The following is a 134,631-nucleotide window of genomic DNA, read 5'->3' as shown; positions in this document are numbered from 1 at the left end:
TAATCCCAGCACTTTGGGAGGCCGAGGCGGGGTGGATCACCTGAGGTTGGGAGTTCAAGACCAGCCTGACCAACATGGAGAAACCCCGTCTCTACTAAAAATACAAAATTAGCCAGGTGTAGTGGCACATCCCTGCAATCCCAGCTACTCGGGAAGCTGAGGTAGGAGAATCGCTTGAACCTGGGAGGCGGAGGTTGTGGTGAGTAGAGATTGTACCATTGCACTCCAGCCTGGGTGACAAGAGCGAAACTCCATCTCAAAAAAAAAAAAAAAGATGGTGGACTGAACACACACTGCAGTCTTTCTCCCCTATACCAAATGCATAGAAATAATGGACATGAAAGAAATAGAACAAACGAACACTATACACAGTTCCATTTGAAAGCAAGAAAGGGGACTCTCAGTCCACTAGAAACCACAGGATTCTGGAAAAGACAGAGAACAGATGGCAGATCATACCGAGAAACCTCAGAGCGGGGTGGATGTGGGAGAGCTCTGCACATTGCCTCAGGACTAGAGGCGCTGCAAACGGCAAAAGAGACCCTTGGGGCTACCCGCGGTGTGGTTAGTTGGGGTTCTCGGTGGGGAGCAGCCAGGTTGATTGATTGTTGCACATTCTCCTCCCGTGGGCCAAGGGCAAAGGTGAAGATGTATGCCTTTAGATGAGAACAGTAAGGTTGCAGCTTGGAACAGAGACCAGGTGGTACTTTAGGTGGCCGGCCACACCTGGCAGAAACAAGATGTATCACCACTCAGGTGAGAAACCAACAAACCGCAGCATACTGCGACCCCCTCAACCGAAACCCTCAAAATTATGGCAGCAGTTCCCACTCAGCGGTCCAGCAGAGACCAATCAGCGATGGCAAGGACACAGTAAAGGCAAAAAATATTTGAGGAAAGCCAACTCCACTAAGAGAGATAACAAACGGAAATGGAAAAATACACAGGAGTCATTACAGCATTAGGAGAAGACTTTAAAAAGCGTATAGTTGGCCAGACACAATGGCCCACACCTGTAATCTCGGCACTTTGGGAGGCTGAGGTGGACAGATCACGAGGTCAGGAGTTTGAGACCAGTGTGACCAACGTGGTGAAACTCCGTCTCTACTGAAAATACAAAAATTAGCCGGGCATGGTGGTGAGCACCTATAATCTCAGCTACTCAGGAGGCTGAGGCAGGAGAATCGCTTGAACCCTGGAGGCAGAGCACCACAGCACTCAATCCCGGGTGACAGAGCGAGATTTGTCTCAAAAAAAAAATGTCTGTAGTTATTGTTGGAGAGATAAAGGAAGGAATTACATATGGGAAATGAAAACAAATAGTTATGAAAAAGATCCTAATAGAGATCTTGAAAAATATATATACATTCTTGTTTAAAAAAAAGAACTCAATATACGGGTGAAGAGCATGTAATTAATAGTTGGATAAAATTAGTAAGCTTGAAATTTGAGGTAAGTAATTCCCTCAGAGTGCTGTACAAAGGGATAAAGAAATGAGCAAAATGAAAGAAAAGTTATACTTGGAGGATGGGGTCAAATGTTTCAATATCTATTCATAAGAATACCTGGGGGTTGGGAAGATGTGGGGAGGAATGGAGACATGAGTGATAGAACAAATAATGGGTATAAATTCTCTAGAACTGAAGAAAGACACAGATCCTTAGATTCAGAGGACTTACTGCATGTGAAGCTTATAAATAAATTACCAGTATAGGAAAAAAATAGAGAAGCAACTCAGTTCCATTTTTGAGACTTGTATAATCTCGTCACCTGAACTGGAAAAGAACAGGACGAGAAAACATCGACAGATTTATCTTGTTTATGAACAAGATAGATAGATCCGTTGTAAGGAATATTCTAAATATAGATTTAACAAATTTAATATGCATCATGGCTGTAGCATTTAAAAAAAATGTTTTTTGAGACAGGGTCTCGCTCTGTCACCTAGGCTGAAGTACAGTGGCATGATCACAGCTCACTGCAGACTTGACTTCCTGGGCACAAATGATCCTCTCACCTCAGCCTCCTGAGTAGCTGGGAGTATAGGCAACATGTCACCATGCCCAGCTAATTTAAAAACAATTTTTAAGAAATGGGGTCTTACTATGTTGCCCAGGCTGGTCTTGAACTCCTGGCCTCAAGTGAGTCTCCTGTCTTGGCCTCCTAAAGTGTTGGCATTACAGACATGAGCCACTGTGCCTGACCTGTAGCATTTGTCTTAATAGGGCAAAAGTGTTTCACCATTTTATTAATAAATTGATTAATTCTATTATTCTATATTAATAGAATTCACTACTTTGACAGATCAAAGGAGAAAAACCACATGCTCACTTTAAGATGTTGAAAAACCATTTAATAAGTGAAAGCATCCCTTTATAGTTTCTAAATATATAGCAGATAAGAAAATAAGAAAGTAGGGTGGAATCTTTTCTGCACGTGCCCCACTTGTGCTGCAGCTGTAGGACCCTGGAGGGCAGCCTACTCTGGGTTTTATATCTCAGGAGCACCAGGACTGTCTGGGATAAAGCTTTGAAGGATGTCCCTCTTCTGTGGGGGGACTGGAAGAGAGCCCAGGCTGTTCTGGTCAGTTCCTCCCTATATCAGGGTGTCGTATTCCCAGCAAATTTTGCAGTCATTCTTGAGAACTACAAACAACAAACTGGGAGAACTGGGTTGGTCTAAGGCCCTGTGGAGAACTGTTCTGCCAAGAATAATTCTAGGATGAAGAAAGGTAATTGAGTTTTGTATACTGATCTTGTATCCTGCAACCTTGCTAAACTCACTTATTAGTTCTGGTGGCTTTTTCTTGGTCGTTTTTTGGAATTTTTTATACAATTTGCCATCTGGGAATGGAGAAAGTTTTATTTCTTCCTTCACAATTTGTATGACATTTATTTTTTTCCTTGCCGATTGCACTGGCCAGGACCTCCAGTACAGTGTTGACTAGGAGTGGTGAAAGCAGATATCCTTGCTTTGTTTCCAATCTTAGGGAGAAAGCATTCAGTTGGTCACCATTAGGAATGATTTTCACTGAGTTTTTCTGTTTTGTTTTTATAGATGCCCTGTATCGGGCAGAGAAAGTTCCTTTTGTTTTTTCCTAGATTGCTGAGAGATTTTATCAAGAATGGAGGTTAAATTTTGTCAAATGTTTGTTCTTCATCTATTAAGACGATCAAATGTCTTTATTTCCTTTAGGCTGCTGATAAGCTGAATCAAATTGATTGATATTCAAAAGTTAAAATAGATTTGCATTCCCAAGAGAAACACCATTTGTTACGATTTTTTATATTGCTAAATTCAACTTGCTACTATTTTGTTGAGGAATTTTGCATCCGTTTTCATGAGTTATCTTGTTCTGTAGTATTCTTTTAATGTCATGTCCATGTCAGATTTTAATAAGAGTAGGGTTAGCCTCATAAAATGAGATGGAAAGTTTCTATCACATTCTGTATCATGGAAGAGATTGGGTAGAACTAGCATTATATCTTTTTTTTTTTTTTTTTTTTGAGAAGGAGTTTCACTCTGTCACCTAGGCTGGAGTGCAATAGCATGGTCTCAGCTCACTGCAACCTCCGCCTCTTGGGTTCAAGCGATTCTCCAGACTCAGCCTCCCAAGCAGGTGGGATTACAGGTGCCCACCACCACACTAGGCTAATTTTTGTATTTTTAGTAGAGATGGGGTTTCTCCATGTTGGCCAGGCTGATCTGAAACTCCTGACCTCAGATGATCCACCTGCCTTGGCTTCCCAAAGTGCTGGGGTTACAGGTGTGAGCCATTGTGCCAGGCCCACATTGCATCTTTCTTAAATATTTGATAAAATTTGTCAGTGAAAGCATCTAGGGCTGGAGTTTTCTTTGTGCGAGGCTTTTGTTTTGCTTTGTTTTGAGACAGAATCTCACTCTGTCGCCCAAGCTGGAGTGCAGTGCTGTGATCTTGGCTCACTGCAACCTCTGCCACCCAGGTTCAAGCGATTCTCCTGCCTCAGCTTCCCAAGTAGCTGGGATTATGGGCACCTGCCACTGCGCCCAGCTAATTTTTGTAGTTTTGTTAGAGATGGGGTTTCACTATCTTGGCCAGGCTGGTCTTAAACTCCTGATCTTGTGATCCACCTGCCTCAGCCTCCCAAAGTGCTGGGATTATAGGCATGAGCTGCTGCGACCAGCCTACTTGAGGCATTTAAACTGTGAATTTAATGTTGCAAATAGATACAGGACTTAAATATAACTGTTTCTTCTTGAGTGAACTTTTGTGATTTGTTTCAAGGAATTTTTTATCCTAGTTGTCACGTCTGTATTTGTAATGTATGTAGGGTCTGTGGTAATGTTCCCTCTTTTATTACTGATGTTTGTAAGTTGTTTTCTTGATCGGTTTAACTAGAGGTTTATCAATAAAATTGATCTTTCAAAGAATCAGCTTCTCGGTTTCATTAGTTTTTTTCTCTATTATTTTTCTGTGTTAAATTTCATTAACTTCTGCTCTTTATTTTATTAATTAATTTTTTAAAATTATTTTTTTCCTTCTGCTTGCTTTGTTCACTGTGGTCTTCTTTTTCTTGTTTCTTAACAAAGCACAAGCTTAGAACATTGATTTGAGACATTTTTTTCTTTTCTAATATTAGCATTTAATGCTATAAATTTCCCTCGATCCATTGTTTTAGCTGCATTCCACAAATTTTGATATATTGCGTTTCAATTTTCATTCAGCTCTGTTTATTTATTTTTGCCTTGTAAACAGTATAATTTTATAAACATAAATTTTTGGAAGTTCAAAGCTGTCACTTCAATAAGATACTTAATTAAATAGTCTTAAAAAATTTTAACAATGTACAAATATATTCACAACATAATCTGCTGATAAGGACTTGAACAAAGTTTATAGTACCTACAACAGAATTTACAAAGGCCTACAATACTTTGTAGATTGGTTTAGTTTACAGTTACATCTATTGCTTTAAGAAATACCATTAATACAAATGCATAATTTACAATATCCCCATTATAGCAAGAAAAAAATTGAAATATATTCAGAAAATAAAATGTCTTTTAGGCATTTATTATGCCAAGTATGTAAATGATTATTCTCATTATGACATGAGAATAATGCTCTTTTAGTGGTAAAAGATAGATTTATTAGTTCAAGGTCCACTGAAGAACTTTCAATCTAGCTATCTTTTCTGTAAAATAAACAGAACAGCAGCAATCTCTGGGTAGTCCTTAAACAATGACGATTATATTTATATTAACTGGGCCTTAACTAAATGACTTCTTATGAATAAAAATAAAATTTTAGAAAGTAGTTAATACCACTGGCTCTAATTGTTTTCACTTGCTTGCATATGTCTAAGACATTTTCCTATGAAGTACATCTTACTAACAATTATTTTTAACTTAAGCATAAGCCAAAGTGCTCACTCTTACTGTGGAAGCAAAACTTATTTCTGAAAATAATCTGCAGATATAAAATGCAAACACATAGAGCTTTGAGACAGACTAAGAACATTCTCCTATGTTCTATGGATCAAAATGCAAAGGTCTCCATTACCTATGTAAATGAACACTTTCATTAATTTGAGACATATTGATATTACATGGCCACATGCATACCTGTGGAACATGTGCATACTTACTTTTTTTCTGGCAGCACAACTTGTATTTATTAATCACAATGTCAGAAATGTCATATGAGGTAAAATCATCCACAATAATGATTACAGTTTCTAAATCAGTATAAGTGTAATGGGGAAAGGATTCCTTATTTAATAAATGGTGTTGGGAAAACTGGCTACCCATGTGCAGAAAGCAGAAACTGGACCCCTGCCTGACACCTTACACTAAAATTAACTCCAGATGGATTAAAGACTTAAACATAAGACCTAACACCATCAAAACCCTGGAAGAAAACCTAGGCAAAATCATTCAGGACATAGGCATAGGTAAGGACTTCATGACCAAAACACCAAAAGCATTGGGAACAAAAGCCAAAATAGACAAATGGGACCTAATCAAACTCCACAGCTTCTGCACAGCAAAAGAAACAATCACTAGAGCAAACCAGCAACCAACAGAATGGGAAAAATTTTTTTGCAATCTACCCATCTGACAAAGGGCTAATATCCAGAATCTACAAGGAACTAAAACAGATTTACAAGAAACAAACAAACAAACCCATTCAAAAGTGGACAAAAGGTATGAACAGACACTTTTCAAAAGAAGACATATATGAGGCCAACAAACGTAAGAAAAAATGCTCATCATCACTGGTCATTAGAGAAATGCAAATCAAAACCACATTGAGATACCACCTCATGCCAGTTAGAATGGTGATCATTAAAAAATCTGGAGACAACAGATGCTGGAGAGGATGTGGAGAATCAGAACACTTTTACACTGTTGGTGGGAGTGTAAATTAGTTCAACCATTGTGGAAGACAATGTGGCAATTCCTCAAGGACCTAGAAACAGAAATTCCATTTGATCCAGCAATCCCATTACTGGGTATATATCCAAAGGATTATAAATCATTCTACTCTAAGGACACATGCACACGTATGTTCATTGCTGCACTGTTTACAATAGCAAAGACCTGGAACCAACCCAAATGCCCATCAATGATAGACTGGACAAAGAAAATGTGGCACATATACACCATGGAATACTATGCAGCCATAAAAAATGATGAGTTAGTGTCCTTTGTAGGGACATGGATGAACCTGGAAACCATCATTCTCAGCAAACTGACACAAGAACCGAAAATCAAACACCACATGTTCTCTCATAGGTGGATGTTGAACAATCAGAACACATGGACACAGGGAGGGGAGCATCACACACTGGGGTCTGTTGGGGGTGGCTAGGGGAGGGACAGCGGGGAGTGGGGAGGTTGGGGAGGGATAACATGGGGAAAAATAACAGATATAGATGATGTGGGGGGGATGGAGGCAGCAAACCACCTTGCCATGTATGTACCTATGCAACAACCCTGCATGATCTGCACATGTACCCCATAACCTAAAGTACAATTTAAAAAACAAAACAAAACAAAAATGATATAAATGTTAGTTCTTGGTTGAACAGCGATGCCAGGTTTCTTATTGCAGTTTCTATCTTTATTCTTTAAATAGATAAAGTCAATTTCATTATTTCTTGCCTTTGCTGTAGCAACTAAGAAAATTGTTTATTTCAGTTATTCTACTGCCCAGGTGTTCACAAGAGGTTTCTATATACCTTCAATGCACAATGGCTTAGATTACTTTATATCCCCCATCATTACTTACTTACAAGCCAGCGAGGCTGGTGTGATAGCGTTTTACCTTCATAACACTGTGAAAAGACAGCATTTAATAAACAGAGGGACACAAAACTAGTGGTTAGGCAGCCAGAGTTTTCCAGCCATTGTTTGCCGATGGTATTCTGTGTTACCTTGACGAGTTTCTTACAGTGCTTGAACTTCATCCTTCCGGTCTGTGAAGTGAGATTGTTTAGCTAAACCATCTCTAAGGTCACTGACACTCCTAAAATCTTTGATTCTAATTTTAATTTGTTTGATCCTATTGCTTATCAATAGAGCAGACAAGGGAATATTAGGTTTTTGATTTTAGTTTGTATTATAGGAATATTTTTATTGCCATAACTAAGCTTTTCTTTCTGAGCAAAATGAAAGTTCCATGTCCTAGTTAGTTATTATTTATGAGGGATAATAAGCAGTAAAGAAAGGTGAATAATTTTAGATATTTAGATTTAGTTTTAGCGTACACCTGCCTTTTGATCTGTTGACACAACAAATAAGAAGGAAGAGAAGAAATTAGGCCTCTCTTTCACCACGCTGACTTTGAGACGCAATATTATAATGTAACAGATCGTTCCTTACTTGACATTAACATTTTTTTGAAGATTGGATGAAACTTTTTTATTTCTCCTCTTTACTTAGAGATCTGTTTCCGTAGAAGATGCGGTATGGAGAATTGGAACAGCGCGGATGCTAATGCTCATTGCAGAGGTGTCATCAGAACGCATTAGACACAATCAGGTCTGAGATTCAGCCTGCGCTCCGTGCTTGTTACCCCACTTCTGAATCTGGGTGATAGGTATTGACTATCAGTTTCTTTGCTTCTTTAAGATATGCTTGACTTCAAATCCTCTCTATGCTTTTCAAAAAGGCTAATGAATTGCACTATACCACAGTATTTAAAATAAGAAGCATATTCAGGGCTTGATGTTAATATACTTCAAAATGTTGTAGCTGACAGGAATCATTGGGGAAACTGGGTCTGTCTTTGCATGACTGAGATTCTAATTCTTCTTGTAATTCATCTGAATGGTGTTGCTTCCTTTTTCATTGCCTGTAAAATAAATTGGGCCAGGTATGGTGGCTCATGCCTGCAATCCCAGCACTTTGGGAGGCCAAGGTGGGAGGATTGCTTGACACCAGGAGTTTGAGACCAGCCTGGGCAGCATGGTGAGACCCTCATCTCTACAAACATAAATAAATGAATAAATTAGCTGGCCTAGTGGTGTGCACCTATATTTCCAGCTACTTGGGAGGCTGAGGTGGGAGGTTTGCTTGAGTCCGTGTTTGGAGTACCAGAGGAAAGCAAATGGAATCTCCATTGGTTCCATCAATTACTGAGAGAGGAGTGTAAAACTCTCCAACTATAATTGTAAATTTATTTATTTTTCCTTTTAATTTTGTCAGTTTTGCTTCATGTTCTTCAAATCCCCGTTGTTAAATACATATACATCTAGAATTGTTATGTCTTCTTGATGAATTAACTCCTTCCTGCTTTACCACTGGTTATTTTCTTTACTTTAAAGTCTTTCTGTTTGATATGAATATAGCCACTCTAGCTCTCTTTTGATTTATGTTAACATGGCATATCTTTTTCTATCCTTTTGCTTTTAATCTACTTATATCATTATATTTGAAGGGAGCTTCTTTTGGACAGTATATGGTTGGGTCACTTAAAATACCATTCTGGGCTGGGTGTGGTGGCTCATGCCTGTAATCTTGGCACTTTGGGAGGCTGAGGCCGATGGATCATTTGAGGTCAGTAGTTCAAGACTAGCCTGGTCAACATGGTGAAACCCTGTCTCTACTAAGAATACAAAAATTAGCCAGGAGGTAGTGGCATGTGCCTGTAATCCCAACTACTAGGAGGCCAAGGCAGGAGAATTGCTTGAGCCTGGGAGGCAGAGGTTGTGGTGAGCTGAGATTACACCACTGCACTCCAGCCTGGGCGACAGAGTGAGACCCTGTCTCAAAAAAAAAAAAAAAAAAAAAAATCATTCTGACAATCTGTGTTTTAACTTATGTGTTTAAACCATTCACTTACATTCAGTGTGATTATTTATATTTTGGTTTACAATTATATTTGTTTTGTGTTTGTTCACTCTGTTTTCTCTTTCTTGCCTTCTTCTGGGTTGTTTGAACACTTTTTGGTATCCTTTTAAATGTAATTGAATTTATATATACATTTATACATTATATGTATACATACACACACACACACACACACACATATATATAACTTTTATATATATAGCTTTAGGTATGATAGCATATAATTTGACTTTTCATTACTTAAATCAATATTTTAGCACCTCAAGTGGGATTTAGAGATTTTACCATCGTCTATTTTCCTTAGTCCTGCTCCACAGTTGTCTTGTGTCTCTACATACATGAAAAATTTAATCAGGCAGCATTCTAACTTTTGTTTTCAACTAGAAGATAGGTTTTAAGAAACTCAAAGGAGAGAAATAGTCTATTACATTTAACCCAGATATTTAATATTTTGTTGCTCTTTGTTTATTTCTGATGTCCCAAGTTTCCTTCTGGTGTCATTTCAGAGAAATAGTGACAGTAATTCTCTTAGTTCTTCTTCAACTGAGAATGTCTTTATTTCCCCTTCATTCTTGATGGATATTTTCACTGGGTAGAGAATTATGTTGGAGGTTCTTTTTTTTTTTTTTTTAAATATATATATAGAGATGGGGTTTTACCATCTTGGCCAGGCTGGTCTTGAACTCCTGACCACCCATCTCGGCCTCCTAAAGTGCTGGGATTAGAGGCGTGAGCCACCGCACCCAGCCTCGGAGGTTCTTTATTTCAACACTTCTAAAATATTGTTTTCCTTCCTTCTATCTCATAATCTCTGATAAGAAAGCCACAGTCATGCAAACTGCTGATTCTCTATAGTAATATACCATTTTTCTTTGGCTTATTGCAAGATGTTTGTCTTTGTCCTTTGTTTTCAGCAGTTTGACTATGTGTTGAGTATGGGTTCCTTTATGTTTATTCTATTTGGGGTTTGCTGAGTTTCTTGATTCTGTGTCTATGTCTTTGCCAAATTTGAAGTTTTCTTCAAATATTTTTCTACACCACATTTTTTCCCTCTCCTACTGGGACTTGGATGATGCAAATGTTAGACCTTTTGGTATTGTTCCACAGGTTCTCTAAAGGGTTGCTTTCCTGAGCTCCTCCCTTACTCTCATCTCCCTGATACATGCTGATTCCTTGAGATACTTGATGCCTTGGCCAAAAAGCTGGATTTATTTACTTTGTCTTGTGATGTACTTCATGTGGCCATGCCTGCATCGGGGGCTGGGCAATGGGAAGACAGACAGAGAGAGAGAGAGAGAGAGAGAGAGAGAGAGAGAGAGAGAGAAAAGAGGATCTAGGATTCATTTCACCTTCCTGGGAGCACAGCTCCTCTCACTGGAGAGGAAGGTTTTCCTCCCTCAGAGTTCTAGGGTCTCTCTGCCCTCCTTTCCTGCTGCTGCCACTATTACCAAGGTTTGCTTGGAGCTGGGGTGCAAAGTAATGAAGAAAAGAAAAAGTGGGAGATCTGTAAACTCTCTGAACATTAGGAGATCTCTTTCCTGCCCCTTAAGCCAGATCTAGAGAGTTTTCTCCTGGAGCCCCTTCTGCCCCCATAGATATCCATATTGGGTTTTGGGCTGCATGAGTTCAGGTTGGGGGATACCAGAGGAAAATACATAGTCAAGTCACTGCTACTTGGGTGGTATGTTCAAACATATTATTCTTCTCCAATATGCCTGCGTTGATTTACTTTCGGAGTCTTCATATAGTTGCTCCATGCATTCTGTACAAAATGTATATTTGCATTCATTGTGAGACAGACAGACAGTGTGGAATGTGTTTATTCCATCTTATCTTACCTAAACCTGGAACTTCTTTTTTTTTGAGACAGAGTTTTGCTCTTGTTGCCCAGGCAGGAGTGCAATGGCATGATCTTGGCTCACCGCAACCTCTGCCTCCTGGGTTCAAGAGATTCTACTGTCTCAGCCTCTCAAGTAGCTGGGATTACAGGTGCCTGCCACACCTGGCTAAATTTTGTAGTTTTAGCAGAGTCAGGGTTTCACCATGTTAGCCAGGCTGGTCTCAAACTCCTGACCTCAGGTGATTCACCTGCCTTGGCCTCCCAAAGTTCTAGGATTACAGGCACGAGTCACTGCTCTTGGCCTGAACTTCTTACTGGTATCTTGATTGTGACCATATTGAATTATAGATCTATTTGGGAAGAATTGACATTTTCACAATATAGAGTCTGTTGGCCTATCAAAAAGTATATTCTTCCATTTATTTAGGTCTCCTTTAATTTCTCTTAGTAATGTCTTGTAGTTTTCAGTATCAATCTTGTATATCTTTTGTCAGGTTTATCCCTAAGTGTTTCATATTTTTGATGCTATTAGAAGTGATATTGTTATTTTTATTTCAATTTCTGATAGTTGCTAGTATATTGAAACACAGCTAATTTTTGTAGGTTGGCCTTGCATATTGCAACCTTGCTAAACTCACTTATTGGTTCCACTAGATTTTACGTAGATTCCTTAGAATCGTGTGTGTGTGTGTGTGTGTGTATGTACATATGTGATCATATTGTATATAACAAAAACAGAATTCAAATTCTGATGCCTTTAATTGCTTTTTCTTGTCTCTTTGTACAGCTCAGACTGTAATACAATGCTGAATAGAAATGGCAGAAGCAGACATCCTTGCCTCATTCCCAGTCTTAGAGAGAATGCATTCAGTCTTTCACCAGTAAGCATCATGTCAGTGATATCGTTGTCTGTAGATATCCTTTATCAGATTTGAGGAAGTTCCTTTTCCCCAATGAGTGCTTTAGTTAGTTTGTTTGTTTTTGTTTTTTTGAGACAGAGTCTCACTCTGTCACCAGGCTGGAGTGCGGTGGTGCAATTTTGGCTCACTGCAACCTCCACCTCCCAGGTTCAAGCAATTCTCATGCCTCAGCCTCTGAGTAGCTAGGATTACAAGAGTGCGCCACCATGCCTGGCTAATTTTTGCATTTTTGGTAAACATGGAGGTTTGCCATATTGGCTAGGCTGGTCTCGAACTCCTGACCTCAAGTGTTCCACTTGCCTCAGCCTCCCAAAGTGCTGGGATTACAGGCATGAGCCACTGCACCTGGCTCAAAGAATGTATTTTATTTTTATTATTATTTTTGAAATAGGGTTTTGCACCGTTACCCAGGCTGGGGTGCAGTGGTGCAATCATAGTTCACTTCAACATCAAACTTTTGGGTTCAAGCAATCCTTCTGCCTCAGCCTCCCCAGTAACTAGGACTACAGGCATGTGCTACAATGCTTGACTAATTAAAAAAATATATTTTTTGGTAGGAGGTCTCACTGTGTTGCCCAGGCTGGTGTCAAACTCCTGGACTCAAGCGATCCTTCTGCCTTGGCCTCCCAAAGCACTAGGATTACAGGTGTGAGCCACCACACCCAGCCTTTAGTGTTTTTTTTTGTTGTTGCTTTGTTTTGTTTTTGAGATGGAGTCTCTCTCTGTTGCCCAGGCTGGAGTGCATCAGCATGATCTTGGCTCACTGCAAACTCCGCCTACTGAATTCAAGTGATTCTCCTGTTTCAGCCTCCCAAGTAGCCAGGATTACAGGTGCCCATCAACACGCAAGGCTAATATTTGTATTTTTAGTAGAGACGGGGTTTTACCATGTTGGCCAGGAATGGTCTTGAACTCCTGATCTCAAGTGATCCACCTGCTTCAGCCTCCCAAAGTACTGGGATTACAGGCATGAGAACTTTGCCCAGCCCAGTGCTATCATTTCAATCTTTGTTAGTGTCTGGCTTTATAGTAGTAAACCAATGTAAAAGTAATCCAAACCTCCTGATCAGGTAAAACCAATCAAAGTTTGCTACTTTGTGGGATTGTGGTAGAGGGAGAGATTTTTAGTTCTTTCATGATAAAAGTATTATATTTTCCTTGTAAAACTTTCAGAGGAGCACTGAGTATGAAGCAAAAACCTCCTCTTCCTTAGCCCCTTCCGTTCATTCCGCAGATGTAAACACTGCTAATAGGCTTTTGCGCCTGCTCCCAGAATCTTTATGTATATGCAAACACTGTGTGCATGTGTGTGGTGCCTGTACATGTGTGTGTGTCTGTATGTTTTGTATGAATTACAACATGCTGTATATAATGTTTTGTAACTAGTTCTTTTCTTTTCTTTTTGAGATAGAGTTTCTCTCTTGTTGCCCAGGCTGGAGTGCAATGGCGTGATCTCGGCTCACTGCAACCTCTGCCTCCTGGGTTCAAGCGATTCTCCTGCCTCACCCTCCTGAATAGCTGGGATCACAGGCATGCACCACCACGCCCAGCTAATTTTTTTATTTTTAGTAGAGACGGGGTTTTTCAATGTTGGTCAGGCTGGTCTCGAACTCCTGACCTCAGGTGATCCACCTGCCTCGGCCTCCCAAAGTGCTGGGATTACAGGCATGAGCTACCATGCCCAGCCACTAGTTATTTTCCTTTGGCAACATTTCTTGCTATTTTGTTCTTTTTCTTTCTGTTTTTTTTTTTTTTCCCGATCAGTCTTCTCAGGTTGAATCTTGCCATTTTACTACAAATAGATCTACCTCTGTTTTAAAGGCTGCATAAAATACATTTACCAGGATATACCACAACCTGGCAAAACTTTTCTGGTGGACATTTGCCTCGCTTCCAGTCTTCTGGTTATTGCAAATGAGGTGGAAATGAACACACTTGAGTAGGTATCTTTATGCTTTCCTAAGAATGTGTCTGAAAGATAAATTCCTACCTGGAAGTAGAATTGCTGAGTCAGAGCATTTTGGAGTTTGACTGACATTGTAAATTGCCATCCCATGGCATGAGGCCAAGCTACACTTACTTTTTCACATCCTGACTGGCACTAGGTTTATCAGTCTTTTCTGTTTTAACTAATCCTATTGGTGAAAATGTTGTTTAATTCTTGTTCTTTGAGTTTAATGTTTCTTATTTTTAGTGTCTTTTGTAGAACTTTGACTCTTGGAAGCTTACCCCCTCCCCAGATAACCACAAGTATAAAGAGGGGAGTAACTGAAAAACCATTAATTAAGCATTTGTAAAATCATATAATTTAACTTGCCTTAACTTTTACAGTACTGACCTAAACAAATGTGAAAACCAAATTTGAAAGTAACAAATTTTGAAAGTTCACTTTTTTTTTGAGACAGTCTTACTCTGTCACCCAGGCTAAAGTGCAGTGGTGCGATCTTGGCTCACTGCAACCTCTGCCTCCTGGGTTCAAGCAATACTCCTGCCTCAGCCTCTTGAGTGACTGGGATTACAGGTGTGTACCACCACACCTGGTTAAATTTTGTATTTTTAGTAAAGATGGGGTTTCATCATGTTGGCCAGGTTGGTCTCAAAGTCCTGACCTTGTGATCCACCTGCCTTGGCCTCCCAAAGTGCTAGGGTCACAGGCGTGGGCCACTATGCCCGACTGAAAATTTACTCTTTAAAAAAGTTATATCTTTATCAAATAGAAAATCTAACCTTTCTAGAAAGGTGGGTTAGAAATGTACAGTGCTTTTCAGATAAATGAATCTACCTTCTATAGAGAACTAAAAGAATAGAATCCTATTACATTTCATTTTCTTTAAGAATACTTACCTTAGCTGGAAACAGTGGCACACAATGTAATCTCAGCTACTCAGGAGGCGGAAGCAGGCAGATTGCTTGAGCTGAGGAGTTCAAGGTTGTAGTGTGCAATGACTACACTTGTGAATAGCCACTATACCTCCAGCCTGGGCATCATAGTGAGACCCCGTCTCTATTAAAAAAATAAGTAAGTAAAGAAAAAAAAAGCTTACTTTTAATGTTTTTAAGGAAAAAAAATAATTATAAGATGTGAGTTCTGTAGAGAAGCTTAATGACGAAATTTACTTCAAAAAGGAAGTGCTAGGAACAAATCTAACAAGAAACAAGCAAGCCCTATATGGGTAAAATGGTAACATTTTAAGGAAAGATACAAAAGAAGACAAGTGGAATGATACATTGTATTACTCAAGAATATAAACTCCATGGGAGCAAGTAATTGGTTAATTGCTGTATCCCTGGGACCCAGAACGGTGCTGGCACATGGTGGACGCTCAGTACATATATGTTGAGTGAATGAATGAATGTACAGCGATAGGAAGGTATCAATATCATACAGATACCAATTGTTACCAAATTTATGTATAAATTGAATGCAATGTCATTAAAAATCTCAACAAGATTTTTTATGGAACTAGACAAACATTCAAAAATTCTTAAGCAAGAGTAAGTATGTTAAAATACTAAAGATTACCTTTAAAAAGAGTGAGGAAGGATAATTTATCTCACCCGTAATCAAAACATATTAGAAAGTTATAGCAATTGTAATGATTAGGTATTGACATAGGAATAGATAGACTACTAGGAAAGCAGAGCAGAACAATCAGAAATATACACATATTAATGGTAAGTGACAAAACTAGTATCTCAATTCAGTGGAGACATGACAGATTATTCAGTTAAAGGCATTGGGACAACTGATTATCTGTTTAGGGAAAAAAATAAAGATAGCTCCCTACCTCATACCATTTGCACACACAAAATTCCAGATGGATTAGAGACCTAAGTGTAAAAAGCAAAGTGTTAAAGTCTTACAAGAATATACAGGAAAATATGTGTATAATCTTGAAGAAAGAAAGAGCCCCTTTAAAAAAGAAAACCCAAAGAGCAAAATCCAAAATAAATAAATAAATAAAACAAAAGGCAAAATCCATAACGAAAAAGATTGATAAATTTGACCACCTCGAAATTAAGACACTATAAAAAACAGAAATGAAAAGCGACGCACTAGAAAAATATTTGGAACATACATAACAATGGAAGGATTAGTGCTTACCCAGAATATAGAATACTTGTTACAAATCAATAAAAAGACTGACAACCCCAAAGAAAAATTAACAAAACAAAACACAGGAAAGTTTGCAGAAGACATAATTCAAATAAAAACATGCTGGACCTCACTATTAATCAAATAAACGAAAATTGAACCAATAATGTGATTCCATTCTTTGCCCCTGAGATTTTTACAAAGTTTGGAGGACAGTTTAGCAATATGTATCTATTAAGATTTTATTTATTAGATATGGGGTCTTGCTCTGTCGCTCAGGCTGGTGTACGCTGGTGTGATCATAGCTCACTTTAACCCTGAACTCCTGGGCTGAAGTGATCCTCCTGCCTCAACCTCCCAAGGCACTGGAGCTACAGGAGCATCATCACACCCAGATAATTTTTGTATTTGTATTTTGTATTATTTGTTTACTGTTTTTTGTAGAGACAGCGTCTCATTATGTTGCTCAGGTTGGTCCCAAACTCCTGGGCTAAGGTGATCCTCCCACCTCAGCCTCCCAAAATGTTAGAATTATAGGTGTGAGCTACTGTACCTGGACTTAATTTTTTTTTTTTTTTTTTTTTGAGATGAAGTCTCACACTATCGCCCAAGCTGGAGTGCATTGGTGCTATCTCAGCTAACTGCAACCTCTGTCTCTCGGGTTCAAGTGATTCTTGTGCCTCAGCCTCTCAAGTAAGCTGGGATTACAGGTGTGAAACACCACACCTGGCTAATTTTGTATTTTTGGTAGACATGGGGTTTCATCATGTTGGTCAGGCTGGTCTTGAACTCCTGACCCAGGTGATCTGCCTGCCTCGGCCTCCCAAAGTGCTGTGATTATAGGCATGAGTCAAAGTGTCCAGTATTTTTATTTTATGATATATATTTTTTGAGACAGAATCTCACTCTGTTGCCCAGGCTGGAGTGCAATGGTACAATCTCAGCTCACTGCAGTCTTGACTTTCCACACTTGAATGATCCTCCCACCTCAGCCCCATGAGTAGCTGGAACTACAGGAGTGCACCACCATGGCTGGCTAATTTTTTTTTTTTTTTTGTAGAGATGAGGTTTCACCATGTTGTCCAGGCTGGTCTCCAACTCCTGGGCTTAAGCAATCCACCTGCCTTCGCCTTCCAAAATGCTGGGATTACAGGCATGAGCCACTGCATCTGGCCTTAAAAACTGTAAATGAACAAAACCTGTGGTCCATTTCTTTATTTTTTTTACCACGGAGAACACCTGTGTGTATGTTCAACAAAGCCTCTCAAGCATTGCTTTTGTTGTTGTTTTTTGTTTTGAGATGGAGTTTTGCTCTTTGTTGCCCAGGTTGGAGGGCAATGGTGCAATCTCAGCTCACTGCAACCTCTGCCTCCCGGGTTCAAGTGATTCTCCTGTCTCAGCCTCCTGAGTAGCTGGGATTACAGGAACTGCCACCACACTTGGCTAATTTTTGTATTTTTAGGAGAGATGAGATTTCACCATATTGGCCAAGCTGGTCTCGAACTCCTGACCTCAGGGGATCTGGCTGCCTCAGCCTCTCAAAGTGCTGGGATTACAGGCATGAGCCACCACACCTGGCTGAGGCATTGTTTTTAATGGTGAAAAAATGTAAAAGTGTCAGCTTCCATTAGTAGAGGAATGGTCACAAAATGGAGAGACAGGCCAACTAAAGAATATCATGTAAGTTAAAAAAGTGAGATCCTACTCAGGAGGCTGAGGCAGGAGAATGGCTTGAGTCCAAGAGTTCCAGGCTGCAGTGTGCCACTGCACTCCAGCCTGGGCAACAGAGTGAGGCCTTGTCTCTAAAAAATACCAACCCCCGCCCCCGCAAAAAAAAAAAGTGAGATCATACTCTAAGTGGTACATGATAGATCTATAGAATGTACTTAGTAAAGGAAACACATTGCAGAACAATACGTATAATGTGGTATCATTTATGGAGAAAAACAAGAAAAAAGAATATTTTGCACAAATTCATAAATATGAATGAATGTAAAGTATTATTAAAAGATTTGGAAGGACAAATACAAAAATGTGAAGTGTTTCTATCTGTTAAGAGTGGAGGAAGGGGACTGGAATTGGGGCTGAGGCAATAACCTAATCTCAGGGGAGCTTTGGCCTGGTCTGTAATTTTAAATTCTATTCAAAATATATCCAGGTATTACCTATCGAATTCAAAATTAATGAAAACAGTTAGAGATCAGACACGATCTGTGGGCTGGGTACAACTGGTGTGTCTAAGCAGCCGCTGCTTCTTCCGTCTCCCCAGCTTCCATGGCCTTCTTGGGGATCCTCTTTCTCTCCAACCACACACACAGGAAATCTGGCTGAAATCCCAACTGAATTGTTTCCTAAATAGCATTAAGAAAGAACAAGCTGTTTTGCAAGCAGTAGCAGAGAGGGCCCGTTATCCCACAGGCAGTTGGGCTTCACCTTGGGGGTGGGGATATTTGGGAAATCTAAGTGGGCAGGAGAGAGGGCAGAGGGTGTGTGTGTGTGTGTGTGTGTGTGTGTGTGTGTGTGTGTGTGTGTGTGTGTGTTGGAGGCAGGGAGCTCCCTCAAATGACTATAGTCTTGGGATGTAGCAGTTCCAGCAGTGCCCTCTAGAGGCTACCCCCAGGAGGGGGAGCTGGCAGGTAACTTACATGGGACAAGGCTTATTTGAAATCTCTCCTACCCCCTGGAGCTGCGTTCTTCTGATTACTCTGCATGCTGAGAAGGCTTTAAGCCTTAAACACACCCCCGCCTGACAGTTAGGGCCCAGATGAGGGAATGACAGAGGTGCAGACAGGAGAGGCTGACTGCCTTGGGGTGACCTCAGGTGGGTCATTTTTAATTGGTTGGAAACATCATCAAGTCACAGAACATCTCTAGCCCTGGCACACACGTGGGCACCCTCAGACCCAGCCCTGGGCCGAAGGCAGGGGCTTTGGGGAATCCACATCTTGAGAGTGCTCCCACCTCTGTGTGGGTGGAGCACTTTGGGTCTTTGAACACCATTCTCGGAAAAGGATTTTCTAACATTCCTAGCCTGATTGCTGCCTGTGAGGAAGCAGAGCAAGCCTCTTCACAGGTGAATTGCTAAGACGCTGCCTGCCAGGTCTCCACGTCTGGGCCTCCCATCCAGTGCACTGTCCACACTGTAGCCCCAGTGCATGAGCTTTCTAAAGTAACTTGGACCACGTACTCCTGATTCACAGACTTCATGACTCCCTGGGGCTTCGGGACTATAATTTCTCAGTAGGTCCTAGAGAATGTTGCATCCTGGCCTCTGCCTGCCCCACTAGCCTCACCCTGTCCACCCTCTCCCTGTGTTGGAACTGAGTGAAGCCGACAATGCTCTTCCCTCTCTGTGTCTACTTGGTCAGTTTTGAGACAGACATTCTCCAGGACAGTCTCCAGATTGATTCTGAAGACTCCTCTAGAAAGCCTTCCTTGACCTCCCCCAGTGGATCCAAGTGCTGCTCTTTGCTGTTCCTTAAGATTCCTGCATGGGCTCTTGGGGTGCCATTTGTTTGCCTTTCTGCTCCCCTCTGTGAGCTCCTTGAGGATGAGGCCCATGCTTTGCTCAGTGGAGAATGCCCAGTGCCCAGCACAGCACCCGACAAGCACTCAGTAAATACTTGCTGAAGTAATCATTGAATGAAAGGTCAGGAAGAGGTGTCCAGAGGCTACTGGGTCAAGAGCACTGGTTTGGAAGTCAAGAGACCTGACATGGAGATTATTCTGAACTGGGCCACACTGTCGACCTTGATCAAGTCATTTCCTTCCCTGGGTTCCCTCTTTCTCAGCTCTGCAGTAAGGGGCTTGCATTAAATGTCTCTCCCCTCTTGAGCCTTGACAATTCCTTTAAAAGAGCAAAAGGACGCTGATACTCAAGGTTAACAAGGGTGACAAGGGACAGGCACTCTCACGCATGGCTGATGAGAGGATGAGGCACAATCTTCAGCAGGCCATTTGACTATCAATATTAAAAAGCCCTACAATGTGCATGCCCAGATACCCAGCAATTTTACTTCTTTTTTTTTTTTTTTTTGAGATGGAGTTTTGCTCTTGTTGCAATGGCGTGATCTTGGCTCACTGCAACCTCTGCTTCCTGGGTTCAAGCAATGCTCCTGCTTCAGCCTCCCGAGTAGCTGGGATTACAGGCATACACCAACACGCCTGGCTAATTTTGTATTTTTAGTAGAGACGGGGTTTCTCCACGTTGGTCAGGCTGGTCTTGAACTCCTAACCTCAGGTGATCCGCCTGCCAACCTCTGTCTCCCAAAATGCTGGGATTATAGCTGTGAGCCACTGCACCTGGCTGAGCAATTTTACTTCTAAGACTTCTTGCCTTAGGAAATAATTGATGATGTGGCTAGAGATTTAACTCCATGGATGCTTGTCCTAGTACTACTACTAATAATGAAAATCAGAAACAACCTAAGTATCTAATGAGATAGGATTAGTTAATAAATCATATAAAATATTTATATAAAATATTATACAGACATAAAAACGAAGTAAACCTATATTTATTGACACAGGGAGATACCCAGACTAAAACTGTTAGGTACCGAAAGGTGATGGTAAAACAATATTTAAAGTTCCTCTTACCAATATTTAAAAATATATATTATGTCTACATATAGGATATCAAATTATTAAATGAGGTATTAGTGAGTGGTGGGATTATGGGCAATTATTTTCCTTCCTACTGTTTATTTATGTGAAGACAATGATAAACCTTGAAAGGAAAAAAGTACCCACAATCTCACTTGATCATAAGTAATTTTGATTTATTTTTACTTTTGCTTACTTGTGTTCTCAAACTTTGCATCAATGAAAATTATATTTACTTAAAGGATTGAAAAATCATTTCCAAAAGCCTATAAAATTCTAGAACCTGATTCACAAAGAGCCACTTCACCAAGTTCACATACAGCAAGTCACTGGCAGGGCAAAAGCTGAACTCAGAGGCCCCTGGGTTCCCCTTCCCAGCAGGGGACAGGATCCCTGGACGAGGGATCCTGCAGACGTGCCCGGCGCCCAGCAAAGTACCCGACAAGTGCTCAGTAAATACTTGCTGAAGAAATCATTGAATGAAAGAAATTGAGTGGACACACTGGGAAGATGTTCTGGGCGTGGCAGTCCCTTGTCCCTTGGGCAAGAAGTGGTCTGGGCATAAGAAGACAAGAGTGGGTGGCAGGAAGGTGGCTGAAGGTAGGAGATGGAATTTAAATGGGACATGGATGGCATCGTTGGCATGAGCTCAGCCTGACCAGGGCCCAGAGAGGTAGATAAATTTAGCCGAAAGTCATAGTACTTTTCCTGCGTGAGACTGGTGGCGGTTTTGGTGGCTTTCTCAAGTAAGAAACACCCTCTTCTATTTCAGAAAGGTTCAGAATCATTAACCCAAATCCTCCCAACTGCACTGTTTTGTCCCAGGGAGGCCCTGGACTGTGTCACCCAACCGATCACCAACCACAACCAGCTCTGCTCTCTCCTGGTTCCTGAAATCCAGGAGCAGATGGTGGTGGGGAGGGGAAGTTTGGAGACAGTCCCACTACCAGAAGCCAAGAAGAAAGGGGAGTGAGGAGGGATAGAGGAAGTTACCTTGGTCCTGTGCCCACAGCCCTCAGGGTCCTCCTTCCTGTAAAGCCTAACGGTCTCCAGCCAGATTTCCTGTCCCCTTAGTCCCACCAAGAACAGAGGCTGCTCAGCAGGGTTGGCTGCAGGACCTAGGTTACTGTTGGAGTGGGGGATGGCCACCTGAGACCAACTGGGTCATCTTTATGCCAGGTCTCCCTTTCACCTTCCTGTCTTCCCTGGGCCTACTCTATGCCCCATACTTCCTTGGGCTACCAGTTCCTGACTTTTGTTCCTTTCAAAAGAACCCTGGATGATCAGTGTGACCAGAATTTCAGAGGGGTTAGTTGTGTGTACCCCCTGGGGACAGCACTGGTATAGGCACACGATGCCTGAGAAACCTTGGGCTGGATATGCTAAATTCAGAGCCTGGGGACAGGCTGGGCGCGGTGGCTTGTGTCTATAATCCCAGCACTTTGGGAGGCCTAGATGGGCCGATCGCTTGAGGTCAGGAGTTCAAGACCAGCCTGGCCAACATGGTGAAACCCCGTATCTACTAAAAATACAAAAATTAGCCAGGTGTGGTGGTGGGCGCCTGTAATCTCAGCTACTCAGGAGCCTGAAGCAGGAGAATTGCTTGAACCATTGCACAGCAGCCTGGGTGACAGAGCAAGATGACCTCTCAAAAACAAAACAAAACCAAAGGCTGGGGACAATGCTGGTCCCTCCTTTCCTGCCCCTTCCCCCCATTTCAGGGGCCCCTCTGTGTGTACCTTCTAACCCCAGTGGGGGAGGAGAGAATTCAGTCTCCAGGATCAGACCTTCCTATGCCTCACCCCGCCCCCAGCTTAGAGAACATAAAAGCCCAGATTCAGCTAAGAGGAGTTGCCAATATCAGGTGAGCTGTGGAGGTAGGGTCCTCGGAGCCTGGATGACAGCAGCTGGCAAGGGGATAAGGGTGCATTGGCCCCTCCTCAAGGAGGTCTTACTTCATCTGTAGACAGGGGCCTCTGGGGTGGGGCTGGGGTGCAAAGGGGGATTGAGGAGCCCAGGAGAAGAGAGATGAGGGTTCCCTTCTTCCCTTCTCTCAGATGCACTGTGGACTCAGGGCCTTGCTGGGCTGGGGGTCTCGTTGCAGAGATGAAGCTGCTTCTGGCCCTAGCAGGGCTCCTGGCTGTTCTGGGCATGCCCCAGCCCTCTGAAGGTGCTGTTCCAGGTAACAGTTCCCAAGGTGGGGGAAGATGGGGTGGTCGTGTTCCAGGGACCCCTTTTCTCAGTGCAGGTCTTCCTAGCTCTGGGGCCTGATAGGGACTCAGAGCCCATTCCTGACTTTGCGATCCCTGCTCTGGGCAGCTGTCCTGGGGGAGGTGGACACCTCGTTCGTGCTGAGCTGCATGGAGGAGGCCAAGCAGCTGGTGGACAGGGCCTACAAGGAGCGGCGGGAAAGGTGGGGCGCAAGGCACTGCTCAGCTCTGGGCAAGGCTGGCCCAGGCCTTCTGTAGAAGGAGCAGGCAGCAGGGAGTTTGAAGGTGGGAGAGGGGGCCTATGGGGACCCATGTGGACTCCCTTTCTTTCTATCTGTCTGTCCCTGTCTCTGGATGGGAGAACAGTTTCAAAGCCATCCTTCCCAAAGCCTTGCCTCTGTCTGGACACCCAGGTCCATATCCTTTTTATAAAGGGAAGCCTTCTTCCCACCCGTGGGCCTGTCTGCATGGTCCTGCATGTCTACCCCTGGGCTGGGGCTCTGCTGAATGAGTCTGCACTCCTTCTCTGGCCCTCACTCCTTCTTTCTGCAAACAGCATCAAGCAGAGGCTTCGCAGTGGCTCAGCCAGCCCCATGGAACTCCTATCCTACTTCAAGCAGCCAGTGGCAGCCACCAGGACTGCCGTGAGATCTGCTGACTACCTGCACGTGGCCCTAGGCCTGCTGGAGAGGAAGCTGCGGTCTCTGTGGCGGGGGCCATTCAATGTCACTGGTACTGTAGCCCATCCCACCCCAGGCTCCTGCTCCACTAGTCACTCCTTCTAGAGGCCCCAGCTGTCTTCCAGTGATCCCCTCAACCTCTTCCTCCAGGCAGTCAGTCTCAGGGGCATCCTAACATCCCCTCCACTTCAGACTGGGCCCCCTCGAGGGTCTCTAGGACTCCTCAGCCTCAGGTTGCCTGGGATAGGAAGTGAGGGGGCTCGGCTCCCCCAATCCTCTTTCCACCCGTGGCAGATGTGCTAACGCCCGCCCAGCTGAATTTGTTGTCCAAGTCGAGCGGCTGCGCTTACCAGGACGTGGGGGTGGCTTGCCCGGAGCGGGACAAATACCGCACCATCACCGGCATGTGCAACAACAGGTGCGGCGGCTGCGGTGGCGGCAGGACCCGGGCTCTGGGAGGCGGCCTGGGTGCCGCGGGCCTCTCCGTGTCAGCGCTCTGTCCTCCCGTCTCAGACGCAGCCCCACGCTGGGGGCCTCCAACCGTGCGTTTGTGCGCTGGCTGCCCGCGGAGTATGAGGACGGCTTCTCGCTTCCCTACGGCTGGACGCCCGGGGTCAAGCGCAACGGCTTTCCAGTACCCCTGGTGAGCGCCGGCGGGCAGAGGGGGCTTGGCCCGGCCATGGGGTGCGCGGCCCCAGGCACCCGCTGACCTCCGTGTCCCGCAGGCTCGCGCGGTCTCCAACGAGATCGTGCGCTTCCCCAACGACCAGCTGACCTCGGACCAGGAGCGCTCACTCATGTTCATGCAGTGGGGCCAGCTGTTGGACCACGACCTCGACTTTACTCCCGAGCCGGCCGCCCGGGCCTCCTTCCTCACTGGCATCAACTGTGAGACCAGCTGCGTGCAGCAGCCGCCCTGCTTCCCGCTCAAGGTGGCCCTGCTTCCCACCCCTTGCCTGGGTGGGGAGAGGGGAGAGTGTTTCTGGAAGAGGCCATCTCCCTTCTGTGCCCAGGTTTCCTTTCCCAGCCGCTGAGGAAGGCTGGCCCTGCCTCCCCGTGCCCACAGGCACTGGCTGCTCAGCTGGGACCTGTCTCCTTCCTGCGCCTGGGCTCAGCCAGTTGGCAGTCAGGGCCGTCCATTTGCTCACTGCCTCTCCCAGTCCAAGGGAGAGAAGGGTGTTCATCCCTGGCTCACAGGAGTCTTGTTGGTGGAATTACTGGCTCTTTGTTAGGCTGGGAGAGAGCTCTGGGAGGAGGACCTTCCCGATGCTCCCGAGCCTCCATGCTCAGTCCTGTTTCCTCCCCGCTGAGGGGGCAGCCCTCCAACCCCTACCGCACAGAAGGAGAGAGCCTGGGGGCCTGGGGGTGCTGTGGGACAGGGCTGGGAGTGGGCAGGGTGGTTGAGGCACTTCCTGAGCATGGAGGGAGGAGGAGAGAAAGGAGAGAGAGCCTGAGAGAGAGGGAGACGGACAGGAGAATGCCAGGGCCAGAGGGAGAGCAGGTGCAGCAGAGAGAAGTGGAGAGAGACAGGCGACGCTTTAGTGAGGAGGGGCTGAGGTCTGGCGGTGCCCAGACCCAGGGGCTACCCACGCTCCCAGTTCAGTGTTCTGTGTTCTGCTGGTTAACCTTGTCCCTCAGAGGCTGCTGTCTCTGCAGGTTGAGGGGACCACAGATCCTGAGGGCAGGGGACAGCCACTTCTGCCTGGGCACCTTCCCTGCCCTCAGTGAGCCAGTCTAGCCTCTCTGTGTGCCTCAGATCCCGCCCAACGACCCCCGCATCAAGAACCAAGCTGACTGCATCCCGTTCTTCCGTTCCTGCCCGGCCTGCACCAGCAGCAACATCACCATCCGCAACCAGATCAACGCGCTCACCTCCTTCGTGGACGCCAGCATGGTGTACGGCAGCGAGGAGCCCCTGGCCAGGAACCTGCGGAACGGGTCCAACCAGCTGGGGCTGCTGGCCGTCAACCAGCGCTTCCAAGACAATGGCCGGGCCCTGCTGCCCTTTGACAACCTGCACGATGACCCCTGTCTCCTCACCAACCGCTCGGCACGCATCCCCTGCTTCCTGGCAGGTCAGCTTTGGAGTGGGGACCAGGGGTGGCAGGGGAGGTGTTCCCGGCTGGAGCCACAGTGAGCCTGTTTGTGAGCAGCTTGTGAGTCTGTACTTAGAGAGACTGTCCTCACCAGTCATTAAATATCAACTTCATGATATTAATCCAGTTGCCTTGGTAACAAGTCAGATGGAGCCAGAAAGGCAGAAAAGCAAACAACCTCTCCAACCCTAAGATGGAGACCCGAGGATGTCCGAGGAGCCGCTGTCCATCAGTCCATGGCTTTCTCTGTCTCTCTTTTCCCTTCTGGACTCTGGAAGAGGGGAGAGTTGAATCCCTCAGGGGCAGGGAACTAAAGAACAGACCGCGCTGTGGTGCCCTTGCCCTGTAGCACGACACTGTTCAGTGTGGTAGCCACTAGTTATGTGTGGTGATTTTAATTTTAGTTATTTTAAATTAAATAAACCCAGTTTCTCAGCGGTGCTGGCCACATTTCAAATGCTCAATTGTCTCACAGTCTAGTGGCTCCCCTGTTGGGTAGCACAGATGTAAAATATTTTCTTCATCTTGGAAGTTGTGTTGGACCACACTGCTCCGAAATGTCCCCTCCTGTGCACCTTAGTTGTCCATAATAAAAGACGATTGGATTTTAGATTTAAACAACTGGCAGTTTTGGAGACACGATTAGGGCAGTGATGGCAGCTGTGACTGGACATTTTCCAGTGTTTTGAAATGTAAGCCCAATAGTGGACCTCAGACCTCGTCCCCTGGCCTCCCTCTGCCTCCTCCGAGTGGTTCCTGCTGGTCTCTCCCTGGCTGGAACCCTGGGAGGAGGATCAAGGTTGGACTTCCTGCAAGAGGGGCCCCACCTGTTCTGGGCTTGTTAGGCAAGGGCAGCCCTCCTTAGCTAGACTCAGCTGTCCCCAGCCTCGCTTGATGAGCTCCATGCCCCAAGGCTGGGTCATTGTGACCTCTAGCTGCTCATAGACAGAGATGCTGCTCTCAGAGAATTTCCTTTTCACCAGCTTCTAGACTTGGCAAGGACTGATTCTAGTGTCCTGACCCTAGCCCTCTGGCCCTGCGAAGGACTGTGGGAGGACTAGGGGAACCAGGGAGCTTCTGGTTAGTGGTGCAGACTTCACACATCTCATGTCCTGGCCCCCTCCCCTGGAGCAGCCTGCACCATTGGCATGTAGTAAAGGGCAGGCTGACAACTGTGTTCAAATGATAGTGGCTTTCTGGATTCCTGTGTTGAGAAGGAGCCTGAGGTTGTATCCAATTTTAGCAGGAAAGAGTGCTGTGATCGTTGGCTGCATCTGACATGGCATTATCATAGGCTGTGCCGATGTGCATGCTTTTTCTCAGGCACTCCTTGGAATCAAGAGAATCGATTAACCAAGCAGTGTTCATAAGTCTCATACTTTGTACCAGGCACTGTGTTAAGCCTCAAGTATCCATGTGTGTGCTAGGAGGGAGGGTAAAATATAAAAAGGCACAAGCCTTAGTCCTTGTGCCCAAGGAGCTCCCAGTTTCAGGTACAGGAAAGTGGCAAGTCACGTGTTGGAAGTGATGCCCATCGAATAAGCATCCCCAACCAGCAGCACCCTTGAACTGAGGTAGAAGCTATTATTGTGGACTGGGGCATCAGAGCAGGCCTCCTAGAAGAGTATAAATTGAGGATGATATGAAAAGATGGATGGGGAGGAGGGGCAAGTAGGAGGCATTTCAGGCCTTGGCTGGGGAGGGAGTTTTAGTGGAGCAAATCTTTTCTAGGATGGAGGTCTTAGGAATGACAGTGCCTTTTGCTTCCCTAAGGGGACACCCGTTCCAGTGAGATGCCTGAGCTCACCTCCATGCACACCCTCTTTCTTCGGGAGCACAACCGGCTGGCCACAGAGCTCAAGCGCCTGAACCCCAGGTGGGATGGAGAGACGCTCTACCAGGAAGCCCGGAAGATCGTGGGGGCCATGGTCCAGGTAGGCCGTCTTGAGCATCGGGCATGTGGAGTCCAGATGTGCCCCTGCAACATACTAGTGACCCTGGACAAGTTCCTAACCCTCCTGAGCCTTGCCTTCTTCATCCACGGGGCCATAAGAATTATAGGACATATATGAAAACATCTTTCAGATACTAAGTGCTTGACAAAGCCTCCTTCCCTTCCCTTTCCTTTTTCCCAGGTTTGCTCTCACAGTCTTTTTCCTGTGGGAAAGAAGACTGTGAGATATTTTCACACAGTCTTGTGGTGTTGGGAGGGTTGAATGTTTGGTTCAGTGCCTGGTGTGTACTAGCTGCTCAGTAAATGCTTCTTTCCTCCATCTCACTGTTGCTCTTAGCTCCTTTACCCACTCCCCTCTTCTTTTTAAAATTAAAAGAAGCCTGTTGCCCAGGCTGGAGTGCAGTGGCATGATCTTGGCTCACTGCAACCTCCACCTTTCAGCCTCAAGCCATCCTCCCACCTCAGCCTCCTGAGTAGCTGGGTAGCTGGGATTACAGGTGTGTGCCACCACGCCCGGCTAATTTTTGTATTTTTTGTAGAGACGGGGTTTCGCCATGTTGCCCAGGGTGGTCTCAAACTCCTGAGCTCAAATGATCCACTTGCCTTGGCCTCCCAAAGTGCTGGGATTACAGGCTTGAGTCACTGTGTCTGGCTCACTCACCTCTTCTTTTTGGTTCTGTCATAACCCACCCAACCTCCTTAGCTTCACTTTCCCCTGGGGCAACGTTCTTGGTTCTGTCTCTCAACATCTGGTGCTTCATTGCCCAGACGCAGATACACACACACACACACACACACACACACACACTCCTAGATTCTGGAGGAGACAGTTTCAGGTGCTAAGGGTGAGTTTTTGATTTGCACTAAGAACTCAAGTGAGATTAATTTACACTCTGAAAGAGCTTCTAGAATCTAGAATCTAGAGTGAGACTGTTCCACATCTTCCCTTTTCACTGGGGAGAATCATGCCAGAATGGTCCGTTGTTCCTTCCTGCCTCCCTGCTTTCCACAAACCTATACTGAGCCCTACTGTGGGCCAGGCACGTGGTGGGCACTGTGAAGAATTTCAACAACTTCAATTCCCCTTGCCCTCAAGGATTTTATAAGATAGTTGCAGAAATGAGATGTTAATAACTTGAGGACAAGGAAGTTATCACAATGACTAATAAAGCGATTTGCTATTTAGTCCTCTAAGGCAGAGGGCAATATAATTATCCTCAATGTATATTTGAGGAACTCAGGCTCAGAGAGGTTAATGACTGGTCCGAGGTCACCCAGCCAGCAAGCAGTAGAGCTCTGTTTATGCCTCTTAGTGCCACTCTGTTAGGTCCAGGACTGGTATTGTGGGAGACAATTCCCTGACCATAGAGAGATGGGAGGGGTCCCCCAAGCCATTAGCAGGCAGAGACTCTGTGGGGAGGAGTAGGTGGAGAGGCATTCCAAATAACTTGTCTTTAGATCATCACTTACCGGGACTACCTGCCCCTGGTGCTGGGGCCAGCGGCCATGAGGAAGTACCTGCCCAGGTATCGCTCCTACAATGACTCAGTGGACCCACGCATCGCCAACGTTTTCACCAATGCCTTCCGCTATGGCCACACCCTCATCCAACCCTTCATGTTCCGCCTGGACGATCGGTACCAGCCCATGGAACCCAACCCCAGAGTCCCACTTAGCAGGGTCTTTTTTGCTTCCTGGAGGGTGGTGCTGGAAGGTAAGCATGACCTAGGCCAGGAGTGAGTGGGCTTGGCAGTGAATGGTGGGGTGGGGGTCCCCTAGGGAGGTCACCTCTAGGGAGCTAGGGTGGGAAGTGATCTGCTGTCCTCTCATCCTGGAGATGTGTTCTGACTGTCCAGCCTCAGTTCCCCTGACTCTGCTTCCATATGTAATAATAAAGAGTTGGGGTGTGGATGGCTCTCAGAGGGAACTAAGAACTTCCTATGTGCTGTGGCTTGTTGTGACCCAGGAGGCCAGGGCCTGGGAGCATCTCAATCTTGCAAGTCTAAATGGCATAATCTCCCAAGACCTATATGCCCCTGGGGTCATGTAGTGACCAGTGAGGACCTGCTCACTGGCACCACCTTGTCACCAGACTCTGCATGTGCCCAGCCCTCTTCTTGAATCCTCCTGACCCTACCTGGACTTGTCCCTGACTCCAATCTGAGCTCTGATACTGAGCCAGATACTTCCCCTGACCTGGCTCCTCTGGTTCCCAGGTGGCATTGACCCCATCCTCCGGGGCCTCATGGCCACCCCTGCCAAGCTGAATCGTCAGAACCAAATTGTAGTGGATGAGATCCGGGATCGATTGTTTGAGCAGGTCATGAGGATTGGGCTGGATCTGCCCGCTCTGAACATGCAGCGCAGCAGGGACCACGGCCTCCCAGGTGAGAGGCTGCAGGGGTCTCCCCAATGCTCCCCTCCCCCGAGCTGTCTCCCAGGTGGCCCATAGCTCGCCTTCCCACTCTAGGGCCCCTGCCCTCTCCAAAGCATATTAGAGGCACTTTGCTCTCAGGAAGTAGTCTGAGGCCAGGCCCTGCCTTTTCCTGGACCCATCTGATCAGTTTCCCGCTCCTCTCAGCCTCCTTTGCATGCTGTAATTTTCATCCTAAGGGCATCATCATCGTAATGATAACTCACTGTCTGAAAATCTGTCTCTGTCGTCATTCCATTTTGCTTCATTGTGCATGAACTCTGGGAGAAGAGATTATTGTTGCCTCCTTTTTACTGATGAGGAAGCTGAGGCTTGATGAGATTCAGAACCTGGTCAGGCTCTCTAGCCAAGTCAGTGGAAAAGCTGAAATTTGAAGCCAGATCAGCCTAACCCCAAAGCCTAAACCCCATGTGGCTGAGGCTCCTAGACACATTTCACCTCTCAGGGGTCAGAGACAGACACTTTGGGCTGCTCTGGAGGGGGACAAGTAGATGCCCGTATTCTTGGACCCGGCAGGAACTGTGGCAATTTAGGGTTTTCCTTGTGGCAGGAGGGCAAGGAAAAGACAGAGAGGATCCCAGAGAGGCCCAGTTGTGCCCCTTGGTCTGATCCAAAGGTTCGGGGTTCCCTGAGGTGAGGTTCTTCCCTCCCCCTTCTATGACCTTGGTTGTGTTGCGAAGGTGGGTTTTCTGGGCTGTTGGCAGATATGTGAATCTTCCCTACTGTCTCCGGTGACCTCCCCACCTTGAAGCAGAGGGACCTGCCCACAGCCACCTGTCCCCTCCCCCATGCAGGGTACAATGCCTGGAGGCGCTTCTGTGGGCTCCCGGAGCCCAACACGGTGGGCGAGCTGGGCACAGTGCTGAAGAACCTGAGTTTGGCGAGGAAGCTGATGGCACTGTATGGCACGCCCAACAACATCGACATCTGGATGGGCGGAGTGGCCGAACCCCTGGAGCCCAAGGGCCGAGTGGGCCGGCTCCTTGCCTGCATCATCGGCACCCAGTTCAGGAAGCTCCGGGATGGTGATCGGTAAGGAGGGGCGGCGGTGTGGGCTGTTGGGTGGCTGTGGGCCTATCCGTCACTCTCTTGGATCCCACATTTCCTCCCCTCAGGTGAAGGACTAGAAGGAGTCAGTGATTTCCCAGTATGTTCCCGGAAGCCTCCAGATGCCCTGGAGTGCCCCTAATGTGCCCTGAACCTGTTGGGGGTGCAGCAAGGACAGACCTGGACCCCTGGTTGTAGGCAGATAGAAAAAGGGAGGCAGACAGAAAAATGCCACCCTTAGATACTTCTTCCCATGGGTTTCACTGTGTAACTGTGGGCATGTCAGTCACCCATGGGCAGTCCCTTCCCGGCTTCCCCACAGCTTCCCTTAGTGTCATCTTATCATGGTCCTGACGTCTTCATGTCTATCTGGTTCTTGCTTAGCCTGTATTGCACCTTTGGGAAAATTAGAAAAAGGTTCCCCCCTCTGGGTGGACAAATTATAAACCACCCCCAAGATTCTTTCCTACTCCTGTGGATGCAGCCCCTGGCCAGGGCACAGAGCCTCAGGAGTGCGTGTGGGCCCGGGTCCCGCTCCAGCGTGGTGCCCTGGAGGCCGCCAGGCTAGGGAAAGGGAAAGGCCCCTGGGCAGCTGTGCTTTACTCTGCACTACTAGTAGATCGCCACTAGTGTGAAAGCCCCTGGGCTGCCCAAGGGATGGGGCCCTCCTGTGCTGCCAGGCGGCATTTGCTGTGGCCTTCTTATATCCAGTGAGCAGCACAAGCCCGTCGATGCCCTGCCAGCCCTGAATATTCTCGGGTGCAGAGTCCATGGGTGTCCCCCATGCAGGTTTTGGTGGGAGAACGAGGGCGTGTTCAGCATGCAGCAGCGACAGGCCCTGGCCCAGATCTCCTTGCCCCGGATCATCTGTGACAACACGGGCATCACCACCGTGTCTAAGAACAACATCTTCATGTCCAACAAACATCCCCGGGACTTTGTCAACTGCAGTACACTCCCGGCATTGAACCTGTCTTCCTGGAGGCAGTCCTCCTAGAGGCTAGGTAAGGGGGTGCAGCAGTGAGGGGTATATCTGGGCTGGCCAGTCGGAACCACAGAGATCTCCATGCCCTAGGTGAGCCCAGCCCTGTCCTGGGTGCAGCTGAGCGACTAGATGTTCATTTGTGTGCTCATGTGCATGTGAAGTATATAAATTGGCATTTCATACGTGTGTGTTGTCTGAACACGGGAAGTGTTTCAGGGACTATGTGTATGTGCCATTTATGTGAGTGTGTGTTTGTGCTGATGAAAATACCGAGCGTGTGGAAGGCAGCAGAGCAGACTGGTGAGGAGTACAGCTCAGGAACTAGACTGCCTGAGTTCTAATCCTGGCTCTGTGGCTTGCTAGCTATATGCAAATTATTTGCTAGCTATGTACAAATCGCTACCTTGAGCAAATTACTAACCCTCATTAAACAAGAGTTTTCTTCCTTGTAAATTACATCTGTCATGGTTTCTTGGAGGGCCCACTTGCATCCTCTGGTTCTTCATTTGTTGAGCACCTGCTATATGCAAGGCACTGTGCTAGGCATGAGAAGCATATAGAAGCAAGAAAGAGATACCAAGATCCTATCTGTGTCCTGGTTAGCAGGGCTGGACAGTGATTCCCTGGTGGGATGAGCCAGCTGCAGCTGGGCTGTATGGTTGACTTACGGGCCCAGCCAGTCAGGCTCAGGCCATGGCTCCCCTTCTTCTTTCTCACCTTGATTTCTTGCTTATTCACGGGAGTCCTCTTGAGGAGGAACTGAGCCCATTGGTCTTTCTGTAGCATTTATTTGCCAATGTGTATGATAATAAAGGCACTTCCAACGGGGACCTCCACTCCGTCTGTGTCTGCCCTGTGTTTCTGAACTGAGGGTGAAGATGTTGGGGAGTTTTCCTTTGAGATTCATATGTGGAGGACAGTCAGCTCTTGGAAGCCTGGGGGCCAGGGCACGTGGTGCAGACCCTCCTCCTCTGCCCCTGACACCCTGCAGGGAACTGTGGTTACCAAGCCCTCATGTTTGTTCATTGCTCTAGCAAATGTTTGCTATGTGTTCACTCTGTGTCAGGCCTGTGCCAGGGGCTGGGAAGTGGAGGGGACAAAATGCTGTGTGGCAGGAGAGGAAGTGTGGAGAGCTGGTAAGGAGGCAGGCCCTCCCCCGATGAGAGGACCTCTGCCTCCTGCATCCCCGCAGCCTGGCCCAGGGGCTCAGAAGCCCTCAAGACAGTAGACTCCTTCTCACTCAGCTGCACGTGGTCCCTAGAGCAGCAAGAGCAGATGGCTGGGCCCAGAGGACAGGGCCAGCACTGAGGGAGGGGAAGGAGTGTATTTCTCTAGCAGTCTTGCCTTGATCTTGAACCCTGCATCTGATTGGCAGACTCCCTCTCTTCCTTTCCTTCTTCTCATATATGGGGAGGCGGCTGGAAGCTGTGTAGGACAGTGGGGTCTAATGTATTCTTGGAGCCCCCGGGTAATGCTAGGGCCTCACCATGGTAAGCAGCAGCATAAATACTGCTTATCCTCATTTCCATGATGAGGAGAGGGCTGCTTAGAGGGGTGAAGGGACTCATCCGAGGCCTGGAAGGAGTGGGTGGCAGTGCCAGGCTGCAGCTGGGGTCATCTGGCTCCTGGGCTCTTCCCACAGGATGACTGAGTGTCCCCCACTCCCACCCCACCAGTCGGGGGATCTGCAGGCCCTGGCTGGGCTAATCTTTCCCAAGGGGTCAGTTTAAAAGAAGAACATACAAGTATGGGTTGGGTAGAAGCTCAAGGAATGTTCTGGAAGTGCCCCTTCAGAGGCATCACAGGATCCAAGAACCACCCTAGAATAAGAGGGCTTTTCTACAAAGGGCCACTGGAAGGGATATTAGCTTCAGCCGTGGGGGACCCATGCTTGGTTTTCCTTCCTGTTTTATCCCTTGGACCGCCACCTACTATCCCACCGCACGCCCTCTCTCTTGCTACTCCACAGCCAGTGCTTTTTTTCCCCAGGACCCCCCGCCCGTCCCCTTTCTTTGAGAGCTCTTAGAAATCCCACCAAACCATCCCTCTCACCCCAAGACCCATGCACGTGGCATCTCAGTGGTAAGCCATATATGGCCTGTTAATGTCTAGTTACTTATTTGGCAGTGATTCCAAGGTCTGCTTTTGGAGGGAACAGTGTCACTACTAGCATCTTTATTCAGTCATCAGATGTGTTTGAGCACTTCTAATGTGCTGTGCATCGTGCTAGGTGCCACGGGGGACCCTCGGAGGCAGGCTGAAGTCCTGGCTCAGGGAGCTCACAATCTAGTTGAGAGTACAGGAGGAAAGATAAAGGTCAAGGGCCAAGACTTGTGGAGGGAAGAGGACAAGTAACATTCAGCAAGCTGGACCAGAAGGGCATCTCAGAGGGGCATCGACAGAAACGAGAAGCCACAGGAACTGAGTGTAAGAGCTGGGAGGGCCAAGGCAGCCACCCTGGGGCCTGAGCAAGCTGTTCACCTGGGGGTATAGAGAGGCCCAGCTGCAAAGAAGGGCTGGGACTGGGGTGTGGGGCTCTAAGGGACCAGGTCATTGAACTTGCTTGAAATGGCATTGTGGACCAAAGGGAACTTTCTTGTGCAACACAGGAGGTCTTGGAACCTAGGCCCCTAATTCTTCACAGAGGCCCAGGGTGACAGGTCCAGCTTGTCAATGGCTGAGCAATCCACGAAGTCATTGGGGTAGCTGTTGGCCCGGAATGGGTCCCGTGGGACCTTGGTGATGTGGGTGTTGTCACAGACAAGACGTGAGAAGGATATTTTCTGTAGAGAGTCCTTCTGTTTCTTTGTGAAGACCCCAGGGTTTTCCCACCAGAACCTGAAGAGACAGAAGTAGAGTCACTCCACACTGCCTGGCCACTGGCCCCTCCCCACTCTGTCACAGGGGAAGGAAAGAGGTCACAGGGACCATGAAAAGCCCCACTCACACTGAGGTCTGGAGTCAGAGTTCATGCAGGATGGCACACCCCTCTCGGAGAAGGGCCCTACCCTTCCCTCCCTGGCTGAGGGTGCACTTGCCTGTCTCCATCGCGGATCTGCTGGAATTGCTTGCCCAGGAGGCAGGCCAGGAGGGGCCCCACCCGACCCCTTTCCACCAGTGGCTCAGCAATGGCCCCTATCCAGATGTCAATGTTGTCAGGGGTCCCGTAGAGACCCAGTAACTTCTCGGTCAGCATCTTGTTCTTCAGCACAGTGTTCAACTCCTCTAGTGTCTGTGGCTGTGAGAGGTCACAGAAGGCTCTCCAGGAATTGTACCCTAGGGTGGAGAGGCTGAGGCTGTCTCATCCCAGGGACTTCCTGTTCACAGCCTTCTTCGGGGACCTGTCCACTCCAGCTCTATCAGCCCTAAAAAGTCTGGGCTTACAGCCTTTGGGATGGGGAAGGAGGCAATCCATTGTTTCTTACGTGCACTTTAATCTTGAGGGGCTAGTTAGTTAAGTACCATGTAATCACTAAGTAATCATGTAAGTTACGTAGTACTTGCTATGAATCCAGGCACTCTTCTAAGCACTATACAAATATGTAACTGAAGAACAAAAATGTTAAGTAATTTGCCCAAAATCCTGTAACTAGTAAATGGCATAGGTGGGATTTGAACTCAGGCAGTCTGGTTCTTTATTAAATTGCCTTTCACAGGGACCAAAGGAAGGTCAAACAGTCATTGGTTTCTCTCTATTCTTTTCTTAATGTTTTCAGGGTTTTGAACTGTTTTTAAAGTTAGTTGTTGATCTGTTTTTCATTTAAGAAACGCCAAGATAGTACCAGATACGTGCTCTTTTCTCTGCATTAGGGGAAATGAAAGATTCTGTTTCATAGATCAACAATATGGGTTTTAAAAATGGCCTGGGGCTGGACATGGTGGCTTGCACCTGTAATCTCAGTGCTTTGGGAGGTCAAGGTGGGAGATTGCTTGAGGCCAGGAGTTCAAGACCAGCCTGGGCAAGACTATGCCTATAAGAAAAAAAAAAAAAAAAAGCTGGGCATGGTGGCACACCTGTAGTCCCACATACTTGGTAGGCTTAAGCAGGAGGATTACTTGAGGCCAGGAGATTGAGGCTGTTGTGAGCTGTGATCACACCACTGTATTCTAGCCTGGGCAACAGAGTAATATCCTGTTAAAAAAACAAACAAACACAAAAAACAAAAAAAACAAAAAAAAACTGGCCTGACTTCTGTTTCAGATCCTGAGGGTTACAGAAGAGAGTCTTCAGGAGCTCTAGAAAGTTAGCTAGAATTTTCCCAGTTCAGGCCAGACTTCAGGCCCACTCACCGGGCTGCCCATGGTCCCGGCAACGCTGTGTGTTGATGGCAGCCAGGTCAAAGCCATGGATCCTGTGAGTTGGCTGGAAAAGCTTGTTGCGCAGCTCTCCAGTCATCATTTTATTCTGTTTCATCAACTTGGATTTCTTGGCCAGCAGGCCCCGCACCAGAGGATCAATTCCACCTGCCAAGGGAGACCCAGAAGCCATGCTTAGGATGGGGGTACGGTGGGGACATCATCCATGGCTTGCCTCTGCCTCCACTGGACATTTTCTGTTGGCTGCATGTGGATCAGCTGGACATCCCAGGCTGGAAGGAGGGAGAGAAGAGCACAGTGTAGCCTGAAGAGTGTGCTCAGGGAGACAGGGGTGTCCGGATTGTCTGCTCTGGGGGTGGGCAGAAAGGGGCATTCATGGGATGATGGCATGAATATAAACATCAAGATATATTTTTTGGCCAGGCATGGTGGCTCAGGCCTGTAATCCTAACATGTTGGGAGGCCAAGGCAGGAAGATTGCTTGAGCCCAGGACTTTGGGACCAGCCTGGGCGACATGGCAAAACCCCATCTCTAAAAAAAAGGCAAAAAAATTAGCTGGATGTGGGGGCGTGTGCCTTGTAGTCCCAGCTACTCAGGAGGCTGAGGTAGGAGGATCACATGAGCCCATGAGGTTGAGGCTGTAGTGAGCTGAGATCATGCTATTGCACTCCAGCCTGTGTGATAGAGTGAGACCCTGTCTCAAAAAAAAAAAAAAAAAGCATTTTTAAAGCTCTACTTTATGGAGTCAGCTTCTTCTTCCATATGTTCTGCTGAGGAACATTGTGTAATGGGAAGAGGTTGCATAAATCTCAGGGAAATGGCCTTGACTATTTAGGCTTTAAGTAAAGTTAATTTCAACACACTGTAGCCTAGAGATAAAGGAAAGTTGGGTCCAACCTCTGGCACCTCTCTGAGGTGGAAAACTCTAGAGGAATCAAAAAAGAGCAATTTATTTACCAAACCCATGAACTCTTTCTATAGGAGTCAGAGAAGCCTAGGGCAGGGAAAGGAGGCAGGGAAATCCCAGTCACCTTGGAAGCCAAGAGGAAAGAAATAATAACTAATATTTACTGATCACCTCCAGTGTGTCAGGATCCATTGTAGGGTGCTCCGTACGTATATCTCATTTAATTTTTTGGATAGCCTTGTGAGATGGGTACTATTATTGTCTCCATTTTATAAATAAGGAAACTGAGGCTCAGTGAGGTAAATTCGCTTGCCCACGGTCACATAAAAGTGCTTGGAATCTGACTTCCAAGCCAGGTTTCCCTACAATAGGCTGCAGAGTGGGAGACCCAGGTGACAGCACTTCCCTGAAAGGACATACCATCTTTGACCATCCTCCAAGTGTTGAAGAAGAGGGTGTGGAGGGGGAGTTCTGGTTCTGGCCCCCATGGCTGATAGTTCTCATCCAGGCGGAACACAGTAGAGGGGATCTCCAAGTGGCCAAAGCGGAAGGCAAAGGTGAAGACATTGGAAATTGTGGGATCCACAGATTCATCGTAGCCTTGATATGGGGGTATCCACTTCTGCATGTGGTCACCTAGCACAATGGGTAGGTAGTCCCTAAAGGTGATAATCTGGAGGGAGAAACAAGTTCTGAGGTTAGGGTGTAAGAAGGTTTAAACCTCTGCAGAGGGAAGCTATGAAAGAGCTGCAGCCAAGAGTGACGAGCTGTTGAAAATCAAGGATAGCAAATGGATAGCATATGTGCGCAGTTCCCATTCCTATGACTGTAGCAGACATTGCTAATCAATCATGACATTCTTTCTGCTGATCTCTTAGAATTTGTCTCAACATAGACTCTACTAACCAGCCATTTGAATTTGGCATATGGAATGTACTCTCTTTGTCATCTTTGTGCTAAGTTTATGACCTTGATGCTAAAGTGACAGTCTTTGTGTGTCACTTTAATGTAACAATGTCAGGGCAAGGGGGATGATAAACCACAAGAATGATTCAGGGGCAACCAAGGAAAGTTCATCCAATCTCCAGTTCTGAAAGAAATAAGGCAGAATGGAAAGATGGGTTTCTGGTTTCCTTTTACATAAAAACAAAATGTACTAACACACAAAAAAAATTTTCAGAAAAGAAAAATGCCTCCACATAACATAGTAATTATATTAATTTTTATTATTTCTAGTCCTTTGTCTATATGATACCCACTTTTACATAGTTATAATCCTGCAGAATGCACACCTGTGTTCTGTTAAGCACACCTGTGCTTAACATTTTCCGCATTTCTATCTAGCTTTCACAGTGAAGCTCTGTGTCTCTTTGCCCTTAACCCAGTGGCATAAGGAGCTCAGGCGCACTGGTTCCTGTTCCCCTAGAAGGCTGCTCGGCAGCAGCAGGCAGCCAGGGAAGTACTTTCCTGCCTTGCAGACAGCACCAGCAGGGACTGAGTGGGAAGCCCCCAAACACCAGAAGAGTGAAGGAGATCAGAATAGCATTGCGAGGCTCAGGAAAGTAAGCCTTGGTGGAACTAAAGCCCACAAAAGTAGTCCAGAACCTACACGCTAAACCTAAACAAGGTAACTATGTGCAAAAATAGAAGTGCTTTTTTTTTTTTTGACAGGGTCTCACTTTGTCACCTAGCCTGGAGTGCAGTGGTACCATCTCGGCTCACTGTAGTCTTGACCTCCTGGGTTCAAGTGATCTTCTTGCCTCAGCACCCCCAAAGTAGCTGAGACTACAGGTGCATGCCACCAAGGCCAGCTAATTTTTGTATTTTTAGTAGAAATGGGGTTTCACCATGTTAGCCAGGCTGGTCTTGAACTCCCGACCTCAGGTGATTCACCTACCTCGGCCTCCCAAACTGCTGAAATTACAGGTGTGAGCCACCATGCCTGGCCTAAAATAGAAAATTTAAATGGGATCAAGGGTCTCCTAATATAGTATCCAAAATGTCTAAGATACAACTGAAAATCACTCATAATACCAAGAACCAGAAATGCCACGTTTTGAGTAAAAAAGGCAACCAACTGATGCCAAGGCTGACATAAATCAGATGCTATAATTATCTGATAAAAATTTGAAAAGCAGCCACTATAAAAATGCTTCAATAATCAATTACAGATTCTCCTGAAACAAATACAATATCACAGCAAATAAGTAGAAATTATAAAAAAGAAACAAATCAAAATTACAGAACTGAAAATATACTAACTGAAATTTTTAAAAAGCTTGAATAGACTCAATAATAGAGTGGGAATGACAGAGGATAGAATTGGAGCCAGATCAAGATAATTTACTCAATCTGAATGACAGAAAGAAAACAGACTTTAAAAATTGCTCAAACAAACCAGAGCCTCTGGGTTCTGTGAGACCATAACAAAAGATCTGGCATTCATATCAATGGAGTCCCAGAAATAGAGGAGAAAGGGGGTGAAACTGAAAAAGCATTTGAAGGAATAATGCTTGAAAATTTCTCAAAATTGGTGAGAGGCACACATTTACAGATTCAAGAAGATGAATGAATCCCAAACAGGATAAACATAGAGGCATTCACTCCAAGACATATCATAATTAAATTTCTGAAAACTAAACATAAAGTATTGAAAATAGTCAAAAAGAAATGACACATTACCTGTAAAGAGACACCAATTTAAATAATGGTAAAAGGCTGGGTGTGGTGGCTCATGCCTGCAATCCCAGCACTTTGGGAGGCCTGGGTGGACAGATCACCTGAGGTCAGGAGTTTGAGACCAGCCTGGCCAACATGGTGGAACACCGTCTCTACTAAAAATACAAAAAAATTAGCCAAGTGTGGTGGTGCACATCTGTAGTCCTAGCTACTTGAGAGGCTGAGGCAAGAGAATTGCTTGAGCCCAGGAGGTGGAGGTTGCAGTGAGCTGAGATCACAGCACTGCACTCCAGCCTGGGCAACAAAGCAAGACTCCATCTCAAAAACAAAACAAAACAAAACAAAAACCAAATAACAGTGAAGCTCTTATCTGAAACCATGGAAGCCAGAGGAGGTGACACCACATTTTTCATGTGCTGAAAGACAAGAACTGTCAACCCTGAATCCAGTAGCTGGTGAAACGATTCTTCAGGAGTAAAGCTGAAATAAAGACGTTCTCACACAAAGGAATACTCAGAGAATTTGCTGCACAGAGACCTACCCTTAAACAATGGCTAAAGCAAATTCTCTAAACACGAAGAACGATAACAGAAGAAGGACAGGATCTTCAGAAAGGAAAGAAGAACAATGTAATTGGTAAAAATAGAAGTAAGCATCCATTCTTTTCCACCTCATGAGTTTTTAAAATTCTATTTCATGGTTGAAGCACTATCTGATGTGGTGTAAAATGTATGTAGAAGAAATACTTCAGACAATTATATTGCAAAAGTGGGGAAGGTGAAGAAATCAAATGGAAACAAGTTTTCACTTGAAGTGTAAAGCACTGACATCAGTAGGTTGTGATATGTCATAAATCAGTATCTATGTTTCTCTGTATCTCTATCTCAATCTTAATTTCTGTATCTAGGTATCTCTCCTGAGAACAACCACTAAGAAAATTATACAAAGCAATATGTGATCAAACGGACCTCTAAAAATGTTCAATTAACCCACAGGAAGGCAAGATAAGCAATAACAATAGAGGAATAAGAAACAGAAGGAACAAACAGGAAACAAATAATAGAATGAGAGATATGGGAGATTTAATCTCTAATATGTTAATAATTATCTAAAGATCATTTAAAAGTAATAATTACTCAAGATCAGAGATTGGCAGAGTATATTTCTTTTCCTTTTTTTTTTAAGTGACCCAATCATATGCTGTCTAAAAGAAACTCACTTCAAACATAATGACATAGGTGGGTTGAAATTGATGGAATAAGAAAGATCATGGAGACATCAGTTTTTAAAGGCAGAGGTGACTATATTAATATCAGATAAAGTCGATTTCCGAGGATAAAAGTGGACATTACATAATAATAAAAGGATCTATCCATCAAGAAGATGAAGCAATCCTAAATGATGTGGATCAAACAACAGAACTTTAAAACTTTAAAATACATGAAGCAAAATCTAATAAGACTGGAAGAAGGAATGGGCAATTCTCACTTATAGCTGGGGATTTCAACACCTGACTCTCCGTAAGTGGGAGAACTACTAGACAGAAAATTAGCTGGAGTACGGAACTAAATAGCACCATCAACCAAAAGATTCAGTTGACATTTACAGAGCATTGCATTCAACAACAGCAGAATGCACATTCTTTTTAAACTCACAGAAAATGCAACAAGATAGTCCACAGCAGGGTTATAAAACAAATCTTAACAAATTTAAAATAATTGAAATCATACTACAGTATCTGATCATGATGGAATCAAACTAGAAATCAATAACAGGAAAGCAACAGGAAAATCTACAAACACTTGGAAATTCAATAACACACTTCTAAATTATACATAGGTTAAAGATGAAGTTGGAAAGGAAATTTAAAAAATACATACTGAATGAAAATGAAAACATAATATCAAAATTTGCGGGAGGTAGTCAACTCAGTGCTAAGATGGAAATTTACAGCACTAAATACATTAGAAATTAGGAAAGATTGCAAATTAGTCATCTAAGTTTCTACTTCAAGAAACTAAAAAAAGAAGAGCAAAATAAATCCAAAGCAAGCAGAATAAAGATAAAAAATCATATGATCCTATCAACTGATGCAGAAAAACCATTTGACAAAGTTCAACACCGATTATGATAAAAACTCTCAATACTAGGAATGGAGCTTCTTCAACCTCGTAAAGGGCAACTACGAAACATTTATAACTCATATTATACTTAATCGTGAAAGATTGAATACTTTCTCGGTTGGGAAGACAAGGATGCCTGCTTTCTCACCACTCGCATTTAATATAGTATTGGAAGTTTGAGCCACTAGGAAGTTCTAGGAATTACCACCTAATAAGGCAAGAAAAAGAAAGAAAAATAATATAGATTAGAAAAGAAGAAATACAACTGTCTTTATTGACAGGTTACATGATGTCCTGTGTAGAAAATCCAAGCAATCTATAGCAGAACTCCTAGAACTAATTGAATTCAGCAAGGTCACAGGATACAAAATCAACACACACAAAAATCAATTATATTTTCATACACTGATAAAATAAGTAAAAACTGCAATAAAGCTGTAATACCATTGATAATTCCTCCAAAGAAAATGAAATACTGAGGTATAAATCTAACAAGACATGTACAGAATCTGTGTGATAAAACTACAAAATGTCGATTAAAGAAATAAAAAATCTAAAGATTGGGGAGACATACTGAGTCTATGGATTGGAAAACTCAACATTGTAAAGATGTCAAGTCTCCCTAAATTTATCTATAGTTTTAATGCAATTTATATCAAAATTTCAATAAGATTTTTCAGTAGGCATACGCAAACTTATTTAATAATATGTATGGAAAGGGAAAGATCCTAGAATATCTAAAACAATTTTGAAAAAGAAGACTAAGGTGTGTTAAGGCTTACTGCCTAGCTACAGTAATTGAGCACTGTGGTCCTGGTAGAGGAATAGACATACATACAAACCAGTGGAGGAGAACAGACAACCCAGGAATAGATCCATGTAAATATGCCCAAATAATTTTTGCCAAAGGAACAAAAGCAATTCAGAGAAACAATAGCCTTTCAATAAGCGGGTGCTGGAGCAGTTAGACATTACTAGGCCAGAAAACATTAAAAAAGGGTCTTGACCTAAACCTCATATTTTATGCAAAAATTTACCCAAAATGGATCATAAACTTAAATGTAAAATATAAAACCAAAAAACTTCTAGAAGGAAAAAGCAGGAGAAAGTCTTTGGGACCTAGGACTAGGAAAAAAGTTCTGAGACTTGATATCACATGCACAACTCAGGAAAGGGAAATTTGATTAAAAAGACTTCATTAAAATTAAAAGCTTTTGCTCTACAAAAGACCTTGTTAAGAGGATGAAAAAAAAAAAAAACATCCACACCAAGTTATAGACTGGGAGAAAATCTCTGCAAATCACATCTCTGACAAAGGACTTGTGTCTAGAATACATAAAGAACTCTCAAAACCCAACATTACCAGACAAATAGTCCGATTTGAAAATAGGCAAAATATATGAACAAGTATTTTATTGAAGAGGATACACAGGTGGCAAATGAGCACAGGAAAAGATGTTCAACATTCCTAGCCATTAGAGAAATGCAAATTAAAACAAGGAGATATTACTACACATCTATCAGAAAGGATAAAACAAAAATGGTGATGACACCATCAGGATGCTAAGAAATTGGATCATGCATACATTGCTGATAGGAATATAAAATGGTGCAGCCACTCCAAAAAATAATTTGGCAGCTCCTTTTAAAATTAAAAATAGAAGACTCAGAGTAGCCAAAGATATCTTAATTAAAAAGAACAAAACTGGAGGAATCACATTACCTGACTTCAAATTATACTACAGAGCTATAGTAGCCAAAACAGCATAGTACTGTAATAGAAACAGACACAAAGACCAATGTAACAGAACAGAGAACCCAGAAACAAATCCACACACCTACAGTGAACTCATTTTCAACAAGGGTGCCAAGAACATATGCTGGGGAAAAGACAGTCTCTTCAATAAATGATGTTGGGAAAATTGGAAATCCATATGCAGGAGAATAAAACTAGACCCCTATCTTTTACCCATATATAAAAATCAAATTAAAATGGATTAAAGACAAATCTGAGACCTCAAACAGTGAAACTACTACAAGAAAACATTGCAAACTACCCTTCTGACAAGGGATTAATAACCAGGATATATAAGGAGCTCAAATAACCCTATAGGAGCCGAGTGCAGTGGCTCACACCTGTAATCCCAGCACTTTGGGAGGCTGAGGCAGGCAGGATCATGAGGTCAGGAGTTCGAGACCAGCCTGGCCAATAGGGTGAAAGCTTGTCTCTACTAATAATACAAAAAAAAAAAAAAAAAAAAAATCAGCCGGGCATTGTGGAGCAGGCCTGTACTCCCAGGTACTTGGGAGGCTGAGGCAGAAGAATAGCTTGAACCCAGGAAGCGGAGGTTGCAGTGAGCCGAGATTGCACCACTGCATTCCAGCCTGGATGATAGAGCAAGATTCCGTCTCAAAAAAAAAAAAAAAAAAAAAAAAAAAAATCCTATCAAAAGATAGGCAAAAGATTTGAATAGACATTTCTCAAAAGAAGACACACAAATGGGAAACAGGCATATGAAAAGTGCCCAACATCATTGATAATCAGAGAAATGCAAATCCAAACTACGATGAGATGTTATGTTACCCCAGTTACAATGGTTTATTTATATAAACCATTGTATATATAAACAATAACAAATGCTGGCAAGAATGTGGAGAAAAGGGAACCCTCGTAAACTGTTGGTGGGAATATAAATTAGTACAACCACTACGGAGAACAGTTTGGAGATTCCTCAGAAAACTAAACACTGAGCTGCCATATGATCCAGCAATCTCACTACTGGGTATATACCCAAAAGAAATAAAATCAGTATGTCAAAGAGATATCTACGCTCTTATGTTTGTTACAACACTGTTTACAATAGCTAAGATTTGAAAGCAGCCTAAGCATCCATCAACAGGTGAATGGATAAAGAAAATGTGTTACATAGTCACAATGGGGTACTATTGCCATAAAAAAGAATGAGATCCAGTCAACTGCAATGACATGGATGGAAGTGGAGATCTTTATGTTACCTGAAATATACCAGGCACAGAAAGACAAACATGGCATGTTCTCACTTATTTGTGGGATCTAAATATCAAAACAATTGAACTTATGAACATAGAAAGTAGAAGGATGGTTACCAGAGGCTGGGAAGGGTAGTGAGGGGCTGTGGATGGGGGAGATGGAGATGGTTAATGGGTACCAAAAAATAGAAGGAAGGCACGGTGGCTCATGCCTGTAATCCCAGCACTTTGGGAGCCGAGGTGGGTGGATCACTTGAGATCAGGAGTTCGAGATTAGCTCAGCCAACATGGTGAAGTCCCATCTTCACCAACAATACAAAAATCAGCAGGATGTGGTGGCGGGTGCCTGTAACCCCAGTTACTTAGGAGGCTGAGGCAGGAGAATCGCTTGAGCCCAGGAGGTGGAGGCTGCAGTGAGCCAAGATGGCACCCCACTGCACTCCAGCCTGGGCAACAGAGCAAGACTCTGTCTCAAAAAAAGAAAAAAGAAACCCTGCTATTTGATAGCATAGCAGGGCGACTAGACTTAATAATAACTTAATTGTACATTTTAAAATAACTTAAGAGTATAACTGGATTGTTTTGCAACTCAAGGTATAAATGCTTGAGAGGATGGATAGCCTATGATGTGCTTATTTCACATTGTATGCCCTCATCAAACAACCTCATGTGCCCCAAACATATAGACACTATGTACCGCAACATTAAAAAATAAAAAAACAAATTAAAAAAACTATAAATGGACTTACCATGTGACCTAGCAATTGCACTCTTAGGCATATATCTCAAAGAAATAAAAATTTATTTTCATGCAGAAACTTATGTTTGAATGTTTATAGTAGCTTGATTCATAATAATCTCAAACTAGAAACTCTCCAAATGCCCTTCAAAAGTTGAATGGTTAAACAAACTGTAGTTCATTCCTACCATGGAATACTACTCAGCAACGAAAAGGAATGAGCTATTGATATTTGCAACAACACGGAGGAACCTTAGAGATATTATGCTTAATGAAAAAAGCACATCTCAGATGGATACAGATTGCATAATTCCATGTATATAACATTTGTGAAATAACATAATTATAGAAACGAAGAACAGATCAGTGGTTGCCAGAGGTTAGGAATATAGGGGTGAGGGTGGATGTGGCCGTGAAGAGGTAGAGAGTTTTGGGGTGACAGTACAGTTAAGAGTCTTCATTGTGGTGGTTACTTGAAGCTACATATGTGATAAAAAACTGCACAGAGCTATGCAGACACACACACACAAATGATTGCATTTATAACTGGTGAGATCTGAGTAAGCTCTATGGTTTATATCAATGTTAACTTCCTGGTTTTGCCATTGCACCACGGTTATGTGACGTTAGCATTGGAGGAGACTGGGTGAGGGGTGCGTGGGACCTCTTCATACATTTTTCTTGCAATTTTCTATGTAATTCTTAGACTCGAATCATCTGCAGGCAGGGAGGCCCCAGAGCCCTGTCCGGGGCCCACCTGGCTCCCACGCTTGGCTCTGCCCTCTGTTTGCTGCTGCGCCCCCAGCGACCTCTTCTGTTCCCACACCTCCATTTCCCCAGGCCTCTCCGTTGCTTCTCTCCTGTTGTCTCATCCTTTGAACCCCCCTCCTACTGCAGTATATTAGAATCTATAATTATTTCAAAATAAAATGTTTAAAAAATATGTGCATGGTTAATATCAACACATCAAACTTTGTAAGTCTCTTCTAGTTAGTTGATCAGCCAATCAACAATATCAGTTGAGTATACCCATGAGATATGCTTAGATGTAGAGAATTAAAAAGGAAGAGAATCAAATCAAAATAACCCGAATCACTGCTATGTAGCAGACCCAGGAGTGAAGGTGCTATAGTCCCAGTAACGGCACCCGGGCAGGCACACTGAAGGGACCAACACACAGTGACTTTCCAACACTCCAAATCCACAGATTCCTTTTGAGACAGAGAAGCTGAAAAAATGAAAGGAGGGAGATTTCAAAGGACGAGACAACAGGAGAGAAGCAGCAGAGAGGCCGGGGGAAATGGAGGTGTGGGAACGGAAGCGGGGGCACAGTAGCGAGCAGAGGGCAGAGCCAGGAGCGGGAGCCAGGTGGGCCCAGGTGACAGTGCTCCTGGGCCTCCCTACCTGCACGAAGGCTCCCAGGATCTTCCGGGCTTCCTGGTAGAGCTTCTCTCCACCCCACTGAGGGTTGAGTCTCTTTAGTTCTGTGGCCAGCCGGTTATGCTCACGGAGAAAGAGGGTGTGGGATGCGGCCAGCAGAATATGCTCTGAGGCTCGAGAATCTCCTGAAAGGCCAGAAGGCGGGAAGGTAGATTCTCTCTAACAGCCCCAGGACCCAGTCACCTGCACAAAGAAATGATGGTGCTCCATAGCAGCCCCCACTTCACTGCTACCCTCAACAAGCCCTCCTTCCAGTCAGGTAAAGAGGGATGGGGAGAGGGTACTGAATCATAGGTTTGACTCTCAGTTCTATACACACACTTTTGAGCTGTGTGACCTTGGGCAAGTTACTTAACATTTCTGAGCCTCAGTCCCCTTATCTATGAAAATGAGAATAAAGCCTATGACAGGACTGTGATGAAGGCTAGTGGTGACGCACTAGACAGTAGCATTTTGCTAATTATGACCCAATTGCCTTCTAGGAAGGGGGGCTTCAAATGAATGAGGAGCTTTTTACTTCACAGAGAACTTTGAAGGTTTTAGGAATGCAGGTTTGAGGTGAGGAGCTTGGGTGGGGTTGAGTTCCTCTGGGTAATAAAGGGAGAATAATCTGGAGATGAGGGCCTATAGTGGGAGGGAGAGAGGAGTAAGGATGGGGAGCGGTTAAACGGCCAAAGACCAGGTGTCTCATAAGGGGATAAGGGGACTTCTCCCTGTGTCCTCTAATCTTTAGGAAAGTCTATCTATCTGTCTATCTATCTATCTGTCTATCTAGACAGTCTCGCTCTGTTGCCGAGGCTGGAGTGCAGTGGCGCCATCTCGGCTAACTGCAGCCTCAACCTCCTGGGATCAAGTGATCCTCCTGCTTCAGCCTCCAGAGTAGCTGGGACTACAGGCATGTGCCATCATGTTTTTAAATATTTTGTAGAGACAGGGGTCTTGCCATGTTGCCCAGGCTGGTCTTGAACTTGTGGCCTCAATCTTCACACCTAAGCCTTCCAAAGGGCTGGGATTACAGGTGCAAGCCACTGCACCAGGCCAGGAAAGTCTATTTAAAATTGCAAATTCTTGGTGTGAGTGCATATTTTTATGAAAAACAAAAAAAGAACTCAGTTTTGTGTCTGGATTGACGTGGAGCATATGTGAACACAAAATCCCAAAGATCTATAAAGATATCTTGGCCTATGAGCTGGCCTTCTGCAACATCAGGGTGGCTGGGGGTTTGTTCCGAGAGAGGGTGTTTAAGGGTGGGATGGCCTCCAGAAGCCACAGACAGAGAGGCCCAGGAGGGCAGCTGGAATAAACAGAACGGGCAGGGCTTTGGTTGTGCACAGGTTGTATGGAGTGGGGGTTTTGTGCTCAGGTTATAAAAAGCTTTAAAAATATACATTCCTCTTCATCAAGAACTTCCTCTTCTGGGAAATTACCTTAACAAATATATTAAAAATGAGAACAAAGATTTATCAGTGAAGATGTTCATTACCTAAACAACAGTAACAAAACACAGAAAAACTGGAAATAACTAAATGCTCCCAACTCGGGTTGAGAAAATAAATGATGGTAACATATATCATGAAATAGCAGGTAACCATTAAAAAGCATGTCACGGAAGAACAGTTAACGGCATGGAGTGGATTCAGTGGAGACTTCAGGTTTTGGAGCATTCTTTATAGTAGGACCCATTTATGTAAAACAATGTAGAACTGTATTTGTGATAGAAAAAATACTGGAAAATAAGCATGAAAATGTTAACAATGGGCCAGGCATGGTGGCTCACGCCTGGAATCCCAGCACTTCGGGAGCTGAGGTGGGCAGATCAATAGGTCAGGAGTTTCAGACCAGCCTGTCCAACATGGTGAAACCCTGTCTCTACTAAAAATACAAAAATTAGCCAGGCGTGGTGGCACGTGCCTGTAATCCCAGCAACTCGGGAGGCTGAGGCAGGAGAATTGCTTGAACCTGGGAGGCGGAGATTGTAGTGAGACGAGATCACGCCACTGCACTCCAGCCCAGGTGTCTGAGCCAGACTCCATCTCCAAAAAAAAAAAAAAAAAAAAAAAAAATTAGCAGTGATTATTGGTGGGTGGTGGGATTGTGTGAATTTTCTTTTTATTTTCTTTGTTACTTTTCTGGACTTCCTGATTTTGTTTTACAGTGAACACATGTTCTTGGATTCTTTATTCATCTGGGCCCTTCTGCTAGTCCTGGACCAGTGCCAGGGACAGCGGTGGCGCCGTGTGCATTTTTTCAGAAAGACGAAGAGAAAGGGGCAGTGGTAAAGCTTCCCTGGATAATCCCCTTGTTCCTGGGATCTTCCGTTCTCAGGCTAGACTCACCTGCCAGGAAGCAGGGTACACGGGCGGTGGTGTTGATGAACTCGCAGGGGCTTGGCTTCTTGCTGTCATAGGGCGGGTAGGACAGGCCATGGTCTGAGACCTCCTGGTTGATAGCCATGAGGCCCAGGGGGCTGCTGAGGTTGCGGAGACGGCTGGCCAGGCTTGGCTCCGGGCTGTACACAAAGCTGGCATCCAGGAAGGAGGTCAGAGCGTTGATCTGCTCTCGGGCCAGGGACTTGTAGGGTGGAGTGGGGCAGACGAAGCCGGCTCGGAAGAAAGGCATGCATTTCCCTTGAGTCTCCACTTTGGGGTCATTGGGTGGGAACTGCAGAGAGATTGGGCATAGGTGACTGGGGAGGGGTGGAACAGCTGGGCCCTGGCAACCTCTCCCTATGGCAAGTCTGGATGCAAAGATGCTGATGGTGCCTTCCTGGGACCCTGGTACTAGACACTGATCCCAGACACTTCTTGCTGACATTACATACCCTGGGCTCATAACATCCTGAAGTACATTATATCCTGCTGTGTAAAACTGCTGAGGGTAATCATTCAGTCCTCACAGCGAGGGATCCAAATTTTTGGTGGGGAGGGAATCCTGAGCTCCCTGGACTGGAAAGCAGGACACGAGATGGGAACAGGTTTGTTAATAATTACTACTAACAACAGCTGCCATGCATTTATTTTGGACTTACCATGTGCCAGGAATTATGCAAACTTTAACTCACCTCAGTCCTCAAAAAAAAAAAAAAAACCCGGAAGGTGGACAATTGGGTTCCATTTTATGGATGAGAAAACTGAGACTCAGAAAAGTTAAGCAAGTTGCCTAAGAACTTACAAACTGGAAGGGAAAGATGTAGGATTCAGATCATTGGCTCCATGCCACAGCTTACCGTCTCTACATCACAGCACATAGCCTTGATCTATTCTTTGAGTGAATAAATGACTAACTGTAATACCCATGAATAAGAAGAAAAGACGCATTGCTGCAAGCTTCTCTCCCTTCCTGATGGAAATTCCTACAAGTCCCTGCTGCTCACTCGAATTCATCCAGGTTTCAGGTCCTTCTGAGAGGAGCTGAAGTCATCCTCCACAATGATGTACAGCAGCGTAAACTTTATCATGTATAAAACGAATCTCTGGGGATCTTGGTAAAAATGTAGAATCTATTTCCTAACATCTTGGGTGAGACTTGAGATTTTGCATTTTTTTCTTTTTTTATTTTTTGAGACGGAGTCTTGCTTTGTTGCCCAGGCTGGAGTGCACTGGCGCGATCTCGGCTCACTGCAACCTCAGCCTCACAGGTTCAAGTGATTCCCCTGCCTCAGCCTCCTGAGTAGCTGGGATTACAGGTGTATGCCACCATGCCTGGCTAACTTTTGTGTTTTTAGTAGATGTGGGTTTCACCATTTTGGCCAGGCTGGTCTCAAACTCTTGACCTCAGGTGATCTGTCCACCTCGGCCTCACAAAGTGCTGGGATTATAGGTGTGAGCCACTGCACCCAGCCAAGATTTCCCGTTTCTAATAAGCTTTCAGGTGTTACCCATGCTGCTGGGTCTGGGATGTAGACAGCCTTCTCCAGTGTTCCCATTCTGCTATCAATAGTTTACTTGTCCAGTCCCCACACTGGCCCTTTGTTCTTGAGAGCAGGAGCAGTGTCCTATTCACTTTGGAATCCTCGGTGCTTAGCTCACTGCCTGGCATGGAGTGGTCAATGTCTATTTACTGAATAAACAGATGAGTGAATGAATGGACACATGTGGCATGGGAATCAGTATCCAAGATCTATGCAGAGATCCTAGCCAATGAGCTGGGAATGTCTGCTACAAGAGGATGGGCAAGGGGCTGGCTAGTCATAGACACCCAGCTGCAGAGTCCTACCATGATGGGGAAGCAGTTGTCTCCCTGGATACAGTACTCATCACACTGGGCTTTGGAGTACTCGCTACTCCCCAGCTCGGTGTCAGGGGCAAAGTCCAGGTCGTGATCCACAATCTGACCCCACTGCATGAAGAGCAGGGACCTGTTTTGGTCCAGAACACCCTCCTCATTCAGATAGCCAACAATCTTGTTAGATACCTCCCGGGCCTAAAGATGGAGAGAGAAGGGGAGAGCAGATTAGAGGAAAAAGTGCTTTGAGAATTCAGATGCAACTACAGCTTATTAACGACCTACCTAGCATGTTACAAGTACATTTAATCCCTACACGGAGCTCGTGAGGTGGGTGGCATTAGCCTATTCTGTAGAGAGGGAGATTGAATCCCGGAGTGGTGAAGTCAGTTCTCCAAGTCCTGCAGCTATAAAGGGATAGGGAGGGATTGAACCCAGATCTGTATGACTTCATGACTTGCCAGTGCCCTTTCCACTATGACAGGGAAAACAAAGACAGGCTGCCTCTGAAGTGTGAGCTACGGAGGCGCCAGGTGTCCGGGAATAGGAGAGGGGCTCTGGGTAGGGTTGCCAGCTCCGATGAGGCCAACAAATAGGACCTCCAGGCAAACAACAGCTGATGCACTCCAGGGGCGGGGGCTGGGGTAAGCGCGAGCAGGATAGGGCAGGGAGGCCATCTGCCCGGGAGTCCCCAGGGTATCTGGCCTGCGGTGGCGGGGACGTGACCACCACGTGCCGGTCTCCGGGCTCCGAGCTCTGCTGCCCTCTAGCGGCAGGTGGGGCCAGCGCAGCTCTCCATCGCGCACCCCAGCTGCCCCACTGATTTCTCCTCCTCGTTTCCCGGCGTGTGAGGGGAGGACAGCCCGTCCCCGCTGGCTCCCATCCTTCACCCGCGCCCGGCCCGGCCTCACCAGCGGGAGAGGGAAGCCGTTGCGCGTCTTCCCCGGCGTCCAGCCGAAGGGCAAGGAGAGCCCGTCCTCGTACTCCGCGGGCAGCCAGCGCGCCAGCGCCCTGTTGGCCGCGCCCAGCGCGGGCTTCCTCCTGAAACAGGCACGATCCGCGCTGAGCTTCGGCAGGCCGGCTCCGGGGCTCCAAAGCCCAGGACCCCAAGGGGGGAAGGAGCCTCTGGTCGAGGGGAAGGGGACGCGGAGAAGGGGGCCTCTCAAATGTGGGGTCTCTGAACGGCGCCCACCCCCTGAGGGTGCGGGGCTCCCCCGCCCCGGGGAAAGGCGCGGCTTCCAGTGGGCTCGCGGGAGAAGGCTGGAAACGCACGGTCTTGAGAAGGTGGGGAAGGTGGGAACGCCAGCCCAGGCGGGCAAGGCAGTGGCAGTGCCTGGAGTGCCCGAGCGCAAAGGCCCTGGCGGGGCGGGCGGCTGGAAGGGTCGGCCCCCACACCCCGAGCCCCGCACCTGTTGTTGCAGTCTCCCGTAATGGTGCGGTAAGGGCTGCACGGGTCGCATCTCACCATGGAAGCAGGGGCACCACAGCCCACCTCCCGAGACAGCGAAGTCAGGTCCAGACTGGGACCTGAAACAGAAGGGACCCCAAAGGGACTGAGTTCTTTCTCCATCCACAGGCACCGGTGGGAGGCAGGAAATGGAGACCAGGGGTGAACTTGCATGTTCTGGAATACCTTCCCTTCTAAGTAAGCGTTTCTCAAGTGGCTTCTCAATGAATCTGACAACTCATTAAGGTCATAAATTTTATCCTATTTTACAGGGAAGAAAATGAGCCCACAGTGTTCAAGAGACTTGCCCAAGGCCACAGAGAGTAACTGGGAATGACCCCAGAATTGCTAGCAGTTCCGGGTGTACCAGGTCAAGATTAATTTGAATTGACAAGTCTTTCTTTTAGAATGGAAATCCCCTGGAAGGTTAAGCATATGTGAGTATGAGTTAGTGTGATAAGACTGCTTTCTTCTAAAGCTTCGTTTACATCTAAAGGACCGAGCAAGCAGGAACATAACTAGGAAAGGTGTTGGGAAGGGCCAGGTGATTTTTCAGTGAGAGGCGGGGGTTGTGGGAGGAGTGACAGAGTAGGGGGCCTTTAGGCATCAGAGGGTTCAGTATGGGCACAGAGTGGAGAGAGATGCCCACTTCTGAACGCATACCCGAATCCACCCTGCTGTCTGCAAGGGCAGGGAGGTGAGGGGATCTGGCTCATGGGGGCTTCTTTGGGGGGCCATGTCTGAAAGGTGGTGGGTTTTCAACTTTCAGAGCCTTTTGGATTTCAGAGGTCAACGTGCTTCCTACTTCTTACCTCGTCCCAGTTTCCTTCTTTTGGAGCTTTGGAATTTGCCCAACTCCTAGGCCAGGTATCCCTCCTCACTTGATGTTTCCCCAGGGAGAACCTACAGCCTCTTCCTCCTGTCAGGACCAAACCCCTTCCTCATGACCCTCTGTGGGCTGTGGCATTTGTTTGGGGGTGAGGGTGGAGGGGATGGAGGAGGTCATGACCAAGCCATCAGTTAAGTTCATTGTTTTAGCTCCATCTTACCCAGAACAAGAGGAAAATCTTATCTCCTGTGACATCCCAGTAAATTCCCCTGACACAGGTGACTTAAATGTCCCCTCTACTAGAGGAAGTGGTGACACTGTAGTTTAGGACAAGGAACCCATGTTTATTGACTTTAGCACTTCCTGTGGGCAGAGGCCTCACAGATGGTGTGATACAAAGAGCACCAATGTCCCCTTACATGGAGTCACCAATGTGATCTTGCTGGATCTCAGTTCCTTCCTCTGCAAAAAGAGCATTGCCCTAGCTGTGCTCTAAGCCCGTCCTTGCTCTGCCAGTCTTGTCTACGGGTCTAAGAAGGGAGAGACAGGAGTGTTCCTCTGAGTAGATAGCTCTCAACAGGGAGTGCAGCTTGGGGTGGCCTCTGCTCTCTCTTATGGGGAGATGACCCCTTCCTGCCACAGAGGGCTGGTGGGTTTTCGGTACCTGTGACATTGGTCAAGGGCACCTTCTGCCTCAGTCTCTTTAAAGATTCCTCCCACACCTGTCCGTTGCGGATGGCTGTGCGGGTCCGGCCTTTGGCATGCTTCAGGTACTCTGAGAGCTGTCGGCTGGTGGGAGTCTCAGAGCTCATGGCGGTCTTCAGCCTACAGTGGAGAGAGATAGGGAATCATGGCCTGCACCCTGTAGGGAGGGAGCTGGGGGCCACTGGAGGGGTGGGAGGGGGTGTGTGTACAACATGGCCTTGTTACCCAGGCTGCTGCACCGCCCCATACGGTAGCCACTAACCACATGTGGCTATTTCAATGGAAATTTATTAAAATTAAAATTAAAAATTCAGTTCCTCAGCAGCACTAGGTACATCTCAAGTGCTGAAAGCCAGATGAGGTTAGTGATTGCCGTGTTGGACAGTGCAGATATAGAACATTTCATCATCCTAGAAAGTTATCTTGGACCATGCTGGCCTAAAGTGGGCTTGGAGCTGGACAGACCCCAGGGTGGATCTGGGTTCCACCAGGATTGGTTTAATTATATGGACCTCTGAGTGACCTTCCCCTCATTGATGAACTGGGAATCATAATTTTCTTCCATCAGAGACTTAGGTATGGACTTTGGGGCAGACTGACTGGGACTGACTCCTAACTGCCACTTTCTAGTTGTGTGCCTTTGAGGCAAATTATTTAAGCTCTTTGTACTCAGTTTCCTTATTGGTATAATGAAGTTAATGATAGTAACCTTAGGTTGAGCAATGCTGTTTCATCATTTCTGACCTCAAACACTGTTTTCTACAGTTCGATTCAGTACTTCCTAGGATTTTTGGGAGGAACGAATGTAGGGCCCCCAGAACTGCATCTGCACAGAGCACACACACAAATGTGTAAGTGTCACTGTCACCATCAGCTGGGTCCCAGAGGGGCTGCTACAAGGTATTTTAGAGTCCCCCTCACCCCATGAACAAAGGCAGGCAGACCGCTGGGCCTCCCTGGGCTTAGCAGGTAAGGTCCCACACAAGGTTCCAGATATTCCTTTCTTTCCTGGCCTGGCCTGGGCTCTGCCTGCTTCCCTTGCCTGAACACAGATTCACCAGGGACTCACCTCCTGCTCTGCCCTGGGGCTGGGCTCTTTTGAGGGCAGGCGGGTCTTGGAAGGACCTCTTTGCCATCTCCATAGTCTCCACCCCGGTCCTAGCTGTCATCCTCTCCCATCTAGATGGCTCTTACTTCCACTCCTGTCCCTACCCATTCATTCTCCACAGGGCTGCTGGAGTGATCTTTTTAGCATAAATATCAGACCATGCCACCACTAATTCAAGTGCTCCAATGGCTTACCCTGGGGCGACCCACCTCTCTGCTCTCACCTTATAGAGATCCTCCTTGCCTCCTGCCTCTGCTGGCATTGGCTATTTCCTGTGCACCCCGCGGTCTTTCCTGCCTCAGACCCCATGCCATTGCAGTGCCTGGAATGTGAGCCCCATGCCCTCTGCCTGGGTGGCTCCTTCCCATTCTCTAACAGGCTTCTGGGATCCCTGTGCCTAGAGTGGCGTCCCTTGCCCTGTTTATTTCCTTTGTTGTCCTTATCATAAATTGTGAGTCACTGGACTGTGTGTGTACTTGGGTAACAGAATGCTTAAATGTGACTCATGTCTCTGTGAGGCCCCCGGGGCCAAGAACTAACTAACCAGCAGGGGAGGGCACCTCCACATTTCAAAGCAGGGCGCTGGTTGGCCTGTGCAGGACTTGCAAAGGAGGCGTATGAACACCAGTTTTGTGGTTTTATGCTGTCCCCATCTTGAGGCTATAAAGGGATTGAATTTGAGGAGCGAGAGAGAATTTTCCTTTGGAGACATTTGCAGAAATACTGGGCATTTCCCTCCTACCACCATGCGGCTCTCCCCCTTAATTCTAGGGAGAAAGGTCTTAGAAGGAGGGCTTGACTGCGTGTCCTGGAGTCCTGGCTGGGGTTTGACACCTGCCTGAAGAGCCCGACTGAAAGCAGCTGTGGCCAGCCAGGGTCCTGACAGCACAGAGAGAGGGGCAGGGCAGCCCCAGTGTGGAATCTGGAACCTGCATGGTCTCAGCAGGAGGGTGAAGCTGCTAGTCTTCTGGAGGCTGCTTAAAAGGGACAGGGTGGGGAGGGGTGAAGGAGTGGGCCGATGCTCCCAGGCAGAAGGTTGGAGCTGGGAGCCACTGGCCAGAGAATTTTCCAGATCACAGAGCTGGCAGCCGGATCTTTCTGAGAAACCAGGAAAGTAGCCGAGTGGAGAGAGACAGAGGGAGCTTCCAGCCCCTTGGGGACTGAGTTGTCCAGGAGATGTAGACTTGCCACCCCTTTTTCCTCCCTCCCTCAGCTTAACCCCTGACAAGCAGAAACCCAGGCCAGGAAGGAGGAGTCCCAGAAAGAGGGAGAAGGACACTGCACTCTCTTCTCCCCCAGAGGCCTCGAGCAGCTCTGAGCTGAAGGAAGAGAGCAGGGCTGGGCTTTCTCTTCTTATGCTGACATTTTAATTCTTGAGATAATCCTGGTCTGGGGACTAGAAGCGTCCAGAGCATGTTTTATCATCTAAGTCACCAAAAAAGTTGTGCGACGGCTTGAGAGTTCATTCAAGGGCCAAGGAAGAGTGAGTGGAGGCCCAAGTCCAGCGTGAAAGGACAGCGAGAGGAAAGAGTAAGGTGACTTTTTTCTCAATATGACAGCTCCCCTTGCTCCTTGCCTGCCTTCTCCCTAGAGTGCGTGTTTCCTGAGGGCAGGCGCCAACGTTGCCCCTGCATAGGACTGGAGGGCGGTTGACTGTATGGTGCCCTGTGGGCCCCGGGCTCCTCCCCTCACTGCCACAGGTGCATCAGCTACAGGCTCACTCCAGTAACCGTGTTGGGCGTCTGCTTCTGAGCCACTGGAGCAGCCTGGCTGGGGGCGCCCGGGAATTCCACAGGTGTGTGCAACACCTCCCAACCACCTGCAAGCCTGCAGCCATGTCTGACTGATGTGGGCGGACGAGGGCTCTGCTCCCTTGCCCCAAGATGGGGCAGGCACTGAGGAGCAGCTTCTGCTCCAGACTAGACCTGAAGCCACATTATTTATGCAACTTCCCCTTTACTTCTCTGGCTTCTTCACTCCATCACAGCTTCCCTGTGAGCATTCCCCCAGTACATCACCTGCACCTGAATGCAGGGCTCAGATTCGACTTCTGGTGGACCTGGCCTGGATCAGTCAATATCAGTTGGATGAATGAAGAACTTTTACTGAGAGGCTTTCTGGGACTCTGGAATGCATGGCCCAAGGAAACACACTGGGCCACGTGGAAGAAAGACCTTCTAGGGTTAGATGAGATGCCCTCTTCCAGGAGATGTATAGGCTGAGGACTTTAGGAATTGTGGGCTATTGCTCATACTTGTCATGTACTTGGAGGGCTGGGAGGATGGAAGGGCAAGTTTTATCATTGCTCGGCTCATCAGCTCATTGGGGCTGGCCTACGTGTGTTTGTCTTGAACAGGAAGCCTGTCAAGGGATGTGTGTGTGTGTGTGTGTCACGTACCTGGTTCGGGAGTCCAGGAAGGCCTTGTTGACTTGGACCTTGGCCTGACTCACAGCATTGGAGATGGCAGAGGTTCTGGTGGTCTGCACTTGGGCTTGGAGTGGGGAGCAGGAAGCAGGCTGTCAGACACCACTCCTTTGAGATGTCTTCTGCTTCTGTCTCCCTCTTTCTCAGCCATTACCCCCACCCCTCAAATCTGGGCAGGCAGGAGATCAAGATTAGGAAGGTTTCATAAGAGTCCTTAAGGGGAAAAAGCACAGAATGGGAAGAACATTCTTGGATCTTCAATGAGATGTCAAAATTGCTCTCTGAGCTCTCACTGGAATGCCCAGAGGTGGGATGAAGGAGTGTGGCCACTCAGGGTGGCTAGGGCTACTGTGCTGTGGGGATATTTCTGGTTCCTGGTGAGATGGTCTCATGGACTATCTCAAGTTCATCAAAGAGGACCCACTGATCACCAGGACCCTGACGTAGAGAAGGGATGGCCTGAGAGTAATGTGGGATTCCCTGTTCCCTCTTGTATTGGGGTCTGGGGCATGGAGGACAGGATCTGTTTTCTCAACAAGGAGAGTGTAGTGGGTTAAATAATGACCCTCCCAAAATTCACATCTGCATTGGAACCTCAGAATGTGACCTTATTTGGAAGTAGGGTCTTTGTAGGTGTAATTAATTAAAATGAGGTCATACTGCCTTAGCATGGGCCCTCAATCCAATGAATGGTGGTTTGATGAGGAGAAGAGAGGACACACAAAGAAAAAGGCATGTGAAGACTGAGGCAGAGATCGGAGGGTTGCACTACAAGCCAGGGAACACCAGGAATACCAGGGCCACCAGAAGCTCGGAGAAGAAAGGAACATTCTTCCCTAGAGCCTTCAGAGGAAGCGCAGCCCTGCCAGCACCTGGATTTTGGACTTCTAGCCTCCTGGACTGTGAGAGAATACATTTCTGTTGTCTTAGGCCACCCAGTCAGTGGTGCTTTGTGATAGCAGCCCCAGAAAACCCATAAAGGGAGACACTCAACTCTTGTGGCAGATGTTGCAGCCTGAAGCAAGACCAGGGAAGCCAGGAGGGCTGGGAGATGAAGGACACTCATCACTGAAACACGATGCAGGATCACGCTGTGAGCCTCTCTAGAGCCCAAGTGGGAGGGTTTGAATCACAGAAAGCAGAGAAAGCCCAAGGAACGCCAGACACCCTAACACTGGAACAGGGAAGGAGAAACCACATTACCGAATGAAGCATCTACCATACGCGCAGGCCTGTGCTAGGTACTGGGAGAGATGGAAAGAGGAGAAGCAGTGGTGGGAGGGAAAGAACTCTGGCTTCAGGACCTAAGGCCCTGAGTTATCATTCTGCATTTGCTCCCAATAGCTCTGTGACCTTGGGCAGGTTACTTAACATCTCTGGGCTCCTGGCTTGCTATGGGAGGAGGTGGGACCAAGTGATCCAGAATATCCAATTTTGCCCTGACGGCCTGTGGTCCTGAGATGCTGTACTTGTCTTGTCACAGGTGTGAGAAACACTGTTACCAAGCCTGGAGCCTGCCTTTGAGTTCTCCTCCCTCCTTCCCTCCAGGATGCATTGCTCCCTGCAAGCCAGTTTCCTCTGGCCCAGCCCCAGGGGAGAGTGCCTGAGAGGCAGACACTCGGTGCCTCCCTTCGGAAACCTGGCAGGGCCTTCTCCTTCCCTCAGAGTGCCAACTTGATGGCAATGCTGAAAGAAAGTTATGACGACAAAGTTCAGAGCTTCTCTGAGCCCACAACTGTGCCCCAGGCTGCCTGGAAAGATTCCAGCTCTTGGATTAACCCCGTCGTCATGAGCTTTAACTCTGAACGCAAGTCTTTTGACTGAAATTTGTGCAGCTTTGTTTTCTGATGGGTTCTTCATTGGGCTTAGTGGAGCAGACCCCATATATCTTTGGAGGAGATTCTGGCTCCAACCCCGGGAGGCAGTGTGCAGATGGAATGATTGTGTGTTTAGACCAGGTTCCTGAGAGGCTCCTCGGCTTTCACAAGAACGCATGGGTTCTCCCTGCAGCGGGGCGTTCACTGGTGGAATCCAGAAGAATGCCAGGGAGAGCAGCCTCAGGTTCAGGCTGGCCGCCAGCCATGTCTCCCCAAGTCTCAGCTCCCAGAGAGAAATCGTTGTTCTGGAGCTTTGCCTGGCAGACCTCCCCTCCTGTCTTGCAGATCTTCTCCAAATCGTCTCCCCTTGGAATAGGCCAGACCAGGAGAACTCTGTATCTGGATCAGGTCATTTCAGCCTCCACCCCCGCCTGCCTCCAATTTTTCCCTCTGGCCTTTTGTGGTCCCCCTACTAATTTGTGTCTTGTTGAATGTACTTTTTGTAAGCTAACTCTAGAGAAAAGGCAAAGCATGAATAAATACCGCTCTGTTACCTGCCCCTTCCCCAAGGTGAGTTCTCAAACAGCTCGACCTCTCAGTGGGCTCTTGTCCTTATACATGTATGACCCCAAGGAGGAAAAGATTCTGGGGCCTCCTATCCCTCTGTCACCGTTTTTTGCAACTTCAGGGGACCTATTGCAGGGTTCATTGAGTTAGCAGAAATCTGCCCTTCAGACAAACAGAGACGATGGTTTTGGAGGAAAAAGTATCATTGACTTTAAAAAACAAATTATTATTATTAAAAAAAAACATGGCTGGGCGTGGTGGCTCATGCCTGTAATCCCAGCACTTTGGGAGGCTGAGGCAGGTGGATCACTCGAGGTCAGGGGTTCGAGACCAGCCTAGCCAACGTGATAAAACCCTGTCTCTACTAAAAATACAAAAATTAGCCAGGCGTGGTGGCATACACCTGCAATTCCAGCTACTTAGGAGGCTGAGGCAGGAGAATCGCTTGAACCTGGGAGGTGGAGTTTGTGGTGAGCCAAGATTGCGCCATTGCACTCCAGCCTGGGCAACAGAGTGGAACTCCATCTCAAAAAACAGAACAAAACAAAACAACCCACATAGCATAAAGTGTAGCATCCTAGTCATTTAAATGATACCGTACTATAATGTTAGGTATAGCCACATGTTGCTCAATGGATCTCTAGATCATTTTCATCCTGTAAAAACTGAAACCCTATAGCCATAGAACAATAACTCCCTATTTCCCCTTCCCCCCAGCTCCTGCAACCACCATATCATCGATTTATTTAAGAGGGCTGTGGGCACAAGCATTCATTATACTGTTCTTTGAATGACTAATGCATTTCATAATGAATGACAAACACAAAGTAAAAAATTAGTTCATTTTTTAAAATGGCATCATCTGAGACAGCCTGAGGAAGACAAGATCATAGAGGAAGACATGAAAGTTGAGAAATCTGAACAGGAAACAATATTTAAATACTCATGTCTCCTCTCTTCTTCTTTGGGACCCCCTTCATGCACTCCTCACTAGGAAGCGGAGGAGGGGGGACTTCAAGGCCAGAGATAAATTATTTTCTCATGTCTTGGGCAATGTTCCTGGTTTATGTGAAGGAAGGGTGTGGACAAAAAATCAGAGCCAGGTAAATAGAGGGTCATGTCATTGAAAAAGGGGCGTCAAAAAGATTCTAGAGGGACACTGTCTGCAGCCAGAACCAAGCAGGGCAAGAAGGCATGAGGCTTTAGAGTACAAGAGGCCAACAAGAGGCTTCTGTGCTGTTTAGCTATTTATCCACATTCTTATCTTACGGTCAGTGCAGAAACCATTTCCCAAGCCCTTTGGTTTGCAGCAAAGCTTGGAGCCTTCCCCGGGACATGAAGCACTATCTGGAGACAGAGTCACAGCCTTTGCCCCTCAAATGCCAGGCTGGTCGACAATCCCATGCCTCTACCCATGTTCTTCCCTATACAATACCTCCGTGCCTGATAAACTCCTATTCATCCTTCAAAACCCAGACCAAATGCCACCTTCTCTGTGAAGTTCACCAGTTTTCTCCAGGCAAAGTTAGATCTCTCCTTTTTCTGTCCTCCCACAGTATTTCATACATGTGTTATATTATGGTCTTCACTTCTGTTTCCCCTATCAGACCATGAATTCCTCAAGGACTCTGTCTTATTTGTTTTTCCAGGACCTAAGCATGTTGATACATAATAGGTGTTCAGTGTATACTGAATGAATGAAACTCTTAGAGCAGAAAAGTTCAGCATCTGCAGGTTGCAGACGGAGAGGGCAGAGATGGTCTCTTAGCAAGCCTCTCACACTGTCATATTCCCCTAATCACCTAGGGATTGTGGTAAATGCAGATTGTGACTCAGAAGATCATGGAAGGGGCCTGAAAGTCTGCACTTCCAATAAGCTCCAAGCGATGCTGATGCTGCTGGTCTGCAGACCACACTCTGAATACCAAGGCCTTCCAGACTTTGACTCTCAATCTTGCTGAGCAGTACCCAAGGAGATAGGAGGAAGGCCCGATAAGGGATGAAGTCAGTGGCATTCTCTTCCATGACTGGAAAGAGCCCTGTGGAGGGTGGTGGAATGAGCTAACAGGAAAGCCGTAATTGCCTTCTTGCCCCATCACCCGGAGGAACACCCTACTTGGTCTTTTGAGTGACTCCAAGATCAGAAAGAGAATGAAGAGATAGCTCTTATCAAGCCCTCTAGAGCAGAAATCAATCTACTTCAACCAAAAGGTTTGAGGCACACAATTACATCAAAAACATGATTCAACCACTCCATTCTCCCAAAATGAAGCCTGTCTAGTACTGCTGCAATACAGGTCAGACACCTGCTTGAGAGCCAGCTATCCACAGGGCACTCAATACAGCTAGGACTAGACATTCAGGGCAAACTAGATGGTCAGATCTGCTGCAGATGGCAGGCATGAGATGCTAGAAATGAGATGAAGACCTGACAGCCCGGCTTAAGGAACCCCTTAGAACACTGCAAAATCTCTACTGTAGTCGAGAGGCCAGATTTCATCACACCTGTCTCAAGAACAGCACGCGGAGCTCCATTCTGTTCCTGTTTCCCCCCAAATTCCTGTGTGACTCTGGACACATTAAATTGCTTAGGTCTCAGTTCCTAAACAGGGGGATAAGAGAGGTCTATGGTACCTTCCAGCCCTAACAGTCTATGATCTGTGACATAGTTTTCAGACACAGAAAAGCCTCTTTCCCCCACAATGGTGGGGGAAGGCTTAATTAAATTCTCTCTTATACAAAACAAGAGGAGTGTGCCATGGAGTGCCTAAAGCTGGCACGAGAAAATGCCTGATAGAGACAAGTCCAAATCCAGTGCTAAGCTTTCTGAGAAGACATTTAGTAAATGTCATCATCAACTTTGCAGAAACCAGAAAAGATGAAAGTTGATGAGTCTTACCTGCCCAGTGCCTCGTCTTTCCGCAAAAGCCAGGGAGTTGCTCTGCTTGGAGGAGCTGGTCTTTATACCTTCCAGCAAGAATTTATTTCTGGGAAAGGCCCAGAAGGAAAGATTTTGATGTGGCTTGGAGGAGAGGCTGAGGCTTAGCAGGAAACACCCTGTGACTCCGGGCAGATGCACCAGGAAACTGCAGAATGTCAGGCATTGGTTGATGCAATACCACTGACTATGAGTGAAGCAACTCCTCTTTCCATTCTCCAGCTTAAATGCATGATCCTGATCTAGTCCTGGAAGGCAAAACTGCAAGCCCTGAACACATTTGTCCCCTTAAGAGTCTGATGGTATCCAAATAGCTCTTAGAACTATGAACAATTATTAGGTTGGTGCAAAAGTAATTGTGGTTTTTGCAATTAAATGGTTCTCTTCCCCATTCATATATTGCCCTTTGATCCCTCCCTTACTTTCCACCAATTTATTGTGGAATCCAATGGATTCATATTTTGGATTTAAAGTGACTAATAACATTAATTTTTTTTTTGGTCAAAATTTCAAAATACTTTTGGCCACTAAAGGGTGAGAAGAGCCCTAAGCTTGGCATTAGAACAGTGGGTTGCAGTCCCTGCCTCTGGCTCTACGCAAGTCACTTCACGTCTGGTGTCTCAAATTTTCTAGTAGTGAAATCAATCCTTGGTTTTTGTGATTATTATGATTCCATGACTTCATGCCTTCTATAGGGTGGCCCATTAAAAAACTCCAGTATCTGGGAGGCCGAGATGGGCGGACCACTTGAGGTCAGGAGTTCGAGACCAGCCTGGCCAACATGGTGAAACCCATTTCTACTAAAAACACAAAAGTTAGCCAGGCATGGTGGTGCACTCCTGTAGTCCCAGCTACCTGGGAGGCTGAGGTGGGAGAATCACTTGAACCAGGGAGGCGGGGGTTGCAGTGAGCCAAGATCATGCCACTGCACTACGGCCTGGGTGATGATGAGACCCTGTCTCAACAAAACAAAACAAAGCAAAACAAACACCAGTATCCTGTAAATTATTGACCTAAAGCTCAAGTATAATGTTACATATCTTTCCTACCTCAATGACTTCGGAAATTCAATTTCACTAGATTTATACAAGAAGGAAACAGGAAGATTCAGAGAAAACAAAATTTCATGAAAGTGTATTTTATAGACAGACAATTTAAAACATAATAAGCCTCTTTATGAAATTATACTTTGAGTTGAAAATAGTCTGAGAGAGACTGTCAGAAATTTATCAACCCCAAACCAGACTTCTTGGTTCACCTTCAAAAAAGTGATACTTCCTTTTTCTAGATGATGGAATGTATCTAAAAACTGCTTCTCTTGTGATGAGTCCAGGCAAATGAGCTGGGCATCTCGGAAGAAGGAAGCCATCCAGGAGAGGTGAGTTAGACATCAGGCTCTGCTTGTTTTCCTTGAAACATACTTTGGCTCTTTAGACAAGCATTGTTTTTCTTTGTCTGACCATTCCCTGAACTTTGACACATGCTTCTCAAGGTCCTTGCCTGTGAATTTTATGCTTAATGGGTTTGGGAAGCTGTGCTGTTAGACAGATCTTGACCTAGTTGGTTCTGAATGATTTGAAGATGGAATTTCCTTTTAGAAGACCCTATGGGATAACATTGCTTCCTATGTGCAATATACAGTGAGTTACTGGAGTCAGGGTAACAGCAAAGTCCAGGTCTGATCATGTTACGATGTGACGTGACATGATATGTCCTAGATTTGGTCTTTCTGTAATGGGTCAAGTAGGATGGGGCAGCTCCAGCCCAGTAAAGCCCTTCCTTGATACTGGCATGAAGCACACCTGGAGACAGTCACTCTGACAGTGACATGCCTATTGTCCTATAGCTAATTTTTGTCTTAGAGCTTTGCTGACAGGTGATGACATATTTTCATGGGTGTATCTCAGTCTAGTCAAATCTGTAGCACGGGTAGATGTCTTCCCATGTGGGAATGGCAAACTGGCCTGAGAAATGGAGAGTGGAAGGCAGAAAGTTCAGGAGAAAGCTAAAAAGGCCGATAGCTTCTCATATGTCAGCGCAGAGCTCAAGACACTTTAGCAATAGCAGCAGCAGCAGCAGCAGGGAGTACCCAGTGAAGATAAGACCGATCACTGGCACGTGGCAGTGCACACTCCCACACATACACACACAAACATGCACGCGTACTTCCCAGGAATGCACAGTTTATAAATGAGACTGGTTTTGGACATAGCTGGCTCACCTCCACTGCCTTCTAGAATTAGAGTGCTGCATGTTGCACATACAACCTTGGGTAATCCAAAGGACACACAGTGACCATTTGTTTGTGTGATTGTAGCTCTCACACTGGGCCCATGTCAGGTGCCATCTCCCATGGACGTGCAGCTAGTCCCTTCCTTAGCTGTCTGGTTTCACCCTTGTCAGCTGGCTTGGCTGTCAATCATAGCTGGGCAGGTTTTTTTTTTTCTTTCCTGGCTAAAATGCATTTCCTTTTGTTGGTTTCCTAGAACACCAAACAAATAGACTTCTTGTCCCAAGGATGGCTCTATTTGCCCATGTTTACCCCCTTTGGGTTTCATCCACTAGTTCTACCCCAGAGAAGGGAGGAACCCAGGCACCCAGGCCTCAGGAGGGGTGTACAGATGGCAGGGCTTCTCTGAAGGGTGTCCCTGGGCAGCATGAGCTGTTGGGAGGGATGGGGACACTGCCAGGCAGCCCCCTTTGGAGACAGGAGGGATTTTTAGATGAGAAAAAGAAATATTTGGGATAGGTCGTATGTCTCCATAGCAGACAGAAAGAGGCTCTGTTATCTTCTCCTAGCATTGATCTTCTCCTAGCATTGGTTTGTTTTGTTTTTGTTTTTGTTTTGTTGTTGTTTTTTGAGATGGGGTCTTGCTCTGTCACCCAGGCTGGAGTGCAGTGGCATGATCACCAGTCATTGCAAGGGCTCAAGTCACCTCCCACTTCAGCCTCCCAAGTAGCTGGGACTACAGGTGTGAGCCACCATTCCCTATTAATTTTTAATTTCTTGTAAAGATACGGTTTCCCTGTGTTGCCCAGACTAGTCTTGAACTCCTGAGCTCAAGTGATCCTCCTGACTTAGCCTCCCAAAGTGCTAGGATTACAGGCATGAGCCACTGTGCCCGGCCTTCTAGTATTTTTTAGAGAATTGATCTGATACTTGGTGGCTTCTGAGTTTGGCATAACATAAAGGTTCTGACTGGCAAACCTATTATCAATGAGGTTTTCCAATTAGCCACAGTGTGCTGGGACTGAAGGGCTTCCCTGGAAACCAGCCTGGTGGGCGGACAGAATGCTTTCTTTCCCTTCTCTTCATTAATGGAAAATCTTTTTTTTCTTTTTCAGTAAAAACCATTCACCCATTTCCCTTTGATGTTCTGTCTTTCCCTTCCTCCCTCTTTCCCTATTCCTCTTAAACATCCACTGAGCACCTAATATTATGGTACTTCTGTTTTTTCTTACTCCCAATCCTCTCTCTTCCTAATTACTAAAAACTATGAATTTTAATAAGTTTGCTTAACCAAAAAAGCTGTCAGATCTGTTCCCCGCCTTGGCGGGGTAATGTAGGCATAGGGCTGGGGAAGGGGACAGACATCAAAGTGGAGCCAACACAATCTGACCCTGACTAAATCCTGAGATGCTCCGGTAGAGATGGGGCAGCAAACCAGTTCCCACATAAGCCACAGATAAAGAAACACAGGATTTTAAACAAAAAAGCCTTAAATTGTTATTCTGTGAGCAGTCTGATGATATGCTTTGTGATAAGCCCATAAAGAGAACATCATGCCAATAAAACGCCCTGTTTCTCAAGCAAACGTGTATGTGTGTGTGTGTATGTGTTTGCACACGCACATGCATACAGATGTAACAAAACAACTAGCGAAAATGCAGGAAGCACTGGATTATTAAAGCTCAGAAAGCCAGGCTCCAGTCCTAGCTTGCTAGTCAGCAGCATGTGACACTGGGGAAATTAGTCTTTATTCAGAGGTCTCAGTTTCCTTCTCTAGAAAGAGAAGCGAGTCCACTAAGTAATTGTGTTGGCTCCCTTGGGCTCTGATGTTTAGAATTTTATTGTGAACCGGTAGATCTTGTAGGTCCCAGCGCCAGTCAGCTTCTGCCTCATTGTGTAGTCTTGTACACATTATATACCCTCAGGTTCTCTTCATATAAAGGGGGATGAGAATCCTATGTTCTTACTCTTAGGACCACCTGGGATGGGGTAAGGGGACAACTATCCCAAAGGCTGTTTCTCCTTAGTTCTGAGGGACAACCAGAAACAAAAGAACAGGAAGAATCTTGTTGAGAAAGAAGAAAAATTCTGCTGGGAATGTGATCATTCTCTCAGTCACTCAAGTTGGAAACCAGGGAGACATCCTGAGCACTTCTCTTTTTCCTTTTCCTCTTTTCTCTTCCTCTCTTCCTCCCCTTCCTCCCATCTTCTTGGTCACTGAGTCCTATCCACTGGTCCTTCATAAATCTCTTGCCTCTGTGGCTTCCTTGACTTCCCCACATTCTGGTTCTGCTTTGCCCTAAATTACCCCCGTTTTTTTTGTTTTTTTTTGAGACAGAGTCTCACTCTATTGCCCAGGCTGGAGTGCAGTGGAATTATCTTGGCTCACTGCAGCTTCTGCCTCCTGAATTCAAGTGATTCTCCTGCCTCAGCCTCCCAAGCAGCTTGGTCTACAGGCTTGTGCCGCCACGTCTGGCTAACTTCTTGTATTTTTAGTAGAGATGGGGTTTCACCATGTTGGCCAGGTTGGTCTCCAACTCCTGACCTCAAGTGATCGCCCACCTCGGCCTCCCAAAGTGCTGGGATTACAGATGTGAGCCATTGCGCCTGGCCTCAATTTCTGTAATTGCAAAAAATTACAATAATTTTCCTCCAGTGCCATAGCCTTTCCACTGGTCTTCCTGACTCTGCCCCCCACCCCCACTGCATGCCCCTCTATGCTAAAGTTTTCTGTACACAGTGCCCCACTACCCATAGGACAAGGTCTTAAGTATTAGCAAGGCCCTATACTGCCAAAGCCGCTGTCTATCCCAGCCTATCACATATCGCTCCTCTACCCAAGCTCTTTGTTGTAGCCAAGTAAACTATTCATACCCTGACATGCCATGCACATTCCCGATCACCTGTCTATCCCTCTGCCATTCTCCATATCTGGCTCCTTGTCTCCCTTCTCGTCCAAGTCCAATATCTAGCTCAAGCCTTCTCTTCTCCACGAACCTATTCCTGTCTGCCAAGCTCCAGAAAGCATTGCACAATAATTCTTTTTCTCCCCTTTGCTTTTCCTATTTATTGTCTCTTTATGTTTCTTTCCGCTTGCCCAAATTAGATCAGAAACTTCTCAAGAGCTGTAAACTACCTTGTGCAATCAATAAGATTTGCTTTGATGATAAAGATGATGACATGGGTATAAAAATTACCTTGGCTTAATTCAGTCATTCAAGTCCAAGTTCTTCACTGTCAGTTCTAAAGCTGTCTCCGAAGACCATTTTCTAGCCTGAATGGAATACTGCACTAATGTGTAGCTAGGGCTGGGTGTGGTGGCTCATACCTGTAATCCCAGCACTTTGGGAGGCTGAGGCAGGAGGATCCCTTGAGGCCAGGAGTTCAAGGTTACACTGGGCCATGATAGTGCCATTGCACTCCAGCCTAGGTGACAGAGCAATACCCTGTCTCTAAAAATAAATAAATAAACAAAATAAACCCTTAAAAATAAAATTTTTAAAAATATAGCTAGAAGGAATAATTTCTGAATTTTTCTCTTTTCTCTTCCATTTTCCCTGATTTAGAGCCGCTATTGCCCATCATAAGCTGGAAAGAAACACAGGGAGTCAAGAGATGATAATGAACAGCTGAATCTTGGGTCATTTACAGTTGGGAGAAAAATAGCAGTTTAAGCCTCCTTTTCCAACCTTAAGGTGGAACATCATTGCCTATTCCCCAGATGCTGAAAGAATCTTTCAGAAGCAACAGAACCCATGCTTGCTTGGCACCCAGGCTTGTGAAGCTGCATTCTTAGGTGTCTGTGCTGGAGGGAGGCTGGAGTCCTGAGTAGGTGCCCTGAGAAGGCATCCTGCCCTGCTTGCTGACTAACGCATGGGGTGGTGCCTGCGGGGTATAGGGTGTGCGCTCCCCAGGACTTAGTATAAATGGCTGAATTCTCACTACTTCCCTTCTGGGGCGCTGTCCTGATGATTTTGGGGTACATAAGGATAATAGATGCTCTGGAAGATTGTGGTGGAGGCTGGAATGGGGTGAAATGTTCAAATAGACTTTGTCTGTGATGGAATCCTTTCCACTCTGGTGGGAACCTGGGGAGGGCGAAGTAGTTATTACCTTGCACTCTCTCACAGTGCTAGGAAGGAGACAGAGGCCAGGGGCAGGGAGGGAAAGACTTTTCTCCGTCCCACTCTCTTGTTCTTCTCTTAATGAATACAGGCTTTTCAAGAGGCTGTAAACATGCACTGTAGAATGTCCCTCGCTCAGCGAGCAGCATGGCTTCTGATAAGCCTCTAACAAAAGATAATCGTGACCAGGTACCCCTGAAGGAAACTGAGATTCTAAAATTTCTTTGATATCTTACTTTTTTTAAGAGAAAAAATTTTATTTTAGAATAGTTTTAGATTTACCATATTATTACAAAGATAATACAGAGTTCCTGTATACTCCACACCCAGTCTCCACTACGATCATTTTATTTTACAATGGTACATTTGTCACAATTAATAAAGCAATATTGTCACACTATTATTAAGTAAAAGGTCAATATCTTACATTTTAACTTTCAAATTCATGCTTTTATGTTCCACTCAATAACTTATGTTTGTTTTTTAATAAAAATTTAAAATTTACTTTACATCAACCTACAATGGACACTCCAGGAACACGAGCCAAATGTAAACTGTGCTCTGTGTTCCGGGCTACTATGGTGTTCCCTGGGGGAGGCGTCCAGCCTGGGCCACAGAGAGTGAGTTCAGAGCGGAGTCAGAAGGAAATCTCATAGAGCCCTGATGCCCCTGCTCGGTGGCTGTGTAGCCCCCAGGGTCACTTGGTCTCTGAGCCTCTGCTTCCTCTTCTGGTGAGTGGGAGTAGGAGCTGCAGTCTGCCTCACAGGGTGTCATGAGGATAAGCTGGGCTCAGGCTTGCAGACTCGTAGAGTGAGATTCCCACAAAGTGATTAGCATCAGAAGGATCCCTGAGGCAGGAAGGTGAGCAGCCACTTCTGCATGAGCTGGTTCTTAAGACGTCATGCTTTCACCCTCCCAGCCTCCTCTGAATCTCCACTTCCAATCCTGAGGAGGTCAGAAGCTGAAACTAAAAAAGGAAATGGCTTAAACCCCATGTCCTCACGGTTGGGTTGTATGTCACAGACAGGGGAGACAGAAAGGGAAAGTTTCTTTTTTTGGCTTCTGCTGCTGGACTTTCTGTCTGTCCTGGTGACTCTGTGGCTCTCCAATGAGCTGCTTGCTGTCTGATGGGAAGAAAAAACGAGATGATGGGGACCATGGCACCACCCTGTCCCCCCAGGAGCCAGCTCTAGGTTTTCCCTTTTTTGGTCACATGGATGTGAAACAGTCCATCTTCAGCCTGAGGACAGCAGCTGCCCCAGGCAGAATTTCTGCTTTTGAACTCAGCTTCCTAGGTAGTTGCTCCTACCTCTGTGAAGTCCCTGTGGACCTGGCTACTGCATAGCTGATGATGCCTGTCTACTGAAATAAAGCCTAGCAGAATGTCCTAGCCTGACAGCTGAAAACCAGCCTGCATTGCTTATAGTAACTTATGTTTTCTCTTTTCCGTTCTTGCTACAGATTTTAGGACGCCCATTTTGGTCTTAGTACCTGGCCCCATGAGGTGATGGCCCCACTGTTAGCTTTCTGTGTCTAAACTCTGAAATTTTGCCCTGAATTTCGGTCCAGTGCCTGAGGCACTGGCACTTCTGATAATTTAATCATGGTCCTTACTGGATTTCACATCCTACAAATTCAACTGGCCCTTCTAAGCCCTGCAGTGGGGTAAAAGTCCAGCCTCTCCCTCCAGCCCCAGTTCTAAAACCTGGCACCAGCCCAGCTTCATGAACCCTCCCATTTGTGGCTATGTCAAAAGAGAAAATGATGAATGGGTAAGAAAAACAGAAATTGATCAAATCTGCCTGATATTTTGCCCTCCTAGAACTAATCAAATCTGTAGCAATAAAACTTTACAGCCTCAGATTAGAGATCTGCAATTCTCTGCTCACAGCTGCAACGAGAGCAAGAGACCACGACCTACCAGACTCAGTTGGGACAATTCCTGTTTGTGGGATGTTTTCAATGTGTCACACAATCCTAGATTTCCTTGCTATTTTTATCTTTTGAAATATTTTCCAAGAAACCTAATATGGAAGTTCCCCTTTTTAACATAATTATGTCATTTCACTACAAGTTGATGGAGTTCAAGAAATCACTCATTGGGCTACTTTAAGAGCACAATGTGATTCCAATCTGCAAAAATATAGGAAACGTGAAATTCTCTAGAAATGGAGTTAAGCATAGATCTAGGACTCGTAAATAACAGGGCAGTTATTTATGATTGACCCTGGTGCTATTTGCCATGTAAATATAGCAAGGGGATTTTTGTCAGCCTGGCTTTGCATCATCCTGACTTATATTTGTCTGATTCTTTTAAAAAAAAGTAAGCTTAGAGTTTGAACTCCATTTAAGAAGCTTCTGGTTCAGGGATTCCCAAAGGCTGCATCTGAATCAGTGGAAAGCTTGGGAAAAATACAGGCATCCAGACTCTGGTCCTGGTCTACAGAATTCCAGTCTCTGGCACTGGAGTTGGAGAATCTTTATTTCTAATAAATCTCCTGGGTGAGTCTGACATACAGGCAGATTTGGAAACTGCTAATCTAGCTGAATTTTCTACCCTCTGTAGGATTCCCTGCTACATCCTTGCTCCTCGAGGTATGGGCCAAGGTCCTACAACATTGGAATCTTCTGGGAGATACTCATAAATACAGAATCTCAAGCCCTATCCAGACGTACCAAATCAGAATCTGCATTTTCACAAAATTCCTAGGTCATATCTATTTACATTTAAGTTGATAGATGGTTGCTAAGTCACTGCTGAACACTTTCAGGGTTGGGGAGCTCAGATTTACATGGCAACCTGCTTCATTGCTGGGGAGGTTCTAATTATCTAGCTCTCTCTTATAGCAAGTCCACTCACTCATTCTGCATTCATTCTACAAATATGGGCAGATTCGGTTGACCACGATGACACAGTCACATGACCACATTTCAGCCATTTCTAATTGCAGTACATAGGCAGACAGAACCTCTCTTAACAGAGATGTATTTTCTTCTTTGTTTTCACATACGCCAGTGTGACACTAAGAACCTGTCTCTTGTATAACCTTACTGAGGGCTGTAAGAAGTTGGTAACACAATCCAACATCTTGAATTTTCCCCACCATGTGACAGCCTGCATAGCGTGTGGTCCCCATGATAACATAATAATTATGTTATTAACATAACATCAGTGTTAACTCCTTGCTGTCCGAAGCGTGGTCCATGGCTCAGCAGCATTGGCATCACCTGGGAGTTTGTTAGGAATGCAGACTCTTAGTTCCCACCAAATCATCATCTTCATCTGAACAGGATTCCCAGGTGATTTTTTTGCACATTAAACTTCAACAGGCAGAGAAACCAGTTCTATTTCACAATCCCTTAGGTAGGATTGCTAACTTTCTAGCTCAGGATCGAGCCCTATATCTTCAGCCAATTCCATCAAGTATAGGCCTGTTAATTGCAGCATGCCTACTTCCTGGCACACATTCCGTATTACTTAGCATGCATTTGCTGGGTCCAAGTCACCAACGAATTAGCTCAAATTGGCTTAACAGGGCAAATTTCAAATTGAATGCTGGGCATATAAATGGTGATTATACGATTTGTTCCCTATTTTTGTTGCTGTTTTGGTGTAATTTTTTTTAGTTGTGGTAAAATACACATAATATAAATTTACCATCTTAACCATTTTTAAGTGTACTGTTCAGTATTGCTAAGTATTCACATTGCTGTGCAACCAATAATTGTTCCATATTTTTGATCATTTGGAAAAAAAATAAGAATCCAGGGATAGCGTTGAATCCAGTTCAGGGTTGACTTACTTCAATGGGCCTGGATTCCTTCACCCTGCAGTTCTCCTGGCTTTGCCTCCTCTCAGCTTCAACTCTGTCCTTCCCTTGCAGGCAAAATGGCACACAACCCCCTGTAGGGGAAGGCAGAGAATCTCACAGAAGAGAAAGAATAGCTTTCCCAGAAATCCTGGCAAGCTTTTTCTTACATCTCACTGGCCTGAATTGGATCATGTGCCTGTTCCTTAATTGGCAAAGACATTTTAAGAGTCATCAGATTATTGCTCTAGAAAGATCCCTTGGCTTTAGGGCGGGGAAGAGTTGGAGGGTAGGACTGGAGAGGGGAAGATCAGGAGGGACTCTGTTGCAATGATGTAGGTAGGAACTAATGGTATCCTGGGACGAGGTAGTGCCTGGTGGTCCTGGAGGTGGAGAGCTGGGAAAGGATTCCAGAGATGTTAATACGATTGAGATATTTGTTCAAAGACTAAAAATACCTTTCCCTTCACCCTTTCTCAAGAGAGCAATTGAAGCTTTGTGTCCTAGAAGGCAGAATTTTCTTTGTCTTTTGGAAGATTAACACACTTTTGTTTTGAAAAACCAAAATAAACAACAAGCAAATAAACAATAAACCAAACCAACCAACCAAATAACAACAGACAAAAACACAACTGACAAATAGCTTACAGACTCGGGAGCTCAATTGAGGTACTGTGGGAGGAGGGAGAGTGGAGCGGAGACTAGCAGGTTGCTGAAGTCTGTAGGGATGGAGGGATTGGTGGTACCTTGGAGATGTAGGACCAAGAAATGGGGAATTTCAGCTCTCACGCAGCATTCCTGCATGGGGCAGGACCTCTGACAGGGTGGCACATGGATATCTGGGACTGGACCCTATAGGTTGTGGTCTTTGGGGGCCGAGTTAGTCATAAGGAGGAAGATGGACATGGTAAGCAGAGAATAGCCTGCTCAGCTGGGAGTTTGGGGCATGACCATCCCAGCACTGACCAGTATGGATTGGAGGCCCCTTTCTGGGGCATAGGAACTCTACACTGAGTCCAGGAAGTGGAACGGGCCACAATAGAAACACTGAACATCTCATCAGCTCTGCTGAGAGGGAGCTTGGAGACAGGTTTAATTTAACAATATATACTATTCTAATTATTCACATGTAGTTAATGATAGCGACAGGAGGCAGCCAAATGCCTAGGCAGATAGGGGCGGGTACCTGATGAAACCCTACCTCCAAGTCAAAGACAGTTTAAAGCCTGAAAGCCAAGCAAGTTAAATCCTCAGATCGGACTGAGAACTTGTCTTCCTGTTTGATGTGCTTTCCTCTGATTAATCCTCATCCTTCACCTATTTCACATATATCTAGCTTTTCCTAATTGGTTTTCTATACTGTCATGCCCACCTGTGAGTGGTGTTTACACTTTAACGTTTTTTGCATACTCACAAACCAACCAGCATGCACTCCCCATCCTGTGCCTATAAAGGCCCCAGACTCAGTCAGTAGAGGGGGAGACCCCTGACTTCGTGAAGAGACAACCTGACTTTGGGGAAGATGATCTGCCTTTCTCATCCCCTTGCCTGCTCCCCTCTCCACTAAGCCATTTTCATCACTCAATAAAATTCTCCACCTTCACCATCCTTCAGCTGTCCATGTGACTTCATTCTTTTAGGACCCTGGACAAGAGCTTGGGACCCACCAAGTGTGGGTACCCAGAAAGGCTGTCACACTGGCCCTTTGCCCTCACTGGTGGAGGGCAGCTGCCCCACGTGATGAGGCAAGGGGCCAACTGAACTGTTAACACACCGCTGTCTGTGGACAGTGAAACTAAGGAGCACTGTAACAACCCCTTTGGCCTTTGGGGTTTTGGGCACCCTTAGCTGGGTGCCACTGCAGGCCCTGCATGGAGGTTGCTCCTGTGTTGGTGCTCAGAGTGGCTGGCTAGATCCCGCACTCACTTGCTCATGTGTTCCCTCCTGCAAGAGTTTGAGCGTGGTGGGCTGAGTAGAGGGTGTGCCACTGCTGAGAGTCCAGTAGGGGCTGAGAAAAATCCTGCATCAGTTATAACACAGTTGAGACTAAATACACACATGCCCCGGCACCCAGCTTTGCCTTTGCTGTTTCATCTGCCTGGAATGTTCATTCTCCAGATATCCACATGGCTCATTTCCCCACCATCTTTGAGTACTTGCTTAAATATCACAGTCTGAAGTAATGTTTCCAGATTTCCCTTTTAAAAAACTTCAAACTCTTCTTTTTCCACAATTCTTCTTTTTTCTTTTTTTGAGACAGAGTCTTGCTCTGTTGCCCATGCTGGAGTGCAGTGGCATAACCATGGCTCACTGCAGCCTTGAACTCCTGTGCTTAAACAATCCTCCCACTTCAGCCTCCTGAGTAGCTACAACTATAGGCATGCACCACCATGCCTGGCTAATTTTTTTTTTTAATTTGTGTAGAGACGAGGCCTTGCCATGCTGCCTAGGCTGATCTTGGCCTCAAGTAATCCTCTTGCCTGGGCCTCCCAAAGTGTTGGGATTACAGGTGTGAGCTACCGTGTCTGGCCTTCCTCTTGTAATTCTTATTATCTTTGTTTTCTGTTGCTTATAATAGAATGCATGAAACTGGGTACTACTATAAAGAAAAAGAGTTTATTTCTCACAGTTCTAGAGGCTGAGAAGCCCAAGGTTGAGGGGCCATTCTGGTGAGGGCTGTCTTCCTGGTGGGGACTCTCCTTAGAGTGGTGTAGGGTTTCACATGGCGAGGGGCTGAGTGTGCATGTGCCAGCTCAGGTCTCTGACCAGTTCCTCTCCCAAGATAACCCACTAATCCAATAGCTCATTAATTCATTAATCACATTGGAGATTAAACTTCAACGTGGGTTTTGGAAGAGACATTCAAACCATAGCATTATTCTTTTTTGCTTTGTTTTTCTTCATGGAACTGACCACCATATTGTACTATGTTTTATTTTTTGCTTGTTTACTGTCTATCTGCCCCAACTATAATGCAAATTTTATAAGGTCAGAGACTGTTTAGTATACTACCTATTCCAAGACCATAAAAAAGCAAATTTTTTTGAATAAATTAATTAAGTGAATTAATGAATTATGGCACAAACTCGTAACTGTCACATCTTGTGGTCTCTGACAGGATTGGTGAGAATTCTTACTCAAAGCAATTTCAATGAACCATCTAATTTCAACTCTAATAGCTGGAGCCAAATGATTCTTTTGCAGCAAGAGCCAAAATCTTGACTTAAAATTATTGGGTAGTTATGAATGTATACTTTCAAAAGCTCACTGATGATTTGGAGAAAGTCAGTGGGCTATAATGAGATCAAACTTGAAAGAATCTTATAGTTGGTAGAAAGTTCTGGAAACAAGAAAAGGAGAAGACTGGCTTATTAGAATTTGCTGAAGAGATTAATTTCTTTGTGATTTCCAGGAGAATACCAAGAATGGGAGGAGTATGGAAGGTGGATTGTAAAGTCCCTGTATTTCTAAAAAATTGAATCCTCTTCTTGGAGGGGGAGGAGTCATAGAAGCCAATATTATCAGTGTCCTACTATTTAGAACACTCCTATTGCCCCAAGCCTTGACACGTCACTGGAGACCTGAGCTAACCTGTTGGACACTGCAGGGAAAACAGGGCTGCACAAGATAAAGCAATTAGTTACAAGAAGTTTAGTATGTTTCTTTGGAAAAGACATTTGAGTTCTGGCTAGGATATTCAAGTGACCTGCTTCAGAGGATCAGCTCCTGGGTACTGCTGAACTATTTTATTCTCCTACTGACTCTGGTAATGTCGACATGGTAATACTCACGTAGCCTCACCTGTTCTACCTGTTGGCACACTGCCTGGAAGGGGACTGGGAAGAGGCGGGGATGCTCATGATTTTGTTGCTCTGAGTAAGTTGGCCTGAGTTTTGCCCCACTCCCATCCAATGTTCCCTGGGGTCACCTCCCCAAAATGTGCTTGTAGCAGTTGCTGTTGGCGTCCTGCCAAGATCTTCTTTACCAGCTGCTAAGCATGTTGACTGTTAACAGCACATACCTGTATCCATATCAGGATTGTTCTTGGCTGATGGGAGCCACCTAGTCAAGAAGTGTGTCAGAGTTTTCATTTTGCTGCTTCTCTGGGAATCAATCAATTCTCCAAGGAGCCCTGATTCCTTTGTAGTAAAGAATGGTCTTTAGAAACCAAGGTCTGGGTACGAGGCATGCTCATTTCTATTGGGGAGTGACTGCCTCTGGGCTCACACACATTTCTGACTCTGTCTTTTACATATAATTTTAAAATTTCTTTTTCTTTTGTTTTTGTGACGGAGGCTCACTCTGGTGCCCAGGTTAGAGTGCAGTGGCATGATCTCTGCTCACTGCAACCTCCACCTCCTGAGTTCAAGCGATTCTTGTGCCTCAGTCTCCCGAGTAGCTGGGATTACAGGTGTGCACTCCACACCTGGCTAATTTTTGAATTTTTAGTAGAGATGGCGTTTTGCCATGTTGGCCAGGCTGATCTTAAACTCCTGGCCTCAAGGCCCACCTCAGCCTCCCCAAAGTGCTAGGATTATAGGCGTGAGCCAGCACACCTGGCCTATTTTTTTTCCTGGCAAAAACAAAAACAAAAACACTTGACCAAGTGGTATTTATACATATATTTAAAAATATCCATGAAGTTTTACTGCTACCTCCAACTCTGATCCAGCATCACTGGGTCCATTCTTGTCTTCACCCCTTTCCTTATTTGTAACTTCCTTCTGACACAGAAGTGGTACTCATTATCTACCACATATTTACTTATTTGCTTAATGCTAGTATGTATGTAAAGTAGCCTTAGAAATTGCTAACCCAATCCCTCAGAGGAACAAACTTACCAGCTAGAGTACAGTGTTTGTGGACAGATCCTTCTGTCTTTATCCTTCAGTTTTCACCCAGAATAGTCATTTGTCATAGTCTGCATTCTATTTTAAGTACCCCTCACAACCTGGTAAATAGCTTCTAATTTACACACAGTAAAATTTGCTCACTAATATGTACTGCTGTAGGCATTTATTTATTTATTTAGAGACGGAGTCTTGCTGTCATCCAGGCTGGAGTGCAGGGGCGCGATCTCAGCTCACTGCAACTTCTGCCTCCCAGGTTCAAGCCATTCTCCTGCTTCAGCCTCCTGAGTAGCTGGGATTACAGGTGTGCACCACCATATCCGGCTAATTTTTGTATTTTTAGTAGAGATGGGGTTTCAACATGTTGATCAGGCTGCTCTCAAACTCCTGACCTCACGATCCACCCACCTCAGCCTACCAAAGTGCTGGGATTACAGGCATGAGCCACCACGCCCGGCCACTTGTGTAGGTTTTTAACAAATGCAACAAGTTGTTTAGCATCACCACAGATACAGAACAGTCTCATCGCCTCTAAAGTTTCCTCACACTGTCCTTTATACTCAATCCCTATCCCCACGCCCAATCCCTGGCAACCACTGATCTATTTTCCATCTCTATAGTTGGAATCTTTTTTAAGAATCTCACATCAAATATATTGTACAGCATATAGTCTTTTATGTCTGGTTTCTTTCACGGAGCATAATGATTTTGAGATTCATCCATGTAGTTTTGTGTATCAGTTGTTATTTTGTTTTTATTATGGAGTATTAATTCATTATTAGATATACAATTATACAATTTATTTAAACATTTACGCATTGATGGATATTGGGACTGTTTCCCATTTTTACTATTGTGAGCAAAGTTGTTATGCACATTTACAGACAGACCTTTTTGTGGACACATATTGTCATTTTTCTTGAGTAAATACTTAGGAGTGAGGCTGCTGGATCATATGGTACGTAAATGTTTCACTTTGTAAGAAACTTCCAGTTTCCCAAAGTGGCTGTACTATTTTTCATTCTGATAAGTAATTATGAGAGTTCCAGTTGCTCCACATCCTTACCAGCATTTAGTGTGGTCTAACTTTTTTTTTTTTTTTTTTTGAGACGGAGTTTCGCTCGTTACCCAGGCTGGAGTGTAATGGCGCGATCTCGGCTCACCGCAACCTCTGCCTCCTGGGTTCAGGCAATTCTTCTGCCTCAGCCTCCTGAGTAGCTGGGATTATAGGCACGCGCCACCATGCCCAGCTAATTTTTGTATTTTTAGTAGAGACGGGGTTTCACCATGTTGACCAGGATAGTCTCAATCTCTTGACCTCATGATCCACCCGCTTCGGCCTCCCAAAGTGCTGGGATTACAGGCGTGAGCCACTGCGCCCGGCCCTGTGGTCTAACTTTTAAATTTTAGCCATTGTAATAGGTGTGCTGTGGTATCTTACTGTGTTTTTAATATATAATATTCTGATGATTAATGATATCAACTATCTTTTCCTGGATTAATGTCATTCATATATATTCTCCAGTAAATTGTTCAAATCTTTTGACCATTTAAAAAATAAGATTGTTTGTATTATTATTACTGAGGTGTAAGACTATATATTCCTTTATCAGATATAATTCCTTTGCATTTTGATGACAATTGATTTTTCTTCTATAGTTTGTACATTTTGAAAATATTTACCCAACTCAGGATCTCAAAGATCTGTCCCTATGTTTTTGTCTAGAAGTTTTATTGTTGAAGATATTACTTTTAAGTCTATTATCCATTTTGCTTCAATTTATTAAATTGTGTAGGGTAAGAAGTTGAATTTTGTTCATCTTTGCGTTTGTTTTGTTTCTGGATTTCCAATTATTCCGGCATTATTTGTTGAAAATGCTGTCCCGTCTCCATTGAATTACCTTGGGATCTTTGTCAAAAATTGATAGACTATATATGTACACATCTATTTTGGACTCTTTATACTGTTCCATCAATTTATATGTCTGTCTTTATGACAATACCATGCTGTAGTGATTACTGTACTTTTATATTGCCTAGAAATCAGGTTTCTTTTTCAAAATTCTTTTAACCATGTAACTCCTTTGCATTTCCATGTAGATGTTAAGAGTCAGCTTGCCAATTCTACAAAGAAATCTGGTGGGATTTTTACTGAGATTTAGATCACCTTGAGGAGAATTATCTTAATGACATAGATTCTTCCAATCCATGGATATGTTACAGTACTCTAGGTCTTCATCTTACCAACGTTTTGATGTTTTAAGTGTACAAGTTTTGCACGTTTAATTTTCTGTTTTGTGCTTTTTGATGTTATTGTAAGTGGCTGTGATTTTTAAAAGTAAAGTTCAAATGATTTGTTCCTAGTGTACAGAAATACTATTCATTTTTGTATATTGCCCTTGTATTCTGTAACCCCATTAGTTCTGCTGGCATTTTTGTAGATTCAAGATTGTTTAGGTTCACATTGTATGTAGATAAACACAATTTTACTTCTTCCTTTTAAATTATCTTCACTGCAGCCTCAACCTCCTGGGTCCAAGTAATCCTCCCACCTAATCCTTCCAAGTAACTGTGACCACAGGCACCAACCACGAAACCTGGCTAATTGTTTTATTTTTAGAGACAGAATCTCCCTATGTTGCCCTGGCAGGTCTAAACTCCTGGGTCTAACCTCCACTGTGCCTGGCCCATGCCATTCTTCATATCAGGGTACAAACTCCTTCTAGAATCTGATAAAAGCTAAGAATTCTTTCTAGAAAAATCCCCCATTCAGAATTCTAGGGAAAGAGCTCACAGACTTCTTGAATCCCACTCATAGATCTCAGTTTTAAGAATCCTGATTCATGCAAATCAAGACCACAATGAGATACTATTTCATGCCAGTCAGAATGGCAATTACTAAAAAGTCAGGAAACAATAGATGCTGGTGAGGCTGTGGAGAAATGGGAACACTTTTACACTGTTGGTGGGAATATAAATTAGTTCAACTATTGTGGAAGACAGTGTGGCAATTCCTCAAGTATCTTGAACCAGAAATACCATTTGACCCAGAAATCCCATTACTGGGTATAGACTCAAAGAAATATGTCATTCTACACTAAAGACACATGCACTCATATGTTACTGCAGCACTATTTACTATAGCAAAGACATGGAACCAACCCAAATGCCCCTCAGTTATAAACTGGATAAAGAAAATGTGGCACACATACATTATGGAATACTATGCAGCCATAAAAAAGAATGAGATCATGTCCTTTGCAGGGACATAGATGAAGCTGGAAGCCATCATCCTCAGCAACCTAACACAGGAATAGAAAAGCAAACAATGCATGCTCGCATTCATAAGTGGGATTTGAACAGTGAGAACACATGGAAACAGGGAGTTGAACAACACACACCGGGGCCTTTTACAGGGTTAGGGGCAAGGGGAGGGAGAGCATTAGGACAAATAACTAATACATGCGGGGCTTAAAACCTAGATGATGGGTCGATAGGTGCAGTAAACCACCATGGCACATGTATACCTGTGTAACAAACCTGCACATTCTGCAAATGTATCCTAGAACTTAAAGTAAAATTGTAAAAAAAGGACATTCTGACACATGCTACAATATGGATTAGGTATCTAAAGTAGTCAAATTTCATAGAGAGAAAATGTAGAATGGTAGTTGCCAGGGGCTGAGGAGTTACTGCTTAATGGGAACTGAGTTTCAATTTTCAAAACAAAAAAGTAGTGGCAATGGATGGTGTTGATGGTTGTAAAACAATGTAAATGTACTTAATACCAATAAACTGAATAAAATGAAAAAAAAAAAAAGGATCCTGATTCATAGAAATCAGTAAACAAAACATGAACACTTAGTTTATCTATATAAAAATAATGCTAATTATGGTTGCTTACACAAATAGCTTACATTTCCAAACCATGTGGTATAGAAACTATTTTGCACATAAGTATGTCAGATTAACTTTGTTATAAATTGGATTTGGTTATTAAATTAAACTAGAATCAGGCTCCACTTTATCAGCTGTTGTGCACGTGGCACAATTTGCCTACGCACAATTTTAAAAGGAAACATTAGAGAGACCATTTCTTAGGAGCTAGAAAGGTGCCTTTTGTTTTATCTGTACTTTTACCACTTACAAGCTTAGCAAGTCCTTTAAACCCTGGCCTTCAGGAACTTCACTCTTAAAGGGAATACAATACTTTCTTTAGAGGCTTCTACAAGGGTTTGGGACAATGCAAACAAGGTGCTCAAGCTGTACTAGATCCTAAATAAATGGTGCTATTTATGATGAGTCGGTGTTACACAACTAGTGGCTATGGCACCCAGGGCTTCCAATGCCATATCATCAAACTGGCATGAGATTCCCGAGTTCAGCGGACAATTGCTTACTTTGTTGGAGGAGAAGCAGATGTGAAAGGCTGATAAATGTTGACATCCCCAAGGTGCCGGGGCACCAGACGTGAGGTTACAGCATGTCCTTCCTTTGCTAGTCCAACAAAGCATGACTTATGAATGTCACTTTTTTGGCTTTTCGGGAAGCCAGTGTAGTATCTAAAGTGGCTTAATGATCCAGAACCATCACACATACAAGAACCAGTTCAATAATAACATCTTTTCCTTCCTTACTGTTGACTTCCCTGTTTTTCTTTCTTTGCTCAGTGAATATCAACACAAAGACTAATTAATCTTCTTACAGTTTTTTTCCCTTCCAAGAACATATTTCCTTGTCTGGTTAAGGGCAATCACCTTCCCTGACTCCTTCGGGAATAACGGGTGCATTTCTTACAGTTACATCCACCGATTTTCAGGCCAAAGTTTTCACACATTCAGTGGAAGGCAGTGTGGCATAGTGGAAAAGACAGAGGGCGAAGACTCAGGTCACCTGGTCCCCGTCATCATTTCTGCATCTGTCTATTTGAAGTGGGCGGATGGCTGTGCCAGTTTCCTCAGTTGTACAGCGCAAGAGGTCCCGCTTTGGGTGAGCTTTTTTCGCACACATGGTAAGCGGTGATCGGCAGGACCCCGGAGCCCTCTAGGGCGTTCGGCTTGGATTGCACTTGCACTGGGTGGCCGACTGCGACGGTGGCGCCGCGTCGCGAACGGCGGGTTGCGCGCGCATCACCTCCGCTGCTTCCGGATCCAGTGTCTTCGTTACCAGGGGAAAAGAGCGGCGCGCTTTCCGGCGCAGTCGCGGCGCGTCGCAGCTGTCATGGCGGAGGCCGTCTGGAGCACTGACACCGGAGGGGCTGTGTATCGCTCCCGGGACCCCGTGCGCAACTTGCGCCTCCGGTAGTCACCGCCCCAGCCCCGAGGTCCCATGCTTTTATGCCTTTAGATCATTCCAGCCTGAACTCGGTGTTTTGAGGCCCCCACTTCTGCTTACAATCCCGGCCACTTCGTCTCCGGGCTCCCCACTTCTCTCACTATCCGTACCCCTATCCACTCACAGCCTCCAAGAACCCCTTACAGACCCACCCAAGTCCATTCACGTCCTTGTTGCTCCTAGTTTCTTAGAGCCCTGTGTCCCCACTACACCCTCTCACCCTCACCCTTCCCTGTAGGACCGCGCACCCCACCCACCTCCTCTCCATTGTGGCACCCAGCACACCTTGGCAACCCCACCTCCTCTCTTTTGTTTCCCTCATCCTTGCTTTCCCTCATCTCCCGGTTGCGTGTCTGCTAACGAATATTTTGGGTTTCTCTTTTCTTGACAGAGTCCGCCTGCAAAGAATCACATCAAGCAACTTTCTTCATTATCAGCCTGCTGCCCAGCTGGGGAAGGACCTCATAGACTTGGCCACTTTCAGGCCTCAGCCAACTGCCAGTGGGTGTTACGGTGGTGATGTACCATCTAATAATAATTCTGATACGAATCAGAATTGTGGCCAAACATTGTGAGATAAATATGATATGTTATAGATTTACCTGGCAACTTCCATACTATTTGTGGCATTTTTAAAAGAGAAAACGTGCCCCAAACTCTAAATACACATATAAACACTTTTAAAAACAACTTTCAAATTGGAGATTGCTTGAAAAATATGCATATGATGTGCATATGAACATCAACTGTGTTCTTGTGGTTTTCCTTATCTGAGAAACCAAAAGAATGAGGAGGAGAGTACAGAGTGCTCGTGTTAGGTCACTTGTCTGTCAGCTTTTATTGTTTCTCTTTCCGTTCAGACCTGTTCGTGGGCAAGAGTGTGGGCTTGGTTATGAAACATGTTTCTCTGAAAAAGGCATACTCAGCTAGCCAAGAGTGTATTAGATTAGATCTGGGTTTTCTTGTTTTGTTTTGTTTTGAAACAGAATCTCATTCTGTCGCTCAGGCTGGAGTGCAGTGGTTTGATCATAGCTCACTATAACCTTGGTCTCCGAGGCTCAAGCCATCCTCCTGCCTCAGCCTCCCAAGTAGCTGGGACTACAGGCTCATACCATCACACTCAGCTAATTTTTAAAAAGTTTTGGTAGAGAAGAGGTCTTACTATGTTGTCCATGCTGGTCTCAAACTCCTGGGCTCAAGTGATCTTCCCACCTTGGGCCCCCAAAATGTTGGGATTACAGGCGTGAGTAACTGTGCCCAGCCAGATTTGGTTCTGTTAAAAAATCATTTGTTTGCCTTCACTGTCCTCTCCTGATACTTGGCCTCCTAAATTTCAGTGTTTGTGATTCTACATATATGGCTTTAGAAATAGTAAAGGCAAAAATGCCAGGGTTATTTTCTAGCAAATGCAGACATTTGGGACTGAGGAAGGGCTGGCTATTCAGATTATATCTAAATTTCAGTTTCTTATATCCAGTTAGAGTAAACATTTCCAGGAGGAGGCTGGGTGCAGTCGCTCATGCCTGTAATCCTAGCACTTTGGGAGGCCAAGGCGGGTGGATCGCTGAGGTGGGTCAGGAGTTGGAGATCAGTCTGGCCAACATGGCAAAACCCCATCTCTACTGAAAATACAAAAATTAGCCAGGTTGGTGGAGTGTGCCTGTAATCCCAGCTACTTGGGAGGCTGAGGAAGGAGAATACCTTGAACCCAGGAGGCGGAGGTTGCAGTGAACTGAAACAGTGCCACTGCACTCCAGCCTGGGTGACAGAGTGAGATTCCATCCCACCCAAAAAAAAAAAAAAAAAAAAAAAAATTCCTAGAGGATATTTCCTTTATTCAAATTAAAGTAGTGATTAAGATTTCTTGGGTCCTCATCTTGGCTTCTGCTCATACCAACTCTCATATACAGCCTCTCTAGCATTTCTCTAGATTGAGTGTTTAATAAATTGCTGAACTCCAGCTGGTTTTCGTGGCAAATACAAGAATAGGGACTTTGGTTATAATCAACCACAGAGGAAGAAGTGGTGCTGGTCTGGCTCAAGCATTTGACTCACTCTGTTGTCTTTGGAGGTGGACACCGCCCAGAGGAAGACGAAGAGGAGGAGATTGTGATTGGGTGGCAGGAGAAGCTCTTTAGCCAGGTGAGCCAGTGTCTCGTGTTTGCTCTGTCTATTCCACCTGGTCTGCCTTCATGTGGCTGGTGATACATATTGCCAAACTGATTTCTAGACAGATTGTAACAGTTTATACTTTCCCCTGTTGTGTTTAAGGGACAGAATGACTTAGGGACTGCCACTACTCAGTTTTATGATTCTGGGTGAGGCACTTTTCACCTCTGGGCTATATGGTGTCTGTGATAGCAGACTTGGATTAGACCATTAGTCTGGTTCCTTTTAGCTCTAATATTCTTGGCTCTCCTGCCATCCATTAGTTTAGAGATGGTCATGAAAACATGTCAGATAGCATCAACTCTGTAGAACTGATTTGATTAAACAGTTATAAGAGAAAAAATTTGATGTATTACAGTGATGTACACATCTCTGTTTCCTTTTGGTGACCTCAGTTTGAAGTAGATCTGTACCAAAATGAAGCGGCCTGTCAGAGTCCTTTGGATTATCAGTACCGTCAGGAGATCCTGAAGCTGGAGAATTCGGGTGGCAAGAAGAACCGACGAATCTTTACCTACACTGACTCCGATAGATACACCAATTTGGAGGAGGTATTGTTCTTTCCAGGGTCTCATAGCTTTCATCTTTGCTTCCTCTAGTTTCTTTTTTTTTTTTTTTGCCACACTGAGTTTCTGTGTGTTACATCAGAAGCCTGGTAAGGGGAGACAGTAGCATACCTAGAAACTGCTGTGAGTTGCTGCTGCTGGCAGCCAGGCTGGAATAGCATGGGCACAGTCTATAGGTGGTGGGGCTGCTGCTCCCTTCTCTGCCTGCTGAAAGGCCTAGGGGAGCTGCCATTATCTCTGATTATATGCTTATAGAGGGCATGCTAGGAGAAGTGACCACTGGGCTTGACTTCCTCCATCCATCATGAAATGAGACAGGTGCTAGAGTCTAGAACAATCCAGATAAAATTTATCAGGGGATTCAGCCCAAACTCTGAGCATATGGGCTTGAAGACGAATTCAGTATAGCTATGGAAAATGGCTTATGTCCTCAATTTGCCTATGACAAAAATACCCTTGTGACCTTGTTTTACATTTTCTTTAGTCACTGCATTTCAGTTGTTTCTGTGTTCTCAGTAGGATTTTAAACTTCTCGAGGGTAGAGCCTATATTTTCTGATTTTTGTCTATAACTCTATAGGAACAGGTATTCAACAAATGTTCTGGAAAGACTGACATGCTTTCATTAGTAGAGCTGTGGATTGATAACATATAAAGTTTGGGTTGAAAATTAGCCAGGCACGGTGGCATGCACCTGTAGTCCCAGCTACTTGGGAGGCTGAGGCAAGAGGATCACTTGAGCCCAGGAGTTCAAGGTTGCAGTAAGCTATGGATAGTACCACTGTACTGCAGCCTGGGTGAGACCCTGTCTTTAAAAAAATAATATAAATTAAATAAAATTTGGGTTGTCTGTTTTGGAAAAGCAAATAAAAATGCAGTTGGTGCTCAGTTACCATGTGAGGATTTCCCACAAAATACTTGTATCCCATTTGGCATTTTCTAACCACCTTGTTAACTTCAACATCTACCAGGCAAACCAACCCAACTTTTTGTTGGTTTGTGCTCAGAGACTGCAGGCTAATTTTAATATTCACATAAATCACTCATTTTTAAGATCCAAAGGCAAACCAAGACATGGTAGAAGTCATCTTTGGGTTGTTTGGCCGCTGCCCCCTCCATTAGCCTGTATAATTGTGAGGCAGTGGAACCGGCGGGGTTCAGGTCCTGATGAGGTTTCAGAAGGAAGACTTCCCTTCAGGTACTTGGCCCCCTGTGGCCCTGACCAGATGGCTTACACAGGGCTGCTTGCTTTTCTCAGCACTGTCAGAGAATGACCACCGCAGCCAGCGAGGTGCCTTCATTCTTGGTGGAGCGAATGGCAAACGTCAGGCGGCGCCGGCAGGACAGGCGAGAGATGTGAGTGCGGGCATGGGGTGGGGGCGAGCTTTTACTTTTTATTTCCCAAGGTTAGGTAGTTTTGAATTTTTATCAGTGGTTATATGTAGTATTCAAGTATTACTTTGTAATTAATATAAAAAATAAATATAAAATGTCTTCCTCACTCTTCATGTGGACATTTTCCCGAAGTGCTTCAGAGAGAGAGAAGGGATGTCATTTCTGTTTGTCAAGTATTTTGCTCTCCGCTGGGGTATGCTCCATCGGGGTGTGCCAGGAAAGTGACCTCTCTGTGGTGTCTCCCAGGGTGGGCAGCATCCTCAAGTCACGCATTGTCACCTGGGAGCCCTCAGAGGAGTTCGTCAGGAACAACCATGTCATTAACACCCCTCTTCAGACGATGCACATCATGGCAGACCTGGGGCCCTGTAAAAAGTGAGTGAAGCTTCTCACTGCCAGCCCGGATCCTCATCCTCTTCTCTCACCAGCTATCCTCTTCCTGTTATTATCATCCTGGGTTAGAGGGGAGGGAGGGACTTTTTCTTCCTTTTTTTCTTAGTTGTACTTAGAAGAAAGTTTTACCATGTCAGTTCTCCCTATAGCCTCTGTTTTCTCCCCTGAAGTAGGCTCAGTAGCTCTTCCTCTTTCCCTGGAAGACCGGTGACCCTCAACCTCGGTGTTTTCCTGATTTCTAGCCTTGGCTATAAGAAGTACGAACACGTCCTGTGTACTCTGAAGGTGGATAGCAACGGTGTGATCACAGTAAAGCCTGACTTCACGGGCCTCAAAGGACCCTACAGGTCAGGAGAGGAAGAAAGGGGTAGTGGAGACTGGCATTCCTTCCCTTAGTTGCACTTCTTGTCCCTAGTCAACTAGACTGTCAGAAAGTTCTTCATCTGTTCTCACTTTGACATTCCCAGGCAATGGTTCATATTCTGTTCTGAGTCATAGGCCCTTAGAAAACTGGGGACCCTGTTCTCAGAAAATGTGCAACGGCACCAATTTGAAAGGGATCACTTCAGTGGTGCAATTAAGTGACAGTGATTCTCTGTGCTGCTGAATATAGGACCTGACCAGAACAGAGTGGGGTGAACTCAGCCAGGCTTTTCCTCTGGGCTGACTGTTTCTCATCTCTGTGTCTTGGAAATGACAGAACTGTAAATTAGAAATTATCTGGACCAATCTATCCATTTTTCAGGTGAGAGAACTGGGTGTGAGGAATGTTATGCCTTACGGTGACTTCAAGCCAGAAATGGGCCCAGAACCTATACTTTCTGAGTCTAGTCTGGTGCCCTCTCTGCTTTACCCTTTTGTTTCCCTCTCCCGGTCGTCATTACGGCCATGTTTATCATCATATACTTCAGGTGATGTGTATGGACCCTGGTAGCTCATCCCTGGGCTGGAGCCGGAGGGCCCGTCTCTCATGACCAGAGTTGCTCCTTTCTGTGGCTTTGACCTTACAGGATCGAGACAGAGGGGGAGAAGCAGGAGCTGTGGAAGTACACGATCGACAATGTGTCCCCCCTTGCACAGCCGGAGGAGGAGGAGCGGGAACGGCGAGTGTTCAACGATGTAAGCGCAAGTTCATTCCAAGTATTGAAGGAATGAGCCTCAGTACCTGGAGCTGAGACCACATCTGAGCTAGATGTCAGCAGTTGCTCGGGAAAAGCCTCTCCCTTCATAGCCCCTTCTGACTTAGGCAGCATTGCTGATATGTCAGACTGAAGTTTCTGATCATATAGTAATAATAATAACCATTTATTTGAGCGTTTACCATGTTCTGTGCTATGTACTTACCATACCTTATTTCCTTTAGTCCTTACAATAACCCTTTGAGGTGAACACTTTTCTTCTTACCACCTTATAAACAGGGAAACTGAGATTGAGGAGCTAATATAGCTTGTCAGCACGAGAGTCAGGATTCCGTCCCAGACCAGCTGAGTCCAGGGCCTCTGTGCTTCACAGTGAAATGTCAGAGGGTCAGGTGCTTAGGCCTCCAGCTCTCGGTGACCTTTCCCATGATTGCTTTTCTTCTTCCCGTTCAGAGCTGAACCTTGGTCTGGCTTGGGTTGCATCTTGAGTTTGGCTTTGGTTTGTTTCCTCAGCTTTATGGCCGGCACAAGGAGTATCTCAGCAGCCTCGTAGGCACTGACTTTGAGCTGGTAAGTAGCTTGGCTGCCTGCAGCACTGTCAGTTGTGTTTAGCCAGAGCATTCTGACTGTGGATGAGTTATAACACCTCTCTTAAAGGTTTGAAGTATACCCTACGGTATGAAAAGGAAGTCAAAGAATAGCACATAGAGTCCTCGTTACGTGTTTCGAAACACTGCATGTTGATCTAGAACTGTTAATGCCTAGAAAAAGGTCTGAAAGGCTACACATGTGCCGTCGGTAGCTTTCTCTGAGGAGGGTGGGATTAGAATGTGGTAGATGGGGCCGGGCGCAGTGGCTCAAGCCTGTAATCCCAGCACTTTGTGAGGCTGAGGCGGGCGGATGATGAGGTCAAGAGATCAAGACCATCCTGGCCAACATGGTGAAACCCCGTCTCTACTAAAAATACAAAAATTAGCTGGGCGTGGTGGCGTGTGCCTATAGTCCCAGCTACTCGGGAGGCTGAGGCAGGAGAATTGCTTGAACCCAGGAGGTGGAGGATGTGGTGAGCTGAGATCGCGCCATTGCACTCCAGCCTGGTGCCTGGCGACAAAGTGAGATTCTGTCTCAAAAAAAAAAGAAAAAAGAATGTGGTAGATGGGTAGTGGGTGGTGAGAGGGATATATTAGGGATTTTTGCTTTTTAGTCCCTAAACTTAGGTAGTTTTCAATTTCTATCAGTGATAATGATTTATGTATGACTTTATAATTAATTTAGAAAATAAATATAAAGATGAAAAATGTCTCCTTCACCTTTCATGTGGATATTTTTTCAAAATACACCATAGAGAGGCAGGGGTGCCATTTCTGTTTGTCACATATTTTGGCTCTTAAAAAATATAGGCCTGATGCAGTGACTCATGCCTACAATCCCAGCACTTTGTAAGGCTGAGGTGGAAGGGTCATCTGAGGCCAGGCGTTTGAGACCAGCCTGGGCAACATAGTGAGACCACATCTATAAAAAATAAAAAAAAAATTAGCCAGGTGTGGTGGTGCATGCCTGTAGTCCCAGCTACTCATGATGCTGAGGCAGGAGGATGGCTTGAGCCCAGAAGTTTGAGTTTGCAGTAAGCTATGATCACACCACTTGCATTCTAGCCTGGACAACAGATCAAGGCCCTGTCTCAAAAAAACAAAGAAAGAAAAGCGGTTTAGGTCAGTTATTCTGTGGTGCTGTTCTTTGTCTTTTCTCATTCTAAGTGTTCCATTTCTAGAACTCGAAACAAGAATAGAATTACTTACTGGTCTCCCTTTCTTTCTCTAAAAAATTAACCTTCGCTGTTTTCATATTACATAAGCAACAGACATTCAGTATTTAAAAGTTAGATAAGACAGATAAACAAATAACTATAAAAGAAAATTCCCTGATTTCTTGACCTCGGCCATCTAAAAAGAACAGGGCATTCTGACTTCCCATTGCACACCATAGGGCGGTTGCTGTTGCTTGGCTAATTTCCCATAATGCATTGTCCTCACTGCCATTTAAATTATGTACTTTCTCCCTACATTATGAATCTTAGGAATGAAGGAAACAGATCTATGGAGAAGTGTCAGGGTGGGGAGTAGTGACAGCCAGGGTCTGACACCCAGTGTCTTCTGCAGAGTTGTAGATGGGGCTGGAGGAGAAGTGCCGATGCCCTCCAGGCCTGCTGATCTTTTCCCACTTCTTTTCACTTTAGACTGTTCCAGGTGCCCTCCGGCTCTTTGTAAATGGAGAGGTAGGTAAGTGTCTTGCTAGACATAGATCTCTTGATGCTTAGGCACGTGCCTAGATGGAGCTGTGAATAGTCTCCTCCACCCTGGTAGAGGCCTTGTCTGCCATACTTGGGAAACTCAGTGATAAGTCTTTCCTGGAAATGCAGAGAGTTCCTGGCCCTCAAAAGACTTGCTCTCAGGGAATGTAGGACCCTCAGGACTGGGTTGGGTGCTAAGGGTGGTAGGAAAATGAGCTAAAATCGCTTCCTGTTTTCTCTCTTAGTTTCAGCCCAAGGCTATGAGTATGACAATCTCTACGTTCACTTCTTTGTGGAACTGCCAGCTACTAGTAAGTAATATTCTTAAGTCTCTCCTTTTCTACCCATTCAGACATTTGGTCAGGCTTCCTTTCCCACTCCTTTGCTGAAATCGTGACTATTCTTTTCAAGGTCATAGATCACATCCACTTTGCCAAGCCTCCCTGCTTTCACCTCACTTGACCTTCCTGAAGCATTTACAGAGCCCACTGCACTGCACGACACACTTCTCTGACTTCTGGCTCCACATTTCTCTCCCCTGTCTCGCTAGTGGCCCCTCAGCCTCCTTGGGTGATACCTTCCCTTCTGTTGATCTTAAACTGTGAGAGTACCCATGGCTAAGCCAAGGCCTTCTTTTACTCTCTGTCTGCAGTCTTCCTGGGCGACTTCAACCATCCCATGGCTTAAATACCATCGATATTTCTCAGACTCCTGGGTTTCTGCATCTAGCCTTAACCTTTCCCCTGGACTCCAGACTCATATCCAGTTATTTCTTTGTCATTTCTGTCTAAAAAGATAGAAATGTCTTTAATTTCTCTTCCTCCCTCAAACCTCCCCTCCCTGGTCTTCCCCATCCTAACAATGGCAGTGTCATCTACTGAGTTGCTGATGCCAAAAACCTAGTTTCCCTAGTTCCCTATAGCCAGCCAGTCTGTCAACAGTTCCTGTCTGTTCTTTCTTCAAAAGCTGTTGTGAACCTATCTGTTCTCTCCAGCACCCTACTGCAAGCCACCACCACCATCTCTTGTCTAGGCCAGTGCTTTCAGTTTCTGACTTATCCTCCTGCTTCCTGCCTTGCTCCCATTTGCAGTTTATTTGCTACAGACACCAAGGCCAAATTGAGCCTTAAAAAATGTAAACAAGTTGTGTCCCTTTTGAGCTGAGAAGCCCAACAGCTTCCCCTCCCATTTAGAGTAAAACATAAACTCCATACCCTGAGTGAGCTGGCCCCTGCCTATCTCTTCCATACAACATTCTAGTCATTCTTCCCAGCCAGGTTCATTCCCACCTTTTAAGGGCCATTTCCTTTGTCTGAAACCCTTTCTGCCATGTCTTAGCATGGCTGGTTCTTTCTGAGTTTAGGTCTCAGCCTGTGTCACTTCTGAGACAGGCTCACTGGACTGACCACCCAGTCCAAATGATTCTCCCAGTCACTCAGTCCCTTCCCCGTTTTATTTTTAGCATAGCACTCATCACTACCCAGTAGTCTCTTGTTTGCTTGTTTTTTGTCTGTCTCCCTGCTTCTCCAAGAATGTCAGCTCCAAGAGAGATGGTGATCTTTTCTATTTGGTTACCAAGATATAGTAGCACATAGCAGGCACTCAGTAAGTGGTAAATGAATGATTGTGTGAATACATGAATACAGAAACTTTGTCTTTTTCTTAACTACTTGCTTTCCTCCCAGGTGAGCTTACTATATCTGGTCTTTGGCTTTCAGACTGGTCAAGCCCAGCATTCCGGCAGCTCTCAGGAGTAACACAGACCTGTGCCACCAAATCCCTAGGAATGGTATGTAGAATGAGAGCAGGCATCTGGAAGGGAATGACATCTGCTCCTGGGATGGCATTTGCAGCTTTATCAGGCCAAGTGCTGTGCACCTGAGGAGGATTCCAGAGTTGGGTGACTTGAGTGTGGGTTCTGCAGAGCTACCTGGTCCGGAGGTCCTCTGTTTGCCTTTTGGAGGATGGCAGCAGCCTGTATTTGGGTGTCCCTTTGCCTCTCAGACTCCTATTTCCCACCTGGGTGATAATTTTTCTTTTTCCCTTGTGAAGATAACCTTGTCATTGTCCACAAGGAGAACAAATTCCAAGGGTGGCCTTGCCCACCCCATGACACTCCTTTTTATAGGACAAGGTGGCTTACTTCTCCTACCCATTCACGTTTGAAGCCTTCTTCCTCCATGAAGATGAATCTACTGGTGAGTAGCTCAGCGGTTGATCTGGTCCTTGGTTCCCCTCAAGTAGTGCTATCTTGGTGAAGGCCGCCTGTGACCTGGCCACTTCTCATTGCTCCCAGATGCGCTCCCGGAGTGGCCTGTGCTCTACTGTGAGGTCCTCTCACTGGACTTCTGGCAGAGGTGCCGTGTAGAAGGCTATGGGGCTGTGGTGCTGCCTGCCACTCCAGGTAACTGCTTGTCCCCACCTTTCCTGTGGCCCACGTGCCCTAGGCCCTAAGAACAAGACTAACACTCAAATGCATCTGGTGAGGGGTGGGGATAACTGGGAATTAGAAGTGATGTGGCCTTGGCACTGACTTCCTGACAGTCTCTCCATGTGCTTCGTGCTCCTCTGATTGGACTCAGGGTGAGAAGCTGTATGGCAAAATTGACTCAGAGCCTATGTGTATTGAATGAATCAGCATTCAGTTTGAAATAAAAGCATCTGTTTTTTGCTGTATGCCAGACATTGTGCCATACTTCTCATTTAATTCTCCCAGCCACTCTGTAAGGGGCAGGTGGTATTTCCATTTTACTAGATGAGGAGAATGAGGTCCAGAGAGGTTAAGAAACCTGTCCTGGGCATGCAAGTGATAACTGGCAGAGCTAAGATTGGAATTTCTCCCTGATCGATTTCCAAACAGGTGCTCTGGGTAACCATGATAACCCTTACCAGAGGCCAGGTCATCACCAGACCAGGTGTTTTAGCTGAGTCTAGGCCTGTATCATTGCTGGGGAGTCACTGAGGGGTCACACGCCCTTTCTGGACCCGGCCCCCGTCTCCTATTCCGCTGTGCAGGCTCACACACCCTGACAGTCTCTACGTGGAGACCTGTGGAGCTGGGCACGGTGGCTGAGCTGAGGAGGTTTTTCATTGGCGGCTCTCTGGAACTGGAGGACCTCTCCTACGTGCGGATACCAGGATCCTTCAAGGTGACTTCACACTGGGAACTTATGGTCCTGCCTTTCTATTCTGTAGGAGGTGGGATCTGGGTCAAGACCCCTTAGTTGTGCATTGCTTCAGTATTACTTAGCTCCTTCCTTCCTGTGGCTTAAGCTGGAAGTCATGACCACAGTTTGAACCATGTTCCAATATCTACACTGCTATCGTAGGAGGGCTCTGGAAAATAGTATATTAGAGATTTCCCCTGGTCCCCATCAGAATAACTGACCCTTTGTTTCCCTTGTCACTGAGGGCCTCAGTAATCAGATGTGGAGAGGACTCACAGTAAGCGTGTAAGACTGCTACTTCTCAAATGAGGTTGGACTGTTCCCTGGTTTAGTTGGGGGAACTCAGTATTAGTCTTGAGGTGATAGAGTCTGGGTGATGGAATAAGGTTTCCCCAACAGAACCGTGCATCCCAAGAATGGGATTAAGAATGGGAGGGAGGCCAGAATGGTGCGGGGGTATCTAGAGACTGCAGAAACCTGATGCTGTCTCAACGGCATGCCGCAGGGGGAACGCCTGAGCCGCTTTGGACTCCGCACAGAGACCACAGGCACTGTCACCTTCCGCTTGCACTGTCTGCAGCAGTCCAGGTGAGTGACCTGGGCCTCTGCCTTGGGGCACCTTACCCCTGAGGGCTGGAGAGCAGCCATAACCATGTGGCTGGCCTCCCTGCAGGGCCTTCATGGAATCGAGTTCCCTTCGGAAAAGAATGCGGAGTGTGTTGGACCGTCTGGAAGGGTTCAGCCAGCAGAGTTCCATTCACAATGTGCTGGGTATGTCCCCTTCCCTGGCTGGCCACCCCGAGTCAGCATGGGCCTGTTTCTCTCTGCACTGTGGAAGCTGAATATCATATCTCCTTTCCTTACAGAGGCCTTCCGTCGAGCCCGGCGCCGCATGCAGGAGGCCCGGGAAAGCCTCCCTCAGGACCTAGTGAACACCTCTGGGGCCTTGGTCTCCTAGTTCATGGCAGCCCTGGCCCACAGTGCAAAAGGACAAGATGAGAGATATCGGAAGCCAGTGCTCTCCTGCCTCTTCGTCTTTCTGATTAGAGACCACATTGGTCTGCTGAGAACCAGAAGAGCTGGGAAATTCCCAGCTGGCCACTCTGCCTAGCCGTCTGTGGGGTCCTCTCCCTGCTCTGTGGAAATAAAGCCAGAGACCCTGTGGCCCCCTTCATGTTGCAGCCACTGTAAATGGGCATCACAGCAAGGCAGGCTTTTTGGTCTGAAACTAGTTTGGGATGACCCCATAGTAAGTCTGTCCTTGATTCACTTTTCTGGCTTGTCTCACAGTAGCAGGGGGATGCAGGGATTTACTGTTTTCCAGCTTTAAAAATGGAGGCTTCCTTCTTCCAAGACCAAAGAAGGAAGCTGGATGGTGAGAAGGTTCTTAAATCCCCAGCCTGTGAGTCTCAGCCTCCTCCTTCTAGGACAGCCTCATTCTACTGCTTGGAGCTTGCTGAGGCTGAGATATGACTTATTTCTGAGTAAGTGAAGGTGGAAGGCAATGCCCAGTCCTTTCTGCTAGCTGAGTGTTATCTTTTACCATTTTAAAAGATATATAATATGTAGATATTATATATCTTTATATAATATAGAGAGATATAAATATATATTTATAAAGATATATAAATATATAAAGATATATAAATATATAGAGAGAGCCTTTTTATTTTGACTGATGTTCTGTTGGCTGTTTGTCTGTTCAGGTTGCTGGTATGGCTGGGGTGTTCTTAATGTCAGGGCCCCTACCATGTCTGCCCTTCCCCTTTTCTGCCTTTCCCTACTCCACAGTGTTTCTTTGGGCCCTCCTAATTCAGCCCCCAGGAGAGGCGTAGATGGTAGTGCCAGCTTGCATGTTAGCAGCACTTCTCTTAAACATCTGGAGCAAAGCATGGAACTGGGGCCACGTCCTCCCTAGCCCAACACAGAAACAGCAGCCCCTGCCCTTAGCAGTGCTTTATTGGTAGAAGCAGAGCATGCTGCCCAGCCTCAGGCTCAGAGGAGGATTGTGGGGTGTCTGGAGGCTGGGACTGTGTGGTCTCTCAGTCATGGTGAGGAGGGGGAGGGAGGGCTAGGAAACAGTAGAAGGTGCTGTAAACCCTCCAGCTGACTCTTCTTGCCTGGGCTGTAAGATCACACGGCTTGGCTCCCAAGCCTTTGCACATGGCACTGATTCATAACCTAATACCTAAGAGGCTCCTAAGGTGGGAAGGTCTGTTGCTGATAGGAGCCCCCAGCTCTCACTCCTAGCCAGGGAACCCAGCTCTGAGCTATAGCCAGCGGAAGCATCAGCAGGCTGCAGTTGCTCCAGGGGGAGAAGGGAGCCTCCTGGTCCTCCCCTTCCCCTGTCTCCAAAGGTTGGAGGCTTGGGATAGACTCCTGTGGAAGTAACAGAATTGTGTAAGTGAGGAATTTACTGGACATTTAGAAACAGAGCTGTTTTCAGGTATTAGTGACCAAGCTGAGGATAGTTGGACACTCCTAATTTCCCCCCGATGTCCTTGGGCCTGGGATTGACTGTCAGCCCAGAAGCTAGCACATGGGGAAGCCACTTGGAAAAAGTACTGTGTCCCTAGTGACAAGTTCAGTTTTCTCTGCTTAGAGACCTAAGAGGACTCAGCCATCTATCCAGGGAAGGATGTGACGGCTTGACCCAGCCCAGGGTGCTGGAGGTGGCCTCTCCTTACCTGCAGAAGTCTCATCTCCCTCGCCAGGCTGACAGGTTCAACCTGGGGATACAGCTGCAGCTTACAAAGCCCCGGGGATAGATGTTGGCTCTGAAGATGTCCCTTGAAACCGTGGTGATACCAGTATTGTCACATATAATTCGAGACAAGGAAATTCGGCCCAGGGCCTTGCGCTGTCTTTTGGTGAAAACACCTCGTTTCTGCCACCAGAACCTACCAGGTGGTCAAGAGATGTGGGTGAAGGTTGGGGAGGAGCACCTGTTGTGTGCCAGGTACTTTACATATATTATTCCAATTCTCACAAAATTCCTGCAAGATTAGAATTTTAGAAATGAAACAAATTCAGTGGCCAAATAAATTGTGCAGTATTAAGTGCACAGTAATTTAAGTGGCCAGGGCTGAATCTGAACTCAGGCAATACCAACTCCAAATGAGTCAGGTCTTCAATCACAAAATTATTGGAGGGAAACCAGATTTAGCCCTTTCTGCCCCTGTTTTCTGGGACCAACCCAGAACAGTGAGGCTGCCAATCTAGCTCCTCGGTTTAAGATGACTCCGGCTCAGGCAATATGGGCCTTGCCTGGGTCAGTGTCTCTCTTTGACACAGCTTTCCAGAGAGGAGCCTCCTGATTTCAGATCCTGTAAACTCAGAAGAAATGACACTAAAAAGAGCAGTGTTCTCCAATGTTTAGTCTTGAAATGCTGGAGTGTTTTTCTGCTCTGCCTCTGGTGCTGATGTCTTTTATGATAGAGTCATTTACCTGTCTCCAGCTCGGGCTCTTCTGAACTGGTTCTCAAACAGGCAAGCCAGAAGAGGCCCCACTCGAGCCCCTGGCAAAAGAGGCTCCGCGATGGCCCCAATCCAGATGTCAATGTTGTCAGGTGTCCCGTACAGATTCAGGAACTTCCTTGCCAAGTCCTGGTTTTTCAGCACCTGGCTAAGCTGTGCCAAATTCCGGGGCTGAGAGAGCCCACAAAAGCTCCTCCAAGCATTGTACCCTGCAGGGGAACAGGGAGAAGCAGCTTCAGTCTTGCTGACCTCCCATTAGCTTCTGCTGCTCTCCACCAGTCCTCTAGGGGGAAGCTGTGGCCAGTCAGTGTTGGGCAGAACCAGAAGATTCTGCTGGCAGAAGAGGCCCTAAACCTTCCAAAGACCAGGTATCTGTCCTCTGATTGAAAATGTGAATGGATAACCATGCTCAATGTGCATCAGACTGAAGAGTGTGTCCTAACCTAAAAAGCTTTTCTAACCTAAAACTCATAACCATAAATCCGTAATGATATTATTACTGGGCTCAAGTGCATTCATTAGACACAAGTAAGACAATACCCAGAACATAAAAGACTCTCCATCAGGTTTCTAGAATGAATGAATGAGTAGTGATGAATAAGTGAAGGAACAAACCAACAAATGGAGAGTGTGAATAAAATTAATCTACTCAGAAAAGGTTGGCACACTATGATTCTGTTGATATGAGAGGCCCTGCATAGGCCAATATAGAGACACAAAGTATACTGGAGGTGATCAGGGCTGGGGTGGGGACAGGGGCTGACTGTCCTTACAAGGTTTCTTTGGGAATGATGGAAATGATGTGATATTAGATCTTGGTGATGGTTACATAACTCTAAATACACTAAAATTATTGAATTGTCTATTTTGTATGGGTTAATTTTATGGTAAATCTCAATAAAGCAGTTTTTAAAAAGTTTTCAGAAGCTTCCAAAGACCAGCCATACGTATTTGTCAGCTACCAGGATCCCACCAGGGCCAAGCCACATCAGAGAGTGTGACAATCAAGGTAGCAGATAGCTTTGCCATGTCCTGGACACCAGCCCAACATCATCCATTGAACTACAACTCACACACACCATCCCCCAGCGGAACACATGAAAACCAGTGTTTTACCATTACTGAGCACTGTTGGGCGAATATCTCAGGACCCTCACAACACCTTTGTGAGGTGCTTTTATGGTGTGTTGACTATATCTGGCACGTTTACTAAAGTTGAGTAACCATGACTGCAGTGTCACTTTACTGTTAAGTGGAATGCAACCCAGGTTGTCCAGTTCCCAATTTGATGTTGGACTTGGGAAGGGATTAGAGGAGATGGCAAGAGCTAGTGCCGGGATGGTATTTCTGGAGGGCACAGGTCTTGCGGGGAGTAGAAACTCGCAGTGTGGAAACTTGGGATAGCTAGTGATCTCAGCTCTCTGACTCTTCCTTTTATATCAAAGTAGAAGGCAAGAATGGTAGTCCAAACTGCACCATTTTGTAAGCCCCCCACCATTTCCCAGACCTTGGTCAAAGTGAAACATTCCACAGGGGGTTGGGCCATGAGAAAAACATCCTTATCATGCCCTGAGGGGGTGAAAGCCCAATTGAAGGAACATCCCTATTTTATCCTGCTGGGCAAAGGTCCAAGGAACATCTCTTACCACATCCCACTGAAAAAATGGCCTGATCATAGGCACATCTTATCAGTATCCTGCCAGGCAGCAAGCTATACGGCCCAGGCTCCTCCTGCCCATACCTGTAAGTACCCCGCCGTGTAAGCGGCAGTGGGCTCGGGCATTAACCTGGTCCCCCACCTCTGTAGGTTTTATGCTGGAAATAAATGCCTGCATTTGCTGTTGAGCTGCCATCTCTTTGTGTGTCTTTAAGCTTCCCTTCAAAACCTAATAGAAACTTGGGTGGCTAGCAATCTCAGCTCTCCAGCAGGGGGCGCACACAGCTCCTTAGCTGCTGAAGGGCCCAAGTTTAAGGAACGAAAGCAGCTCAGGCTTCTCGAGTGCCTGCTGTGCTCTGCCAGGCGCTGTGTGAAGTGGGGTGGGCTGTAGGAGGTGCCACCACTGCTTCATACATGGCCAGGATCAGCTGAGGCAGATAGGGCTTCAGGTTCTATCTAGATAGGGAGGTAGGAGGTGGGAAGGAGGGAGGAGCAAGGCAGTGGCCAAAGCCTTCTCCTACTGGGGTTGAACAGGGGGAAGAAAGGAGAAATTACAAATTTAAATTCAGATTTTACTACTTCCTATTTGTCTGACCTTGGGAAAATTACTAGCTGTCTCTGACGTATTTCCTCATTTGTAAAATGGCTGTAATCATTACTTCTCAAGGTAATTGGGAGGACAAAATAAAATAACATACATGAAAGTGACTAACAAAGTAGCTACATTTTATTCTTTCCTGGGATAAAGTCATTTGTGCCCTCACCAAACAGCCAATGCAGCCTTAGTTTTATTCCACCTATTCCATGCCTCTAAGGCTCTTTGCCTTTCTCCATTTAGAGCAGGGAGCATTTCTGTAGCTCTGGAATTTTAGCTTTCCTCCTTGGAACTTGCCAGGGTGTTGGGAATGGAGAAGATCGTCCCTGCCTTTTAAGCCTATTGCTTTTTTCTACTTGGAAAGTTCGCGTCTCCCTTTTTCAGCTCTGGGCCTGTAGTGAACCTAAAGCTGGACAGCAAGCGGTGTTCCAGGGGTGCTCTAGGACACTGACCTTGCCTTGCATGCCTCTGCACCCCTGCACATCCTGTAGACAGTCCCAGTCAGAAAGGAGGTACTGGGGTCTTCCCAGAACCCCCTGAGCAGCCTGGCCTGAGCAAAGCTCAGAGAAGAGGTGGACAGCCCCCTCACCTGGAAGGCCATGGTCCCGGCTTCGTTGCATGTTGAGAGCCGCCAGGTCCAGCCCGATCCTCCTCACTTGCTGAAATAGCCGATCCCGGAGCTCATCCACTAACATGGCATCCTGACGGTTCAGCTTGGCAGGGGTGGCCATGAGGCCCCGGAGGATGGGGTCGATGCCACCTGGTGGCAGGGAACATGAGCAGCACAGATCAGACCAGCCTCTGGGAAGCTACTTGGGTTATCTTTCACACGATGCCAAGCTAGCCCAGAGCTGGACAAGCCAGTCAGGTGTGTTCAGTAACATCTGTCAGGAAACAGAGGTCTGGAGGGACATGAAGTAGCTGGAGCTGGGAGACAAATGGGTCACCCCACTTCTTAAGGAGTGGAAGGTGAGCTCCCCATCAATCTGACATTAGTCTCCGCCCCTTTAAAAAATCCTCTCATCCCACAGAGGATGGGAGGCCTGTGAGTGAGGGTCTTGCTGGCATCTGCCTTGTTTCCACTGTCCTGGGGAGATATTAGCAGTGGCCTCTGGCAGTAAGCTTGGCCCACCTAGGGGAGGGTGTGCTCCCCACCCTCACCCCCATTTGCCCCCTGGAAAACCTGGTCACCTTCGTGCACGATCCGCCAGCTGGCAAAGAAGGTGGAGCTAAGCGGGATGTGTGAGTTGGGTGCAGAGGCCCGGTACTGACTGTCCAAGCGGAACATGAAGGGCTGGAGCATGGTGTGGCCAAAGCGGAAGGCCAGGGTGAAGACATTGGCCACACGTGGGTCCACTTTGGAGGAGTACCCCCTGTAGGGCCCCAGGGTTCTCCTGGCCCGGGCCTTGCCCAGAACTAGGGGTAGAAAGTCTCGGTAGGTGATGATCTGGAAGAGAAGACAGGAGGAATGTTCCCCAGAGGCCACTCACCCACATCCTGGCCTTTTCAAAGGTTGGCTCTGACATATTAATTCTTTATTGTCATCATGTGACAACATTAATTCCCATTGGTGGATGGAGATACGAAGCCCAGAGAGGGTGAGTGACACAGGGAGTTAGAGGCAGAATCGGGGGAGAGGTCAGATCCAGGCACACCACCAGTCATCCAGACCCAGCTGGTTTTAGGCACATCCCCAAGGATGTGTTAAGGACTGCTTCTCATGCCAAGCTTGTCATCTGGGGGGATGCTGGGATGCAGAGTTCTTTACCTGGACCATGGCCCCCACGATCTTCCGAGCCTCATTGTACAGCTTGTCTCCACTCCACCGGGGATTCAGGCGTCTCAGCTCGTTGGCCAGTCGGTTGTGCTCTCGCATAAAGAGGGTGTGCATGGCGGCCAGTTTGGGGGTTTCCGTTGATCGGGTGTCACCTTGAAAACCCCAAACTCAGCCTTATTGCAGCCTTTCCCAGAGAAACATCTTTCTGCCAGGGCAGACCCAGGACTGGAGACCGGAGAGATGGGGTGGGCCACACTCTTGGGCCTCGCCAGACCTCTATCTCTTCAGCTATGCTGAGGCTCCTTACCGCCACCCTCCTCTCTAACACAACAGGCCGGGACGGGGGGGACAGGGGGATCCTAGCAGGTTTGGGTTAGGTGGGAAAGCACAGGGCAGCCACTGGTTTCAGGCAGGGGCATCTTTGCCTAAGGATTCTACTAATTCTACTCTACAAGACAACCAGATCCATAGCCTGGACCAGTTATGAGCAAGGGCACCTTGACTTTGGGACTGCGAGCCCACCTGTCCATGAACCGCATCTGCCTGCATGTTCTCTACCGAGGGCTGTTGTACCCTTTCCCATCTTCGGGCTTGGTCTCATACTGCTCTCCCCCATGAGCCAGAGGGAAAGAGGAGGAGAGGGAGGGTCAGGCAGAGACCGTTCTTACAAACAGACCTTCTACTACAGGCAGGGAAGGAAAGGAAATTCCATCATTTGCTTGCTTTTAACTAAACCCTTTTGCACAAGGTCTTAGGCTACTGCTCAGTAGACCTCTCCTGAAGGCACATGCTGCTCTTCCCAGGACACACAAATGTACAATCCTTCAAAAGAGGGGCTGGGGCCGACTCCCTGTGAGGAAAACAGTGGAATAGGGTGGACAAGGGCAGAGACCTGGGACCTACACTGATTCTGTTCCTCAAGTGGGCTCTGCCATTGGAAACTCTGTGCTCTTGGGTGCATTATTCACCTTCCCTGAGTCTGTTTCTTACTGTAAAATGAGGACGATAATTCCCTCCTTTCAGGGCTGTTGCAAGGGTTAGAGATGGCAGATTTAAATATTTAATGAGGTTGGGTGCAGTGGCTCACACCTGTAATCCCAGCACTTTGGGATCCCAAGGCAGGTGAATCACCTGAGGTCAGAAGTTCGAGACCAGCCTGGCCAACATGATGAAACCCCGCCTCCACTAAAAATACAAAAATTAGCCGGATGTGGTGGTGGGTACCTGTTATCCCAGCTACTCGGGAGGCTGAGGCAGGGAAATCACTTGAGCCCAGGAGGTGGAGGTTGCAGTGAGCTGAGATCATGCCACTACACTCCAGCCTGGGCAACAGAGTGAGACTCCATCTTAAAAATAGTAATAATAAATATCTTGATGAGAAATGACTACCGTTATTATTGTAACTATGTACACGGAACAAAAGACACTGAGGAAAGTTCAAATTGTGCTTCCAGAAGAAGGTTTTAACTGTCTAGCAACAGTTGGGGACAGGGAGGAACTAAGGAAATTTATCCCAGAGAAGAAAAAAAAATGGAGATGGAAGTAACAGCTACTTTGAGGTATTGCTGTGTGAAAGAGAGACAGTGTCTTTTCTGAGGTTCCAGAAGCATACTTAAGAGGAATAGGTGAATATTTGATTAAAATAAGGAGACTCTTTTTTTTTTTTTTTGAGACGGAGTCTCATTCAGTTGCCAGGATGGAGTGCAGTGGCACAATCTCAGCTCATTGCAACCTCTGGCTCCCTGGTTCAAGTGATTCTCCTGCCTCAGCCTACCGAGTAGCTGGGACTACAGGTGTGCACCACTAGCCCAGCTAATTTTTGTATTTTTTTAAGTAGAGACAGGGTTTCACCATGTTGGCCAGGATGGTCTTGATCCCTTGACCTCGTGATCCGCCTGCCTCGGCCTCCCAAAGTGCTGGGATTACAGGTGTGAGCCACTGCACCCAGCTAAGGAGAACTTTCTAACAGTTGGAGCTGCTTGTGGCTGAGCCAGGGTGCCATATAGGTGGTGAGAGCCTTCTCAATGGAGATGGATAAGCAATAATCTCTGACCACACGCAGGGAGTTTGCAAAGGGACTCCAACATTCTGATTCTACGATGACTACAGCTCTATGCCTATGATGTGCCTAATACTGAGGTCCCAAACTATGTACCTTCACTACCTCCCACCGTGGCTTCCCAATCCTGACCCCAGGGATGGCTGTTTCCTCGACAGACACCACCTTCCTCCCAGTCTGACCTGCCAGGAAGCAGGGGATGCGCGCCAAGCGGTTGGTGAGGAGACAGGGGTCGTCGCGCAGGTTGTCGAAGGGCAGCAGGGCCCGGCCGTTGTCTTGGAAGCGCTGGTTGACGGCCAGCAGCCCCAGGTAGTTGGTCTTGTTTCGGAGCCGCAGCGCGAGGGAGACCTCGCTGCCGTACACCATGCTGGCGTCCACGAAGGAGGTGAGCGCATTGATCTGGTTGCGGACTTGGTTCTTGTTTTGGGGGCATGAGGGTGCCGAGCGGAAGAAGGGGATGCAGTCACTCTGGTTCTTGATGCGGGGGTCATTGGGTGGTATCTAAAGTGGAAGAGGAGTCAGTGACATGGGGCCCCCTCAATAGCAGACTCACTTCTCTCCCTCATGTCCCACCTCTCTGAAAACCTTGCTTAAAAACTCACCTCCTCCAGGAAGCCCTCTTTGACTCACCCAGGCTCATGCTGCTCACCCCTTCAGTCTGAGTGTCCTTAGCATTTTGTTTCACAGAGTCTCAGAAGGTTAGGAATGAATGAGGCTTTTAAAACAATCTAGATCCTCATTTTACAGCAAGGAAAACAGCTCAGAGAGGAGAAGTGACAACTAGTTAGCAGGAGAGGTGGGTTTAGAACTTAGTTCTCATGACTCTTGGGCCGGTGCTTCTTTAATTCTGTTCAGTTCGACAGAGTTTTTCTAAGCCCCTTTCTTGCTTGGTGCTTTGGAGACTACAAAGGTCAAAAAACACAGAAAAGGTTGCAGGAAGCTGGCAGTTCAGTGGAAAAAGACACACACACATAGAGTTAAGAAACTAGGTTGGAGTGGCATCTGCTGTGCTTGATAGAAAAGCCATATGCGGGCTGGGCATGGTGCCTCACGCCTGTAATCCTAGTGCTTTGGGAGGCCCAGGCAGGTAGATTATACGAGGCCAGGAGTTTGAGACCAGCCTTGCCAACATGGCAAAACCTCGTCTCTACTAAAAATACAAAAATTATCCGGGTGGCACATGCTTATAATCCCAGCTACTCGGGAGGTTGAGGCATGAGAATCGCTTGAACCCAGGAAGCAGAGGTTGCAGTGAGCTGAGATTGCACCTCTGCACTCCAGTCTGGACAACAGAGTGAGACTCTGTCTCAATAATAATAATAATAATAATAATAATGAAGAAGGAAAGAAAGAGAATGGAAGAAAGAAAGAGAGAAAAAGAAAGCAAGGAGAGAGGGAGAGAGAGAGGGAGGGAGAGAGAGAGGGAGGGAAGGAGAAAAGAGAAGAGAAGAGAAGAGAAGAGAGAGAAAGAAGTCATATGGTAAAGGTGTGATCTGAGAAGCCTCCCCAGATGAAGTGCCCCTGAGCTAGGGATCGAGGAATAGATAAGGTTGCAACAGGGAGAGGCCAGCCAGAGGCCCTCGCATGTCACCCCTCTGAATGTGGCCCCACCTATTAAGTGTGACTGTGAGTGTATGTGAGAGTGTGTGCATGTGAGTCACCTCTATGTCCCTAGCAGACTCTGCTCCCTGGACTCTATCTTTTCTTCCCTAGTGCCGCACACTGTCCTTGCCTTATAGCCTGAAGGTCAGGACCCCACCCACAGCCCAAACCCAAGAAGTTGGCAAGAGCTGCAGGGCCCTTGGACCACTCTGAGAAGAAGAGAAGGGCAAGAGCTAAGAGGCCCTTAGGTTGCCAAAAGCAGGGGCCCAGAGGCTTCCCTTGTTGGATTCAGACCCATGGGTCAAGGCCTGTCTCAAGAGTTTCCCACTCCATGAAGCCTGACTTGAGCCTCCTGGCAGATTGCCCTACCCCCACCTCTCAGACACACATGGCATGAGGTTTCTGCTCAGCTGTGTTTCTGGTGTCTCGATCTCATACCCTAGCTCCACAGACAGCTCCTTAAGGATGGTGCTTCAGTCCTCCAAATCCCCACCCCCAGCACCTTGCCTTTGGGGGAGGCCACACAAGGGCGTGGGAGATTGGCTGAGGGTACCTTGATGGGAAAGCAGGGGGGCACCTGGGCGCAGGTCTTCTCACAGTCAACCCCTGCAGTGAAGGCCACTCTGGCTGGGGACTCCGGGCTGAAGTCTAGGTCATGGTCAATGAACTGGCCCCACTGCATGAACATGAGGGCCCGGCCGCGGTCTGAGGCCAGTCTCTCACTGGGGAAGCGCACAATCTGGTTGGAGACAGCCCGGACCTGGTGGGGAAATAACGTCAGCATGAGCCATGGGATCCCTGACACCACAAGGTATTAGAGCCAACCCAGGACTCAGGGAGCAGCAGCTCCCCTGCTAGAATCCAGAGCCTCTCCTCTTCTGCCCCCCACGTCCCTTTCCCTTTTTGTCCCTGGAGACGTAGGCACCTCCTGCTGTCATTCCTAGAAGGACGGTTTCTGGGATTCCAGTGGTAAAGAGGAGAGGGGCCAGGTCGACTGCCTCAGACCTCACCAGCTCGTCCAGAGGGGAAAGCAGGTGAAATCGATAGATCAATTTATGACGGATAGCTAACCAGATGGTAGCACTGACTCACAGGTGCATGAGCTGGTTGCCAGGTGATAGATAATATCTGTAGGGAGTACTAGGTCAGTGGATGGAAGGATGGATAGAAGAAAATTAATTAATAGATGTTGATAGATGATAGACTCTCTATTGATATATCAATAGAAAATGGATGAGTTGATAAATGTGAAAAAGATCAATAGATAAAGCCAGATGAAGGTATAGAGAGCTGTTTATATTTAGCAAGAGACTTTGACACTAATTTTCTCAGAAAAAGCCCTACAACACCGTGATGGTTAGCGTGAATAGAGCATGTCCTATGTAGCTATTTATACCAAGGACTTTAATATACACACAGGCTCTACAAGATAGGTTTTAGTGCCATTTTACAGATGCAGAAACTAAGTCTCAGAAAGCTGTATTGTTTGCCACAAGTCACTGCGCTGGTCAGTGGAAGGGCCTGGGTTCAAGCCCTGCCTGGCCGACTCTGGGCTGTGTTTTACTCCCCGAATTTAAGAGATCAAGCAACCTCCACACCCTCAACCCCAACTCACAAGAGGGAGGAGGAAGCCATTGCGCCTCCTGCCGGGGGTCCAGCCGAAGGGGAGCGATCGCCCGTCCTCATACTCGGCGGGCAGCCAGCGAGCCAGAGGCTGGTTGGAGGCCCCCAGCCAGGGTCTCCTCCTGCAGCAGTAGGGGGTGGGGGGTAGAGGGTAGGGTTAGCAGGGGCAGGGCCTGGAGATGGCTCAGCAAGGAGGAAGAGGACGGGTGCGGAAGGGAGGTCCCCCGCAGGTGCAGCCCTGTGCACACCTGTTGTTGCATCGCCCGGTGATGGTGCGGTACTTGCGGCTGCAGCGCTCCGGCTGGTCCTGGAGAGCACAGCCACTGGCCTGGGTCAGCAGCCGCAGCTGCGGTTCTGTTAGCACATCTTGGGGAGGGCAAGTGGGCAGGCCTGAGCTGCCAGCTTTGTACCTCCCATCTCTTTATCCTCTCTCCTCCCAGCACCCCAAGCCTGCGCACCCTGCCTCCCTCCCCTGGCTTCCTTCCACTCCAGGCTGGGGCAGGCCCAGGGGGCTCGGTGGAAGCAGAGTACCAGTGACATTGAAGGGTCCAGACTGCTGGGGTTGTAACTTCTCTTCCAGCAGCCCCAAGGCCACATGCATATAATCTGCAGCCTGAACAACTGTCCTGGTGGCTGCCACCGGTTGCTTGAAGTAGGACAGGAGGTCCATGGGGCTGGCTGAGCCGCTGCGAAGCCGCTGTTTGATGCTGCCCAGGAGAGGAGGAGTGAGGCCTGGAGAGGGGGTCCAGACCCACCCAGCAGAGGCCCAGTCCTGGGGGACAGTCAGGATAGGGCCCGGGGACAGAAGGATGGATGGAAGGGAGGCTCCACCAACAGGAGAGGTTCATGGGGTTCAGAGGTGGGTGATGGGTGAGATGATGGGTGATGGCTGATCTCTTGGGGACTGGGCCTATTGATTTTTCAGGGTGGTGGGCACCTTGGCTGGAGCCCCCCCCAACTGATCCTCCCAGGCCCATGCAGCCCACAGACCCAAGTCCACCTCTTCTGGGTCCAATTGTAGGCAGCATCCACCAGCAACTTGGCCTCTGCTATGCAGTCCTGGAGGACCGAGGTCTCCACTGCCCCAGGGGAGGCTGTTCAAAGCGATGGAGGCTCAGCGTTCTGGGAGCCACAAGACCCTCCCTCCAGACCCAAGTGCTTCCCCTTCCATTTCCCTTCCCTCCTCCTCGGCCGTCTAGGAGGCTATTACCTGGGTCAGTGCCCTCACAGGGCTTGGCAAGGACGAGTGTGGCCAGGACCCCTGCCAGGGCTGGGAGCAGATGCATCTCTGCAGTGAGACTTCACCAGCTAGGATGTGAGTGACACCCACAGCCTGCACAGGAGGGTCCTCTGCTCCCCTCTCACTTCGAGGACCCCCAGTTGATCTCTTACCTCCTCCTACTCTTCTCTGGACGTAGCTGGGAAAGGACTTTTATAGCCCATTCTAGGGTGGGGGAGGGTAGCTCTAGGTCCCAGAAGCCCAGCCTCTTGGGTGGAGTTCTAGGACCTCCCTCTGGTTTTCAGGGGAGTTTTGAGACTGAAACACCCTGCCCCACCCCTTGCCAGTCTGGGGACATTCTTCCTTCCTACCCTTCACTCCGTCCCTACCCTCTATTACCAAGCCCACTGATGCACTTCTCCCTGGGCCCAGAGCAGCACCTGGGACACGGGTGTGGCTCAATGGATATATGTTGGCTGATTGAGGAGCAGTGTACCTCAGTTGCTACCACCTGGCTGCATGGCCTCGGGCAAGCCACTTTCCCGCTCCAGGCCTCAGTTTTCACATCCCTAGAATGAGAATTGGGCCAGATGATTGGAAAGGTGCTTCTCCTCCCCAACAGGGCAGAAAGTGAATCTGCCTTACAGTTATACACACCCCCATACCCAGCACAAAGCCCAGCATTTAGTAGGTGCTTAGCAGGTGTTTGGTGAGTGAATGAATGATCTGTGATGAATGATTTGGCCCCTCTCCTTATCCCCTAGCCCTACCCACTCCCTCCAAGGAGGGAGAGTGTGAGGCTGTGGCTGAGGCAGGGCCTGGCAGTGAAATCCCTCATGGGGCCATTTTGGGGATGCAGCGAGATGTCACAGGTAGCACACCCAGCCGAGTGAGCTGCTGGGGAGCCTAAGGTAAGCGCCCGCCATGGGCTTTATTCTCTTGGCATTTCTTCAATGCCAATCAGTAGTAGATTGACTCTGAGAAGTAGGTTTCAATTCTGAGTTCCTGTTGGGCTTGATGAGAAGCAGCTTCTTTAGAGGTAATGTGCTGCCCCAGGATCTGATTGGCCTGGTTGAATCCAGCCCTGTCACTAGCTTCGTGACCTTGGGTGAGCCTTCATTTCCACCTTAAGTGCAGAATGCGTCCCAGTCGGCCTTCTGCAAGGGCCCATCCACTCTGCACCTAAGCCTTCCCTGCCCTGGATGAGCCATGTTCGTCCTTTGCCTCTGACCTCATTCTGGCTGGCTGGAGAGCATGTGCTCATACCTGAGACCGTCCCAGAGTCACCACCACTGCGGCCAGCAGCCTGCATGTCCTCACCCCTTCTTCAGGAGGACACACCCATTCTTCCTCAGTGTGGACTCCATGCCTGCTCCAGACTCCCAGGGAGGCTGTTCCGAGTGTCCCGTCTCCTCCTCGACCCCCACGCCCTACTGGAACCCTGCCCAGTGCCCTCCGCAGCTTCCTCCTCCCACAGCAACGCTACCAGCCTAACAGTTGCTCTCGAAACAACCGCTTCGCTTCGGCAACCCCTTTCACAAGCTCCAGGTGATGGCCTGGGCCCTCCTGATCTTATCTTCTTTTCTTTAACAGAGGCCCCTCTCCTGTGACAGGGGCCTGGGTAGAAGTCACTGTAGGAGCTGAAAGTGCACTGGGTTCCTTGATGCTGACCCACTGCGCCACTGGGTAAAGCACACCCCTCCATGGAGCTGTTTCCAAACCTTTCAGATGGGGACAGTGAACCTCGTGGAGGAGAGAGATTGTGTAAATCACAGAGCGCTCCTCAGCTGTATGTCACCTCCCTGACCTCAGGGAGCCAGGTGCTCCCCGGGTGGAGCCAGGTGGAAGGCATGTACCCCAGGTTGGAGCTGGATGGGGTGTATGTACCACAACTTGGAGCCGCAGTGGGGTGTATGTAACCCAGGATGGAGTTGGAGTGGGCTGTATGTACCCTAGGTTGGAGGCAGGGTGGGGTGCATATACCCGTTTGGAGCTGGGGTATGGTGTATGTAACCCAGGATAGAATTGGAGTGAGATGTATGTACCCTAGGTTGGAGTTGGGGTGGGGTGTATGTCACCCAGATTGGAGTTGGGGTGGGCTGTATGTCACACAGGTTGGAGCTGGGGTGGGGTGTATGTCACCCAGATTGGAGTTGGGGTGGGCTGTATGTCACACAGGTTGGAGCTAGGGTGGGGTGCACGTATCCCAGGTTGCTATACTTCCAGGATCCCCAGCACTCAGAGTGAGCTCTGCTCTCCCTGCAGAGGTGACTCTAGTTCATCAGCAGTAGTGATCAGTGCAAGGGTTTCTCCACAGCTGTGGGCTGCCGTGGGTTGTTGGGACAAGCCTGAGACAGAATCGTGGTCTCTAAGCCCAGCCCTGCCATGCTGGCTCATCTCTTGGGGATTTTGGCCTATCGATTGCTCAGCCTGCTACCTGCTCTCCTGGTCTCTGACCTCTGGATGCCCCCTTAGCCTACTTTCTGCCACGTTTCCCCTGCAGGACCCTGCCCTAGCCTCCAATCATCCTAACCTTCCACATACAAACCCCACCTTTCCTCTCCTTCCAAGCAGCTCCTAATTCTGCTGGAGGCTTCCCCTTCCTCACAGGCCCCTCTGGGAAGCTATTTCTGAGTCACCCCACAAGCTGGGCTAGGACTTAGCAGGCACAGCACTTAGCGGGCAGGAGCTCCTTGAGAGCAGTACAGAGAGTGGACTACAAACTGACCTTGGTCCCCATCCCCACACCATCATTTACTGGGGTAGGGTCCTCAGCCTCTGAGCCCAGCTCCTCATAGTCAATTGGAGGTCATTCCTAGTCTGCCTTGCAGACACGTGCCTGACACACAGCAGGCAGTCAACGATGTTGCTGAACAGACCTTGTTTTTCTGCCCTATTGTTGCTTCCTTTATTGAGGTCACTTGAGGTGGTCTGTCAAGGGCAGCAATTGCCATTGCCTTGAAGGGTGGGGGCAATGAGTGCAAGGGCTTTGCAGACCCCTCAGGACTGGGTACCTGGAAGAGATGCCTCCGAAGTTAGGGCTGTTCAGACCGAGGCTCTCCAAGTGCTGCTCCTCATGTCAGAGTGGGCATGCCAGCTGCTGGGCTGGGGCCACTGAAGACGGAGTGAAAGGATGTGATGGAGTGATGGAGGCCCCTGCAGCTCCTCTCCAGGGGCTTTCCAGCCTGGGCCCCACCCACCCTCTCCAGCTGCGGCCCCTACCAGGGGGCAGGTGACATGCAGGGTGCTTGCCTTGTCTCACAGTGGCCCATGTTGACATCTGCTTTTTCCTCCTTCTGGTCAGGTCCAACCACGTGCAGGGACAAGAAGAGGAGTGTGGGCAAGGACCCTGCCCTCCGTGTCCCCCTCCGCGGGCTTTTCATTGTGCCCACTGGAATTTCGCTGGTGAGATTTTCCTTAATGTTAAGTGTTGTGCAGTAACAACCTGGAGTATCTGACACTGGGAATAGATTGTTTTTTTTTTTTTTTTTTAGACGGAGTCTTGCTCTGTCGCACAGGCTGGAGTGCAGTGGTGTGATCTTGGCCCACTGCAACCTCCACCTCCCGGGTTCAAGCGATTCTCCTGCCTCAGCCTCCCGAGTATTTGGGACTACAGGAACCCACCACCATGCCCAGTTAATTTTTGCATTTTTAGTAGAGATGGATTTTCGACATGTTGGCCAGGCTGGTTTCGAACTTCTGACCTCCCCAAGTGCTGGGATTACAGGAGTGAGCCACCACGCCCGGCCTAGGAACAGTTTATTTTCTGATACCCACTCCTCTATACAACAAAATAATTTTTAGTAATACTCATTAAATGAAGCAAGTCATAATAATGGCCAGAAAAGAAATATATTAAAAGTTATCTTCTATTGAACTTTATATATAATCATGCCAGTAGAGAAATAACAATAAAAAAAGTAATATACAAAAGAAAAGTATAATGGATTAATACTTTAAAATTACGTGAATGCATTTTAAATAAAGGGGGAAAACTACGTACATATTTGTAGTTTTAATATTTAATATGTCATTACATTTTCTATCTTCTTAATTCATTCATTAGTTTTAAAATGAACAATTACAAATTTAGAAGAACAAATTAGATCTTAAAGTAATTATTCAAATTCAGTAAAATATTTCATGTATGAAGCGAAATTTGCACTTAAAAATCGAGTTTTGTGTTTTCATCTTTGCAATCACTGTGCTGTCATTGTTTATATCAAACGAACTGTTTAAATGCAAGAATCTGTCGTGCTACCAGGGGCAGGAGGCGCATGTTGCACCAAAGCCCGCTCAGGGGATTCTGAGCCAACAGCCTTCGCTCTCAGAGGGAACACACTCAGCAGAGCGAGCCGCTGTATGACTGGGAATTCTCCCAGCCCAATTCCACATGGAAGACAGTGCTTCTTAAAGGATAATCAATAAAAGGGCATTAACTTGAAGCTTCCACTTATTATTAAAGCCCAATGGTAATCACAGCAATGGTTTAGAATCTAGACCAACACAGGGCTTCTTTGGGGAGTCGGATCTGAGCTCTGAAATGATGTAAACTTGCTGCATGGTGATCATCATAAGCAGCCTGAGCTTTTGTCTGCGTTGTTGTTACTTCTTGTAAACTCCTTACAGATGACACACTCCTTATTTTCTGCATCGAGGCAGACGGCTTCTTCTGCCCTGTACTTGGTACTGGCATTTGCCCCTTCTATTACCTTTGCTAAGTGACAAGCTGGGAGGCTTTCATGTCCTTCCACACCCTCCCCCCACCCCGCCTTCAACACACTTCGGGTCCCTAGGGAGAGGGAAGAGGAGAGCACTGGGCTCTGAGCACCTGGAGGTGGAAAAGGAACAGCTCATGGGCTGTACTGGGATGAGCCCAGCCCGTCCAGGGTCCTAGTGGGCAGGTCACAGTCTATGGGGTCTATGCATGATATCCCTTCAGCAGCAGCCCAGGGAACTCCAAATCCTTCCACGGCTTCCTAGGCCCTGCAGGACCTCTTCAGCCTCTGCCCTCACCCCTTCCAGCACCCTTCCTCCGCACTCCAGCTTCATCCCCCTGAAGGTTTCTGATGCACCGTGTTCCCCGCACCTCTCGGTCTTTGCATGTGTTCCCTTTGCCTGATTAATTTCTACTCGTCTTCCCAACTGAGCCACATCATTACCTCCTCCAGGCAGCCTTCCCTCGCCCCTTTCCTGTTCACTTTCCAGATATGATCTGAATTAGCTGCCCCACTTTATGTCTGAAGGTACCTCCTCCAGGCAGCCTGCCCTCATCCCTTTCCTGTTCACTCCCCAGATATGATCTGAATTAGATGCTCCCCTTATGTCTGCGGGGCACACACTGTGCTATACTGACAGCATGCTGTCACCGTGTCCATCTCCTGGACCGGCCACTTAGCCCCAGTCCTGGTCTTGTTCACAGCTGCATACCCAGTATCCAGAACAGGGTTGGCGCGGGGCCAGTGCTCAGAAATATCTGAGAAACATGAGTGAACCACATCCCAGACTAACTCTGTGAGTCCACACACCCTTTTTCACCCTGGAAAAGAGGGAATGTCCCCTTCCCTCCCCAAATGCCAAATCCTCTTTTTTTCTCCAGATAGTTGTTCAGCCACTCCCAGGGTTTTGACGTTGATAAACCAAGTGAGTGGGGTGGGGCAGGGGTGGGGTTGCCACCCTGTGGTTATGTAGAGACCGAAGAACCTTAGGGTGGGTACCAGGTGGGTCCTGAGGTCACCCCCAGTGCAAGGCTGGCCAGGTGGGTGGTTAGAGTGGTGCTGTCCAAGGGAGGTGAGGATGGACAGCCCACTGGACATAGAGGTCACCTGCTAGGGCCATCACTTGGGACACCTCCCAGGGCTGGGCATTTGGGAAGCCCAGCTCCCTTCAAGGCCTGTGTGAACTCTTCCCTCAATAAGTGGAGTCCAGCACCCACTGCTGGGCCTGGGCCAGGCTCCCTACAAGTCTAGGGCCCAGTTGGACCTCAGGGGCTGGGGAGTCATGTGGGAGAGCTCTTCCTCAGAAAGGGAAATGGGTACAAGAAATGTCCAACACTGAGCCGCTCAGGAGGAAAGGTTTGTAATGGGACCCATCAGAAAGACCGCTCTTGGGGTGACAGGAGAACACAAGGCTGCTTGGAGACTGGGAAGGAAGGGAACAGAAGGTAGAGGTGTCTTTAGGGAGCAGGGCCCTGACCAGACAGCCCTACGGTTGCTGCTAGCCCTCCCTACCTGGTGGCTCTGGGAGTATGAGGCGTTGGGAGATTTGGCACCGCTGGTCCCATGAGCATCCAGTCCCCTCTGCTGCAGTTGCTCCTGAGGAAAGGGGCCCTGCAGGGATTTGCACAGTTTGGCACCTGCCACTTTTCCTCTCCAGTGTCCACCCCCTCGCCCTCTATTCCTCTGTCCTCTGAACCCACTGGCGTTGTCTCCAAAATGGGCCTATCTCCTTCCTGCTTTGGGTCATAACCATGAGCCTCCTCCATCGGTTTGCCTGGCCAACTCCCATTAATCCTCCAAGTCTCAGCCACAGGGAGCTTTTCTGTCCCACCTCCATAGGCTGGGCTTTCCCATTCCTTATTTTTGTAGCTCCCTTCCTAGAGAGTAACATCATGAAACACATATCTCTATGGTCAGATTTGACTGAGCTTCAGTCTCTGCAGGTCTGTAAGTGTCACCAAAAAAGGTGTGCGCCTGTTTTGATGCTCACTGTAACCGCGTTACCCTACACAATACCTGGCAGGGGCTGTGGAATGAAAGCATTTGCTGTCACCTTGTCTGTCATGGCTCTTGAGTCGGGGAATGGATTGTGCCTGTACATCCATCAGGATCTGGTGCCTTTTCTCAGGGGCATTGTTCTTCCGGGGCCAGGCCAGCACTGGGTCAGTGGATGCTGTGGCAGGCCTGGCCCTGCCTGGGCAGGATCCAGAACCTAGACCCTAAGGAAGCTTTCCTTCCTGGGCCTCTTTCAGTTGCAATATCCAAGATCCTCCCCAGCTGCCCACCCTCCCCTGGCCAGCTCAAAACCTCAAGCTTCTGCAAATACTTTCACAAGAACCGTCCATGGTGGAGCTGCTGGCCACAGGTCTGATTAGATCTCTTTATCTGCGTAACTCCAACGGCCCCCACCAATGCTGCAGGGACTGGCCAGAGCTTGGGGCCGGAGGGGCCTGCTTCTGCTTCCAGGGCTTTCTAAGAATGAGGTCCTTGGCCCTATCTTCATAAGAATACTGAGGGTGTGCAGAAGGAAGAGTTCTGGCTCAAACTGCAGTGACCCCACACTGCACCAGAGGCTGAGGCAGGCCAGGAGTTTGTGCACGTGCGTGCATGTGTATATGTATACATGTGTACATGTGTGGTCCAGAGCTGAGGACTCTCCTGACCAAGGAAGCTCTTAGTCCTCTGCCTTTAGCAAAGCTGAAGAAAATGTAGTCTGGGGACTTGTAGAGCTGACCTGGGAGTCTGTCACCACTTCTGACTGTGTGACCTTGAGCAAGAACTTGGCCTCTCTGATCTGTTAGTAAAATCACTAAAGGACAAGCGAAGATTGTTGAGGGGGAGCAGGAGGGCTCTCTGGCGAGCACTTGGGAGGTGCACAGGTCCAGGCTAGAGGCCCAGCTGAGGGCAAGCATCTGTCCCTTCTCTCCTCCTTCCTGCCTTGGCCTGATGTGAGAGTTTGTCCCAGGCCCTGCCCTTGGGAGCTCCTAATCTGACCTCCTCCAGGGCCTGGGACATGGGAGGGGGTTTGTGGGCTTGCAGAAGAGACAGATCTTGCTTTGGATCAATGAAATAATGAGTGGGAAGGCTCACTGGGGCATGTGACTCGTGGGGCACTGCCAGTGTGACTGGTGCCCTGGTAGTGCTGGACTTTAGCAGGAGAGCTAAACAGCTGACCGGGGCGATTCCTTGCCCCTTGCCCCTTGCCTCTTGCCGTCTGCCAGCCCAGTGCCCTGTGCTTTACTGCTCTGGCTTGAGTCCTTGTAGCAACCCTCTGAGGCGGAGTGCTGCTAACTGGGACTTGTTTGATCATTGAGGCAGAGAGAAAAGAATGTGTCATGGTCTTGAGGCCAGTAAGGGGATCTCAACCTGGGCCTAATTCTAAACCAAGCTCCCAGATGTGACCCAATGGAGGGCCGCCTCCTCCCACAGGTTGGGAGGATGCCTCAGGCCTGAGCAGAGCAAGGCAGGCCTGGTGTACCCAGCGTGGGTACTGTTCTTGAGTGGAGTCTGACAGGCGGCGCTGGCTGCACCAATTGTACTGACTCTGCAGCTGGCCAAGAGGGGCTTCCTGGGACGCCGCCTGGGTCAGGTGCGTGGGCTGGTTGCTCCTATCCTGAGAATAGAAGCTACTTAGGAGTGGGGGGAGAAGGGAAGGGGGAGGAACACAGAAAAGGCAGGGGCTGAGATGCCTGAAAGGGAGGGCTGCACCCTCCCCTAACCTCCCTTGACTGGCACTTTTTTTTTTTTTACAGTGATACAAGTGGGCTAGGGATGGCCATTGACTGCTTTCAGAGGGTGAAATGCAAGCAATTGACCAAACCCTCTGTCCATCCACACATTTATTCCATCCAGATTTACAACAGAGGTTCTAAGTTAACACACTTGTGGATAATTAACATGGTTAGAAGAGTGATTATATGAATGAGGAAAGCTTTAGGTTCTGGGCCAAGAGGAAACACTATTAACATGTAATTCCCCTTTGATCTCTCATGGAAAGGGTATTCACCCAGCACAAAGTTTACATGAGTAAATGGAGTGGAGACCAAGGGATGTGGGGTAGACACACTTAAAGTGGAAAAGGCCTTGGATCGTCCTGTTCCTATGCTAATGTTAATGAGGCGGCTGCCTTCAGCATGCCTCAGCTAAACCTTTTGGCCTTCCAAAAGATTTCAGATTACAGTCTATAACTTTTCCTATTAATATTCTGCCAGCCACCCCGAGTGAATATCAACAGTCAGGACTTTGGAAAGAGATGGGACTCACTTCACCTAGGCAATTGGCCCAGATACCTGTGGCCCTTATATCCAGTACCAGGGCTGAAGAGTGACCTCACATTGATGCTGGGCAATGTGTCACAATCTGCCTGTGGCAGGGCCCAGGCAAAAGCAGTGAAACACCACCTATTTGCTGAGCCAAATGATATGTTACAATGCTTTTTTTGGCAGAACCAAAAAAGGAGAATCACATCACCTTGGTGCAGTACTCAGTCATGTGTCACAATGCACTCAGGTAGAAATAATGCAAAGCCGAGATAGTAGAAGGGAGTCACGTTGTTTACATGACAGACCTAGATACAAGACACAATTCTCTTTGTAGGCAGGATTCAGACAGATAAATCACATCACCTGGGTGATGGTCCCATTTATATATAAAAGTGTTTTTTGTAGGCAGAGCCAAGGAAGGTGTTTTATCTTGCTTAGGTGCTTTTTCCACATATGGCACAATTTCATCTATGGTCTTGGCCTGTAATCAGGGACAAGGCAGGAGAGTCACATCACCTGGATGCTGAGCCAGTGACACAGTATAATCTCATTTGTAGGCAGGGTCTGGGTGGGTGCTGGTCCAGTGAGATGTCACAATCCTTATTATGCACAGGATTCTGGATCTTGAGCTTTGGGTACATTATAACCTCCATTGCAGGCAGGACCAAGTCAGAAGAGTCATATCACCTGGGTACAGCCTCAAGTAATATGGCACTATGTCCACTAGGTTTTGCACTCAGTGATATGTCACAATTTCTTTTGTGGGCAGGACCATTTCACAGCCTCCGGATGCTCTGCCACCCTCCCTGTGGATCTCCCAGTACCTGCAGGTTATAGGATAACAGGGGCTGTGGTAGAGTCACCGAGGAGCTCCTGGAACAGAGGAGATGGAACAGTGGAGCACGTTTTTTTATGAGGATGTTTCCCACCACAGTGGTGATGTAGACAAACAGGAACTTTAAAAATAGGAAATGCTGGAGCTCCCAAGTCTGTGAGAGCCCCAGGAAGACAAAATCTGATACCCACGTGAGGTTCCCTGGTTCCATGATGTCTTCTCCATACACCTAAAGAAAATGAACCACAGACGCAGATGCATGAAGTCACTGCTTTCCCTTTCAGGGCTCAGGGGCTCAGAACCAAGGTTTTGGATTCGTATGATGGGCATCCTTATCTGTAGACCATGATACTAGGTTCTGTCTCGTCTCTGGGGAGTTTACAAGTGGGTGCTAGAATATACAGTCCTGAAATTTTAACGTCATCCAGAAGTATAAACAACTTGCCTTTCAAAGATTCATACAGTGGTGGGAAGACGCTTGGAGTCAGGTACATTTGAAGTCAAATTTCAGGTCTTTCGTTTCATTGTGATTTGACCAAGAGCAACTTACTTCATCTTTCTGGCCCTCAGTTTTCACATTGTAAGGTAGAAATAAAAATGCCTGCTTTATAGAATTTTCTGTGGGCTTAAGTAGACTGCTAGATGCAAAGTTCCTAAAACAGTGCATGGAATAATAAATGGCAATTACTCTCCTCTGTGAAGTCTCTTAAAGATATCCTCTCTTCCAGTCTCTAATGAGATTCTTTGCCAATTATTGTTCACATGACATTTAACACATCATCATGTTAATGGACTTTCCCGTGTATATATGTTCCCTCCACAATTCAACTATACGTCCAGAGGCTATATCTGGATCTCACAGTTTATTTGTGCCCTAGAGTACCCATTCTTAATGCTGGTCCACCTCAAAAAGCATGAGGTGTTGACTGCTGGGTGGGTGAATAGCTATTGGATGTACAAGTTCAGCACAAAGAAGACACTGGATGCATCTGGATGCCTGAGACATCCAGTAGTTCCCCTGCCCTCCACTGTGGGTGGCCCCTTATGTGTGAGGCATATGTGGTGTGTATGCTGACACAAGGAGAAAAGGGAGGGAGAATCATTGGATTGAGAAAAAGACGATGAATATTGTATGAAGGGGACTCAGAGAGCTTCTTAATGGAACAGGAATTTTACAAGATGTTACTGAATCCAAGGGTGGGAGACAAAGGAAGGTGCTGAAAGAAAAGAAATAGAAATAGATAAAGGAATGAAGGGAGATGAAGGAATAGAGCAAGCGAAGGTAGGGGAAGTGGAAAAGTGCTGGGGAGATGGACAAAATGGGACTAAAGGAACAGAAGAAGATGGAGGAACTGGGTGAGGTGGCTCACACCTGTAATTCCAGCACTTTGGGAGGCTGAGGCAGGTGAATCGCTTGAAGTCAAGAGTTCGAGACCAGCCTGTTCAACATGGTGAAATCCCATCTCTACTAAAAATACAAAAAAATTAGCCAGGCGTGGTGGCACACACCTGTAATCCCAGCTACTCAGGAGGCTGAGGCAGGAGAATTGCTTGAAGCTGGGAGGTGAAGGTTGCAGTGAGTGGAGACCACACCACTGCACTCCAGCCTGGGTGACAGAATAAGACTCTGTCTCTGTCTCTCTCTCTTTCTCTCTCTCTTGCAGAGGAAGAGGAAGAAGAAGAAGAGGAGGAGGAGGAGGAGGAAGGGGGGAAGAGGAAAAGGGGGAAAAAGAAGAAGGAGGGTGACAGGGTAGGGGGTCAATGGTCTCTCCACTCCCCCTGCCCTATAAATCTCTCCTACCCCCTCTTACCTGGCCCATTGCAATCTATTATCTACAATATTAGAGGTCATTCTAATCTTATCCTGCTACTTCAGTTTACTTCCACTCCAGGACACCTTCTACACAGCTGTCCCTGAGACCTCTCTGACTTAGATGTGATCATGTTCCTCCTTGTTGTAATATTTGATTTGCTCACAGCTTGAAACTCAAACTCTCAGAAGCCACCTAAAATGCTTTGTGGATAAACTCAGTGTAGAAAAACATACCTACATATGTGCATGCAACTCTAAGCATTTCATCAAGACTATAAAATATAGCCTCCATATACCTTTCTAATCAGTATCCCCATCATCTAGGAACAGATTGCTGTTCAAAGAATTCATAGCTTCTATGTAGGCAATATATTTCTTTCTTTCTTTTTTTTTTTTGCTGATGCTTCCCATTTTATTTATTTATTTATTTATTGTATTTTAGGTTTTGGGGTACATGCGAAGAACATGCAAGATTGTTGCATAGGTACACATGTGGCAGTGTGATTTGCTGCCTTCCTCCCCTTCACCTATATCTGGCATTTCTCCCCATGATATCTCTCCCCCACTCCCCACCCCCCCACTGTCCCCTCCCCTATTTCCCCCCAACAGACCCCAGTGTGTAGTGCTCCCCTCCCTGTGTCCATGTGTTCTCATTGTTCAACACCCGCCTATGAGTGAGAACATGCGGTGTTTGATTTTCTGTTCTTGTGTCAGTTTGCTGAGAATGATGGTTTCCAGGTTCATCCATGTCCCTACAAAGGACACGAACTCATCGTTTTTGATGGCTGCATAATATTCAATGGTGTATATGTGCCACATTTTCCCTGTCCAGTCTATCATCGATGGGCATTTAGGTTGGTTCCAGGTCTTTGCTATTGTAAACTGTGCTGCAATGAACATTCGTGTGCATGTGTCCTTATAGTAGAATGATTTATAATCCTTTGGATATATAGCCAGTAATGGGATTGCTGGGTCAAATGGAATTTCTATTTCTAGGTCCTTGAGGAATCACCACACTGTCTTCCACAATGGTTGAAGTAATTTACACTCCCACCAACAGTGTAAAAGTGTTCCTATTTCTCCACATCCTCTCCAGCTTCTGTTGTCTCCAGATTTTTTAATGATCACCATTCTAACTGGCGTGAGATGGTATCTCAATGTAGTTTTGATTTGCATTTCTCTAATGACCAGTGATGATGAGCATTTTTTCATATGTTTGTTGGCTTCATGTATGTCTTCTTTTGTAAAGTGTCTGTTCATATCCTTCGCCCACTTTTGAATGGGCTTGTTTGTTTTTTTCTTGTAAATCTGCTTTAGTTCGTGGTAAATTCTGGATATTAGCCCTTTGTCAGATGGGTAAACTGCAAAAATTTTTTCCCATTCTGTTGGTTGCCGATTCACTCTAATGACTGTTTCTTTTGCTGTGCAGAAGCTGTAGAGTTTGCTCAGGTCCCATTTGTCTATTTTGGCTTTTGTTGTCAATACTTTTGGTGTTTCGGTCATGAAGTCCTTGCCTACGCCTATGTCCTGAATGGTTTTGCCCAGATTTTCTTCTGGGGTTTTTATGGTGTTAGGTCTTATGTTTAAGTCTTTAATCCATCTGGAGTTAATTTTAGTGTAAGGTGTCAGGAAGAGGTCCAGTTTCTGCTTTCTGCACATGGCTAGCCAGTTTTCCCAACACCATTTATTAAACAGGGACTCCTTTCCCCATTGCTTGTTTTTGTCAGGTTTGTCAAAGATTGGATGGTTGTAGATGTGTGGTGTTGCCTCCGAGGCCTCTGTTCTGTTCCATTGGTCTATATCTCTGTTTTGGTACCAGTACCATGCTGTTTTGATTACTGTAGCCTTGTAGTAGAGTTTGATATCTGGTAGTGTGATGCCTCCTGCTTTGTTCTTTTTGCTTAGAATTGACTTGGCTATGCGGGCTCTCTTTTGGTTCCATATGAAGTTTAAGATGGCTTTTTCGAGTTCTGTGAAGAAGGTCATTGGTAGCTTGATGGGGATAGCATTGAATCTGTAAATTACTTTGGGGAGTATGGCCATTTTTATGATATTGATTCTTCCTAACCATGAATATGGAATGCTTCTCCATCTGTTTGTGTCCTCTCTTATTTCGCTGAGCCGTGGTTTGTAGTTCTCCTTGAAGAGGTCCTTTACGTTTCTTGTTAGTTGTATTCCTAGGTATTTTATTCTCCTTGTAGCAGTTGTGAATGGCAGTTCATTCTTGATTTGGCTCTCTTTAAGTCTGTTATTGGTGTATAGGAATGCTTGTGATTTTTACATAACATCTGTCTTCAATGGATGTTAACCTGTCTTTTGTGTTTTTATTCCTTTGTTTTCTGTATCTCCTTGTAGGTGATTTCTTTCTGTCTTCTAATTCACACATTCCTTTTTATCAGATTTCTTAATTTCAGTGACTGTGTTTTTCATTTATGTAATTTGTATTTGGATCTTTTTCAAATTCAGCATTCTTTTGTGATAAAATCTGGGTCTTGCCTAATATTTTTTAATTCTTTGTGTTTTTTTTCCAAATGGTAATTTAAAATCTTTTAAAAATTGTTAATAGTATCTCTTGTTCTTATAATACAAATTTTCTGTTTCCTCACATCTGCTGATTCTCTCTTTCATTGGCTTATTTCCTTACACAATTTGTTATCTTTTCGAAGTCATCTTTAGCAGTTTGCTTTCTGAGAAAGTTTATATATTGTAGATGAGTAAATGTCGCTATAGGGTGGATTTCAATACCTTTACTAGTTCAGAGTTTTCATTGATTACACACCAACTTTTTCTATTTTAAAGTTTTGGCATGGTGTCCCTGTATCATCTGGATAAGATGAATTTGGACTTCCCTCTTGTTTAATTACTGACGAGAATCTTTCCTGCCCATGGCTCTGGTTTCATTTCTGCTCACCTAAGGTTGTGGGTAGAGTTGTATTCTGTGCTTCACAGGTTTATCCCTTCGTGACTCACATGCATCAGCTTCTAGCTTTTAAGCTGTTTTGCCTTCTGTTCCTGTTTATTGCTCTCACTTTGAATTGCTACTTTCTTCTTAGTACCAGGGAATTTCCTTTGCCTGAGTTTGAGCTTAGCAATGTTTCCTCCATTACATTTGATCAGACATTTCTGTGGATTTAGAGTAGAATAGTCTTCTCAGTCATCTGGGTCCATTATATTAATTGGAAACTTCTATGTAAGTCCTTGAGATTCTTGTTAGGGAAATTTGAAAAATCAGGTCATTGCACTTCTAAGACACCTTTAAGTCTTTCTTAGGTATATTTCTTTTGACCAAGTAATCCTAAGATACAGAAATATTTCTTAAAGCTTCATACTGTTAAAGGATATGGTACTGATCTCCCCCTTTTTTTCCCTGGGGATGGAAATTGTGTTTTGTGTTACTTCTGAATTACACGTCTAAGAAAAATAAGATACCTGGTTTTTAATATCCTTGACATGTCTCCTTCACATAACCTCAAAAGATCCTAGATAGTCTAGAAATGAGACATTTTAACAGCAGAAAAAGTTATATGCTTTTGAATATGTTTATTGTGGTGTTAACCTTTAAAAGTGAAGGGCGGACTTAACAATAGCGACAGAGTTCAGTACGTTATGTTAATTTCAATTTATTGAATTATTGTATAGCCATTTAACATGCTTTTAATGATTACATCGAGATAGATATTCCTTTTATATTGCTGTGGGAAAACAGTATAAAATTGTGTATATGCTATAGATGAAAATTGGAGGGGAATATTAAAAATAAAAATGGTTGGATGGTGGTGGTAGAATTATGGGCAGTTTTTCCTTTAAAAACAATTTCTTTCAATAATGTTGTCATTCTTGCAGTCTTAATGGAGGATCAAGTAAATAGTATTCATGTTCTTGCTAGTTTCCAAGTAGAATGAAAAAGCATAATTTAAAAAGGAGTGATGGGTAGAGATCAATATAGTCACCTTTATTTCTGAGGAAGCTTGAAATTAAAGTGTGCAGCCAAAATGTAGCCACGCTGGGTCTGCTCACTAAACCTCACATTTAGCTCCCAGTTCCAGCAACACCCCAGACCAGAGCAGGTCTCCCCAATACCCTGCCCACAATTAGAACAGGGCCTGTCTCTGGAGAAGCAAAGTTAGAACTTGTATTCTCTGCAGGTAGGCTAATCCCAAGAAGGTAGTGAGTGGAACAGAGTTGAACTTGACCAGTTCATTCTTCCTCAGTGTATTAGTCAGATACATTAGTTCACTTGAAGTTAATAGCGGGCCACAGAAAGGCTAATACTTAGTGTCTGAGTTCCTACCACAAGGAAGGAGGAATCATGAGTTGGATAAGTTCTTAACGGCTGTATTCATTTTAGAGTAAGAATGCTATATGTATATATTGGCATTTGTTGATTAGGTCACTTGATAACGTGTAATTGCTAAAGTTTAATTTTTATTTTTGTTAGGATCTTCAGTATATTCCAGTTATTATTTTCTGCTTTTAGGTGTTTAAATGCAGAATTGCAGGCAAAAGCAGCTGACGTGGTTCGACAAGCTAAGGAAGCAATAGTAAGTAAACATACAGTTATTAATAATTCCATACAAAGGCTTGTGTTTTAACTTTTTAATTTGATATATATATATATAAACAAACAATTAGCCAAAGCATGAGTGTTCAGTTCAATGAATTATTACAAACTGAACATGAGTATACATGCGTAGGCATAGTTATAGGTGTGTGTATATGCATAAGTTTTTAGTAAGCACACATTTTCTGAAAGCCACTGAAAAGTATTTTCCATTCAGATGCACCAGTCATCTAAACTCTCATTGTAAATTATCATTATTAATTGATAGGGTAGAGTAACTCTCCTTAGAGGAGTAAAGAGTCTACTTTCAAGCTTTTACCAGTTCTTACCTAATTTTAATTCTTACTTTCTGTCCTCACTATCCCCCAAAATGGAGTTGATGGAACCAGGGAAGGAAACCTAGGCAATATTTTATCTTAATGCCTTATACGAATCAATGATTATTTGTTAGTTTAGTAATAAGAAATGTATCATACATAACATTTCAAGTAACATATTTTGATAATGGTTACAGATTTGCTAGTTAGATTTATAATTAAATGTTTTACTAAAAATATTTTTATTTCATCTTTTAGTTTTTGCCAGTGTCTGAAAAGCCGGAAAATACTTGTACAAAAGGACCCTACATTCAGTAGAATGACAGATTCATTCCATTTTTGCTTAGAGAACTCCCTAAAAAGAATTTCCCCCTGCAAATAAACCACATAATAGAAAAGTGAGACAAGCTAGGAAAGGGGTTGGAGAGTGGATTCCCACCCCTGCAGAAGCGAACAATATAAGGTTTCTCTTATTTAATTTTTGTTTACTCTCTCTTTTTAAAATTTTAATGTTTGTAGTTACATAGTAAGTGTGTGTATTTATGGGGTAAATGAGATATTTTGATACAGGCATGCATTGTGTAATAATCACATCATGGAAAATTGGGTATCCATCTCCTCTAGTATTTATCCTTTGTGTTACAATCCAATTATATTCTTTCAGTATTTTAAAATGTACAATTATTTTGACTATAATAAACCTGTGTGCTATCAAATACTAGATACTATTCATTCTTTCTAACTGTGTTTTTTTATACCCATTAACCATTTTTATCTCCCTCCCCTGCATCCCCCACTATCCTTCCCAACCTCTGGTAACCATGCTTAACTCTCTATCTCCATATGTTAAGTTGCTTTGATTTTCAGATCCCTCAAATAAGTGAGAACATGTGAAGTTTGTCTTTCTGTGCCTGGCTTATTTCACTCAGTGACCTCCAGTTACATCCATGTTGTTGCAAGTGACAGGGCCTCGTTATCTTTTATGGCTGAATAGTACTCCATCGTGTATATGTACCACATTTTATTTATCTGTTCATTTGTTCGTGGACACTTTGGTTGCTTCCAGATCTTGGGTGTTGTGAATATTGCTGCAACAAACATGGGAGTGCACCTATCTCTTTGATACACTGATTTTCCTTCTTTGGGGCATGTACCCAGCAGTGGGATTGCTGGATCATATGATAACTTTAATTTTTTGAGGAACCTCCAAACTGTTTCCTTTGTGGTTGTACTAATTTACCTTCCCACCAACAGTGTACCAGGGTTCCCTTTTCCCACATCCTCACCAGCATTCGTTATTGCCTGTCTTTTGGATATAAGCCATGTTTTCAGAGGTGAGATGATATTGTAGTTTTGATTTGCATTTCTCTGATGATTAATGATGTTGAACACCTTTTTTTATGCCTATTTACCATTCGTGTTTTTTTTTTTTTTTGAGAAATGTCTATTCAGATCTTTTGCCCATTTTAAATTGGGTTATTAGATTTTTTTCCTATAGAGTTGTTTGAGCTCTGTATATTTTCTGCCTTCTAATCCCTTGTTGATGGGTAGTTTGCAAATATTTTCTCCCATTCTGTGGGTTGTCTCTTCACTTTATTGATTGCTTCCTTCACTGCAGAAGCTTTTGAACTTGGTGTGAACCCATTTGTCCATTTTTGCTTTGGTTACCTGTGCCTGTGACATATTCAAGAAATCATTGTCTACTCCAATGTCCTGAGTTTCCCCAATGTTTTCTTCTAGTAATTTCATAGTTTTGAGGTCTTAGATTTAAGTCTTTAATCCATTTTGATTTGATATTTGTATATGGGAAGAGGAAGAGGTCTAGTCTGGCTGCTCTCCATGTGGATATTCAGTTTTCCCAGCACCATTTATTGAAGAGGCTATCCTTTATCCAGTGTGTGTTCTTGGCAACCTTGTCAAAAATGAGTTCACTGTAGGTGTATGGATTTGTTTCTGGATTTTTCTCTTTTCTGTTCTACTGGTCTGTGTGTTTGTTTTTGTGCCAGTACTGTGATGTTTTGGTTACTACAGCTCGACAGTATAATTTGAAGTCAGGTAAGGTGATTTCACTTGTTTTGCTCCTTTTGCTTTGGATAGCTTTGGCTGTTCTAGGTCTTTTGTGGTTTCATATACATTTTAGGATTTTTTTTTTTCTATTTATGTTAAGATGCAATTGGCATTTTGAAAGGTGTTGCATTGAGTCTGTAGATTGCTTTGGGTAGTATGGACACTTTAACAATATTGATTTTTCTAATCCATGAACATGGAATATCTTTTCATTTTTTCATGTCCTCTTCAGATTCTTGCATTGATGTTTTATGGTTTTTGTTGTATAGATCTTTTACTGCTCTGGTTATGTTAACTCCTAGGTATTTAATTTTATTTGTGGTCCTTACTTTTTTATTTGTGGGATTACTTTTTAATTTTTTTTCAGATTGTTGACTGTTGGCATATAGAAACACTACTGATTTTTGTATGTTGATCTTGTATCATGCAACTTTACTGAGTTTATCACTTCTGATAGTTTTTGATGGAGTCTTTAGTTTTTTCCTAATATACGAGCATACCATCTGCAAACAAGGATAATTTGACTTCCTCCTTCTGATTTGGTTGCCCTTTATTTCTTTATCTTGTCTGATTGATCTAGTTAGGACTTTCAGTACTATGTTGAATAACAGTGGTGAAAGTGGGCCAGTTCTTAAAGGAAAGGCATTCAGTTTTTCCCATTTGGTATGACACTAGCTGTGTGTCTGTTATATATGGCTATTCTTATATCGAGGTCTGTTCCTTTCATACCTAGTTTTTTAAGTGTGTTTACCGTGAAGGGATGTTGAATTTTATCTAATGGTTTTCCAGGATCAGTTGAAATGATTGTATAGTTTTTGTCCTTCATGCTGTTGATATGATGTATCACATTGATTTGTGTACGTTGAACCAGCCTTGCATCTCTGGGGTAAATCCCATGTGGTCAGGCAAATGATATTTTTAATGTATTATTGAATTTGGTTTGCTAGTATTTTTTGAGGATTTTTGCATCAACAGTCATTAGAGATATTGGCCTGTAGTTTTCTTGTTTTGATGTGCCTTTGTCTGGTTTTGTATCAGGGTAATACTAGCCTCATAAAATGAGTTTGGAAGTACTCCCTCCTCCTCTAATTTTTGAAATAGTTTGAGTAGGATTGGTATTAGTTCTCTAAATGTTTGATAGAATTCAGCAGTGCAGTCATCAGGTCCTGGGCTTTTCTTTACTAGGAAATTTTTTTTTTTTTTGAGACGGAGTTTCACTCTTGTTACCCAGGCTGGAGTGCAATGGCGCGATCTCGGCTCACTGCAACCTCCACCTCCTGGGTTCAGGCAATTCTCCTGCCTCAGCCTCCTGAGCAGCTGGGATTACAGGCACACACCACCATGCCCAGCTAATTTTTTGTATTTTCAGTAGAGGCGGGGTTTCACCATGTTGACCAGGATGGTCTCTATCTCTTGATAGGAAAAAATTTTTTTATTGTGGCTTCAATCTTGTTACTTGTTATTGTTCTGTTTAGGTTTTGGATTTCTTCATGGTTGAATCTTGGTAGGTTGTATGTGTATGTCTAGCAATTTATCAGTTTTCTCTAGATTTTCCAATTTATTGGCATATAGTTGCTCACAATAGCCACTAATGAGCCTTTGAATTTCTGCAGTGTCAGTTGTAATGCCTCATTTTTAATCTCTAATTGTATTTATTTGGGTCATCTCCCTTCTTTGTTACTCTGCTAATTTTTCTTATCTTTTAAAAAAAAACTTTGTTTCATTTCAAATTCATTTATTTTTGCTATGATCTTCATCTTTTCTCCTGCTAATTTTGGATTTGGCTCCCTCTTGCTTTTCTGGTTCTTTAAGATACATTGCTGGTTGGATGTGATGGCTGATGCCTGTAATCCAGCACTTTGGGAGGCCAAGGCAAGTGGATTACTTGAGCTGAGGTTTGAGACCAGCCTGGGCAACATGGTGAAAGTCCATCTCTACAAAAAATACAAATTAATCAGATGTGGTGGTGCATGCCTATAGTCCCAACTACTTGGGGGGCTAAGGAGGGAGGATTGTTGAGCCCAGGAAGGTCCAGACTATAGTGAGCCATGATTGTGACACTACACTACAGCCTTAGCAACAGAATGAATCTCTGGGGAAAAAAAAAAAAAAGAAAGAAAGAAAAGATGCATTGCTAAGTCATTTATTTGAAATTTTTATTCTTTTTTGTTATAGGCACTTACAGCTACATATTTCTCTCTTAGTACTGCTTTCGATCTATCTCATAGATCTTGGCATGTTGTGTTTCCATTATCATTTGTTTCAAGAAATTTCTAAATTTCCTTCTTAATTTCTTCAATGACCCACTGGTCATTTAGGAGCATATTGCCTATTTTCTATGTCTTTGTATAGTTTCCAAAGTTGTTCTTATTCTAGTTTTATTCCATGTGGTCAGAGACGATGCTTGATATTGTTTCAGTTCCTAAAATATTTTACAACTTGTTTTGTGACCTAACATATGGCCTGTTCTTGAGAAGGATATATATGCTGAGAAGAATAATGTGCATTCTGTAGTCTTTGGATGAAATGTTCTATAATATATATTGGGTCCATTTGTTCTGTAGTGTGGATTAGGTCTGATGGTTGTTGAGTTTCTTTCTGGGAGAGCTGTTCGGTGCTAAAAGTGTGTGCTGAGGTCTCCAGCTATTGTTATATTGTGGTCTAGCCTCTCTCTTTAGCTCAAATAATATTTGCTTTATGTATCTGGGTGCTCCAGTGTTGTGTCCATGTATATTTACAGTGATTATATCCTGTTGTTGGGTAGACCCCTTTAGCATTATATAATGACCTTCTTTGTCTCTTATTACAGTTTTTGTTTTGAAATCTATTTTGTTTAAGTATAAGTTCACCTGCCTTTTGTGTTGTTGTTGTTTACATTGGTGTAGAATATCTTTTTCTACCCTTTTATTTTCAGTCTACGTATATCTTTATGGGTGAAGTGTGTTTCTTGTAAGCAACAGATCATGGGGTTGTGTTTTATCATCCATTCAGTCAGTCTCTTACGTTCAATGTTATTACTGATAAGGGACTTAATCTTGCCGTTTCATTATTTGTTTTCTGGTTGTCTTGTAGTATCCCTTCCTGTCTTTTTTTTAATTGAGAGTGATTTTTTCTTGTGGTATAATTTAATTTCCTGATTTTTATTTTTTGTGTGGTCATTGTATGTTTTTTGACTTGAGGTTACTGTGAGGCTTGCAAATACTATCTTATAACCCATTGCTCTAAGCTGATGACAAGTTGACACTGATAACAGAAACAAACATGCAAAAAGAAAATGAATTAAAAACTCTACACTTTACTTTTATCTCCCTAGTTTTTAACTTGTTGTTCCTGTTTATCTTATTGTACTGTCTACGTCTTAAAAAGTTGTCAGAGTTATTATTTTTAATTGGTTCATCATTTAGTCTTTCTACTTGAGAGTAGTTTATATACAATTACGGTGTTATACTATTCTGTATTTTTCTATGTGTTTACTATTACCAGTGAGTTTTGTACCTTCAGATGATTTCTTCTTACTCATTAACATCCTTTTCTGTTAGATTAAAGAATTTCCTTTAGCATTGCTTGTAGGACAGGTCTAGCATTGATGGAATGCCTCAGCTTTTGTTTCTCTGGAGAGTTCTCTTACTCTCTTTCATGTTTAAAGGCTATTTTTGCTGGATATACTATTCTAAGGTAAATGATTTTTTTTCCTTCAGCACTTTAAAAACATCATGCCACTGTCTCCTGGTCTGTAAGGTTTCCACTGAGAAGTCTGCTGCTTGATGTATTGGAGCTTCTTTGTGTGTTGTTTGTTTCTTATCTCTTGCTGTTTTTAGGATCGTTTCTTTATCCTTGACCTTTGGGAGTTTGGTTATTAAATAATTTGATCCAGAGCTGAGTTTAATCCTGAATATCCTTGTTAATTTTCTGTCTTGTTCATCTGTCTAATCTTGACAGTGGGGTGTTGAAGTCTCCCATTGTTATTGTATTGGAGCTTAAGGGTCTGTGTAGGTCTTAGGCTCAAGAACTTGTTTTATGAATCTGGGTGCTTCTGTTTTGGGTGCATATATATTCAGAATACTTAGTATTCTTGTTGAATTTTTTCCTTTAGCATTACGTAATGCCCTTCTTTGTCTTTTTGATCCGTGTTTAAAGTCTGTTTTGTCAGAGACTAGGATGGCAACCCCTACCTTTTTTACGGGGGGGGGGGGCTTTCTAGTTGCTTCGTAAATTTTCCTCCATCCCTTGGTTTTAAGCCTGTTTGTGTCTTTGCATGGAACATATCTCAAAATAATAAGAGCTATATATGACAAACCCACAGCCAACATCATATTGAATGGGCAAAAGCTGGAAGCATTTGCTTTGAAAACTGGTACAAGACAAGGATGCCCTCTCTTACCACTCCTATTCAACATAGTATTGGAAGTTCTGGCCAGGGCAGTCAGGGAAGAGAAAGAAATAAAGAGTATTTAAATAGGAAGAGAGGAAGTCAAGTTGTCTCTGTTTGCAGATGACATGATTTTATATTTAGAAAACCCCATTGTCTCAGCCCCAAAACTTCTTGATCTGATAAACAACTTCAGCAAAGTCTCAGGATACAAAATCAATGTACAAAAATCACAAGCCTTCTTTTATACCAATGATAGGCAAGCAGAGAGCCAAATCTTGAATGAAAGCCCATTCACAATTGCTACAAAGAGAATACCTAGGAATACAGCTCACTAGGGATATGAAGAACCTCTTCAAGGAGAACTACAAAATGGCTGCTCAAGGAAATGAGAAGACACCAACAAATAGATAAACATTGCATCCTCATGGATGGAAGAAATCAATATGAAAATGCCATACTGCCCAAAGTAATTTTTAGATTCAATGCTATTCCCATCAAACTACCATAGACATTTTTCACAGAATTAGAAAAAAAACTATTTAAAATTTCATATGGAATCCAAGAAGATCCTATATAGCCAAGGTAATCCTAAGCAAAAAATAAAGCTGGAGGGATCATGCTACCTGACTTCAAACTGTACTGCAAGGCTACAGTAACCAAAACAGCATGGAACTGTTGCCAAAATAGACCCACAGAGTAATGGAGAAGAGAGGCCTCAGAAATAATACCACACATCTACAACCATCTGATCTTTGACAAACCTGACAAAAACAAGCAATAGGGAAAGGATTCCCTGTTTAATAAATGGTGTTGAGAAAACTGGCTAGCCATGTGCAGAAAGCAGAAACTGGACCGCTTCCTGACACCTTACACTAAAATTAACTCCAGATGGATTAAAGACTTAAACATAAGACCTAACACCATAAAAACCCTGGAAGAAAATCTAGGCAAAACCATTCAGGACATAGGCATAGGCAAGGACTTCATGACTAAAACATCAAAAGCATTGGCAACAAAAGCCAAAATAGACAAATGGGACCTAATCAAACTCCACAGGTTCTGCACAGCAAAAGAAACAGTCATTAGAGTGAATCGGCAACCAACAGAATGGGAAAAAATTTTTGCAATCTACCCATCTGACAAAGGGCTAATATCCAGAATCTACAAAGAACGCCATTCTTGCAGAATTGAGTTCTCACTCCTGGTTCCAGCGAAATAATGCTGTTAAAAAGAGTCTGGCTTTCGGTTTTCGGCTCAGAGGAGGCCAAGGTGAAACTTTCTTTCATCATCCTGAGTCCTGATTCATCCAACACCAGCTCCCTCCACCATGCTGCCGAAGTTCGACCCCAACAAGATCAAAGTCATATACCTGAGGTGCACAAGGGGTGAAGTCGGTGCCACTTCTGCGTTGGCCCCCAAGATCGGCCCCCTGGGTCTGTCTCCAAAACAGGTTGGTGATGACATTGCCAAGGCAATGGGTGACTGGAAGGGCCTGAGGATTACAATGAAACTGGCCATTCAGGACAGACAGGCCCAGATTGAGGTGGTGCCTTCTGCCTCTGCCCTGATCATCAAAGCCCTCAAGGAACCACCAAAGATAGAAAGAAACAGAAAAACATTAAACACAGTGGGAATGCCACTTTTGATGAGATCGTCAACATCGCTCCACAGATGTGGCACCAATCTTTAGCCAGAGAACGCTCTGGAACCATTAAGGAGATCCTGGGGACTGCCCAGTCTGTGAGCTGTAATGTTGATGGCCATCACCCTCATGACATCATAGATGACATCAACAGTGGTGCTGTTCGATGCCCAGCTAGTTAGGAGGCACAAAGGAAAATATTTCAATAAAGGATCATTAAAAAAAGAGTCCGGCACCTCCCTCCTCTCTTGCTCCTTCGCTCTCTCCTTGTGATGCCTGTTCCCCTTTACCTTCCACCATAAGTAGAAGCCACCTGAAGCCCTCACCAGAAGCATATGCTGGTGCCATGGTTCTTGCACAGCCTGTAAGATTGTGAGCCAAATAAATCTGTTTGCTTTATAAATAACCCAGCCCCACGTGTTCCTTTATAGCAATGCAAAATGGACTAAGACAGTAAGTCCCAATGTGCATAAATTTTAGTATGCATCATATGATATGAATCAGGATCTCCAAAAATAAGAACATGTAGGACCTAGGAAGGCATCTCTGGAAAGGTGTCTACAGATATCTGGGCTCTGCGGTGATGAAAGTGTGGAGGCTTCTCTCTAAAAGGTGTAAGATTGATAGATTCAGCACAGCATTTGGTCAGGAGTGGCCGAAGACAATACATTTCTTTTTTTTAAATTTTATTTTTAATTTAATTTAATCAATTATTTTTTTTTGAGAGGGAGTCTTGCTCTGCTGCCCAGGCTGGAGTGCAATGGTGCGATCTTGGCTCACTGCAATCTCTGCCTCCTGGGTTCAAGTGATTCTCCTGCCTCAGCCTCCCAAGTAGCTGGGATTACAGGCATCCACCACCATGCCCAGCTATTTTTTTTTGTATTTTTAGTAGAGACAGGGTTTCACCATGTTGGTCAGGCTGGTCTCAAACTCCTGACCTCAGGGGATCCACCCACCTCGGCCTCCCAGAGTGCTAGGATTACAGACGTGAGCCACTGTGCCCAGCCCATTTCTTTCCATAGACTGAGAAATTGCTATGATGAGTAGGTGACCTCAGATAAGTGAATTCATCTCACTGGGTCTTATCTTCCCC

General features: G+C 45.7%; 4 protein-coding genes and 1 pseudogene across 7 annotated transcripts; 3 read left to right on the top strand and 2 right to left on the bottom strand.

Annotated features, from left to right (window-relative positions):
• The first annotated feature begins 22,579 nt into the window (after positions 1–22,579).
• MPO (myeloperoxidase) lies at positions 22,580–33,043 on the top strand. Of its 3 annotated transcripts, none has more exons than XM_012445496.3 (13): positions 22,580–22,661; positions 22,902–22,979; positions 23,117–23,210; positions 23,564–23,739; positions 23,982–24,105; positions 24,201–24,330; positions 24,413–24,619; positions 25,444–25,762; positions 27,557–27,717; positions 29,196–29,451; positions 29,954–30,124; positions 30,966–31,203; positions 32,008–33,043. In XM_012445496.3, exons 2-13 carry the CDS (start codon positions 22,904–22,906, stop codon positions 32,213–32,215), a joined length of 2,160 nt encoding a protein of 719 aa, XP_012300919.2. In that variant the 5' UTR covers positions 22,580–22,661; positions 22,902–22,903; the 3' UTR covers positions 32,216–33,043. The 3 variants fall into 3 exon arrangements, with proteins under 3 accessions (XP_012300919.2, XP_012300920.2, XP_012300917.2); XM_012445497.3 differs by having other exon boundaries at positions 22,659–22,674; XM_012445494.3 differs by lacking the exon at positions 22,580–22,661 and having other exon boundaries at positions 22,811–22,979.
• Positions 33,044–34,356: 1,313 nt separating this feature from the next.
• LPO (lactoperoxidase) lies at positions 34,357–83,467 on the bottom strand. The gene is made up of 13 exons (XM_064378393.1): positions 82,892–83,467; positions 59,144–59,330; positions 58,130–58,217; positions 54,583–54,743; positions 53,052–53,169; positions 52,554–52,683; positions 51,634–51,840; positions 49,755–50,079; positions 47,383–47,543; positions 37,849–38,101; positions 36,494–36,667; positions 35,242–35,479; positions 34,357–35,041 (listed from the first exon to the last, which is right to left on the bottom strand). The coding sequence occupies exons 2-13, from the start codon at positions 59,220–59,222 to the stop codon at positions 34,834–34,836; spliced, it is 2,142 nt and encodes a 713-aa protein (XP_064234463.1). The 5' UTR covers positions 59,223–59,330; positions 82,892–83,467; the 3' UTR covers positions 34,357–34,833.
• A 217-nt stretch (positions 83,468–83,684) lies between these two features.
• MKS1 (MKS transition zone complex subunit 1) lies at positions 83,685–96,116 on the top strand. Of its 2 annotated transcripts, XM_012445500.2 has the most exons (18): positions 83,685–83,791; positions 84,217–84,326; positions 85,897–85,967; positions 86,390–86,545; positions 87,818–87,915; positions 88,201–88,329; positions 88,590–88,694; positions 89,358–89,466; positions 90,000–90,056; positions 91,723–91,765; positions 92,022–92,087; positions 93,494–93,564; positions 93,904–93,973; positions 94,072–94,179; positions 94,791–94,924; positions 95,448–95,530; positions 95,616–95,713; positions 95,809–96,116. In XM_012445500.2, exons 1-18 carry the CDS (start codon positions 83,712–83,714, stop codon positions 95,898–95,900), a joined length of 1,680 nt encoding a protein of 559 aa, XP_012300923.2. In that variant the 5' UTR covers positions 83,685–83,711; the 3' UTR covers positions 95,901–96,116. The 2 variants fall into 2 exon arrangements, with proteins under 2 accessions (XP_012300923.2, XP_012300924.2); XM_012445501.2 differs by lacking the exon at positions 88,590–88,694.
• Positions 96,117–96,883: 767 nt separating this feature from the next.
• EPX (eosinophil peroxidase) lies at positions 96,884–109,156 on the bottom strand. The gene is made up of 13 exons (XM_012445502.3): positions 108,943–109,156; positions 108,733–108,826; positions 108,264–108,439; positions 107,981–108,098; positions 107,725–107,854; positions 106,663–106,869; positions 104,690–105,008; positions 102,440–102,600; positions 101,863–102,118; positions 101,261–101,431; positions 98,391–98,628; positions 97,630–97,842; positions 96,884–97,321 (listed from the first exon to the last, which is right to left on the bottom strand). Exons 1-12 carry the CDS (start codon positions 109,016–109,018, stop codon positions 97,641–97,643), a joined length of 2,148 nt encoding a protein of 715 aa, XP_012300925.2. The 5' UTR covers positions 109,019–109,156; the 3' UTR covers positions 96,884–97,321; positions 97,630–97,640.
• Positions 109,157–133,208: 24,052 nt separating this feature from the next.
• On the top strand, positions 133,209–133,720 carry LOC105712429 (large ribosomal subunit protein uL11-like; annotated as a pseudogene).
• Positions 133,721–134,631: the final 911 nt, after the last annotated feature.

The sequence above is a fragment of the Aotus nancymaae genome, unplaced genomic scaffold, assembly GCF_030222135.1.
Source record: "Aotus nancymaae isolate 86718 unplaced genomic scaffold, 86718_ANA_hifiasm-v0.15.2.pri h1tg000018l, whole genome shotgun sequence".
Lineage (NCBI taxonomy): Eukaryota > Metazoa > Chordata > Mammalia > Primates > Aotidae > Aotus > Aotus nancymaae.
Note: the sequence above shows the minus strand (reverse complement) of the source record. Positions and strands in the feature narration are given on the sequence as shown.

Coding starts and splice junctions, on each gene's coding strand:
- MKS1 (XM_012445500.2), top strand. CDS start 83,712: ATGGCGGAGGCCGTCTGGAGCACTGACACCGGAGGGGCTGTGTATCGC. Junction 94,925..95,447: donor GGATACCAGGATCCTTCAAG/GTGACTTCACAC, acceptor GGCATGCCGCAG/GGGGAACGCCTGAGCCGCTT. Junction 95,531..95,615: donor CACTGTCTGCAGCAGTCCAG/GTGAGTGACCTG, acceptor GCCTCCCTGCAG/GGCCTTCATGGAATCGAGTT.
- LPO (XM_064378393.1), bottom strand. CDS start 59,222: ATGAGTGTCCTTCATCTCCCAGCCCTCCTGGCTTCCCTGGTCTTGCTT. Junction 54,744..58,129: donor TTCCTGGACTCCCGAACCAG/GTACGTGACACA, acceptor TCTCCACTGTAG/GCTGAAGACCGCCATGAGCT. Junction 47,544..49,754: donor TGTACCCTGCTTCCTGGCAG/GTGAGTCTAGCC, acceptor CTGGCCTTTCAG/GAGATTCTCGAGCCTCAGAG.
- MPO (XM_012445494.3), top strand. CDS start 22,826: ATGAGGGTTCCCTTCTTCCCTTCTCTCAGATGCACTGTGGACTCAGGG. Junction 22,980..23,116: donor CTCTGAAGGTGCTGTTCCAG/GTAACAGTTCCC, acceptor TGCTCTGGGCAG/CTGTCCTGGGGGAGGTGGAC. Junction 25,763..27,556: donor CATCCCCTGCTTCCTGGCAG/GTCAGCTTTGGA, acceptor TGCTTCCCTAAG/GGGACACCCGTTCCAGTGAG.
- EPX (XM_012445502.3), bottom strand. CDS start 109,018: ATGCATCTGCTCCCAGCCCTGGCAGGGGTCCTGGCCACACTCGTCCTT. Junction 108,099..108,263: donor TGGACCCTTCAATGTCACTG/GTACTCTGCTTC, acceptor GCCCTCCCCAAG/ATGTGCTAACAGAACCGCAG. Junction 102,601..104,689: donor CATCCCCTGCTTCCTGGCAG/GTCAGACTGGGA, acceptor GGGGTTTTCAAG/GTGACACCCGATCAACGGAA.